Genomic DNA, 141,587 nt, shown 5'->3' with positions numbered 1-141,587 from the left:
GGACCGAAAGGCCCGGTGTGATGGTTGAAGGTGCCCACGGCATCGTGTCCCACAGCGTATCCTTTGCCGTGGTCATGGTGGTGAGGTTCGTGCACTGGGACATAGCCATGGTGGTGGGGATCATGGACATCGGCCACATGATGAACGGGCTTGTGTTCGTAGCCATGTTCGTGCTTGTAACCGTGTTCGTGCTTGTAGCCGTGCTCGTGCTCATAGCCGTGCTCATGTTCGTAACCGTGCTCATGTTTATAGCCATGCTCATGTTTGTAGCCATGTTCATGATGGGGTTGGTAGGCGTGTTCATAACCATGCTTGTAGGCGTGACCATGTCCGTGATTACCATGGTGCTCGTATCCGTAATGCTTCTCGTGTTTGTAGCCCAGGGCGTGGCCATGGGCCGGAGCATGCTTATGATCGTGATCATAGTCGTAATGGCGGGCGTAACCGTAGTGAACTTGACTAGCCTCCGGCACGAGGTCAGGCACAATGGCGACGGTATCGTCGGCGGCCACGGGCAAAGCACTGCCTGCGGCGGAAGCGGCCATGAGGACCGAGCCGAAGATCACCAACTGATAAGCACGCATGATTAACAAGTGAAGCAAGGATGTTTTTGAATCCAATTGAAAACGAGAACTGTTGCCTTCTCCGGATGTGTTGCTCGTATTTATACTTGAGCACATCTGATACTGACCGAGAATGCTTGACGCAAGAAAAGCGTCATCCGTCACTCGCGATCTCGATCATGCAGTACGAACGGACGTATGTACGTACGTCCATACCGAGGTACCTTCGTTCCACGTATATTCCGAGCACAGACAGTACCCTGGATTGCATGTCCAGGGTGGACGAGCCTCACACTCCGTCACTAGTTGTCTTTGGGACGGACTCGGCACAGCTCGGAGGTGGAAATTCAAGATCTAATATCTGTGTTTGCCACTTGAGATGTCCAAAGTTGATTAAACAAGCTGACGATGCAAGCCATCAGTCAGGGCATTGTTTCTGAGCGCAATTACCCGCTCAAGAGACTGAGCTCCGATGTCGTCAACTAGGGACTTCTTAGGTGGGGATGAATGAAATAGGCCTTTAATTGCCCAGGCCCATTTTCCCCGTCATTTGATCGCTCGCACCCATAATCCGAAGTGAACTATCACGATTCTCGAATTGCTCGAACATGATGATCCTTTTGACCACACTTTGATGACAACTTCCTTAGTTGCCGACCACAACCATCCAAACGCTGGATGGATGGAGTAGACATGTTCAACATGTCTCCAGACCATGTTAATACGGATATACATACGCACATATCCACTTTTTGTGCGTGTGAAGCCATAGCAAGCAGTTCATCACAAGGTCTAGAAATTCAAAGTCAAGATGAAAGATGACGCCATTTGGTGGGGCCTCAAAATCGCTGCTGGCAAGGATTGGTCTCACAAATCCAATGACATTAAAGCCCCTCCAGGACCAATCGAGCGATATGTAGATGGACAGGTTGAAACCACTAAATGTCCACTTGAAACAATTTGCCTGGTTTATGTCCATGTATGAATGTATTTATGCCAATCGGTTGGCTAGGTGTTTGGTAATTTGCGTCCTCATCTCCGAGTGTTTTAACATTATTTCATCCTCAGCGGAATCGAACTAATGAGCCTTGTGGTCATGGCTACTAGAGTAGATGTGTGGCTCGCCTTTCAAATCCTTTATTTGCGTTTTGAATGTCCACCAGAGTCTTATTCAACGCCACCTTTGTCACTTCAAACATATTAGATTCTCCCTCACTGTGATTGATTTATTACTGTTACAAGAATGTTCTTGTCCATGATTTAGTTGCTCTCGGTTCGTCTGACCCCACTTTTTATCAGCGAAATAAACTAAGAGTCCCCCTGTTAATCAAGGATCCCAGTCGTAGATTACAGAGCCTAGTTACTCACCCCATTATGACATTGGCGTAGGTGTCACTGAAACACCACAAACATATATCTATCTGGTGCATGGCTTTGAATTCATACAAACGACAAAGAGAGCTCTCTTTGATCAACTTTTTTACTGAGCGCATGACTTGTGCATCTTTACATAGATCAGAGAGACCCCTTGCTAGTAAAAGCTAAACTAGTAAACCTGTTAGAGGTGTCCTTGCAAAGATATATGTGTCTCAGATAAATCCACAACAATTAACCGGTGATTCGTGGTTCTCGTCCAAACATGTGATGATCTTTTAACGTTCGCTCGCTCAGGAGGTTTCGCATTCGTCTGTTGAATGAAGTCATAAAGATGGCGGTGAATTCGGTTCCTAGAGCTCTCGAATGTGAGTGTGAAGAATCACTTACTCTCCTAAAAAAGCATCAGAGCCAGCCCCCAATATGAGCAAATGATTTGTTCTTCCTTCTTAGTGCGACCCCAACAAGCTTCCAGATTTGATCGCAGATCTCTTTAAGACGCTGAGTTGGTTTTTCGGAGGCATCAGTTGGGCACTTGAGAATGTCCAAAAAACACAATGTGGTCTCATTATTGCCTTTGACGTTGTTATCATTCGAGCTATCAAAAAGTGCAAAATGGTGTGATTGCACCCTTTGGTCAAACAAATTTGCTCTTGCCATTTTCGAATCCAACAGATTATTAGTTTCTGAATATATTCCCTGGCAGTAATATTTCAGACCAGATTTGTATTTTTTTTTGTTTTTGATAAGCCCATGATAAAACCGCTTATTATCAGATTCAAAACAACAAATGTAGATGCAAGTTCCGTTGATTCATTTAGCAAAAGCTGTTTGAACACCTACAGTTCCTGTTCATTTGTCTCCCAAGGAAATGAAATGTTTCTCCATCATTATATTTGAAAAAATGTAGCTTTTTTCCTTAATAACAGGCCGTGGCCTCACTCTTAAAATTGTGATGACGTCTTCGTGGCATCCAACTTGGCATCATGAAGTAGCGGTCGGTATAATTGCCCTTCTAGTCCTCATTTTGAGGAAACTAACGAAATTGTAACACTGTTTTGTCTTTTTTCTAAGCTTGTGACAATTTCGGGGCAACATGAATTTAAATCTTCACTTGTGACTTTGAAAACGATGTGATTTGACAAACACTTTTCAATAACAATATTACGAGCTTAATTTTTCTAATTTTCTGCTTTTTGGAAAAATTCTTGATAAAAGAATGCAATTACGATATTAATACTTGGGGTTTTGCTTTGTTGATTTATCATTTTAGATTTACCCCATTTCCTTATTCTATTGCATTTTAACGTGCACTTTTGACTTTCATGTTTGCACTTTTTTTACACCTCTAGTTATCATTTTTGGTCCAATCAAGGAGGGCTTGGTTATCTCCCCGGGTGTTGCGATGTTGCTTTACATAGCCGAAGATTAATGATCTGTGTTAAAAAGTGCATTAAATTCAATGTCTCTCGCTCTATCTTCGGAACTAATTTAGGGTGTTCAAGGAGCCCTGATAAATAAAATAAAGTGGGTTTCTCAACACCCGGCCAATCAGGATCTGCAAGAAACTCTTTTTCCTGATCGCGATTAAGTAGACTACCTTTATATCTACGTAAACTATAATCCAAAAGGATAGTTATCAAACATCATCATCATCATCAGTGTTACAAACTGATGGCCAAGCAGATCCGTTGATTCGATAGCCATACTCAAAATGGCGTGAGAACATCGAGTTTGATACGGTTTTATCGCCAATGTTGAAACTAATCATCATCGTTGCTGTTGTCGTCAATTAATATTCTACTCTCATTCTCCATTCCTTCGCCAAAGATCGATCTTCCTTCTCAGGGAGATTGCTCGACTAGTCCTCGAGTAATTGACGTCAAGTTGATTCCGAGGATTGTCTTCGAAGGCTCCTTGTATGAGAAAATTACTCGACTGACGACAAATGCGGATGATGATGCGATGACAACGAGTTGGACAAGACAACGACTCCGATCTCAATCTTGATCTTGGTCTCCAAGTCGAACTATGTACGTAGAACTGCGAGAATTTTCTACGAGAATGCAAGGTGAATACCGAGTCTGGACACGGCTTATGCTACGAAGCGTAGATCTAGTAGTGAAGTAGAACTTCAGAATCGTTGCTGTTGTTGTTGCTGTTGATGGTGGTGACGACCGCGTCAGATGGAATGTTGAAGACAGCACAGATAGGTTCATGTAGTCAGGTTTGGCTTCGATTAGATTCCACACTTCCAAAAGTGGTTGAAAAAATCTTCAGTTATGGAGGACTTCAGAACCGCTGAAGGCAGGTCTCAGCTTGCATCCTAGTAATCTGTATGTTTCGTGGGATGTTTCATTAGATACTTCGTAAAAAAACCATCCTTTCTCTACAAAGTTAACATTAAGTACGCCAAAAAAAGGTCACCCAAACCCAGGTTTCAGCTATTAACCCTTTTTTCCTTGTTCAAGTCATGAATAAGAAAAATTAACATCATGCGTGGAACTTCTATTCACGCTCGAAAATGGATTGAGTGTCCTCCGGTGCATTGGAACCTGGTTTTATATTCCAAGCGATTCCAAGCTAAATGGTTGGACTTTAATTATAGGAACAACGTATGATGTTTTGTTAATGTCAAAGTAATATTCTGACTTAGATATGCCTGCTTGGCGGAAACTATATACGTTTAACCACGTTGAGAGCACGTCTTTTTCCTACTGAGGTTGATTGGGACCACAATCCGTCGTGGCAACTCAAAAAGTTATCTTTTAATAAAGCAATCTTCCGTGGCCAGATAAAGGAAAAACATAATCCAAAGTGTCCCTCGTTTGAACGTGCTTGAAACCAGACTTTGAAATGGAAATACTTGGTATTCAGGGGGAAAAAATTGGGATTAAATTATATTGTTGAGTTTCAATGGTTCGTTTCAACCTAAGAGTGACTTGACGAGGATAGGAATAAGTCAAATTAAGAAGATTTGTTTACCTTCTGTTGTTGCATCCGTTTACTTTTCAAAATTTGACCATCCCACGGAAAGTTAAAGCCTGCCAGATTGTTATCCAAGCCCGATTTTCTCGTTAATACGAATTTCAAGGCTAGTTTTGCTTACCTTGAGCCAATCCTTCAAAAAATCGATTACAAACAAAAGAGTTCAAGATGTGGAGCTTTTCTGTTAGTATGGAAATAGAGATATAGAAAATTGCCCTGGAGCTCAATTGGCGTAATCAAATTCCCTACCACATATCCCGTAAAATTGACAGGTAGGTTTTTCTAAATCGCTGTTTGCTGTTTCGTGCAGACATTCGAAAAATCTGATGATTCGAAGATCTGAGTCATCCTCAATGACAATCAAACCCATATTCTTCCAAATCATGATAAGGTTCATGATTTCAATTTGCCACCGCTATCGGTTGTAAAATCCGTTAAAATCGGAATTAACAAGATTTTGGGGGTTGAATCGGTTATCGGACATTTGAGTCCTGAGATAGCATCACGATCTTTACTCATCATCATCAGTGCAAGTCGATTGTTTATCCACATCTTGAATATTCTTCGCCCATTTGGGCTCCAATGAGTTCAGCAGGTTTGCAAAAGGTCGAACAAGTCCAAAGATGTTTTACTAGGAACATCACAGTAATGAGAGAGATCTCGTTTTGGGAGAGACTAAATAAGTTGGGACTGTGCAGTGTTCAGAGAAGGTACGAAATATATCTTATATTGTACGTCTTCAAAAGCATCCATGAGCTTTGTCCCAACCCAGGATTTAGGGACTTTTCTAGTGACCGTCGAGGCTTAACGTGCATTTTAAGAGCACCTTCAAGTCCTCGAGAATCCAGGCCAATTCGAACAAGCAAGTCCACATCTCTTCTTTCTCGGGCTCCTTCATTGTTTAATTTGCTTCCCTTTAATATTCGTAGGGAGTACGTAGGCCTTGTTGATCCGGTGGCATCTTTCAAGTCAGACTTGGACAAATTTTGAGATAGCATTCCAGATCAACCCTACATTCCAGGACTAGCTCACTCTGCTAACTCAAATTCGTTGGTGGACCAAATATCGTATAAAAATTGAAAGGTGATAAACAGACGAATTATAACCTTTCATTTTAATAGTAGTGGGGATTCCATTCTTTGTAGCGGTTAGAACTGTTCGTGAAAAGCTAAACCATAACAAAAATAGATCAATAAATAAAGAGGCGTTGTTTTAACTTATCGATCATGTCATAGAAAGTTAACCCAGACCAACAAATGGTCACGGAAACATGATTGAGCTAGTCAATAATTGTTGTTTTCCTTGACTGACCCGGGCCAGAATGCAATGCGTGTGGTGATCCTAAAAAGCATTTTCTTTACAACCCGTAAAGGGATTGGAAATTGTCACTCTGAAATAAACCCACGTACATATGATAACGAACTATGAAGCACAAAATATGTCACACTTGCCTTTTAATGAATGAATATAATTCAACTCTTGGGAACCAAATTATGAGTTCCACTTCCTTCAAGATAGAAATAGAAATTCAATGAATAGATTGAAGATTTTGACAGATCCGGACAACAAACCTTTAGCCTGAGTTGATTACGACCAATTTCTCCGAATTCAAGTCAAATTCTCTTGGACTCGCCCCATCGTTGTTTCAATTCATTAAAAGAAAACTGAGATACTTTGGAAGGACTTTTTCAGAATATACCGAGAGCTTCCATGAACAAAACTACTCGACTTCTGAGTGGCGTTGCAATCCGGGTCTCCCGTCAATCATTTCTCACCTTGTCTGGACTGCTGCATAAATCTATCAGTCAATCTTTTTTGGTTTCATTTGTTTTGTTGTTTTCCACTCAAAAAAAAACGAAGAAAAAGTGGAATTCGATTAATCAATGGTCCAATATCTTTGTTTCGACACTTGTTTATATCATTGTGTAGTTATGTTGTATAAAAATAGTGGTGCAAACATTATACAGATATGGCTGAATATGAAAAAACAAAAAGACGAAAAACAGAAGACGTTTTAGTTTGGCGTTGCCTCTTAATCAAGTGCTTGAACATGAAAATGGAATTCATTGAGCATTCACTCAACGAGAATTCATCTGATCAGGAGGTAACGCCTAGCTATACAAAACCTCCCATGAAGACGTTCGAACGTCGTTCGAGCTTTCCTCTTCACTTCTGACGATCTCAATGGCAGAGGTAAATGATGAAATCCTTGGTTCCTCATTTCTTTATTGCTTCACTTTGAAACATATACCCTCAAATTCTAGCTTCAAAATGTTGCCGTCAACAGACTGTCGGCTTTAAAGTTTGGCGAAGGGTTTTCTGGCCTCCGACTGATTCTCTTCGATCAGCTACCTAGGGCAACATCGGAGACGAGTCTCTTACCCGACATTCCTTCGTATTTTTGGCACAGTTTCTCAAAAACCCTCTTGACCCGGTCAGACGACAAAACATCTTCAAGGAGGCTTTGGACTCAAATCACTACGTTATATGCTCCCAAAAGGAATTCCAATCCCGTCCGTCCATAAGCTGCTATTGTCTTATATGAGGTGAATGCCTCCACACTTAGCAGTTCTTATACTTTTGTAACCATACTGATGACTTTGGAACATCGCAAGAAATCAATTTAATATTTCAGTAGCGTGGGTGAGTCAGATTGAACAGGTCCGTGTCAGCTTCCGTCGTTGATGGAAATTGGCTGTGAGCAAGACCAAGGTGCGTTACCGCCAATACTCCGAAGGGATGTCAGGTCAAGGACAAAAACGTGTTAGCAAGTCCTTGATCGGAAAGGACAACATGTGTCCGGACATCACCTCCGGAAAGGTCAGCTTCCCAACACTGTTGGACACTTACCTGGCCAACGTGATGGTGAGGGGGATCGGTTTCGCATACAAAAAGTGGCTATTCATTATTGGCATATTGGAGCACGCACATATTTGGTTTGAGAAACTTGCTGAAGGTGCCACAAAAAATATATAAAGAGATATTTATGACTATTCCGCCCTTAATTTGACATTTCCGTAACAATCGGTCACATTCAATTGGATTCATTCAGATATTGATCCCTGCTTTGAGGTCACGAAATGCAACTAAGATGTCATCTTCGATGAGACTTTCCTGACTGCTTATACGGCCAAGTTGGAACATGTTTTATGACATTTGTAGTTCGAGAGGTACATGTGATTGATGTGATTGAACTGCATTTCCGAATGAACAAACTAGTCGCTCAAATTTCCAGTTTTTTCATCCTAGGAGGCGAATTGGACTCTCAAAGTACAACATGGTGTCCAAGAGTTGAGACTAGAAACTTCCCTTACCGAAGCTGCCTCTTATGGAGTTAAATTTGGCGTTTCTTAAGAACACAATATATCAAGCAATTGTCTCATTAGGGTTCTAGCCCAAAATTGGGCATTCTCCATTTTGTCCAGGGAGCTAACCTAGTCTCTTGTGTTCAACTTGACCCTCTCAAGAACGTACTGGACTCGGTTAGCAACATTGATATCACTTTCTTGTCTTCAATTGATCAATTCCTCTAGCTCCACAATGGCGTCCAATGCCTCCAAAATGAAAGAAACATTCGTTCCAACCAGGCTGGCCAAAGGGGTGTTTTCATCGACGAACGATCGTCCCCGAAAGAAATACCAAATTGGGAACATAGCTTAAGTTTAATATCAAGATCTCTAATGCATATCGCTGTCGTGAAGCAGAAAATAAAACAAAGACCAGGATCAACCATTTGGCAACGTTTTCTTCAAGTTCCCACCAAAGGGATTGTAGAAAAAGCCCTAAGGAGATACGAAAAAATGTCATGTTTTGAGCCACAGCTGTAACTCATCCTCCATATTTTTTGGGTGTCTCTCAAAAGTAAGTAACTCGTCATGGTACATTTGGACTACCCCATTTTCAGCACATTTAAATGACAAAGTTGTGACTCACATCTCACATGCTGGCCCATGTTCCGCTTACATTACAAAGGCAACTTCGATCGAACTCTTGGAAACGTCCCCTACCAAGTGTTGGGTGCTTCCAAATGCTCAGGCAAGAAACAATGCATAATTGTGCAAGGCTACATAATGCATTGACCAAACCAAAACAACATCATTGACAAACCAATCTAAGAAAATTGAATCGCACTTTTTTCAATCCGCCATGTTCTTGGTGTTAATTCGTTGACGAATGAGTAAAACACAAGCATACATAAGACCAAGCAAACAACATTCGATGATTGTCTTGGAAACTCGAAATAACGCGTCTCATGAGAACTCCCGTCATGTCGAATACGGTCTCTCTGGACGAAAAGTGCCTCCATTTCAGACGGGAATGATAGCCGTGCGCTTTCTTCACCTAACTGTAAAATTTGAAAATCCGTTTTTAGCAAGGAAATCACGGCGATTTGTGGAACACTTTTAGCGCTACAAATTATGGCACTAGCTTAAGGAATCGCAAAGTGACATTTTTCCTTCAGTTGAACTGGTCAATCAGTCAATTAATTCATAAAGCATAAATACAACAATAAGTTTGATCAGTTTTCGCTTGTTTCCAGATCATGACTAAACATGCCCATTGAAGGCACTCTTTAAAAAAGGTCATCATTGCCTTTCTATCTAAAGCAATCTAAAATCGCCTAATAAACTGACCAAAGGGCATTTGTTCAATTATTCGTGTTTATGAGTAGCGGAAAAGAACGAGCGTCTGGACAATTATTGTATAGGAAAGACACACTTTGGCATTAGAAGTGCTCCGGGCACACAATTGAGCCCTAAACGTGGTTCAGAAGCCCATCAAATAAGTCCAGAAAGGCTTTGTATGTTTTATCGATTCAGTCTAATCTAATTTGCCATGCCGTTGGGTGCCTCAACTGAAAATCGGCAATTATGGCACGACAATAGAATTGTACAGGAGGAAAAGCATAACTCTAAAGCTTTCGAAATACTTGCACGCGAATTCAAAACGCAAGTCAGCCACCCTATTGGACCGTTTCGTGTGAATGACCTTGAGGTGACCCGCCCAGATGAATTTCTCAGTCTCTTAGGAGAGCCATTCGCCTGCGTGCTCTCATCCCCAACCCAACGTATTTTTTTTCTAGCATCCCCAAGATTGAAGGTGTCTCTCAATCAAGCACTCCAGACTATGATGTTGTGACAGTGCAGTTGCACTTCGCAAGTAATGACTCCACTTCTCTTTTGCGTTCGTAATGAACCGATTATTATCTCAAGGAAACGTGCCAAATGCTTTCAAAATCATGGTACGTTCACTTTCTGATTCATGTCAATTCAACGTCTGGTAATAGCAGCCATAATTAGGCAATTTTCAATTTGCCTAAACATGTTGACGTCATTCGGGCTTAGAACAGCCTGATTTTGGATTCCAAGAAATTTAGATGTTGAAAATTGCGCGAATCTATAAGGACAAGGTTGACGGTTAGGGAAATGATTTAATAAAGGCCAACAGTTATGGAAATCTAATTTGGCAAAAGGTGCTCAAAAAAGTCAGCTCCATACTTCAATCTTACCCGCCTAAATTATTAAAGAAACGATCAAAAACATCTGAAGCGAATGCATTTTGAAAGCACCTCGTGCCTAGGCACTTTAAAACCGCGTAGACTACCCAAAGTTGTGAAGGAGAGGACCGAAGTCAGTCAGGAAATTGCCGTCTAATCTGTAGATTTCTCCATCCCATGGGAAGAGAACACACCAACGTAAGCAGATAATCATCAAAATCCAAGAGAAGTGGTCGTATCTGTAAAATATTTGGAAGTACTTGTTGATAACAAGCTGAAGGGAAAAAAATATATTTCGGCCTAAAAGACAACTTTGTTTTTCGAAGTATATTGATAACAATGAAACATAACAAGGAGCATATCCAAATTAAACCGATCAAGACTTTTCAAACATGTGGACGGAAGCATCCAATTTTGAAATCGAGAGAGACTGTTTACCATGAGATTATTTTCCAAATCAATATTTCAGCCTCACTTAAGGTACGCATCCCCCGTTTGATCTCCGATGACCTCAATGGAACAAAATGAGATGGGAAAGGTGTAACGGAGTAGGAATTGCAGGTATGAGCCATTGAACTGGCCCGACATCCCTTGGGAGAGTATTTGTGGACACCCACCTTTGTCCGGCTCCCAGCCAAAAACCATCAACGACGGGAGCTGACAAAAGGATCTGTTCAATCTGGCCGATCCACTGCTCCGCAATAACCAAGATTTTCATCATTTATATCGACCCACCTGTCTCTGTACTGTCTGTGACTCCCCTCTTCTTTTTTTCAATTGTTCTGTTCATTTATATGTGTGCATAATATTTATATACTTTTATTCATTTTACGAGTTGAAATGACCAAGAGTCGCAATAAAAATTATTATTATTATTAGGATCGACTCCCATTAATAGTTTTGGATCAATAAATTTAAGATTACAAAGAACTTTTTTTATTGAGATGTTCAAATGCTTCCATGACCTTTGACCAAATCCAGGCATGGACCACATCCTGAGTGGCAGAAGAGGCAACAATTAAACTGTAAGACATGTGAAGCTGGCTGACTGGCTAACAAGCACCCACCTAAAGAGCCTTATGATTTATATCGTTTTGATATTCCCTGTAAAGCATTTTACCCGTACGTCTTCGACGATTCTACGTATTACATGAATCCCTGTTACATTTTGAATGCGCTTTTTTGGTCCATGATACTTGACCAACCCAAGATTTGAGCATGCCTAAAAGCTGTGATATTTGCAAGACCCAAAACTCTGTCCAACATGGCGTAATTTGTTAGGACATCATTCCCAAGCTCAGGTTAGAAAACCGTAAACTGGATATTAATAGAAATATGTATACACATGGGGACAATTTTGGCAATAAATCCACTTCAGGAAAACAGGAAGCGGGGACAAGACAACTACCTAGACTGGGTGATTAACTAAAGTTTGAAAGTTTATTATTATAAGCATGAAACCAAAAAGCCATTAACGGAAAGGTGATTTGTTGTTTTGCATTGAAAGCCTCATCGGCCTTTAATGGCCTCCTCCATCGGTCACAGATGGTCACATATCCGCACGATCGCTCGCACTCACGGAAGTTCCCGCGGGGCCAAACTTTTGGGCAATGGACGATTTGGGCACCCACGTGGGCGACAATTGACCGATGTCGTGTCGCTGGTAAGGCATCACCAAGCAGAGATATACGCAAATCCCCACAGTGCCCACGAACACTATGGTGGGTACGGTGATCATGGCGATGGCCCACAGGTATTCACCCACCTGTAAATAGGTCGGAGGAGTGACCATGGGCGTGACTGTAGTATTCATCACTGCACGAATCTTGATTGAGGTCAAGAGGTGACGGGGCCTCACATTATGGTAAAGCAGTACAACGAAAGACGCACCGATGCCTCACATGTATCTAAAAGATAGTTAACTTGTAAGGGGCTATCTGGAGACAGAAGATTTTCAAGAGGCAGAAGAACACAAAAGGAACTGGATCACTCCTCCATATCAACAGGAAGTCTCTATTTCTTTCTCTTTTCTCTTTCTAGAGGCGGATCCGTGTCCCTCGTGGTTTTGATCGGTGGAAGAGATGATTCAAGGACCAATCAAGTGATAATCATCGAATGATGGAACTGCGTAGTGAGAGAGCGAAAGAGAGGGTGAGAGAGAGAGAAAAAGGCGATGAAAAGACGAGGATGGTGCCCCCATTTGTATCTTCTTCTCTTTGATCGCTTGGGCTATATCGAGCCTCTAGAGGTTCTACGTACATTCAGTGAACGTGGATATCTTTAGACTCGAGAGCCTTTCCTTCGCGCGATCCTGTCAAAACACACCGAGCTGACGAAAAAACGTCAGCACTTGTTGTTAGTTCTAATGATTGAAGGCAACTTAGCACAGTATGTACAGGGCGTACATATAGTATAGGTGTAAAGTGACAGGATGGGTTAGGGACCGGAAAGTCGGTTGTTGCAAAGTTATTTTAAGCTGCCCTGAGTCAATCTTCTTTCCTACAAAAATCAAGTACGCATAAAGAAGCGCTGAAATCAATATCGAAGATATTGCCTTTTTGAACATGGTCTATTGCGTATGTCAAGAATGGCCTGAATTTGGTACATCTGGACCAGAGGCTTCAAATCTAGCGCTTTTGCTCTCACCATTATCTTGCGTTTGTATAAAGAAATGAGCTGCTGTTTGTTCTTTCGAAAGCCTGACAATTTTGCAAAGAAGCAGAAAAATAGGATAGAGGCATTCATTTTTCAATTTGTAACGCAATTGCAAAATCTACTAGACACGGTAGGGATGTACAGAAACACCAAGCGTTATTCATTTGTATACTGTATATTTGCTAGTGTTAAAATACACATTTCAGTTGTTAATACCAGGCTAGTATTTTTCTGTTTTGTACCTGTTGCTACTGATAACCTTTGCCCAATCTGTCGTAGTAAAACGTTCAAGCCATCAACTTCACGTAAGGGTTTGAATATCGTCATATTAATTTTGATTTTTGAGTTGCGGATAAATTTTTCCGTACTTTTTGCAATTCACCTTTTTGTCCATACATTTTGGTCAATGTAACTTTTGTCCACCCTTATAAGCCCCTCCCCCTCTAAAACGGGCAGATGCCTTTTTTATGGCTTTAAAAAGACGTTCTTTTCGAAAATCTGTCGGCACCTAACAAGCGAAAAACTTAAAAACTGTTGTTGCACATTTCGGACTTCCCGCCTTTGTAACGGGCTCAAGGACTCCCTAGGGTGCATAATGGGAAAATGTCCTTATTAAGGCGAAGATTTAGAATTAGAAAATGGGTTAAGACGAAGAATAACCGACATGTGAACATTAATTTATGTATGGTTTTGGTATCCAAGCCATTCATTCCCTTTATATGCCAAATAAAATTCATGTTTCCTAAAAGTATATTTCAGTGCCCAAGGATAGTATGCTCAGAAAGAACCCAGAATATTTACGCTTTCAAGCTAGGGATTTATGATGGTTGGATGGTTTTGTTAAGACGAAACTTCGAGGAGTGAAATAAGTCCCGATCTCACTCCCCAAGGAAAAGCTTGAACGCGGAAAGCCGTTGGTTATTCATTATATACAGGAAAAAAATAATGTTCATGTTTTGTCCGAATCATCAAAATAAAGATCAATTAACTAAAACTCAACGGATACAGTCCACTCACTAAACTAGAGGGGTTAAAGTCCCCGATAGGTTTAATGTACCCAATTGAGGGCGACATAGTTTCCCAAAGGGCATGGGTTCAAATCCCGCCTTTGGATGTCACCCTTACAATGGAAGAGACGTGGTGCAATGGTTTACTTGGATATGAGAGTTCCCCGGTTTGATTCTCTTCCCAAATTAGGCAAGCTCTGGCAGGTTCGTTTGTTTGCTGGTACCAGTGTCAGTGGTGCAAGTTCGGAGCTTCAAACATGTCTTCGAGAAGCTAACCCTTTATTCACATTGCTTTAAGAGGAAAGGTCAGCTTTGTTAAAACCAGTTTGAAACACCAATTTTGCATCACTGGCATTGGCAGGCAAGTTCGTTTGCTGGTACCAGCGCTTGCCTAAATGTCCGAATAGCTAAGTCATAACTTTTTTTACTAAGATTGTAAAAACTAGTGTGATCCAATGAGAAAAATAATCTCGCAATAAAGACTTATAACTGCAACGGCCTTTTTACTATGCCTTATCGCCAGCACGTAACATTATTTGAGTAAATGCCGTTTCAGCACCCTATCAATTGTCTGGGCATTTGAAGTGAGATTGGGCATTATGGAGCTAAAATTGGAACTGATTTCCATATGGCTAGACAAAAATAAGATGATACGTTCAAGTGCCCAGTACCTATTTTTTCTTTCTGCGGACTTCCTTATCGCTACTGGGATTGGAATCCCAGCAGTTCGAGACGAGAAATCTATTCATTTTCATTGAAAATGAATTAAAAAATCAAAATATTCATTCAGGGTAAGACGGCTATGTCTCTGCAAAAATTCTAACCGCTCTGCCCCGAGTGACATTGGCCGACTTTTGGTGGCTTGATAGCGTGTTTTCATCATATAAGAGGCAGGGGGGGAGGGCCTGGGAGCTCCACCAAACAAAATATTTTGGATGATGTGTGGTTAAAACTGATGTAATAGTTTTGAAAACCCTGGCTTCATCTGCAACTGAACACCTCTAGACAGAAAAATCGCAAATTTGAAGGCTCTTTGGTCATTGTTGAAGGGGCGTGGTGTCCGTTAGAAAATGCAATATTCACCCGTTCCATTTCTTCCTGTCCATACAAGAATCCCGCATTTGAGTAAACGACCTCGATGAAAAATCAATATATTTGATTTGCCTGCATTCCCTTCTAATCCTTTATGTAATAAGGAGGAGGTGGAAAGGGAACTGACGAATAGATTAAATATCTAAAAAGGAAGAGCACGGATCTCCTTGAAGTAGTCCGTTGTTTTGACGTGAAAGGTAGATATTTCCCCTCACCCGACTCTATGTAGAATTGAGTGCCTTCTAGAATCTAGGTTAGGTTAGCATCAGAACCCCAATGGTAAGGAGGTGGTAATTGAGTATTGCTCGCACGATAAAACTGAAGATCTTGCTGATATCAACGATGGCACCGTAAGTACTTTTTTGACTTATCAACCGAGTGAAAGTAATCTCCCGTGCGGGCGATTGCGTAGAAGACTGGTCGCCCCAAATTGTTCCCTTTCCCTTTGCGAAGAAGTCCGCAAGAATTACTCGCCTGCCATTCCGAGACCCCTTCCACTGAGCTCTCTGTTACTGGCTCCATCAATTGGTGGTTCTCATTGAGTTGAAGTGGCTGACATGGGTATTACAGGGGTCGGGATCTTTCGATAAATCCACAGATCGTATAACGACTAGATCTCGCCTTGGCCCAACCTTAGTGCAGAGAAAAATTGATTTTGCATCAGCAGATCTGTACACCAAAAAGAGAAGGGTGATTGCCTGATCAGTAGCAACGACCCACAATCGCCGGGTCTTCAACGAAGGCATTCAGTGACAAACTCAGTCAGAATACCGGCACGCTGGCAAATGAAAAAGCATAAGTCATGAGACACCTAAATTTATGTCCCAACTGGTGAAGGAAAGTGTTCGAATTTTCCCCCGTGCTATGCGAGGTCTAGTCATTGTATGGTCTGTGGATAAATCCCTGGAGGATGACAAAAGACCTCGGCCATACCTGTTGCTTACGGTGCGTCTACACGAGAAACATTCTGTCACAAAGTTTGCCTACCAATTTCGGAAATGTTTGGTATTTGACAAACAGTTCATCTCTGAGCCGTCTACACGTGAAACTACCCAATCAAAACGGTTTGACAAATATTTTGATTTAGATTTCTAATCAGATAAACTTGCAAGTGATCGTATCATTTCCCAACGGGTCTTTCATGCAATATTTATGTTATGCACGTTAAACAAGATGGTTAGTATAATGAACATAGGGAAACTGAGGATGGGCACTATCATGATGAGAATGTGTCGCTTTCCAAAAACGGTCCTTTATTTTGCCAATTTCAATCTATGCGGTCATTTGTTGGCTGAAACAGATTATTACTTGAAGGCATGTTTTGCCCCGTTCTATGAACTATACCAGAAGCCACCTGATGATTCATTTTTAATATAAAAAAAAATTGCAAAGGTTTTCGACATTCATTTTGACTAGAAATCATTAACCAATGTTCGGGAACGAAAACCCGACCAATTTTCCACCTCATTATAATGGTTAATAAATAGGCAACAGTTCTCTAAGAGTATCATAAACTATTTAATAGCCGAGTACAGGTCGAAATATGACAACGATATTTAGTTCAAAGGTCATGTCAGAAACGTAAACATAAATATAGTAAGACCATTAAACATGATAAAGACAATTTGGATATTTATATGCAGTTAGCATTACAGATGGCATTGACTAAAAAGAGTTCAGTTTTAAAGAACAAATAAGGACCCGCCCACAACAACAGTCGGCATTTCACAGGGAAGGTGATGGTCATGGGCAGCTTGAAAGTATTGAGTCAGTGAGTGGGTAGGACTCGGTCCGTTGAGATCCGACTGATCTGGCTTTCATGGCTAAAATGGGCGGGCGGGAAATGGACGAAAGAGCAGCCAAAAGTGGCTGGCTGGTCTGGAGGCTGGGGTCTCAAGGGGGTATGTACGTAGAGGACCGATTATGGGCGTGTGTGTCGGCCTAGGGCTGACTATTAACCGGCCAAGAACCTCTCTGATGATCTGATCCAACTTGAATCGGATCAGTCTTCTTTGGACGAGGTCAAGGAATCCATCCATCCATCCATCCATCCATCTAGCTTTGGGTTGGCTCGCTCAAGTCTTGCTCACAGACGGATGGAAAAGAAGGGGCCGGGACCATGGACGGGTCCGGGTCCATGACCGAGCTGAGCCCGAGGACAGGCCCAGGGTGGGTGGGTTGCCTGGGGTCGACACTTCCCTTGTCTGGACGGGAGGAGATGAATCCGGATTCCGGAGATAGACATTATGTTGGTTGGTTGATTGATGGATCGATCATCATTCAATCCTACATTTTTATTTGTTATAAACCATCATGGATCGAATAAGTTAAGTTCTGTAGTGGCTGAAAATGGACACCTTGGTTCGAAGGGCTGAGTAGGATGCTGTCATGTTCAAATCGAGAAATGTTTGTGAAATGCTTGTGAAATCCCAAACAATGTTTGTGAAATGGCTAATTATTTGCCGAATTATTTGTCGCGTAGACGCACCATAAGCGCAACAGGGAATGTAATCCTCAGTACTATTAACCTGAAAAGTTATAATTGGTCTATTTATTACCTTTAAATCTTTGTATGATATTTGGTCCACCAACGAATTTGAGTTGGCAGACCGAGCTAATCCTTGAATGTAGGGTTGATTTGGAATTGCTATCTCAAAATTTGTCCAAGTCAGACTTGAAAGATGCAACCTGATTAACAAGGCCTACGTACTCCCTACGAATGTTAGAGGGAAGCAAATTAAACAATGAAGGGGCCCGAGAAAGAAGAGATGTGGACTTGCTTGTTCGAATTGGCCTGGATTCTCGAGGACTTGAAGGTGCTCTTAAAATGCACGTTAAGCCTCGACGGTCACTAGAAATGTCCCTAAATCCTGGGTTGGGACAAAGCTCATGGATGCTTTTGAAGACGTACAATATAAGATATATTTCGTACCTTCTCTGAACACTGTACAGTGCCAACTTATTTAGTCTCTCCCAAAACGAGATCTCTCTCATTACTGTGATGTTCCTAGTAAAACATCTTTGGACTTGTTTGACCCTTTGCAAACCGGCTGAACTCATTGGAGCCCAAATGGGCGAAGAATATTCAAGATGTGGCTGAACTATCGACTTGTACAAAGTTAGCATCGTGATGCTATCTCTGAACTTAAACGTGCGATATATCCAACCACACACAATTGACAGGCTTTATCCACCTTCCACTGGATATGCTCATCGAACTTTCCATTATTTTGGAGGACTACACCTAAATCTTTCATATTTTTAATTATGTTATGCGTAGTTGATTTATCGTTGTGTTTTTTGTTTGAACATTCGGATTGGGATTGGCTATCAATACATGGAGATGCCTCGGTGATCATCAACACCGTCAATAGTTTGATCCCTATGAGTGTTGATCGAAGCAGTCCCAGGGGAGTTCAGTTAAGAAGTTGAGGGCGAGGCTGAGGATGGGACCGAGTTGGATCGCCGGCGTTTTGGCAAATACTTTTCAGTATTTTGGATTCTGAGTCCATGTGCCAGATCAAAAACTTATTGTCGATACTTCAAAGCGTGTTTTTTAAATACTATGTTTTTGAAGCATTCGAAGGTGCTACCGGAATAATCGTTATCTAAGTAAGATGATTTGAAAGGGTATGATTCGGATGAAAGGAGGTCTTTTGGCAAGATGGTCCATGAATTACAACAATACAGACGTGGATGCTTGGTTGAGATTTGGCATTTCGGAATCGACCTGGGATTCCTAGGATTGAACCAATGAACCCGAGCATAGATAGCTCGGTCGCTCGTTCACGAATTGCGCGACTTCCAACTCAGTTCAAATAATTGTGAATAAAAAGTAAAATTGGCCCTTTAGACGTCAGAAGTTTTGGAGACTTGCGTCTAAAAATCTAAAAATTGTAAAAGACTTCGGCAACAAGAAACAAGTCTCCACAATGTACATACACACGCCTTTTTTGGCCAAAGGGTTGCCAGACGTGTAACTTTGCCTAAGTCGCCATTTTCTTGAGTCCTCAAACGAATGTCTTCTGCCCTTTTTTGAGTCTTCAAAATCCATTGATCCAGAGATTCCTGACATAAAATAAGTTTTTCCCTGACAACTTTTAATGCATTATGGGAAGCTCCTTCCCACAAAATGGCCAATCAGGCTAGTCATCCCATGAGCTTATAAAGGTCGATGATTGTGAATCACTTTCATGTTTGTTGCAAAATACATACCATATTCAATGAATGTACCAAAGCCTCTGGATGGAACATTTTCCTGGACCGTGTGTTGTCGTAATTGTTCCAAAGAACAATGCTCTGTAACAGGCTTTTCCTACGTATCATTATCGACCATCGAGTCAGGGGCTATTTCAGGGCTGATTAAGTCCGCTTATCGGATTTTTTTTGGTGTTGATAGCCAAATTCGAAAGACCAACCCAAAGGTGGATAGATATGGAACTGTAGGACCCAAGCACTGCAGAGATTGAGGTTTGTCTTCAAGTAAATCATATGAACGTTGACAATTTGGCAGGCGATAACGATTGACTGAATTTAGGGGAGAAAATTCCTGAGGCTTTTCCAAGATCGGTAGATATTTGTTTCGTGAGATGAAAAATTATCGTGTTCTCCTTATTTTCATTATTTAAGGGCTCGCGTATGTATTTCCGTTACAATGAAATTTAACTTAGAATGAACATTATGACTTCCATTGTGCAAGGAGTTGTCCCCGTCAATGAATCACAAAGCTAACATTTCTATATCTCGCCCCTCTCAAGGGATCCCCGGTCCACGGAGTAATCGAAGTAAGGGCATTATTTTCAAAATACAGTAATTTTTGCCTGCCGGCTCCAAACGTTCAAGATTCTAAATTCGCCGCTCAATGTTGTTCGTGAACATTCCGTCCATTAAAGCCGCTTTATGTAAATGGACTGTTAGTGGGAAATTGGCGGTCCGGGTCCAACACTCCAACTTCTCTTCCATCGCCTCAAAAGAGCCTCTTTGTGTTTGAGGAGCAAGAACAGGCAGGGACTGTAGAGAACATCCGTCACAACAAGCTAAAGAGTCAGTCCCAAGAACGTTCATGTAGAGAGGCTTCTGCAATGACGGATCGTGGTGGGACGACCGAACCGAAACCTTTGTGTGTATAAAAATGTCTCAAGGGAGAAGGACACCACTTATTGTGTCTCAAGATCTCTGACAGCATGAACTTATATTTGACTATCGTGAACATGGCCTTGGTTTTGGCTCTTCCCCAAGGAAGTTGGGCCGCCAGCGAAGCTGAGATCTTGAGGGAGATCTTCGCTCGAAATGATTTTGCCCGGACCAAACCACCCGGAGTGGGTCCCAATGGCACCACAGATGTTCAGTTTGGAATCGCTCCCATGTGGTTGGAAATGACCGCCCAAGGCGTGATCAGAGGCAAGATGTGGTACCGATTCCTTTGGGCGGACCAACGGTTGACGTGGAAAACGGAGGAAGACTTACTGGTGTCCTCATTGAAGGTGCACCCAACTCAAATTTGGATGCCAGACCTCTTTCCTTACAACAGGTATTTCCAGGTATTCAATGATAGTACATAGGGGATGGTGAGAGGACTACTCAACGAGAAAAAGGGTGACTCATTTCTGAAATGGATTAGCCTTCATTACGTCTGTTGGATCCTAAAGTCATTGTTTAAAACATTGAGTCGATCCCTGTTCTATGTGAAGCATTGATATGACTAAACAGTAGAGATACGAAGTAAATACTACCAATTAAAGGCAAGATTTTGACCTATCGGGGGGCTTCGGCATTTTTGAATTGTTCGCCTTAGGTAATTGTGTCTAAAACTCTCCCTTCCTATTTCTCAGATTAAGCTTTAATTAGGTAGTTTATGTATAACTTTTGTAATTGTTTAAGTGGTAAATGAGTAATGATGTCAGTCAAACTAGTCGGTGGTTGTATTCACACATCCTTGATGGAACTGGAAATCATGAGGTATTTTGTCCCATAGACTTTATTCAGAAGGCACAGCCCTCTATTCGATCTAAATAGACTGAAGTACTGACTTAGGGTCTCTAAAATTCCCATTGTTGGTAGCAAAAGGCATCAATAAAAATGGTTATCAGTAAAATGCCGAACAATCTACATTTTCTAACGAAAAATATGCAGCTCTCAGACATTTCTTCTAGCAATACAATTTGTGGTCCACAATTCTTATCAAAAGTAAAAGTAATGATACATTTAGAAAGCTGTGGATGAGCATGCCTCTTACGACAACCCTAATCTCAAGACGTAACAAGCTCATGAACAAAAATATCGACAGTTTGACTCGAAATACATACTCTTAGGAATTTGAACGTTATTCAACGTGGTGACTATCATGCCCATCTGCCTTTTTTAACCAGATTCGACTCGCACAATCCCATGTTTGCCTTCCAATCGGCTGAATCAGCTTCTAATGCGGTTGTCATGCCCACGGGCAGCGTGCTTTTCGTTCCGGAGATGGGTCAGAAATTTATTTGCTCCGATGTGGACTTGGACAACTTTTGGGGGGAGCAGGAATGTTTTTTCAAGTTCGGTTCGTGGACCTACAATGGCCACATGTTGAATGTGGTCCCTTACGAGGGCAAGACCGAGCTTGATCTGGAAGAATACGAGAAATCCAGTCCGCTTTGGGTAAACTTACTACGTAGGATATGCTCGATTAGAGAGTGAGGGAGAATTTGGTGTTCTCGGTCTTTGTTCCAGATTAAGAGAAGTTCCATCAAACGCGTGGTCAAATATTATCCTTGTTGTGTGGAGCCGTTTCCGCATTTATTGATTTCTGTCACCGTCCAAAGAAAGTTCATCGTCCAGGAGAATGGAGCGGGGGTTATTTTCAACCCTCTAATACCCCGAGAACATAAAGATTGTGTGTAAAAAATGATGAGTAAAGAAAAGTCCTCTGTACAAATATTTTTACTTCATTAGTCTACATGATTATTGGTGAGCTATTTGGGTTTTATCGAAGTAGAGCTGTGGCCTGTTTTTTTAAACCTCGGATTTTGGTGCTTGGACGTTAACTGGTACGAAAATACACTGGACAACGAAGCGGGAATATCCCTCAATTGGGACACCCAAAATCAGATGGTAGGCCAATGAGCAAGAGGGCTGCCATCTGACTTCGTAACAAAAGACAAAACAAAAAAAAAACAAAGGCACTGGCCACCAAAGTGGAAAGCAGATGCTCATTCTCGGTAACTTCCAAGCCTTAACTCAAAGGTACGGGCGTTTAAAAAGCTAGCCTTTGGTCCGGAATGACTTTCACGATTTGGGAAGGGGTAAACATGTTTCAATGTTGCTATTGTTGTCAATTAAAGTCGAAAACCGAAGGCCACAAAATTTTGGAGATAAGAGTGAGGAATGGAATCTAAAATACGCTTGGATCTGAACTTGAATTTTGATTCCAAAAATAACAATTTCATTTCACATAAAAAGGGGGAAAAACGAAACCAAAAAAAGTAATTGTGATATTCTCCTGTCATGTATGCTGTCGGTCAGCTCTTTTGCCTTTTACTCATTAAACGTTACTCGATCTATAGCCATGTTGAAGGGAACATCAATCCGGACACAACAATAATGCATAGCAAAACTTGGCTGAACCTAATTCAGCTAAAGATATATACTACCGCCTAATATTGCTGAACTTATTAGGGACGGGTTTTGAGCAATTGGGGCCAAAAATTTGACGTCTATATCTAACAACTTGTATGCTCAAATTAACCCTTTCTTGAGCTCAAAACAGTGGTATATTTGATTTACAACCCTCATCTTTCTAAACAGAATTGCTTATTTCCGATACGTAATTTGCATCCTTCGTTATAACTAGAGCGGGTAAAAACATTTAATTTGAATAAAAAAATATATATTTTTTTGAAATATTTTGGTCATTTCTCAAAAAGTAAATATTTAGACGTTTTCGATTCCTTCAGTAATATTTTGCACAATTTTATCATATTTTGGCGATTCAAGGAACCAAACACGTGAATCAGTGGATTTTTTTCCAACTCTAAAGTGGTATGGTATCTAATCCAAAACATTATTGCAACCAGTAGAAATATGGCGGGTTCATTGAGAGGGATGACCATTCAACAGAATAGGAAGAAGGGTAAACATGAGTTTTGTTGTGCTTTTTTATTGCAGCTGGGCCATCCATGTACAATACTAGCTAGAGTAACTATGATTCTGTGGCATTTTCTGCTCTGGCAGGTTGATGGCTGCACTATTAAGTGGGTGTTTTATAATGAAACCCACTGCAGGTTAGGCAACAACATAGAATTTAGTCTTTCGAGTTTCACAGAGTTTTCAGACATTTCAGAATGTGCCTGAGGAATTAGGACCAAAAGAGAAATATTTATATTTGTTTAAGAACGTAGGGGAATTCCTGGAAACAACTCCAAGTGAACCTGAAACAAGAGGAAAAGTTGAACATTGATTGATTGGTGCGAGATCTATTTACCAAGCTTGATTCACTAGCTTCTTCTTAGGTCAAATTAGAGGTCAAATCAATCCCACCCTGAGGAAGCTAACAATCTAGTCACACTGGAGTGATATTTTGCTCTCCATCTCGAGAACTTGAGTACGCAAATGAAGCAAAAAATACTATCAAACCAAACTCAAAGGCAAATGTGCATCTCCAAAAACAGAAATTCGAAGTCCTATTTGCATGTTTATGCATTTCAATTATAAATATTTTTTAAATATTTGCAGCTTTTTCGATCAAATATAATTTAAATATTTGGTCGTTTACAGTGCAATGTTTTTACCCGCCCTAGTCAAAACAGACCATGAACCAACTCTTTCTTAGCAAACAGGTACGTACCACTTGAGAGTGGACTGACTGATTTTTTGGTCTTGTGTGATAAAATCCGTGACAGTTGCACTGAATTCCCATTGAGCGTTGACATTACTTCGTACTTGGCGATATTCAAATGACTGTTTATTGGCGTAGGAAAATACAACTGTGTAATTTGCAATGCAATGAATTTAAATACTAGTGATCTCTTGATGCGGTAACTAACCACGCCTTAAGGTGACAATGAATTAACTATATGAAACATAAGACACAATGGAACGACTGGATAGAAACATGGATTCAAGTCTTTGGCAAATGGAGCGGTTCATCTCCGTGAAGCAAGTGGTAATTGATCGGTAATCATTCATCACAAGAGTAAGATTCCGTCTCTTTCTGTCGTCTTAAGTCTTATCAATGGTTTGAAAGAACCATTCGGTAAACTTTTTTAATTGTTGGGAAGCCGTCTGCGATTCTTCTTGCAGTCGGATATTCTCTTCCCTGAGAGCGGCCACTTCCTCGGCCAATTGGGTCTTCTCTATGGCCTCCGAGTTCAATCGGCTCTCCATTTTGTTCAGTTTATCCAATAACAGATTCAGTTTTTCGTTCTGTTTTGAGTCACTGTTTTGGAACGGAGGACTGCCTGAGCCGGATCGACCATTTTGATGGCTCGGTCTGCAAGAAAAGTCGAGGAAGATTTGCTTTAGCAGTGCGTCAGAAATATGGACGGTCAACCGGGTTTCCCGCTAAATCAGGCTCCTTCAGGTCATTGTCACGTTTCGCTTTTCATCATGAGTTCTTCAAATTTAAAAAAAAAATGCAAGATCGTCATCATTAAAGGCAAGTTACTTTGTAAACATTTAAGTGAAAAGTTCTTCGTTCCCAAAGTTATATCGATCGTTTAAAGCTTAAGTAGCTGACCGAGAGGAGAATTAAGGAAAAGGCTTTTCCTGGTCATTAAGGCATAACTTTGGCCATCTCTCCTAAGATTCAAAGGCAGGTTTTGGGCAAAGTGAATTGATTTGGCGAGATCATTTGATCTTATTATGAGTATTTTAGGCAATACTAATCTTTCTACTCCATTGTAAGTGTACATCTAGAGAGGTATCACGTAAAACATGCAGATTGTGACAGGTCAGACTTACCCGTTCAGTTCTTGGGAGGAATGATAATGGTTTTGTTTGATTCGGTGATGATCATCGGCCTTATTCAAAACAACCGTGGATCTACTGCGCATTTCGGTCTTGTTGGGCACGCTTCCACTGGCTTGAGGATGCTGATGTTGATGCTGGTGTTGAGAATTGTGCACGTTAGAGTCGTCGGCCGAGAAATGAATGGCCCGAGTGGCAGTGTCTACTAAAGCGGTCCAATCCATCCTCTCATCCGCCAACGGCATGGGATGCGCCCGACCTGTCTTATCAGGATTATCCGGTTCTACTCGTGGAGTATTGGGTAACAGTTTCTTTCCAGGCGTCGAAGGAACGCCCATAGACCTGTATAAGAGATTGAGAGAGGGTGGTTAAACGTGGCCTTGAACAAATTCATCTCATGAAAACACAAATGGCTCAAATCACTAACCTGTCGGACTTTCCGCTTAAGTTTACACTCGTTGAAGACACGGACATGTTGGACGAGTCAGTGGATTTGTTAGATATCACAGTTGCAGGGCGAGCCATGTGGAAACTACCTTCCGACAAGGAGTCATCTGCCATGCTCGAGCCGGATAATTTCATCTGGTTATTGGTGGTGGGAGATCCGGAGGTGGTGGAACCGCCCACGCCGGCAATGTTCTCGCGGGAACGGGTTTTCATGAGGCTCAGTTCGGTTATGGACTTGGCCCTAGGAGGGGTGCGGCTCATGGACGCAGATTTGCCACTGATCGCTTGAGGTTGAGGGGCTGCTCCCAATGGTGGGGGCGTGTTGGTGGAAATCGACACTGAGGACGTGAGATTGACTGGCGATGACTGAAAAGCACAAGTGTCAGATAAAAATGGCCAAGCAAAGTGTTGCTGCAAATTCAAAGGCGTGGGACAAAACATTTTGATGTTAGCTTTACAAGGGCAATGATGAGTTGTGGGGTTGCAACCACCACACATGTTAAGGATCTGGCAAATTAAAAAAAAGAGCAGTCTGCAATCTTTTCCAAATCTGAGCTGTCATTTGTGCTTTTGTAGGCACATCTTATCAAACCATATTAGAATTCATACAATGTAAAACTACCGTATCTGCTTTGTTCCAAAAACAAAACTCAGCCTTACATTTCGAAGGAAAGCTTGGACAAGAAGTTGCCGCGACTGAAATCCAATGGGCCAAATTGAAAAATAAAACAGAGTTCCAATATAGATATCATCAAGCCACATTTTCTTGCCTTATAAATTGTTCCGCATACCTTCGATTTCTGACTGTTGGCGTCCATATCCTGATTGTACTCGGGACTAATAAGTTTCATGAGGTCTTCTTGAAAGGTACTGGATGATCCAAGATTGGCTGAATTCCGGTGATTCGGATTGCGGGAGACCGACCGCTTTTTCACGCCAATCCCAGAGCTCACAGGCTCATCGGCAGCCGAAGTGGCAGATCTGGCGATAGTTCGTGGGCTCTGATTCCTCGAGCCATTGCTAGAAGGGGGATTCACTCCGCCACTTCCACCGCTCCTGGAATGAGCTGAGGAGCCCAGGGCAGATGTGGCAGTATTATGGGGATTGGTTCGGCGTCGTCGTTGCTGTTGAGGAGACACGCTATTGCTGCTGCCAGAGAGCTCGTCCTCACTCCGGTGGGCGTGGAATCGTTCTGAATTCGAACTCGAATCAGTGGTGTGACCTCCATCCACAACATAAGTGCTTAGACCTCCACCACCACCACCTACTCCGGCAGTTAGTTTGGTAGGGGTGTTATTGCTTCCGTGTCTATTGGCCACCATTTCTGGCGGCAAACTGGACGATTTCAAAGCGGCCAGTCGTTCATGTTGAAGGTACTCGTAGTTGGATTGCAGACCGTTCAGTTGGGCGTCCTCCACTGGATGGGTTGGAATAGGCCTTTGGATCTGTCCAACATTATTATTATTATTATTACTGTTATTGGCCGAATTGCTAATGCCGCTGCCGCCATTGGGTCCATTGGGGAGGGTAGCATTGTTGATGCTTGAAGTAGCGCTGGGACCGTAATGACTTTGAGCATTGGGTGCGTTCACCCTATTAGCAGGGGCTGAGTAGTGGCTGGTATAAGGATTCCGCAGCCCTTGGGTAGAGTTTCCCACAATCTTGACCGTGGTACTTGGCTGATGGTTTTGATAGTTGGGCGCCGGGTTGCTAACGAAATTTGTGGGAGCAGCATAGTTTGAGAACACGACCCCGCCATTAGGCACAATTTGAGAGGGTCGTGTGACTCGAGGTGGCGGAGGCCTCTGATAGATGGAGGGAGATGCGTTGGCATTGTTCAGGCTGCTTTTGTTGCTGGTGCTAGTGCTATTGGACAATCCTCCGGATGAGGAGGTCACTTTTTGAAAAGCTGAACCCTTGCTACCTATACGTGTAGGTAATGGCGGGGGCGAAGAGTCTTCAGGGACAAGTCCAGGTGCAGCCTCGTTACCTAACTCATACCAGCGCTCTCCTTCTCCACCTGAGGTTTGCTCCAGGATCTGTGGTTGATGTTGTTGGTGACCCAATAACCTGGGTTGCGGTTGGTGCTGTTCACTTAGAGACTTGCGACTCGAACCAGTGCCATAACCGGAGGAGTTGCTTGACCTCGGTGGACTTAGGGAACGACCACTGACGCCCATTCCATCATACACCGTTTTGCCATTGGAAACGGGCTGTTGGCCTCCCGGTCCAAATTGCGTATGCTGTTGAGTAAGTTGTTGTTGCTGCTGTTGTTGTTGCTCTTGAACGACATTCTCGTAATCGCCGTCGAAGTCTCCGCTCGAAGATGGCGCTCCAAAGGCGAAACTACAATTCTTCAAATGACACCCTCGACGTGGCGAAGCATCTGGATGAGGCGGTATCACGGTCACTGTCACCGTCATTGACGTTTTCAGAAGCTCGACCATCTGTTCATGGGAAAGAGCGCTCACGGGGTTCTTATTGATCTGCAAGAATAACAACTAGGTAATTGGCTGCTTTACATGCGTGAGAAATGGGAGGCACACGATCATAAATGGTGACAGGCTCGTACCTCCACCAATCTGCTTCCTTGGCGAAGGCCAGTTTGCCACGCATAACCAAAGTTTTCGACTTCAGTGATCAGTCCGTCATGTTGAACATGGAATCCAAGTTGGCCCATCTGGTTTCGACGAAGAGTAAACTCCTGAGTGACGGCACCATTCGTGACGGCCTTTAGACGGTGTGCAATCTCACTCATATCTTCCGTTTCGCGGTCTTTGGAGTGCAGAATTAAGGCCTCACCCTGGAAGTGATCAATATTCCATGAGGCTTTGGTTGAACCCCGTGATTACCTGTTCATTTACATACCTGGTGAAAGTAGATGCGGATCGAGTTGGGCGTAACGGTCCATCCTAACACTGATTTAGCGGCGGTGATGAAGAGCACCTCATGCTGGTGGCTTTCTTGGATCACGAGAATGGAATCCGGAGAGATGGCCACCAAGGCCTCAATCTCCACAGGTAAAGCAACGGTTCCCTTCGAGCTACTGTAATTTTGATTGGACGTGACCATGTTGCTCCGACTTTTAGTTTTGGTGCTAGAACCATAATCTTCCACCACCACTCGCCAAGAGAGAGCACCGCGTAGACCGGCTGCTTCTGGCAGGAATCTGGCCCTCGACTTGTCCTTTTTCTTGCCAAACAAGCCTGAAAAGGCAATAGTAAAAAATGAAGCCCCTTATCTGCATTATTCACAAGTCTGGTTCCAACCTGGGAACCCGTATGGACTCTTTGGGAATGATATCAGAAGTTTAACTCACTGAATTTGGAACCCGAATCTAGGGTGGTAGATGAAATAAAGTTGGTGGCTAGGTCCTTGAGCAATTCTTGTCGAGTTCGGACGGCCATGGATACGAACTTATCCGATCGATGCGCCGCATTTTCGGCATTAATGATCTTGGTCAGGAGAAAGTCAGCAAAGCCTTTGGTTTTGGCAAATCGAGCTCCCTTGGGAATGGGCGGTCCAAAAATGGGCACGGATTTGGATCGGCTAACCGCGACACTATATGAGGCAGCAAGAAGGAAACAAATCAGTTGATGTTGCAGGCTTTGAGTGCCTAACCAAAAAATACTTTGCTCTTTAAAGGTAAAACTGAGTGGCACAAGATAGGTACCACGGAGTTGCAATTTATTCAAGCTATGACTCTAACACTTGCAATGATTTGGCCATGAATACGTAAGAGATCCGGTTGCTGTCCTCAATTACATTGATCCTATTTTACGAATTTATCTTCGGTGGCTACGAATAAAAGGTTATACTCAAACAATTGTATGCCCACAGAAAGGTGGGCTGATTGACAATTGCACACGACGTGCTTGATTGAAGTAAGCTTGACTGATACGAATCAATTTGCCGCCTTTCTTGTTGCATACAAAATAGGCATTCCAGGCTTGTTCTCTATGGTGCGCCAATAAAATGAAAGTGAGGGGAGATAAGAAACTCGGACTGGTCATGAAATGAAATAGCCAGCACTAAATTGTTTGTAAAACAAGTCAATTGTACCAGCTGTGTATTCAACAACATGTCTGGCTGATTATGACCACATATAAAAATACGTAAAAAATGTGGCAACCATTTGAGCAATTTTCTCGTTTCATGCTTCCCATGAAATACCAACGCCTTCACTAATGACAAGAGAATATTTGTTCTTCTCCGAGAGATTTATCAGCTCTTGGTCTGTAATTTTACCGGCATCCCAATCCCAATGAAAATGAACACATCGACTTCATACCTGTATTGAGTGTGCTCTGAGCAGGGATTGTGGGCTCGCACCACAATGAATACGTGTTGGAATTGAGATTTGAGATTTGGAATGAATGGCAGGGCTCCTGGTTCTTGAAACACCACTGTCACGATTTCGTTGCCAATGTAGCGTTTCCGAGGGAGCTGCTGTCGGTTGTTGGGCGTGAAAGGGAGAAAAGTGGACACGTGGAACATGAGCTCATTCCCGGCATGTTCCGTGTACACCGAATAGAGACCCGTGGAATCGTCTGTGGCGAAAAGAGATGGGATACTGATATGATATATATGCTCGAGAAGAAGGTGTTCTTCAGGGTTGAGTGATATCGTCTTACTTTTGTTGCATAGTCCGGCTTTGTATTGGTTGAATCCTTTGAGTCGGACTTTCTGACCAATAAGCTCAAGGAACTCGTTGAAAGCCGCTCCACCTTCCTCATTGTTGTACATGTCCTCTTCGGTTTGTTGACCTTCGCGACAGTACATAAGACCCACCTAAAACGAGACGGGGAGACCAAACGTTGAAACCGTGAGGTTCTTTCATTGACTATTCATATATTCAAAATCCTGACGTTCTCGGCCGTTGTTCAAATCAGTTGGAACAATGATAGTCAGTTCAACAAAAGAAGAAGAAAAAAGGTCCGATAAAGGAAAATTTGCAATTGAATTGGGTATTGAGACACGTTCACCGGAGTTGGTCGAACTAGCACTCGGCACGAGTCTTCTTTACCGATCTCACTCCTGGGAGATAATCTTTCGCACTATTTCCTTAAGAGCAAACTGTCACACATAGGGCGTGTGTTCAAACGAGCTTTCAAAATGAATTACTATTAGCATTCATTAGAGAGGGGGCAATTATCTTCTTAGATTGGAGAATCGAGCAGTATGTTAATGCAGTTTCTTAGCTAGAATTTTAAATTGATTTTGTGAGGGGAACATTTGAACGTTGTGCATGGCTTTAAGAAATAATTATCATCTGAATTTTCCTTATAATCTTGATGAACTTAATAGAATCTTTTTGCCCACATAAGCATAATATTCGATGAAAATTGACCAATTACGGGGAAACTTATTCGGAACTTTTTTCCACCAACCTTATATTTGTTTTGCACGTAAGCCTCGTCAAGTCGGATGAGTTCTTCTTCGCAAGGACCCGATTGAATTCCCAAGTGGAGACTGAAAACAAAATGGAGACCTTCATTATACATTTCGTCATGGCTCCCGCATTTGTCCCAATCTTCGGGCCTAGTTGCAAACGGTTCTTCCTGATCTAATTAGACCACCCCTACTTCAGGTTGGTTTCGACACATAATTGATATCGACATGATTTCAAAATAACCGTCCTCGTCCAGATATCGGTTGAACACACTAAAATAGGCAAGGAACACGCCCAAGATAGATATCCTGCTCTGTAACTAGCCTTAATAGTTGGGGCCAACTTCCCATGATCATCTTGGTCTTGCAAGGTTGAAATGGGCGTGAATATAATTAAGTTTCTTTGCAAATAGGAATCTAGTGACGACATTTCACTTTTGGCACCAAGAGCAGAACGTGCTTGTGGAGAGATGTCCGAGGATCCCTAATAGGGCGTCCTAAAAATGGGCGTATACGTTACGATCGCACAATGCATTATGCATCAATGTCAAATGGTTCGTGAACACTTTTGATCGAGGCCGAACCCGCATTGAAATTGGTTTCAAGTCTCTTGATTTGGGAGATGGCGGTGATCCCCAGAAGGCGCACGACACACGCACGCACGCACGCACGCACGCACTTGGCCGTCAACATCACGATGATACTGATTATGCTAGCATGGCATTTACGAACAAGGAAGCTCTGTCAACAAGTGGAATATGACCACTAGCAAGTTTTGCAAGTACCAGAAGTACCCGAAGTACCAGAGCTCACACCCTGAACTTATGAATCGAATCGTGTCGGCCTATGGATAAGCTGGCATGAGGAGCAAGGATCCCTTTTTAAATTGGCACTGACCGGACGTTCAACCCTCAAAGAATGTTAAGCACACCAAATGTCAAACCTTCATGCAACTCCAGCTCAGCCACTCCTCCGCGAGTGTCGAATTTGTCGGCATGGCATACCATTGTGGCATCGTGGCATTGTGGTCTTTGGGGGACATGATTATGGGTAAAGCCATGCAAAGAAGGGAGACAAGCCTGGCAGTTAGCAGTGAGTTGCTCAATGACAATTGCGTGAAACCGAGATGGCTGAAGATAGCCACGAGAAGAAAATTGATGCCCTGGCACCTACGCACGAGGGGGGCCCAATCTGGCTTGCCACCAAGGTAGGATACTGGAAAGGGAACTAGATGGAAGCGGGAGGGGAGGAGGGAGGGGGGGGGGCATCATCCCTCTGATTGTCATCGCCATCATTATTACCATCAACTTCAACGTCATCGCCCAACGTAAAGGATTTAGGGCACCTCACTTCTGAACGTGTACGTGTGTGTTGTGCGTGAGTGAGTGTAGAGAGAACCAAAGTGGTTGTGGGTAAAGGTTGCTTGCTCCTCTNTGTACGTGTGTGTTGTGCGTGAGTGAGTGTAGAGAGAACCAAAGTGGTTGTGGGTAAAGGTTGCTTGCTCCTCTGACGATTTTTCCCCATATTTGTTCGAGATTAACTTTCTGATCCCCGTGGATTCACGTAATACACTGAATCTCCAAAGGCGACAGGACACCACTTTCTATTCGAACTCGGCGACCTGGATCTCTAGATTAATCACAAGACAACGCTTCCGTTCTGAAGCTACTTTAGAACTGCTTTAATCTGATATGCTCTGCTTTCCTTAACTTGGATAATTGTCAAAGAAATACAGAAAGTACAGTTGGTTGGTTGGTGGTTATCCAAGCAGCCATTCATTTGATCAATAATTAACTAACCATTTCCGTTCAGCGGCATCCCAAGTCTCTCGAACTTGCGAAGAAGAAATCGGAGCGATTGAAGACGAAGAAGCGGGATTTTAATCCCCATGGGGTCTTGTCAAGTTTCCTCATGGCGCTCGTAGTATGTAGCCTTTCCACGTGAGTGAAAGAGACCTGCCCGACAAGGCAAAGCAAACGCATTGTCTGATTTTCTTCCAAACGAATCCGTTTCAGCCATTGATTCACTTTGAATAAATTTGAACCACTTTCGAAGTAAAACATTCAACACTTCGGCTAAAGTGAAAGAGCGGAAAGCTCGACAAGTAGATCCCTGGATAATCATACGTAGGAGGCCACAAACACGCACTCAAAATGTTCCAGCTCAAGATGGAATCGTTGTCGCAAACTACCGAAAACAATGCCAGATTTTTTGCGCTTCATCGCTTTCCGCTCTGCCATTTCTTTCCCTGTGTAGTGATAACAGATAAAAGGAAAAGAAAATATTGTCTTCAAAGATGCCCACAAACGCCCAAACTTAATTGTCGCATGGCCCAAGCAAAAAGGCCAATCTCGTCTTAAGTCACGACAGCTCCATTTGCATTCCATGTTGGAACGACGCCACGGAGTCGATCAAAAATCGTCACAATTGGCGCATTCTTCCGTTGTCAAACTTCCACCTTTTTTGGCCCTGAGATTCGCGTCGCAACCTTGACTTCCAGCATTATTTGATTGGCCAATTTTCTGCCAAATTTCCCGAAACCCGCCTCTCTCTTACACTCTCAATGGAGACCGAGATGAAGATGAAGAAGGAAAAGGAGAAGATGCTGATGGGATCAGAGTTCAACATCGAGCAATTGCTTCAACAAATTTTTGCCCTCGTGGAAATTCCTCCAGAACCGAGACGAATGTGGCTAACGACGATCAGATCAATGCCACAAACCGAGATTTGCTAAATCTTTCTATAATTCACTAACTGTACATACTCGTCCGAGAGTGAAGCCCTCAAGTTGGATCCTTGTGAAATCGTCATCTGTTTCCTTCACAAGCAAAGTCCAGACTCATCAAAGTGGCTTTGGCGCCACTAAAAACTTGTTGACAAACGTTGTTCTTGTTGATTAAGGCATGAGGCGTGGCTCATTTCGTAAGCCTGAACTCATTAGGCTTTGCGGTCAGTTGTTGTTGCTGTTGTGGCTTGTGTTATTAGCTATTCAAATTGTGCCACCCCCTCGATCTGAAATCCGGTTTTGGTGGTCTACCGAACCAATTAGTAGCCCTCGATTATTAATTGTGGCGACGAAGGATGAGGATCTTCGCATTATTTTTGGCATTATCACGCATTCCTCCTTCCTCCATTCACCAATAGAAAAATGGCAGAGGAGCGAACACATGTTCAGTCATAAACCAATTTGGAACTCCCAGCATGTTTCTGCGCTGCACTTCTTCACTTGACGCTCACTCACTACCGTAGACTGCATACTAGTCATACTAGTGTATACTTTGAACGGGAAATGATTTTGATTCATTGCAAATTGGATGACTGGGAATTGGATTGTAAGAAATAACTCGACGGTGGAAGCAGATCTCCTTTGGCAAGGCATTACTCATGGATGACATTGGTGAGGAGGATAAAAGCACCTTTATCATCATCCCGTTTCTGAATAGATATACTGTATATGCGGATTTTGATAACCAGTGCAGTCAGTGCCAACCAACCAGGGATATCCAAGGAAAACGTCAGGGTTGAAGCTCAACTCCTGGAGAAAAATACATGGTTGGCCCTCTAGCGGCCAAGTTTTTAAGTTCAGAAAGAGTCCAAGTACGTGTGTGTTCATATTGCTAATCCAAGCTAAGCTGCAAATATCTTCCGGAAAGTTCCGATTCTTTTTTCCGTTCAATATACTGTGGCAGGTGGGCAGCTTGGCAGCTTGGCAGCTTGGCAGGTCGATTTGTTCTTGTCATTAATAGCGTGTGAACCGAACTAACCTCACCAATGGTCGAGAGCCTTGCTCAAGGCACTGATAGAGCCTGGTGTGTGTGAGTTTAGTACAATATTCTGCCTTTCATTCAAGACACAAACTCCTTTCATGGCCATGAAATTCAGAAAGAACTTGCCTCGAATCTCTCCCACGGCCATCCATCCATCTTGCGCCCAGGCATTACAGACAAATCCGGTCAATAATGAAGTGGATTGACACACTCGTGTGCTACAAAGAGTTTTCTGCCAACCTGCACTAAACACTAATGGATGGAAATCATGTGACAGGACATTGGACAAAGTCAAGCAAGCCTGAGGCGTTGACAGAACCTCACTCACTTGTCACTTGCTGTTCCCAGGATTTCTCTCCGTGTACTCTTTCTTGGTCTGAATATCCTCCATTTACGCACAGTTTTGGTTGGTTCATTTCCTGTTAAAAAATGCCCTGTGTCCTTTCTTACCTAGACAGTTGTATTTCTGGGCAGACGAATTCCAAGACCTCCCTGGTGGGCAAGGTCTTGATCTTTTCGGATTTGAGAGCCGGAATGCTGTCCTCCAGCACACTGCCTCTCAGTGGCAGGAGTTCGCTGGTCCGGATCATGATCCGGTACATGTGTTGCTCGGCGATCAAGTTGTCCATGGACGAGAATGAGGGCGTGCTGGCCAGGAAGGCGTGTCCATTGTTGGCCAAGCCTGACAGGTTCACTTTTTCCCGGCGAATGGAAATGGCAACCGGGCCTAATTGCTCGTCCACTCCGAACCAGTTTTGATGCTCTGGAAAGAAGAAAATCCAGATGTTATAGGTAGATGTAGTAGAGCATGTTTACTGTTGTAGGTTTGATTGAATGTTGATGAAGGATGGTCATTGATCAAGGTTGGCGAGCGAGTGTTTTGAAGCCTGTGGTAAGCGAACCTGGCCTATTGGAACATCCATGAGGATGCAATCAACAGTCACTTCTTCCAAGTATTTTAGGAGATGTGGAGGAGGAGGAGAAGGAGGACATCGTGGTAATAATCAACACGACAATCATCTGTGGCTCAAAATCCTGTGGCAAAGTGTTGATGGATGACGTTGGGAACGTTTTTAGGCTTCCACAAAAGTTTTTTGGGAACGGCCTTGGAGACTGATCAAAGTATCAAAGATTGTTGATGCGGTCTCCGTCGTGTTTCCTCCCATAAGTGTCAATATCGGCTCAAGATTAGGGGTTATTCACTACAAATGCGTTTGTTTGTTTGCTATTTCCCTCATTTATTGAAGAAGAACAAATTGGGATTGCCTTACTTGGGGGCAATGCCCATTCAAAAGATCAAAATCTATCATGGAAATTGATCGAAGATCTCATTGGCAATGAGTCCAAGGCCAGATGACATGGCAAGAGTCATTAATCTTGGTGGGGAATGAAAATAATGCCCTAAAACCACCGATTGAGCATTACTGGAGTAATTAAGAAGGCATTATGGTGGTGACTGTGGCGAAAAGTTGTGTGTGTGTGTGTGTGTGTGTCTCTGGTTTCGTTTGTTTTTGTTCGATTCTGAAGAAAGAAACCCGTCGGCCTTGATGGCTCACGAAAGAATGAACGGGAGGCATCGTTCCTCTTCAGGTCTTTCCCCCGATCTGCACTTACATGAACTACTTTACGAGAAACCACGGGGAGGTGCTAGATGCTAGTTTTTGGTGTCGCTTTTTTCTGGCGGGTGTGCTTGAAAGTGCCATACTCGTCACAAGAGCCATTGTTTTAGAGCCCCTTTTGAGACGCGATAAAGATCAAAGAGTTTGGGTCCTTATCTTCGCCATAAGCTGCATGACGGTGGCCACTGCACAACTACCACCACTACCACCGCCGCCGCCGCCGCCACTGCCAACAATAATAACAATTAGGCGAAGCCAAAATCTGATTATCGCCCCTAATCAATAGCAACATGCTTCATTTCCACAGACTCGTGGGTGTCGAATAATGAATGGATCGATGGAGGAATGAATGGTGCGAGGAGGATGGCCTTGAAGGAGTCCTTACAATCGATTGCAAGGTAGGTAAGCCCCGCCCTCCTGGGCCACTTCACACGGTGCTCAACCCTGCTCAAAATGCCGATCAATGAGCATCGAGATTTTTAATGTCGTCTTCGAAAATCAAGAACGCATTGAAACCGTCGGTTTTGGGTGTCAATGACAAGATGGAATAAGGCATTATGATGACATTGCACCTTGAAGGAAGAGCGACGCAAGAATGTCAGGTAAGGGGCTACGACTACGAGTACTTCGTCGAGTTCTCATTTTGGTTCAATTTCTTTCTTTCGTTTCAGAACTTCGTGCTCAAGGATGGTCCACCGATGAAATCTGATAATCCCTCATGTTGAGATTATGGTGGGAAACATTAAGAAGGCAAATTCCACTTTGACGAACTGCAAGAGGCCATTAAGGGCAAAGAGACAAAGGGATTCATAGAAAGGAATTGGTAGCAATGAGTCAACTCCATGTAAATGCGAAGAACTACAAATTGGAATGGCAAATCAATTTGGAGAATTTCAATGAAGCGTGTCCAATGTGGATTGTGGTGGTGCCCTCACAGCCAATAAAGAAACAAGCCAGCCAATGATTATGGCCCATAAGTGGATCCCACAATTATGGAAATCATTTTCAATCTCGCACACCTTGAAAGATTTTGAACATAGCACTTTGCGCGCCACGTGTCTGGCGAAATTCATTACAGTAATTGCAACACACTTGAGAATAGTAGATCTGGGTGTAAAGTGTCATTACCAGCTGGTCTGAAATATCTTTGAGCTTCATTCGATTCCTCACTTAAAGAGGATTTTTATGCTTTCATTCGTTTGTGGGGGTTTAACCGGTGCTTAGGAATGAGTTCCCAGCCAGTCATGTCAAGCTTGATGAAATATTTGGTCCGATAAAGAGTTCGAATATAAGGCATCCCTGAACGTCAATCTGGCCAGGTATCGATTGCAATCAGATTAGATGCAATAGAAGATACCTGTTTGGCATTTCCGTCATGTTTGAAATTAAAAAAATGGACCAGATTATTGAAAGAGGTCTCTCTCACCTTTGGGGATCACAAGGCCCATTCAGACGCACTCCGTTATCAACAACAACTTTGGGTTTCTGCATTCTACACCCACTGCACCTTGACATTCACCCCAAATGGTGTTCTTGAAGGATTCTCTCTCGCGCCCACGTTAGGCCAACTTCAGCCAGCTATCGGTCAGCTACCATCTACACAACACCCTGCGCAATTGGTCCTTGATGGGAGTTGTAAACAAATTGTTTGGAATCTTGGATACATCTGTCACCCGACCATTTGTGAATCCAACAACATAATGACACTTCGTGACGTAGAAAAGGCGGCCCTTCACTCACAAACTTGAACGTATGTCCACCGTGATCGTGCAAGCGGATCGAAGGCTGCCTGTAGGCCTCCCTTTATTCGATGAGGGCCGGATCGGCAGAAAGTGATCGGCATATTTTGGAGAAAAGAAGACGGGGAAATGACGACAGAGACCCGCTTCAAAACCATTCTCAGGATGCCATGGTCGTCGGCCGGGGAGAATGAAAAAACAAAACAATGGAGCCTGTATTTCTTGTAGTTGATCTCGATAAGTCGTGAATCATGGATATCCTCCCCTATTTCAAGGCTCAAAGTCAGAGTTGAAATGCAGAGGCACCGATGCCACCGATGCCATTGAGATACATACCGTACTGCATATGGCTGGGGATATCAATGCATGTATGAGACCATTGTTCATGCCGATGTATTTTTTACTCAGGCCACGGAAACCACCTTGAAAAAGGACTTTTTCCACATACCGTCAACAAATTCTTGCTTGACAGAATCATACAGTGTTCTCAAAAGTATGCTACTACATTGTGGTTGGTCTAGTTGTAAGCATTAGTACAAGTGAAGATGTAATAAACGTGAAATATTTTCCGTGAATTTCCTTCAATCCGTGTAATCGAGTTACGATTTCCCCTCTCAATGAAATGCTCTGGCTTGGCTCATTACTTAGTAACTTCTTGCAGGGTTTCCCCTCTGATGCCAATTTATTGAGGCATTGTTTCCTCGTTCCAACATTCACCTCCTGTTTTATTGGGCAATGGATGCTCGGGGCAGGTTTTTTTGCGTAATTGCGTCAGCCGCCTCGGAAACCAGGCGCGATCTTGGACGACAACGTGAAGGAAACCTGCGCCTGGTCAATAGAAATAATGCTTTTTGGCCCAATGCCAAAAATTCTTGGGTTTCTTGGCTGGCTAATGAACATCTTTGATTTGTCATTGAGAGGCGTGCAGGCATGATGACCACGGTTGGAATTGCGTGCCAAAGCTACGCTCCCAATGTTATGGTTCGCTTGGTTTTGAAGCATGAAAAACATTGTCATTTCACGCTGACTTACGTCAAATCAGGCCAACTTGGCCAACTTGGGTGGGGGAGTGATCTTTTTTCCTCTTTTAATGGAAGAATGCCGTACTAACTGCTAGGTTTTTTTTTCTTCTTTCAAACCACTTTTTCGGCCTGATCTCCTGCGAGCTGCAGAGGCAAAAATGGGAGAACGTCCGCTTCAAAAAATGCACCTTGATACTTTTTCATCCCCATATCTATACGCTTTAATCAACCCCCATACTCGCAAACGACTGCAATGATTGCCTATTGGGGTTATTGATATCTTTAATGTCTCGAGCTAGAATACAGCCAAGAACACCGTGATCTTTCGCCTCGTTGATTCCAAGAGCTAATACCGGACTGATGGCACTTGACTTGGGATTGAAACAAGAAAGAAAAAAAATCGGCTACAATGATCTGATCCGACCCACAAAGAGTCGTACCGTAAAAAAAGAACACTTGCTTCTGTCGTCCACCCAAGGCCGTCCATCGCATCTGGTCGGGGCAAAATCTCGCTCAGAGGGGCTGCAAGAAGCCAAAGGCGAGATGCAACCGATCTCCATTCAACAGAAATCCACACATCCACATCCTATTGGAGTGCCCGTTGTGCAATGACGAGGCCATTGGACATGATTGAGGTGTCTGCTGGACTCTATCTGGTCTTACCTTTTCCGTAGAAGAAGGTTTTAAAGAACGTGGCTCCATGGTCGATGCGTTCAATCACATTGGTCGATGTCCTGCGGTAGGGACAGAATCCGTTTTTCCAATACGTTTCCGGAGAGTCGAGCAAGGAGAAGCCCCGGGCCAAAGGCGGCGTGTGAGCATCCAATGTGAGCGCGTCTGACGAGGAGGGGACCGCGGCCGAGAGCAAGGGGCTGGAGGAGGCCGATGAAGACCCGGAGATTGGCGAGCCGTTGAGAGTGGTACTCACTATGGTGGCGGTGGTGGGACTTTGGGTGTCACACGTGTGACCCGACGAGTTCTGGCGGGTGAGCGCGATTTTCCGCTCCACTTCGCCGCCGATCTCGTTCCGAAAATAGGGACAGCTGGAAGGACACAAATGAAAACAGATATTAGAGAGGCTCCTCATTCATGCCTTTTTCCCCCTCTTCATCATAAATGGTTTTGATCCTCCCAATAATCATCAGCGAGTGTCACGTTTCGTCAGCCATCTCTCGTGGCTTGCTTTAACCCTGAACAAAGAAGCTGCGGCGTGATGAATTTCAATCGAAATCCAGAGAGAGAGATAAAGAGAGAGAGAGAGAGAAGAGAGAGGAGAGAGAGAGAGAGAGAGAGAGTAATCCCTCTCGCCAACTGATCAAGGCCAGGGATGATCATCCATTTTTAATTACGTGTTAGTATACGCGTACTCTTGCTTGCATAATAACGGTTTGTATTCCATTCGGGGCGTCATCTTGATCAGGCTGATCGGTAATATTGCTAATAGTAATAACGATAATCAGCAGCAAATATTCTACCTCCACATTTTGGGTCCACTCAATCAAGGGGAGTAAGGCAAAAGCACTGAATGAACCCTGCTTCTGTCTACCTCAACTTGGCTTCATTTTCGGGCTTAACTCCACGCAATGTATTTCTTCTCTGTATGCACATATCATGAATGGGTTGTGCTAGAGGTTCACTCTCTGGGATTCTTTTCATTCATTTTCAAACATAGGGTAACAAAAGCGCCCCAAAGCCTTTAGGCATCAGTAGAGGAACCTCGAGTAATAGGGCTTCAAAGCGTTTTTTCCTCTCTCTCTCGTTCTTCTTTCTTTTCTGTTGGCTCGGAAATCACACCCGCTCCTTGTCATTTTGTATTACGAACAACGGTTGATGAAGAATGCGCAATTCTTGAACGGACGACCTCTTTGTCCGTTGATGTTGGACAAGTTTGGGAGTCAGGAACCAACCAAGGAGGTGGCACTGAATCGCCGGGTGAATTCGCTCACTTTTGACAAGCATTTATTTTCGGTTGGGCTAGGGTTGGGTGGGTTGGTTGCATTTTTTGGATGAATGCAAAAAAGACGCAAGTCCACTTTAAAGAGGGGTGGAGTACCCTATGCCGCTGTTAATTTCCAGCACTATTAAAGTGGAAAAATGCAGGCTTTATTTTACGGTCCACGAGGTGATGACAAACATGGCAAGCTTTCCGATCGTAATCTTAACCTCTGAGAAAAAGGGCCCTACCAAGGAATGTTTCTCATCATACGAACATTATTTCTCCCACCCAAATAGAATATCAAGGAACCGACCGAGTCGAGGTTTCTTTTTATGGCCATTTCTTTCAAACTGGATTCCTCATGTCCTTGTCTGGTGACCTTTGATCTGTCACTGAGGTTCAACCCAAAAAATCATAAAACAAGATGATCTCAGCCACCCAATTTTTGGGGCTTGGACGTTTGTTTACCGCCATCCGAATGCCAAACCAGGTAAATCTTAGTACAATGATCGTTGACGTGACATGCCATCAATGGTAGATTATTGATGTCCAATTCGACGATCACAACAAAAGACATGAGACCACGTCTTTTCACATCCTCTCCTATATTGGTATGATATCGAACATTGCGTTATGGTAAATGCACAAGGTCGATCAACTTTCGAGTTATGCATTGCATCAAGACATTTCTCTTGAGGTCAACTATGCCCACAACTTTGAGGTTCGCAAGTACTTTCGCACATGGGAAGGAGTCTTCAGAGTGGATGGTTTCAGTTTGCTTTTTTTCAAGGTGGAGCCGAATGCACTTTTGGTCCAATTCAATGGGCGACAAGATGATGGTATTGGTTCAAGTGCAAATTGGGTTCGGGGCCTGCTTGGGCCTGCTTGGGCCTACTCGGGCCTGCTTGGGCCTACTCGGGTTAGATCATATCATAGTGAGTGTGCGAATAATCGAATGTCTACGTCGTGCTTTCTGCAAGCCGGCAAAACGGGTCCATGGCGCCGAGTCGAGTTTGATGAACATTAATTACTGCTTCATGACAGGGTGAATTGAGGCCTGGTCGTGGACAAAAAAGATAAGCAACAACAATGGATTCGTTTTCAGATTATTACGTACCGTCCTGAGTAGGGACTAGGGTGTCCATCGATCCCTTTTGATAGCTAGTGCTCAGGATACCTCCTGTCCTTGGCTTGGCATTCTGACATTCATTGGAAGGACAAGTAATTGTATAAATACTAGTATATGCAAGTCGAGGGGTTTCAAATGGATCTACTATTGCTCCAAAAATGGCCGTGAATCTGATGGATCAAGGTCGGGTCGGACATTGAAGCACCATGCATTTCGTGCATGACTCAATCGGAATGGGGAGGCTCCATAACTCTCAGCCAAAACACATGCCATTTGTGTTATTGACCTAGATTGACTATTCAAATGGCCATCATGAATATTCAACAGGCGCTTTTTGATGCCTAATGGTAGAGGCCATCTCAGCCAGGCATCATCATCAATATCATCATCGTCATCATCAACATCAACTTTAGGTTCCAAGGGCCCCAACCGTAGTATTTCCTTCTTGCATCTGATTAAAACGGGAAATACATAGTCGGATTGGAGAGGCTCGCCCTCCCTTGATCTAAAATCTCCCCGGGGTCATTACGCAAATTCAAGATTCCCATTGACAAGTCAGAACACACCTATGCCTGTCACTCAAAAAATTGAGCCCTGACTATATGAGCAGTACAATTGGTGGTGGTCCAAGGACGAATGAGAATAGCACGCATTTAATGATGGCGGACACTTCGTCTTGAGGTCTGCAATCGAGGGTACGGGTGAAAACAATGATGTGCTAAGGTTTGAAAACTCCAAACTACCAACTACTAACTACCCCTCTCTCCCCCTTCCCCTCATATTTCTTGACTGTAATGAGGATGACGCTACGCAGATCCGGGGCATTTTGTTCTGCTGTACGGCCAAGGCGGATCCACGGTACAGCAGCCCCTCATATTTCTTGACTGTAATGAGGATGACGCTACGCAGATCCGGGGCATTTTGTTCTTATCGTAGACGAGTCATGAACCCGGGGTTCTGATTTGGCCCGAGAATGGAGTGAAAAACAGTCACGTTCACTGATCTCGCTTGGATCACACCGCTCAAGCCTTCCAGGTGATCAGAATTGCCGATAACCGTGCCTGCTCAGCTCCATTCAGACCTATTCACTCCATGAATCCAACGCATCCCATCCCATTGATGGCACTCAATAATACCAAACATGAGACTGATATTGCTCAATCCGAAGCGCCGCCATGCTCCTTGGCTTAATCCTTGGCTTAATAGACAACAACCAAAGGGGTTCCTCAGTTTGGCACTCGTGCCAGAAATTCAAGACACTCTTTCGGTCACATTCAGGGTGCATATAGACTAACGATGGAAGTCTGGGATTGGATCTCCGGAATTAAATCCCAGGATGGCATCTTGTGATTGAATCTGAAAGAATCGTGTCTTATCCATCTATTTGCACTGACATGACGGTTGGACGCAATGGACTTGAGGCTATAATTGGGACTGGTTGCAAGTTTCTTTTAACCCAGCCACTCCACAGCCTCCCTCTACCGTACAATGGTATGAACACTGCATCATACATATCCTTTTTTTTTTAATAAAACCAACTCTCTCGGAGCAAACCAAACCTTTCAAATCAGGATTGATCCTCGAAACACCCGTCAGATTATTCCAAGCTTGAACGGATTGAAACTGATTTCGAGATGGAAATGAAATATTGCCCAGGCGATGATCTCATACTTTTTGAGGAGAGAAGTGAGTGAACTTCAAGCACCCCATCAAAGGGAGCTAATTGAAAAGTTGTTACAAATTGGCTTGCCACTTATCTTGAAAAAACACCGAAGCCATCAATGAACGAGTTTTTAAGATGCAAGTGTGCCAAAGATTCAGTCCTAAGGATGAAAATAGTCCTAGTTCTATCTCCAAACCGGACTGAATCCTGGGACTTCAATCTTAGTGTAAAGTCACCCTTAACCTGGTCGATCAATTCTGCTAAACCCAAGCGAAGCATGGCAAAAGAACCCGGGATAGTCCTCCNAATGGTATGAACACTGCATCATACATATCCTTTTTTTCAAATGAGACCAACTCTCTCAGAGCAAACCAAACCTTTCAAATCCGGATTGATCCTCGAAACACCCGTCAGATTATTCCAAGCTTGAACGGATTGAAACTGATTTCAAGATGGAAATGAAATATTGCCCAGGCGATGATCTCATACTTTTTTAGGAGAGAAGTGAGTGAACTTCAAGCACCCCCATCAAAGGGAGCTAATTGAAAAGTTGTTACAAATCGGCTTGCCACTTATCTTGAAAAAACACCGAAGCCATCATTGAACGAGTTTTTAAGATGCAAGTGTGCCAAAGATTCAGTCCTAAGGATAAAAATAGTCCTAGTTCCATCCCCAAACCGGACTGAATCCTAGGACTTCAATCTTAGTGTAAAGTCACCCTTAACCTGGTCGATCAATTCTGCTAAACCCAAGCGAAGCATGGCAAAAGAACCCGGGATAGTCCTCCCCTTCCTCCCTTCTGTTCTAAACAAGAACACTTATCATACTACAATTGTGTGTATCTACGTAGATGGAGTATGAGGTCGTTCCACAGAATATAAATTATCAATGGTCATCCAAATGATGGAAGGGTATTCATGAAAGTAGAGGAGATAGTCTAGGCTGGAGTGAAATCTGGACCAATTTTCTCGGAATCTTGGCCTAACTTGATCAACGATTATGAGTCAGTTCAAGCTGAACTGGTGTATGCACAGGGTCTGGAAGCCTTAGCAAGGCCAATATTTGACCGAAGCCATTCAATCTTCCTGAGCATGACATCTCACTTCTTGGTCGGCAATAATCAGCAATTCATGGTGGAAACGTGCAGAGCAAAGCAGAGCAGTCTGCCCGGCCTAAAGACGACATGGATCACTTTTAATCCGCTCCGTTTCAGTTGTGAACACACACACAAAAAAAGCGTTGGCCAAAGGATAAAAGAAATGGCCATGAAAATTGATCGTACATTCAGGATTGCTTCCATCTGCTCTTTTTTTTTTAAACAGACAAGAGCGTGGATGATGGAAGATAAGAGAGAAAGAAAGAGAGGCTATGTTATTTCCGGGGAAAGGAAAGAAACCATGCGCTAGAGTGAACAATCTTGGAGCTTAGCCGGAGATTCGAGGGAGAAACTGAGAGAGATGAGGACAAATTTTCCCTTGCTCGTTTCACGTTATGAAGACGCGGAGAAATCATCCAGTGAATCTGGTTGTCGATCAAAAAAGTGAGAGTCCGCAATTACCAACCCAACGCTGGATGGATGACGATGATGCGAGCGACGAGCTAATTAAAAGAGGATCACTCGAATCATCATCATTACCATTATGATCCTCTTCACCTTGCTGGATGGTCGCATCATTAGCCGCGTGGTCTTTTTCTTCTTCTTCTTTCTTCTTCTTTTTTCTTCTTTCGCTTTTGCCTTTGTCTTGTGCTTCTTCTCTTCTTCTTCAGAAAACAACATACTACTTCCTCTTTCCCATTGGTATGGTGTTGTGTGTCCTCTCTCTGGCATTGACGGCCTCGCCGTGAAGAAGCTCAAAACGACATGAGAATTGGGTGTTCCATTTTCCCTCGACCACAACACGCATTGCTATTCATCAGCACAACCATCCAACCAACCAACCATCCATCCACGATATGGGGTACATGGATAACACCGACCATCCAAGAGGAGCAGGACGTATGTACGTACAAGGAGAAAAGCGTCGTCATTCCTGGTACGTACGTACGTAGGTACGACATGAGCGAGCTGCGGACTGATTCCAGGGGTTCAACCATGATTTAGCACACCTAAGTCGTATGTACGTACGTACATGAACGCCCTTTTCGCTACTACACAGTACAAATAGAGAGAGAAACAGAGGCCCCTGATCCGTGCCGGACAAACCATCGGGGTTAACCTCAGCCACCCCGAACATTTGGGGCACGGATATTCGAGCGTAATTGTCAATGGGCCTCATGTTTTGCCATTGGCCAACGGTTCGTCGTCACCCATTAGTTCATGACACTCAGCCAGGTGGGCCTGTGTGGTAGTATTGTATTATGGACAAAGTAAAAACCGACATACAAATGTGGGTTGGATTTTTGGGGGCCGATCTAAACATGCCATTGGTGAGGAGCTTCGTGCACTTGGTGAACCCTGAGCACTGAGCACTGAGGCCTGAACCCAGAATGAAGTTGAGCTGATCCATTTCCTTTGACTACAAGCTGTACTTCAATACAAGTAGTGCGTCTCGTGATCGCTTCGTAGCCAGCCCTCGGGGTCACTCACTCACTCACTCACTCAACTCCACGCGATTCGATCGTCGAAGCAGCTGAAGTTGTGTCAGTAGTAGCCTGAGAAGTAGTCAGTAATCGCTTCTCCTTCTTCGTCTTTTTCTTCTCCTTCTTCTTCTCCTTCTTCTCATTGCTGAATGCTGTGTTCCCTCCGCCATCTCCGACTGAGTCGCTTGATCTTTCAAGAAACAAAGGAAAACACGATCGGATGAACTTCTGACAAGGCATTCCTTCATTCAGGGAAGAACAAGAAGAACAAGAAGATAATGAAGAAGATGATGATGATGGCTTATGTAAACAGTCCAAAATGTACTCATCTTCGCAGTGCAGGGTTCCCATCGATACAGCAGACGACGAATGGCTGAAAGATCGGAAAGATCAAACCAGCGGGACAATCTAGTGCGATTCATAGGGCGATCTATCTGGCAGGTGGCTGCCTGGATCATGAATTCGTTAGTTTCTAAGTTAGTTGGCCACTTAGTCGCTCAATCACAATGAGGTCCGCCCAGCGTTGATTGAGAAGCTCCTCGTCTGTCTCGTGACTTTCGGGCGTTTGGAGTATCAGCCATGGTCAATAAATAAATGGTTTCTCATACCGCGCCTCCCAAAGTTGACTCGACAATTAACACGATGACTGAAACATCAGCCATATCATACGCGCATTTCATAACAACCCACATATGAGAGGAGGACAAGAGGGGGATTCTACATACTGGAAGCCATTGGTTGTCTTTAACCCGAACATTCCAGAATGGGAGTAAAACAGTTGCCGCTCCTAGAAAACTACACCGAGATAGTGTGTACGTGTCTACGTAGAGCGGACCACGGTGGTTCAACTTGGGAGCAAAGACATAGCAATGTACTGAGCATTTGACAGCCTTATGTGATATCTAATGACCACCACCACGTGTTTCAAGCATAACACAGAAAATGGCAAAAGGCGTCGTTGTCGTCGTCGTCGTCGTCGTCTAAGGAAGGCTGTACGTATGGATAGATTAATCGGACACATCCACACCAAACAGGCAGGCACAATTCTTGACGTCTTCTCCTGATAAGAGCGATCTGGCCATGACTAAACACAAAGGATACGGAGCAATATGTCAATACCTACGATGAATGGCGAACACTGGAAATCTGGCTGAGGGCGCATCTTCCATCCGAAGTGTGGAAGCGGGTATTTGCTCTTGTACTTTACGTTAGCCACAAAAGCTTTTGTCACTGTTTCTTTCCAGCATCCCTCCTCCATCCTCGCGTTGCCATTCATGAATGGCAACGTCGTCTTATATGCCGTCTTATCGGATACGTGGAGTGGACCCTAAACATTCTGCGAAGACGAACGAACAACGCCAGTGAAGTGAGTAGCTTTTGATAAGGCCCGGCGGAATCCGGCCAACATGCCGTCACAATCCGCATTTCAAGACACCTCCTCCCTCAGCCAGCAAGACAGACACAAGGCGTGAACCAGGATCATGAAGGCTGGCTGCCTGCCTGGCTTATGCCAAGTCCCTCGTTATAAAACGTGATGATTACTTCTGCCTTGACGTCCAAGTACTTGGACACGTGGGACAAATGGTGCACAAATGCTCAGGAATCGAGGTCAGAACATCCTTTGGCACCTGACAGAGTACAGGGTGGAAAGAAAATAAAGGCTACCTTTGGCGCCTGCGAAAGATGTCCCCAATGATATTGATCCAATTCTTTTTATTCCAAGGGACGATCGACAAACCTACTGCCTTATCATAGATGGTCCATTTTCCAGCCAAAAAAAAAGAAATTGCAACCTCTTCGATAAATGCCACATGAGCGCACTTTTGAGGACAGAGTTGAAGCTGTGGGCATACTGAAGGCCGCCCAAAGACCGTTGGTGTAGATCCTCGACCTAGCCAAAAGTGGAGAATTAACTGCATATTCATTAAGTACAGGCCTGGCCGATGACGATAATCTGATGTGCTTGAATAGAGTAGTCCGTAAACATGGGTGGATTCCCAATTTCCTTAGGGTTACTGGCATTAATTTATCGATAATTCCTCCCCAATGAAAACTGTCAGTTTAATAAGATCAAGTAAATTTTTGAGTGAGAATGAAAAAAACATGTGCAGAAGGCAACAGATGTGGTCCTTAATTTCTTTCTGCCCTGTACTGTAAACCCCGAATGAAATCTGATCCGAAGCCCAAGTGGAAAGATATGGACAGTAATTCACAGAAATGAGGAAGCAGATCAGGGCTGGGTCATTAGTAGGACAGACAGACGACTCCGAAAGCAATGATAGGGGGGGAATTCCAACGTTCGTTCGTTCATTCATTCTTTCATTTGCGCCTTCTTTCGTTCGTGCAGAGGCGAGGACAGTTCAGGAGACTATCTGATTTCCATGATTTCATGTCCGTCCCAATCGGAAATGGGCACGAAGGCTGCCCGGTTTCCATCGAAGACGGTGGGTCTAATTTACATGTAAGTCAGCGAGAGTGAAACGATAGATATTCCAGGTGGAACCGTCCGACCCGCCCTTTGTGGCTGGCTAGCTGGGTGGTGAATGAACCCCAAATGGGCCAAGTCGGAGGAAGTGAGTGAACGGTCTCTCCCAAGAGAGAGTCTACCTCGGAACTCTGTCCTGTTTCTTCTCCTATAGTTTACTTAGTTTACTTGGCCGCCAACAACTAACGAAACGCACACGGACGGTGCTCGTTCGTAGGTTCCGTTCCGGGAGGATTTCCACGGATGAGGACATGAATGACGAGACAAAATGAATGATCGGGGCTATCATGACTATTTCTCGGAGGTCTCAGGGACTCTTTTGAAAGCCCCCCATCTCAGCCCTGATGGGCCTTAGGCCTGATGCCTGATGCCTGTGTCTCATGATGCTCTGGATCTGAAGATGGTTGATGTGGTCGTTAGCTATTGTTGCAGTAACTCAATGGGAATCTTCAAGGCCAGGTGAGTGTTGGCAACGCTCATTTCGAATTGGAAATGGCTCTTCATGAAGATCATACGAACAATAGGATCCGAACAAATCAGGCTTAATTGTGGCATTCGCGGATTTTCGACAGGAATGGCAACTACTTCCGGACTTACCCGCCCGGAGACGTACGCGTACCTGTATGCGAATGTCCTGTGCCGAAACAAGAAGTACGTACGTACTCTTCGGGCGAAATGTTCGCATTCCCATTTAGGCGGGTGCGTTTTGAAGTACGCATCTGCCTTGATTTTACCTTGGCTTTGGTGCAGTCAGGAGGAGCAGAAGCAACAACAACAACAACAACAACAACAACAACAGTTTCAAAGTTGCATCAACAACAGTCGAAGTAAAGGTCTGGCTAGAACCTACATACATGCAAGAGTGGAAACGATAGCTGACGGAATCTGGCCAGATTGCCGACGACAAAGCGACCTTCACCCATTCACTAGGCCAGATGACCGATGCCTGCCTCAACCTTCCTTCGTGCAAAAATGCCGCTCATCAGAAATGAGGCTATTCGGACACTGCGTTCCGAGGTGCTCTTTGTCTCGCTGACTATTCAATTTGGCAGCCCAGCTCTGCTTCTGGGCGTGCTTAGTGACCAATCCTGAAAGACGGAGCCCCACTTTATCTCTCATCAATCACATCCCATCACATACGAACAGTGTACTTACAGTACATATGTGGACCAATATCCTGTTGGCCAGGCTATGGATGGAGAACACCCGTTTCAGAGCACCGCCACGGACGGAAACAGCCAGATCACACCCAGCCGACACTTGTTCAAAATCTTGAGAGTAACTCATTGTTGATGTCATTAAGGCCTGCCAGAGCCTGCCAGGGCCTGCCGGAGATTCTCATTTCAAGGAATCGTTTGTTTACAACAAGTCGGGAAGTGAAATGAGTCAGGGGAGGGAGTCGAGAACTTCCTGAAGTCCTGAAACATGCACTCATTTATAAGCGAATCGACACGCCCCCTCCCCCCCCCTCCCCTCGGGTTATTTCCAATCATTTGCTCCAAGGCATGACTCTGCTCAACCGCTAATTGTTGGAAGCTAATCAGGTGAACTTTGAGCCGTTCAAATCCATTAAGTGCACCTATTTCTAGATAATCAACAAGAACAGACTTTTGGGAGAGAGAGATTTGAACCTGGGATGTAATCTGAGCCATTAAAATATTTATAAAAAAACACTTGAGCAAATACTGGGATTTGTCTGACAGTGTCGCTAACACGAGTCTGGGGTGAATCATGTCATCACAAGGCAAATATTCATCACGAATTAGATAATGTTTGATGGGATGTTCTCTTGTCAACTCGTCGGCCATGAGTTGGTTGGTTTTTCAGCAAGGGACGGGTATTCTTGGAATTGGACAATTTTGAACCCCAAATAGTGACGGTCCTACAACGTACAGTGAAATCTTCGCTTGATTGTCACGTTCAGTGATTCTAGAAGTGCATCCATCCTCTTGAAGAAGAGTTAAACCTCACTGACTTTGGAAGCGCATTTTAATGTAACTGGTCTAAGTCCCCCGCCTTATAAATCGCCTGCCTGACAAATTTGAAAGCGATCGAGGCAGCATGGAAATCGCCAAATTCGGTCCGAAGTTGATTCAACCTCCACCACGACCGATCCATTGCCTGTCAGTCTGTCTGACTGACTGACTGACTGACTGACTGACTCACCAAGTGTGGTCAGATTGCCTCATAAGGTGTGCTTATCCAGGATGAACTTCCGAGTCATTTACATGTCTCCATGCTGTGGAGCCGGACACTTGGAAGTATTGGACACGCGACGAGCTTGGATTGTGAAATCAAACGCCAGAGGATAATACATAGTTAGTTGGTTGGTGGTTGTCCACGCATTTCCAAGGCCAAAAGGAAAACACGATGGTGGTTGCTTCTACTCGGAGATGCACCACTCTACCTAACGTTTCGTTTTGAAGCCAAGGAAAGTTTTGAGAGGACAACTGCAGGTCTCACTCTTTGCTGATTTTGCTTCTTTTTCTACTCATCTTGTGTCGATTCAATGTCTCGATTTCAGACAGGCCTTTGGCGCTTGGGCAGTAACTTGACAACCAATCAAACCCTAATGGATGGAAATCACTCTGTATAATCGAGGATTAGCCAAACTGGAACACTTTAGAGTCGTCATGTGAGTTCCGAATCGGATTCAACTCGTTGATGGTGCTCAAATTGGAGCTTGATAGTAGCCCTGGGACACATGAAGGGTGTGGGAAAAGTGGCATTTTCTCCGTCAGCAATGCGTCATAGAGCAAATAAAAAACCAATGACAATCGTGAGAATAAACGTACCATCGACCACCAAGGATTAGCATGAAATATTCACGGCCCCTCCTGATCCATTTGACATTCGATCCATTTTTGCTTTTTTTTGCTACAAAACTCGGTTCTCAAACGCCAGAAAGTAAACCAAGCCAGAAGCGATTCCGGCATTTGCTCCGTAAAAACCGCTCAGGGTTTCAAGGTAATGGGATAGCTCCGAGATTCTGTCCCATATGTACTAGGGATGCATTTACGTAAGCTGTCATAAAGAGAGGGACACAAATCCTCGTTTACATTTTCTTCTCCTATTAAGTCATGTCATAATCATCCTAACCGCTATCGTCTTCTTCTTTCTTCGTTTGCCGTCGAGAAATGGGAGAAAAACGAGCCAAAATTGATTCTACCTTGACCATTCTCTCGGATGCCACTCTGGCCAGGGATGCGATCAAGTAGGCACCATAAGTTAATGGCGGTTTCCCAAGGTGACCACAGACCAGGCAAACTTTTATTTCCACCACCTCACGAAACGAATGTCAATGAAACAAGTGTCGAAAATTTGAGCCCACCTTCTCGGGGAAAAAAGTATTTGACGAATGACCCTTTGACTAATCTTCCTGGCATCAAATAACATCTATTGTTTATTTGGCGTGGGCATTCATTTCGAGCTCAAGCCATCAGAATGGGTAGATTTGAATCTGTTTTTTTTGCACGAACAATTCTTAGTTCTTTAAAGGCCCGTCAATTGTTCGTTGGAGTTGGCAGCTTGGTTTCTTGAAACTACTTTGAAAAATGGATTGGTAGAGGTTTCTTTTGCTGGTGAACGATGAGATTAAGGTCATTGAAGCGTGATTAGAACTGTGAATGGAACTCATTTGGTCACCTCTGAAATCAAATTTTTCACCTTGACCAAGGACGTTGGCGCGGCTAGTACATATTTCTACTGACAAGAGCCAAGATTGCACTACAAGTATGTGGCGCAATCCATTCAAGTGTGCGAATGGAGGCAGCTCAACTTACTATAGTCTCATTTTTTGTGCCAAAACTACGGTAGTCTGTCTATCTGTCTGTCTGTCTTGGATGTAAGTAACCTAGCTGGTGATGAATTACAATCTGTTGTTGTTCATACCTGAGAACCAGATCATTGCTGACATTGTCACCAATGTCCTTTTCGATGGCCTCTGTGGTGACGTGGTCCGTTCTTCTTAATGCGGCACTGGCAGCACTCGCACCCGTGGTTGTATTTCGCCGTTCCAGCGTTTTCAAATGGGTTGTCACACTTAACGAGGCACTTACACTTCCTATGTCATTATGGAGAAAGAATCGGCGCCGATGGCGATCCTCCAGGTGCTTGTCACTGTTTGGGTCGACCTCCCCATTCACGAGACCTTTCAGACTGTCACCCGAATGGGTCTCTTTTGTACTTCCGCGGAACTTTTTGAAAATGGACTTTTGCCCGCCGCCGCCGCCGCCGCCCTTGACCTCTTTGGTCGACGTGGACGACGAGGAAAAGAATCCGGCCTTCTTCTTCTGTTTTGGGGATTCCTCCAAACTGCCAGAACTCATCACCGACCCGCTGGCACTCTCCTCGGACTTTCTGGTGAGCGTGCTCATGGCCGCTGGTCCACCTCCCAAAGTAACCCCATCAATAGAGGAGGAGTCGAACGACCGGATGTCGCCAAAGAGTTGGTGGTGGCTCTGCGGATGCTGCATCTCTTGTCGGGAAATGACATCAATCGAGCCGTGACTCCCGAATTCTCGCCGATACATACCCGAGCTCATCAGTGAGGAACTGTTATTGATGGCCTCTTGGACCATATCCACCTCGTGATCGAGGTCTAGACTAGAGTTGCTTTTGTAGAGACCACTATCACGCTGACTATTGCTCACGGGTAACCCGCTATGGTTCACTGACCCCTTTGAACTGCCCGAAGACCTGGCCGAGGACCCTCCACCACTGATCTTCTCACTGTAGGAGGACCTGAGCTCTGGATTGCCAAAGCGATGGGTCATATTAGGCACGGGTTGGGCGCCCATGTACCGGGGGTTCTGGGACGGGACATTTCTGGACAAAGGCACGTGCTTGTAAACGGGTGGCTCCGAGGGTGGAGGCATGTTCATGGACGTGATGCTCCGAGCGGCTTTCAAGGCGTTGGATCCATTGGGCAGGTGACCGTTCAGCGGTAACGACACGTTCTTGCTCAGATGGGACTTTCCGGTTGTCGAAGACGAGGCTACCGAGTTGTTCGAGATCATGGACGACGTCATACTGGCCTCGGTGCCAAACACATCGTTTAAGCTCTTGTAATTGTCTCGAGCCGGCATTGATGTGGACGGTTGTGTGTATGAGGGGTTGTTGTTGAGAGTATGGCCGCTGCCACTTACGGCATGGGTATTGTAATAGTCGGCCGGCTGCATGACGGCCCGTGATCGCGACTTGTCCGAGGGTGGTGCATTGGTGATCCCGAGTTTCTGGGGTTGCGAAGGAGGCGGTGCTGGCTGATAATGATGGTTGTGATCACTGGACGCCGAGATGGATTTGAAGCTGTGATTTCGCACAATGCGTTTCACTTTGTTGGCATGACTACCGGTGAGTTTGTTGTTATTGTTGATATTGTTGTTGTTGTTGTTGTTGTTGTTGTTGCTGCTGATGAGGGGTTCTACCACCACACCGTTGATGGTGGTGGTGCTGCTATTATTCCGTTCCATGACGGCGATGATGATGACGATGATGATGAACAAGATGAATCATCCGCCAGAGCGTGTCTCATTATTCGACCGATGAGACAGTTTGAAAATTCGCAGAAACCCGCTCCACTTCTGGAAAGCGACGAATGCGAGTTGTGAAACAGACCGTCCAATTCGACTGTACTACTTCAGGAATGATGTTCACCACCCAAAAGAGATGCGATTGGGCATTATCGGCGGTTTGACCTTGCTGTGACACAGGCACAGATTGAAAGAGTGAGCTTGGTTGGAGGCTGCTGAAACGACTGCAACTAGTTTACAATGCAATTGCCATTCAATTGCATTCAATGCCAACAACACTTGAGATCTGATGGCACACACGAGTGTCCTCACTGAACACGACGACGGACAGATGCCGGAATTATCACCACCTCTCCTTCAATTGTGGCACTTTCCGAGTGTTGTAAAACAACTCGGTCGTATTGACGTTGGTAATGTGCATTCCTCAAGAGATATCCATCTGGCTTCTTCGTCTTCTTTTTCTTCTTTGGTCTTTTTCCCAAGAACACCAACAAGACCCACGCCACTCAGACCACAACAACAGCTCCCTCCAAACTGAACGTCTTCAAAATCAGTCCGTCCGTCCGTTCTCTTGCTCACTCACTCACTCACTCACTCGGTCGGTCGGTCGGTCGTTCGTCCGTTCCACTGAGTAAATCAAGCGATTCGAGCGAACCCAAGTTCGGGCACTGCACTCTCGGTGCGGCGTGTCGATGTGGGTGCGTACAATCCCGGCCAAGCGGTGCTGAATCAAGCCGCTCACCGCGCTCACCCCTTGGAAACCGAAAGAGCGAGAGAGAGGGACACTCTCACGGCTTGCACGAGGACCGATGAGGATGAGACGGGAGGTTGGAGCCGCACTTGAGTACACGGCCAAGAGAACAGCCAGTTCGCCGCTGCCGCTTTTCCCAAGTGCTGTGTGTCCCACTGTGTATCTCACGCCTGGGCGCAATGATTTGACGTCCTACATGGAGGGCCGTTCGGTTGTTCGGTCGTTCGTTCGTTAGTGGCCCAGTCCAATGGACCCCGAGAAGTTCCAAGTTGTTGACGTCAAAGAACTAGTAGTAGTAGTTGTTGTTGTTGTAGTAGTTTCACTTGTGGACGGGTTCACAGTCCATGAACGCTGCGCACTCACACCACCTCCATTCATGGATAAATACTACTAGATCAGTGTGATGTTCAACTTGCACGATTGCGACTACTACAAAGTTCTGCTTCTTCCACTACTACTCTCACAACTAACACCACCGAGAGACGGCGTAAGTGGGCTCATTCAAGTAGAGCTACTTGTGAGTACGTACATCACACTCCTCGAGTCTTGTCTCTTGCTTGCATGCACGTACTACGCACGGACTGTTGTAGTTGCTCTTCACGTTGTTGTTGCGGGCTTGAACTTTTATACTAGCGGTTGAAACCGTCTGAAACTTGGGAACATCCGGTGCCAGACCCAAAACGGATGAAGGGAGGAGCACAAACTAGATAGGAGACCGACTTCGTAGTAGCACAACAATACCTAGAAGAAAAAAAAAGAGGACTGGAATACGTCAAGAGGGATGAGGGGAGGAAATGCAGACTCAACAGACCACTGATGCCAAAAATATGCGGCTGAATGTCAGCTCTCTTTGGCATTGATCCGATCAGGAATTTCATCCCACTTGCGAACAAAGCCAATCTAATGTGCCTCAGAGACTCAGAGAGTCGATTCCTGCGTCGTCAGTCCTGGGAGATTTTTTTCCCACACTTTCTCACCCTTTTCGGTAGTTTCTGGGCCGGCGAAATGGAGCCACGTTAATCTTGGTGTTCTTCCGGAGTACAAGTGGGGCAATTAGTTGATGACCCGAGAGTCGGGGAACTAATCACGGGTTCGCCTTCCGGCCCAGATCATCATTAGTTAGTGATGGTATTGCTCCCACCAAAAGATGAAATCCATAAATGGCGAGCCAACACTTTGCAATCAGAACGAACCAACCAGTGCGTATTTGGGCTGGTCCTGGGCGGGTGGGTCAAGGGTCTGGAATGAAAGTATTGTTTATTGTTTGAAGCCACACAAAAACAATGTGAGCCCTTGGTTAGGCATTCATTGGTTAGCTCATCCGTACGCATGTAGGTGAGCAACAAGTTTTTACATGATTATGAGGAAATCCTGACAAGTATCACGACAATGGGACATGCAAACATGCTCAGTGCTGACTGCTATTGCTGCTGTAGTTGCTGTTGTAGTTGCTGTTGTAGTTGCAGTTGTTGCCGTTACTCATCATAAGTCCCTCGTTCTCGACAGGTACCTCCTACCTACCTACCTACCTCCCTTCTATCTAAGTACAGCAATGCCTCATAGTCCTTCGAACGACAACGGCAACAGAGGGTTATCGCAAGGAGAGAGAGAGAGAACAATGAATGAGAAATAGCATGAATGGATCAAAAATAATCACGATCGATTCAAGATCGATCATGCGAGCCCATTATGAATGCCCGGGATAGGCCAAAATCCGGTTCACTCGCCAGACGTGCCATCAATAATTAATAGTGTATTTCTCATCTCATTATAGCTCAACACGTCAAGAAAGCCCGTTGCTGCATTTAGAGGCTTTTTTCCCCATTTCCACACTATACTTGTCGTCGTCGTCGTCGTCTGACTAGCCTTTTGGCCCTCCTTTGGCCCTCGTTTGTCATTGTTTAGTCTAGAGATTTATAGGCCAGGCTCAATCCGCTGTTTAACCCCGTTTGTGAAGGTTGCGGCAGTTCTTGTGCAAAGTGGTGCCAAAATCGCACCTCAGACACAAGTTTGTCTTGTCTTCGTGGGCCAAGAGACACTTGAGCTCAAATGTAATGTCAAGGCCTACACTGGGCATGATCCAAGGGACTTCAGTTTGCGTAGTGCCATCTGCGGGGGCCATGCTTGAATTAAGTGACAAAGTATCAGCACTCTACGTGCTCTAGGGCCCCCAACAATGGAAGAGAGGTACCGGTTGATGGTCTGAATGGTCTGAATGGTTGTTCCAAGGAGGGGGGGAAATCAGGAAGTGAAACGAGAGGAGGGCTGGCTCAGCAATCAGCAGATGACTCAAAAAGAGTACATTTTGACATGGGCAGAGACCCTTGCGAAGACCCAGAGAAAATGAGCCCATCCCGCCCAAGCAGGCACACCCCGTCTGCAAAATGGAGTGGTTTCATTTCCACAGAAAGTGTCACAAGTCATTTCAGCCGGTGGATGCTCGGGCAAAACCGAACCGAGCTTCTCGAGGCTCCCATTCTTCGCCAGTTTGGCGAGTATACACTTCGAAATGACTGTGATCCACTCGATCCTCCTTTCCAGTACTCTCTATAATGAATAGTGGCATTAGTGCTCTGAATAGAGAGGCAGAGGGGAGATCTTTATGGGTCGGTTGGTTGCGCTTCGAAGAGCCTCTGACACTTGATCCCCGAGGATGAAATTAAAGCGTTGATGATTATGAATCCGGTTTTCATCTCGCCGGCTGAAACGCCTTCTCCCTCATCTTTCTCGAGGTTCCGACATGCCGGACGTGACTTGGGCTCCACCGAATGTGAGAGTGATAAGCAAGTCGGTGGGCTGAACTGCTATACGTACGTACATACTACAAAATAGTAGCATGAAACCGTCTCCAGCAGTTGGTTTCTTGATTTGGATTCGATCCCGCGAGCTGATATCTACCTATAGTATAGTATACCATACGTAGAGTGTACGTATTATGTCCACTGACTTGTGCAGAATAACCTGCGCGAAAAAAAACAACCTCACAGACAAAAGAAATCGGGAGAGAAAGTGGACTATTTCTAATTTAGGAAACGTGCTTGAATGGATTCCAAATTCTTGAGTGTTTTCTCGTCACACATACCAAGCCCATTTACAGCATAGCTACTAATATACTGCTACCTTTGAAGCCGTCCTCATTTTGGACCCTGACCGATCCGAACGATAAGGATCATTATCATCATCATCATTGTGGGAAATACCTCTCGTCGTTAACGCAATTGATTCCACATGAATCATCATCCTTCTCTTTATGTTGTATTGTATTGTGTACAGTATGAAGGGTATGAGGGTATTATGTATCGTTCCCTGGCGTTGGTAATCTTCTTGGGCTTTTTGACTGCTCTTTTCTACCTCCAGATCGATGGCGAAAAAATGGCAGGTCACGCCAGCAAACCAGTTTTCTCCTTGAGCTGAAGATTGATTCCATTTCTTTTCTCACAGATGTGTACAGCACGTCCAGTAAGTACGTGCGTACGTTTTGTAAATACGTTTTGTCCTTATGTAGGAACTGAGAACGCGAGCATCATCACTTCATGTGAGATTGTGCGCAATCCTTCGCATAAGGAGACAAACCGACAGACTGACCAACGGAAGTAAAGAGGGCAAAAGCGAGAGAGAAAGAAAGACTCATTTTGGCCTTGTTGAAATACTAGGCCTATCTTGTCACTCTTGTCGTTGAGACGAGGAGTTGAGTTACCAAGGTTAAGGACATCATTTTGTCGTGTCCTCCCCTCATCCACGATTGGGTGGTTTCATCCGTGTTATCCAGAATGATTGGGATGAACCAGGGCTCCTTGACAAATAGTGTACTCCCAACCTTTTACGTACTGGACTGTACGGTACATAGGAGCCTCTGGTTCTCCTCCTCAGCTGACTCTGCCAAGTCAAATGGTGCCCCAGGATGTCTGACGGGAGCACGAGGGTCAACGATTATTATTGTTGTCGTTATCATTATTGTCATTTCACTTTTGAGGTATGTATCGGAATCGAGGGGATCGGGTTTTGAAGTCGATTGGCAGGGCCCAGTGGCATCCACAATCATTTACAAGATGGATTCATCGCTGCCAAAGGGTCGTGTACCAAGCTACGTATCTTTCAAACAGGGAGTGAGTTAGTGAATGAGTGAGCGAGATGCCGGGTGAAGAGTGCCATGAATTGGAATGGGGTATACGGACACACTACATACGAACTAGTCTGGACAGTAGAAGCTATGTAGTGCTGCGTACCAAGCACTCTGCGTACCCATGTACCCTCGGATACATCCCGTAAACGACCTTAAATGGGCAAAATGACAGAGTATTGAGGGGAGGAATGAAGGAATGAAAAATACCCTCCTCCTCCTCCGTCCTTTTTTCAAAGTGAATGGGTGCAGTATAAATTGGCCCCAGGAGAAAGTGAATAGCCCTCATTTGGATTCAATTTGCTCAACAAGGTTTTACGGGTGGGTGAATTCGACACGCACACATACACACATACACACTTCCACCAATCGAAAATAATTGCCACTCATGGTACAATATCTGGAGCATATTCATAGAGTAGTCAGTTTGCTTGACGAAAACTCTCCCTACAACAATTGGGCTCCAGATGGCACGATTCAAGGTCGTTTTGGCCGCATTTAGAGTTGGTGACTCATGAGGGGAAAAAACACGAACAATCGACGTGTTCAAGTCGTGGAGAGGGAATTAATTGTTTTAGATTTCTTAAACAGCGACGGGCAATAATAAAGGGAAAGTGTATCCGTCCCCATGACCAAATACCACTGAGGATGTCATGCTACGAAACTATTTTCAGTAAGTTGGAAAAATGTGGCTTGGTTTTTCCTGCAACAGGGAATTTATCCACATATTTTCTCAAAATTGATTTCAGAATGATGGTTTCACTGATATGAAGTGTATTTCATCGCAATTTAGTACTTGAAGAGTTGTTGGCTCTTTTCTCCATACACTTGTCTTTTATTTTGTATCCGATTCAAAGAATGACGAATTCTTGCCCAGGACCCAATTTCATGCAGAACAACATCCTAGATAAATTTAAATAAAGCAATTCATATCTCAATTCAACTCAACTAGCCACTTGCTATGGGACACTCTTGAATTGGACAACTTTGGGAACTGACAAAAGATGCATAAATAACTTAAGCCTGTTGTTTCGTATGGGTTTTACGAAGGATAATGACTTGAAAACTTTAAATAGTGCTGCATTCATTTATGGTGGCCAAATTGGAAGACGGATTCGTGTCTACTTGAGGCCTGACTTCCAAAACGAAAAATATGTTTTCTTCAACTGAGAGCGCTTCGATCTACGTATTCATCAGTGAAGCGCAACAGCTATTTCCTCGCTATTTAGTTCCTGCAAGCTCGTTTTTAAGTAGGCAACTCTTTTGAGATTACGTACACGGGCAGTATTTAAGGAGACCTTTTGGTTCATAGTTCAAATTGCAAATAAGTGATTTTTCGTGGCCAACGTAAGAAGTGCTCCATTAACAATGGGACCCCACCCAAAGTTCCCTTCGATTATGGAGATGATCCATGATCAATTTGGACTTTAAAAATGATACGAACGAGAGATTGCTTGTTTTCCAACAAATGTCTGATCAAAACTATTCCTTCTACTATCTTGCGGATATTGAAATGTAAAAGGATTATGATAATACTTCAGGAACCTCATTCTCGTTGACGATTACTTATTAGTATTGTTATTTTGATCTTGAGATTGCATGTTTGCTTTGCATTTTTGGCGAAACAGGGAAATTCGGATATAGGAACCTCCAAAAATCGTGAAAAAGGTATTTAGATCCGGATTGTTCCTACAACCGAACTGTGCTTTTTTCTGACTGATTATGATACAGTAATTATGACTGATGACTAAAGACTCCTACAAACTAAGGACAAATTATGGCGAAAGATTTAGATAATATTGAATCGAAAAAGTTTTCTTTGATTGAATTTAAAAGCATATTTGAAAGAGTCGAAACATCTAAGAAAAATATTAAATATTTTATAGCGCACCAATTTTATTTTTGGTTTTTCAAATGCTTTCAAAAAAAGCTTAGTAACAACAGGCAAAAAGAATATTTCTATTGACCAGTAAAATTTTATGCTTATTTTTTTGGTTGAGTCAAAATGATGTCAAATTGTAACCTAATTTACAATATCTGAACATATCTTGTAAGTACTTTGAAAGAAATGTTTAGAATATTTGTCAATAGTCTTCTATTTCAAAGTTGCGGTAGGAATCTCATCGAAGTATCAAAATGGAACAAATTTAACACCAAGTTACAATTTCGTTGATCAATACTGAAACATGTTGAGAGAAAAAACGGAACTTGCGATTATTAGAATGATAAGATATTTGTTATAGAAACGTCTGATATATTTCAAAATGCCCTAAAAGAGCAAAAGAGATTCTTCAAAAGATTTAATTACTTAATTTTTTTTTTTTTTCGGAGTCCCCACTGATGACCGTTTTGAGGGTGATAAGCAATTTTGATGCTTCATCATACTACATTTTACTAAAAAGTGAGAAAATGTGTGTATTTTTTAGTTTAGCTCAATTGTCTTGAAATAGTGAAAAAAGTCGAATTTCAAAAAAGCTTTCTTTATTTAGCCTCAGGATGAAGTTCAAAAACACTCAATTTTCTATTGCGTGTTTGAAGAGAAAATGACAGATTTGAAGAAAAGAATCAGTAGAATTTCCCTCTAAGACTTCCTCCCAAAAAGGTTACTATATCCGGATTCTACATCTTAGGTTGATTCTCATCATAACCATCTGAATTAAAAAAGCAAATAATCGATTTCATTAAAAATGGAGCTTATGATAGGATTTTCGCTTAAAATTAGGTTAGTTCATATCAATTACCTACATTAATGCGTATGATATTTCTCATTAAACGAGTACTTTCCAACTCAAAGCTTAGTTTTTTTCGCTAATATATAAAATTTTCTGCATCTTCAGTACGTACACAACAAATCCATTGCCAAATTCTGAAAGATTTAGCCAAAAATGTCAAATGTAACATGAAATCTAGTGCTGTTTCGAAAACATATGACGTTTTAAAGACATTTTTCACAACAACTCTGTGAACTGTGAAAATTTGCAGCCCCCTCAGATCTTTTGAGACAGATCTATCGCTAATTGCACTATATCCTTTATTTTGGAGGAAGGTGGAGAGAGAAATTCTTTTTTGGAATCACCGGGATGTTGAACCTACGAACCCAACTATGTAATTTTAATCCTCGCCCTGACAAGTGCTAAAAAAAATAAAAAAAATACTATTTGTTAAGAAACATGCCTTTCCCTCAAAATTCAAATCCCAAATACGGGTGATTACTCTTACACTTACATTGGAACAATCATGTGAATGATTTTTCGGCTAAGGCACCTTTCACTTAGTTATTTGTACAAACAGAAAATGCCTTGATGGATCCGTTATGAATGATCAAGCTGAACCATGTCCGGGGAAAAACAATTATTAAACTGCTTGGGTAACAATTCATCAATTTAGCGAGAAAGTAAACACGTCTTTGGTCGATGAATAAAGGCATGATTTTTCCGAAAAGCATAGGATCAGGCTAGATTTTAAGCGTAAATCCCCTAAAATCAAACTTGGAACAATCTTTAGCAGTTCAAATCTACTACCTTAGTAGATGGTACAAGCTATGCAATGGAAACCAATGCCCCTAGGAACTCTGTTTCCTATGGAGCATACGAATGAAATATTTCCAAGATCCGCCAAGGAGGACAAAGTAATACCAACAGGATGTTAATATTCGATTTTGTTTTAACAGTGTGGTAGGCGGAGGGCTTGGCCTTCCATTTGTGCAAACGGCACAAGTGTGCAAGCCCGGCTGTTTTTAACAACTTAGGTAAAAAGGTGGACACAAGTGGTACCTTCAAATGGAATGACATTGAGCATCGGGATATAAAGGAGAAGAAGGGGTTGCCGAAGTAAAAAAGCACATAAATCGAATCCTGACAGCGCGTTGTTATTGATTCTCGATTGGGCCATGAGGCCATATTTCTTGTCTGATGTCCAAGGCCTAGCCGAACTGAAGGAAACAATCCATGCTCACCATGATCTGTTGATTCCTTATTCCGACATTGGCACTTCCGGGCAAATAAACACTGCACTTAGATTGAACACAATCACGTTTTTAGCTTTCAGTTGTTTTTGAGGTGACTGGGTGGACACTTCTCTCTCTCTCTCCCCCTACGTTTCTTCCCTTGATGCTGCTCATCCTCCTGGCTGGCTTGTTCTTCTACCGTGTGACTTGCTCTCCTACTTTGCTCCGTTTGGCACCATTGCGTTCGGCACTCACTCACCCACTCCTCCATCCATCCGTCCATCCATCCCTCCATCCATGGCATGGCAAATCTACCTGTTTCTATCTGATTCATTCCTCGTCCCACAGGCTGAGCGAAGAAAGGCAGGTTGGGCTGGAGAAGGCGGAAACAGTTCAGGCCGAGTTCGGCCTATTAGAGCCAAAAGGAAAGAATTTTTCCCAATCTAGTCGAGGAGATTCCAGGTTTGGAATACTCAACCCTGGGAACGCAATATTTTAGGAACTACTTGTTTGAGTTGCAAATTTATTAAGGGAATTGATTTGATATTATTCTTGCTTAGAGACAAGGTGCTTGCCGCCTTTCAGGTTGTATTTCTTGGACACTACGTATCAAGTCTTGCATAGCCCTCGGTATGAGACACTAAATTTTTCTAATCAGATACAGAGTAGATTGTTTTGGTAAGAGAGACAATCAAGTACTTTCATTCGAGCTCAGACTGCCTCACCATCTATATACATCTTTTCAATTGGATGGATAAAAAGAAAATTTAAGCTATGAATAAAAAACCATTGTCCGTAACGTGGCTCTCGGTAACATAGTCTTCTCCGGTCTGACTCTGATCGGAGGGTCTCTTACGGTTTTCCAAAGCAAGTCAGAGCATGCTTCTTAGACTATACAAGAGAATTTGTAGTCTCTCAAATGGACTCTTTAGCTACTCTCTCTCTAGCTTTGAGTTTGCTTGGGTCAGGAGGAGGTCGGGAAACTTGCTAATCTTCCAAGCTACTTGGCCAATTTGTGCGTGATATTCGAAAAGATTCTCGACTATGCCGCTAACGGGATCGCAGTACACACAATGCTCAAACCACCATGTCCAAAAAAAGGCTTATCTATGTATATTCAAACATAACCTAGAGCTTGACATTTATAGTTCATGAGAGAATCATTTCTTTGTTTCAATCTTGCCAAAGCAAAAGGTCCGCGTCTACTTCGTAAAACCATCCTCATTTTGGCACAGCTCACTTGTTTTTGACGGTTTCTTTGCTATCCCTTAGTTTTTGGAACAGGCTAGGGCCAACCAAGCGAATAAATCTGGAAAGAAAACGACCCATGGTATCAACTTTAATTCGTCATCCGTATAAAGAAATTTTCATGTGCTCTGCTTACTTTCTGGTCAGCCATGGCAGATATTGATAGGCATACATCATGGGCAAGATTGGGAAAAAGGTGATCCACGCCTCTTCCAATTTGTGAGCAATGGCCACCATCATCAGGAAGGCACAACGCTCTGCCGTCATCCTTTTGTCATTGGCACCCATGCTTCCGCCAAAATTCTAATTTTCAGAGACACGAAAATAACATAAGGTCGACCATCGTGAATCAAACCGATATCAATAGGGTTTCTCACCTCGCCTTCCTTCTCCGTAGCGGCTCCCTCCAGTAAGTTTGAAAATACAGGGCCGGGGCACAAGACTACGACATCGATATTGGAGGTCAATTTCTCGGTCCGAAGGCTGTTGAAATAGCCCTATAATCAAATTGGGATCAATTTCAATTCGCTTGAAAGCTTTGATACCAATCAGAAATGGGAATTACATGAACTGCGTGTTTTGTGCCACAATAAGTCCCAGAGAAGGGGATCCCGGAAATACCAGCCATAGAAGAGGTGACGGCTAAAGTCCCACCTCCCTGTTTCTCAAATTGTGGAATGACTAATCGGGTCAAATTCACCAAAGAAAACACATTCAGTTCAAACATATCCCGGTCCACTGGCATCTCGATGTGCTCCCATCGAGCCCGTTGAGACTTGCCCGCATTGTTAACCAGCACATCCAACTAGGGGAAACAAGGTTGCGAGAGTCATTTCTTCACGTCTAGCGAGATTACTGCACCCAACGCCTACCCTGCTGAATCGCTTCAAGATTGCTTCTAGACAAGGCTTGTGGGTCGAAAATTTACACATGTCCATTTCCAAGACGAGGATGTCGGCTTCTTTGAGTCCTTGCGGCTTCCCGGCTTCTGTAAGAAATATCCGGATCTCCGGATGTGATATCTGATCTCGTTGAGAAGTCTCGCTTCGTGGTCAAAATTTACCCAAACATTTCTTCTTGACTTGATCCAGCTTTTCCTTGGATCTCGCAGAAATGACAATCTTGGATCCAACCTTCGCAAACTCCACGGCAAGAGCGGCTCCAATTCCTGTGCTGGCCCCGGTGATCCATACCACTTGGCCCTTCATCTTTTCTGTACATGTGCGATTGAATGAGCTCGATATTGGTCAATCGACAACAATTTTGGCCTTGCTTTCTGCATGATTCATATCGAATAAGTCAACCATGAGGCCTTGTGTAATATCATGCACTATTGGCTAGGGTGGGATGAGTCTCTCGTTTGTTACGAGACCGTAAAATTATCCGTTCTCTTACCGAGCTCCTTGCCATTCTTGCTGTAGTACATCAGCAAGAAGTCGCCATCAGAGAAGCAGAGGTACACAAAAGCCACAACGACTAGAACCAAAAGGGTGTAAATGATGAACCAGGTGAGGTCCATCTTGAGCAGAACAATCTCTTCTTGGCACAGAATCAGCAGCCGACCGAGTTACTTTTGGCCAAGCAAGCAACCTTATCGCTCGGTCAAACAATACAGCTTTGGAGAAAACTAGTACATTTTCAGCAGGGTTGGCGAATCATTAGATTCGTCACTTCCTCAGCCGCGTGGCAAGAACTTCAGAGCAACAAAAAAATTCAGGTAACGAGAGATGTGATTGATAGATTTATGCAGAAATATAAAATTGATATGAAAATGAACTTGCATAAAATCAGACTTGTTATGCACCAAATGCTTGAACAAGACGCTTGGCACCTGCTTGTCTTTTTGGAAAAGATGTGTAATTTTGTAACCTCGTTGCGTGATCTCGTAAAACCATCTCTCAATGATGTCATTAGTAATTCTTGGTGTTACTCTCAACTTGGTGCTATTGTAATTCTACGTAGCGATTGTTAAATTTTAAATGTGACTTAGATCGTTTGTTTTTTGTTAACGATCCCAGACCAGCCTTACGTTCAAGGGTGTCCTAGAGCGGCTAATTCTAACAGTTTGCAAGACCAAATAATTTATAAATTATGACGCACCATGACTTAAAGGGAATTTCATTCCCTTGCATTGGCTAGAAACCCGAGAATCTTTGAGGAAGAAAAAAAATATGTTTCTTTGTTGGACTAGATCTTGTTTCAGAGTAGATATTTTTAACGATTGCAAATATTTCATTTGATATTAGTGGCAGTAATATTCCCAGTCACATTTAATAACTCCGCAAATCTGACCATTGTGATAACAGCCCATGCATAATCTAATATATCTATAATTTTATTTCTGACGAACGATATCAATCTTTGAGCCAGAAGTTTTTGTTCCTTAAACTATCAAAAAGTAAAAGGATGACCATATTCTAACTCTAATTTTCAAGCTGAACAAGCTAGAACTAAGGTACAAATGTATGTCTCAACTTCAAAACGGTTTGTCCCCGTCTCCCCCCNCCCCCCCAAGTTCATCAATTCTCATTGTTTTCGCGGCCAAGAAATCCAAGAATCCATGTAAGGTCTTTTATTGCACCGATGGAAGCCGACACTGCTTTCAGAGCACAATCACAGATGTGTACTTGGGAGAACGTCATTCAGGGGCAAACTTCACTTCACGGTGTGTAGTGGAGTCAGTATAATCGTTTTTCCGTGTTGATGGCAAGAATCAAAGCGTGAATCGATCGATGACTGTCTACAGTGAAATTCAAACGTAATTGATGTAAAATGTTTTTATCTATAAAGAAGAACATGTAGTATGTATTATATCTAATATATGAATATATCTTTAATATTGATAAACTCAATAATAAACAATGATAAGAGTGATAAAGTCGGCCATAGAATACATTATATCCAAAATATGAATACTTCAATGATATTAATGAACTCAATAATATATAATGATAATAATGATAAAGTTGGCCCCTGAAAAAAAATAGTGATTTGAGCGTTGAACAGAAATGGGAGAGAGCAGCAACAACCGGTTTGCGTTTCCACGCTGTCCGGATCCTGTCCTGCTACAAAAGTCCGCAACTGCCAAACTTGTTTGATTTCTGCTCGACGTCCAAATGATCATTTCATTCGAGGTTGGGATGAATGAATGCATCATATCTGCAAACATGAACAACTCTAAAGCTGTCCACTTTACACTGTGATCTTAACAATATGGCACCCAGATCACACTGTAGGCACGAAAGAACGACTGGTGCGATGTTGTGTTGCTACTTGATAAGCTAGGTTTTGTGTTGTGTTTTAATTAAGTCCCCTAAAAACAAGTTATGAAGGAAGCAGATATAGACCTTATAACAAAACGGCTAAAATTGTTCAAGAAGGTGAAAACTGGTAAGCCAAAAGTCGAAAATGAGTCGAAAAAGTGAAGATGGCTAAAAAGAGGAAACTATTGGAAATTGGCAGTAAACCTTTGTGTTGCAAAAAGGGCAAAACAATTTTTTTCAGGTATTAACTTTTTTTTATCCAATCTGAGTCTCTTTCTGCGAGAATTGACAGGATGTTTAGGCATAGATGTGTCAGTAACAACTAGATAGAACTACGAAAATGTGGTTGACCAAAATACGCCTATGGAGATGCCAATTTTGATTTAATATCTGGAATACTACATTCAAGGCTGAATGCCGGAGTTCCATGATTGGACGAGAACTTTTTGGTCAGTGTTAGATACATTGTATATTATCAGCAGAGCTATCCAAAAGATGCAAATGCGTTATTTCTTCACTCTTTCCACTCTTTTTGCATTTGAGTATTCCGTAATTTTTTTTTTAAATTTTCACCACTTTAACTCTAAAAAAGTTTTTCTAATCTATTTTTTGTGACTTTCTTGAAAATATGGAAAAAATTAAAATAAAAGCTAACTTCTTCTAATTTATGAAATATGCTTTTTTGTGTCAAATGGTTTTGGTTATTTTGAGAGATAGGCCAGGAGTTTCGACCAATCTTGTTCACTCTTATCAACACTGAAGGACGGGAAACCATGCTTAACAAGGAGGGAGTCCTGTGTTAAACAAGTTGATGAGCAGGGTGGAACAAGCTTCCCCGTTAAGCTGGATGTCGAGAAAGGCCAAAGGTCTCTTACTAATAAAAGGTGTAGAAAGAGGAATAGAGGACAATCCACTAATAATCAAATTAAAGGAAAAGCACAACATCCGTAATCGGCTCTCATGGCAACGAGAGGATCAGATTTCAGATTAAATTTGATTTGGGATCAAAGGCTATTTGAAAGTAAACATTTCGAGATTTGTCAAGGTACCTTCCAGGTCTTGGCCTGCTCAGTGTAGGTTCCAACTTTGGTCCAGTTTCTGTTGAGAACAAGTCTATGCTTATCCAGAATCTGAGGATTAACTGTTTCAGAGAATGCTTAAAACATTATTTTGACGAAGAATAGTAAAACTCAGTAAAGTTAGTTTGTGAAGGCAAACAAATATTTCTGAAACAAATCGTTCTATTTATCGTTGTGGTCAAAAACTATGTCTGTCAAATCTATGAATATTTTTCAAATAATCTGTGTTGAAATCACTTGAGAAGATACCAAATTTTGACCGAAGCAGCTTGTAAGTTCATTTCTAAGATGGAAAGGCATAAAAAGTCAAAAGGTCCCTTTTGAAGAAGATGATTTAAAACTCCTTTAGACATTAACGTGACCCTTTTAGAGACTCATGCGGCCTGCCACAAAAATTGGAAGACGTAAACCTTGTTGAGAACCCTATTCCATTAGATAGAAATACCGTACATCTAACTTAAATTTTCTCAAGGCATTGTTTCAACTCCGTTGATCTGACGAGTCAGAGTCTGATTTCAAGGTTTGAGGCTCAAATCTGAAACAATGGCCCACTCTCATTATTCATCATGATAATCGATTTCTTTTATAGGTAACTTGCGAGAATGCCATTTTCATACTTTTTTGATGAAGTCTTTTACAGAACACACAAACTGAAAATCTGTCAGTCACACAAACAAAAGCCCTTTTCGAAAAATAACTTGCGTTGATTTTTATGGCGAAGCATATTGAGATCAACCGACAACCATTTTCCTGGATATTGTACTGTACTCTATGCTTTGACGCCTTCAAGGTCAAATTCAACCAAAGCAGTTTGTCTGTCACTCTCGGTTTCTCACGAGACAGAACGCACATACTCGTATGCCATGAAGATTTCGCCAACCAAGCGCATCATTGCATAAGGATTAGAGTGCAGATTTGAAAGTGATTACGAAAAATGTGCCGTGAATCTCGTGACATCACATTGGTAACAAAAGCAAAAAAAAAAAATGTCCGGAAACCAGCCAAAGAACACTTTCTCGTCGGGTATTTTATTCTTTGCCATTCATATTTTGAAACCTCATTGACCTGATTGAGGAAAAGTGCCGTCGCATGTTTCCTGCATGAATATGATTTTTGGCTTCTCTAACTTTCTGATTAATTTAGGTTTTCCGAGGCGCATTTCACTTTCGAACAACTCAATCTGCAACCAAACTGCACAGATTTTGTTTTTCCCGGTCCGACGCAAAAAGTCTAAAGAAAAGCTTTATTTTGTTACTCCTTTGGATCTGGAAAAGTATGTCCGATCAGTTAAACACAGAGATGAACAATCAAATTTTCAGGAAAGGTGGCAAAATCTACATTTCGACATTACTCTTGCCACTTTCTATATCCCATCTGCGTGTAAAAATTAAAGAATAAGACATACTATATAGACCGAATACAGCCATACATATATAGATACAAGAAAGGTGAGAACATAGTCGCATTTAATTAATTTGGTCCCTTTCTTTTTAAATGAACTTGATTGAATTTATTCGCATTATCAAGTTAATCGAGGTTATCCAAAACTACCGTGAAAACAAGCATTTGGTGACACTATCCAGATCAAAGGCATGAACCAGGTTTTTGAATACACCTGAACTGCGCTGAAAAGATTCGTGTTTCATATCCAAATGCCAACCTGTTTGCGTATTTTTCATCCTGAGTTTGAGTCAGGGAAAGCAACGCGATGTCAAACGAACAAAGTACGAGATTTTTGGTTCGATTTTATCCCATTACTTACCACAGTATCAAAAATATGAAAAGTGCCCATGTGAGGCTGAGATGCTTGCTTACGCTCCTCATATCGTTTTACCTTAATTTTTTATGCACAATGGCCAAAAAATATCAAACCTAGTTCTTTTTTGACCAGATATATGTTTTTAGCATCTTCGCATCAGACTCTTGATAAAACTTTGAGCTTTTTTCAGAATGCCAAGCAACTTTTAAAAAATTGAAGAGGGTGGGATTAAAAGACACCCACGTAAGTACAGTCACAATGATAGGGGTAATTGGCATTTCTATATCGACTTTTGCAATAAAGTTGCGGTAAATATCGAAAAGAACTTGCAAAAACCTTTTCTTTAAATACATGTTTTTTCCGACTTGATTTGTATCGAAAGAATTTTAATATATCATTAGATCTATCAAATGTATTGGAATAAACAAACGTACGTATGTTTGGAAATATTCTTGTTTGTTTCCCTCTTTAGCATTATTGCCGATACACACAAACTTACATTTCCTTGCGTCCTCTAATGAAGATCAGCATGCGTCTATTCGCATTGAGAGGGTGCGGACCATGACTCCATCATAAGGATTTACGGCCAAAATTCTCCCTGGCATTGGGCAGTCATAAAATCACATCCAACATGTGTGGTTTGCATGATACCATGATAAAGAAAAGACAATGTTGACTTTGACCGGGACAGAGGTCATTCTTGTGGCCCCGGTGGGAGCCTTGGCCGTGATTATTGCCCTTCTCTTACCACACCTGGTCAAAGATTGGGATGACTCAACCGGCATCTCTCAGTTCAACTTTTGGACTCCGGTTGAGCGCGAATACGATTACATCGTAGTTGGTGCAGGATCGTCCGGTGCAGTGATTGCAGCTCGTTTGTCAGAAAATCCACATCTCTCAGTATTGTTGGTCGAAGCGGGTAGTGATGGGACGTTCATCACGGATGTCCCAGCTTTAGTGGGGACCGTCTATGGTTCCAGTCTCGATTGGAATTACAAAACCAGAGCGGACGGACAAGCTTGCCTGGGCATGGTACACGGCCAATGCTCGTGGCATCGGGGTAAAGTGATTGGAGGAACTTCCACCATTAATGGCATGCTCTATACCAGGGGTAATAAGGCTGACTTTGACTATTGGGCACAATTGGGAAATTACGGTTGGAGTTATGAAGACGTCCTACCATTTTTCAAGAAGTCTGAAGATCAACAGAATCCTGCCTTAGCCAAGGACGGCCAATTTCACAGCACTGGCGGACCATTGCCAGTAAGTGATTTCAGATACGAAACGCCACTGACACAAGCGTTTTTACAAGGTGCTCAATACATGGGGTTTGAAACGGGTGATGTGAACGGAGAAAGCCCGTTCCGCTTTACCAAAGTTCAAGGAACAACCAAGAGGGGAGCTCGTTTTAGCACAGCAAAGGCATTCCTCAGTCCGGCCAAAGATCGAGCCAATCTTCGAATTTTGGTGGGCACAAGAGCGAGCAAAGTCATCATCAGAAAGCGCAAAGCCCGAGGTGTAATCCTTCACCGTAACGGAAAGAAAGGATTTGTCAGGGCCAGACGGGAAGTGATTGTGAGTGCCGGGGCAGTGGAATCTCCCAAGTTATTGATGCTGTCTGGTATTGGCCCCAAGCACCAATTAAGGAGACATGGCATTCCAGTGGTACAAAATCTCCCAGTGGGTAGAAACTTGCAATGTCATTCTGGTCTCGGTGAAGTTGTGTTCACCACCGAACGACCCGTATCTTTCAACGTCATGCGACTATTTTTGAATCCTGTTACGGCATTTCAATACATATTTCAGAGAAAAGGGCCGTTAACATCGCTCTCTGGAGCAGAAGCTTTGGGATTCGTCAAAAGTGGTCTCAGTAATGCCACATGGCCAGATTTGGAGCTGCTCTTGCTATCGTTTCACCCCGCAATAGAAGGTGGTTTAACTTATCGGAGCACCCTCAATCTGAACTCGAAGCAGTTCAGCCAGTTCTCGGATATCTCGTTCCAAGATGGATTCACAATCCTGCCCTATCTTCTGCATCCCAAAAGTCGTGGACAAATCCGTTTGAGGAATCGAAATTACACGTCCGATCCGATCATTCAACCCAATTACTACCAGGACCCTAGCGATGTTCAAACCCTCATCCGAGGTATAAAATTGGCCTTTCGATTAGGTCATACCAAGCCATTCCAGAAATTCGGCACCAAGTTCCACTACGTTTCCAACCCATCTTGTCGACATTTACTCTATATGTCCGACAGTTACTGGGAATGCGCTATCCGACACTTTGTCTACAACGTGTATCACGATGGTGGCACTTGTCGGATGGGGCCACAGGGCGATCCCAAAGCCGTGGTAGACCCCAAGCTGCGAGTTCATGGAATCCACGGGCTCCGTGTGGCGGATGCCTCAATTATGCCCGAACTCACCTCTGGACACACCAATGCGCCTTGTATAATGATTGGCGAGAAGGCAGCTCAAATGGTTCTGTATGAGTCTTAGAATTTGTATGCCATTGCCAAGCCCAAATGATCGTCAAACGTGATAACTCGTTCTCAATATTTGAGACTGAACCATGGACTGGTCTAATTCCTCGCCGGCTGCTACTCCTACACTGACCGCCGGCTACCTGACGAAATACGGACTGAATAAATGCAAATTAGGTCAGGGTCGCCTCATGAAGACAATCCCTAGGAAAAATGTAACAGGAGTGCGGAAATTGTGAAGGCATCACCTCAAAAACCATAAACACTGCCGAAAAGACTGAAATCTTATCCGATACTAATGAACTATATTGTGAGCTTCGATTTGTTCTTCGTTCAGTTGAACACGTAATAAACGCACTAGCTACTACGGACCATTACTTATGACTCGCGTCTTTTGGCAGTCCCCAGCTTCTGGTTGAAATCATATGATCTAGAAAGATTTGAGCTTGGGATTTGTCGGAGTGATTGGATCAGTCTTGTGTCTTAGGAACGTGTGTCACTACCAATTTGTTCGCCATGCCCTTAGAAATTCTAAGCGAGTATCGGAGATCGGGTTTCGAGGTTCTCAGCTTCATCAGGATTTTCCATTGGTTGTGCATAACCTTTCTGTCCATTTTCACTTTGTTTGCCCTTCATGGCTTGGAGACTCAGGGCGCTCCCAAGGACGACCTTTGGGCCATGGGGATTTTCTACTCGTCGGCAGCCTTCCTCGCCATGACATTGGTGGGTGCATTTTGTGCGCCATTGGTGTGGCTTTGGAGACGTAACAAGTAAGATCGACTCGCTCATTACGTATGTGGAGGGTCAAAATCGGGGGGGGGGCATTGATTTAGCGCTCTGTCTTTATGTACTAGGTACTTGGCAGCTCAGACACTTCCCCCGGGACCGATTGGCTATCCCATTGTCGGCTCCCTGTTTCACGTGGACCCTCAAAAGCCGTTCGACTTCTTCCAAGCCTTGGCCCAAGAGCATGGCAGAATCTGTAAAGTGTACATGGGTTCCAAGTTGTTCATCATTGTGACGGATCCGGGGATATTGCGCAAACTCTTTGCCAAAACCGACTTCTGTGGCCGAGCCCCTTTGGATATTCCGTTCAAAATGATGGAAGGCTGCGGGCTGATTGCGGCGGAGGGGGAACATTGGAGCATTCAACGGCAGTTCACAGCCAAGTTCATGAAAGAAGTTGGAATGCGAGGTGGGAACACCCATGATCGGAAGCAAATGGAAGAGCGTCTCCTGAACACGGTCCGATCTTTTGTCGACGGTAAAACATAGCGCCTGTAACCTTAATACGAGTGATTCGGTATTCTTTTCCATTGGTTGATGGCCGAATATTGTAAGAGGGTGGTGAATTGTTGAATATGGATTCTGATGGTAAAGCAATCTGTCGCAAATGCAATCACTCTTGTGTCAAGCGGCTTTATTTTTGCTTAATTAATCATGTGCAAGATGAAAGAGGAAATGGCACAATTGACAATACTAGAAACACTTAAGATGGGTTAAACACGTTCCCAAGGATGAAGGAGCCCCCTAATTTCCTAATTTATGTTGTAGATCTCTGTGAGGGTGAAAGCATTAGCTTAGACACCCCACTCCAGCAAACCATTGGAAACATGTTGAACGACATCATCTTTGGACAGCAGTACCCTCCCGATGATCCCAAATGGCAAAGGATTCAGTTCTTGCGCGAAAATGGAGTCAAGCAACTGAAGATGGCCCAAGCCTCGAATCTGATTCCATTCTTGTCCTTGATTTTCCGCGGAAAACTGAACGAATTTGCTCAAGGCATCAAGGAGACCCATTCGGAGTACCAAAGAGTCATCGACGTGCGCAAGAAGGACTTTGATTCGGCGGGAGACTACCATGGACCTAAATGCCTCGTGGGCGAGTTTCTGAAGGCTAAACGAAATGCGCAAATGAAAGATCCACAAAGCGCCGAATCTCACTCCTTTAGGTGAGTCCGCCCACGATATTGAGCCCTATCTTTCTTCGTATAGAATTGTCCATTTTTACTGCACACTGCCCGTAGTGACAAACAGCTTTGCTACTTGGCTGGGGACATTTTCGGAGCGGGAATCGACACCACTGTGAATACTATCCAATGGTGCATCTTGTACCTCTGTAAGCGACAATTGATTCAGCAGGAACTCTACAATGATATCAAAACCCGTTGCGGATCCATCATCACTCTCCATGACAAACATCAACTCGTCCATCTACAGGTTTCAATCAGTTATTCGGAATCTCGAAACGAATTCTTTTAATGATCCTCCATCCTTGCAGGCCTTTATATTTGAAGTGATGAGAATGAAACCGGCCGTGCCCATGGGTGTGCCGCATGGCACCACCCGAACGGTTGATTTGGAAGGTTATACCATCCCCAAAGGAGCCACCATCATCCCCCTTCAATGGGCCATCAATGGCGACGAAGAGTTTTGGGACGTTCCCACCGTGTTCGACCCCAAGCGGTTTTTAGTCTCGCCAGAAGAGTCTGAGAAAGAGTTGCGACCCAACCCCCACTTCATTCCATTTCAAGTGGGAAAACGACGTTGCGTGGGCGAGGAGTTCGGCTTGGACATGATCTTCTTGTTCTTGGCCAACTTTCTACAGCGATTCCGTGTCCAACTCCCACGGGACGATGACAACTACGACCTGAATTGCTATCCTGATTTCGCATTCACCCTCCATCCAGTGCCCTATCGAGTGGAGCTAACCGCTCGACGCGACTGAATGAATTAATAAATGACGAAGCTGAGCAAGGCTTAGGGTAGTAAGATTGGAGATTGGTCCGTATTGCGGATAACCTCGCTCAGCCCTGGTGGTGGCGGTGGCTTTGGCTTAGATCGTGGTTACGTGGTTACATAACCGTTCGAAGATCCGTATCAGACTCTGACGACAGACCACTGAGCTAACTATTCCGTTTTCGAGATGACCTATTCATATATGTATAGTGTATCGACCAACCACAATACTATTTGCAGTTGGTTCAGTGGATCCTTGTTCACTTGCTTCGCCAATATTTTGATATCCATATCCACCTCTTGATCTTTGTACGTGCCTGACAACCTGGTCGTGTGATTGTGTATGGGCATGCCTTCAGCCGTGGGCGGTGTGAAGGGCATTCATTGGCCAGGGAATGAGTGCGAGCTAGACAGAGTCTGAGCTGTACACTTTTTTGCTTCCTCTCATGTTTTGTTCCATCTATTCACATGCCCACTAGTGTTTGCACCCGTCCCCGCGCCGCCGAACCACCGCCCACAGCCAAGACCCACGGCCAAGTCATGGGAATAAGAGAGTGTGGCTTTCAGGGTTGTCGGAAACTGAAGTCCCAAGGACTAAACTCAGTTTGCCAATGTTCCTAAATGCGCGTAAAATGTTCAATCTCGAACCATTCAATGTGTGGACTGATACATTTCGATCACAAAACGGACCGTCATCAATCCGTCCAATTGATTGACCTTAGAGCTTTTCTTGTTGATATGGTGGAACGGGTTGGTCTAGCGCATGACCAAGCCAGCCAGGTGATTGTTGTTGGCGTTGAAAGTTGGGTGCGCAAAAAGGCCTTGGCCAAGCTTGCTGGCTGCTTGTCTATCAGTCCGTCTGTCAGAGAGGACGCGAGTGAAGGAACTAGGAACGAGAGATAGATTTGCCTGACGTACGTAGAGCTAAGAGCGAAGACGCGACGCAATTCCATGCCAAAAGTCAGGCTTGGAAGACGGAAAGAGTCCCTTTGTGTGTGGAGGATTACGTAGTGGAGGCCAGCCAGACTGGTTCGTTGGACATGAAACCAGGTCTGGGTGGATCATTGATCACTCAACGTATACATTGATCCTTTGAGGATCAATACGAAATATTGATCCCACAAGTTAAACCCAAGATCACCAGGTAAACTATATGTACAACATATTGTTCGACCGACCCTAAATGCTTCCAGAACCATTGTTGGTCGTGCATGCAGGCAGCAGGATCAAACTCTTGTCGATGGTCGTTGTTGTGTATGGTCTCGGTCATTTGAAAAACCATCGCGTACATAACGGCCATTTTAGTCGAGTGAGACAATCTCGTTTTTACATTTGTGTCATAGTTGCCCTTTTGGCAGGAAGTCATGACTTGAGCTGAACGAAATCGAACCTGGATCTTTGTTTCAAGCCTATGGCGAGGATTCCTTGAACAGCATGAAACATAAGAAAAAACGCTTTGACAAACTACAATTCATTGTTGAGCATCTCCAGGCGAAATTTTGGATTGACTGCCCATTTTCACTCCTCAAACAGAATTCATGAACTCTTCCTGCTCTTCTCCGTTGCAGGTCCTTTGTCTCTTGATCTCTTGAACTTCAGTCATCATGGCGGAATCTCAGCCCGGTCCCTCTTCGTCTGGGAATGCGGCCGTGCCACCGACGGCTTCTACGGCTTTGGTGAAAAGGCCCAAGCGTCGGCGCACCCGCAGTCACAACAGTTCGCCCTCGCCGGGTCGAGGCTTCTTCGTTCCTGGCTTTGGCGAGGACCAGGCCCAATCCATGTCCTTGTCGGACGTGATGGACGCAGCCAAGGGCATCACCAACATGTATCTGGCCCACGAGATTGCCGTGGACAAGGATTTCATGATTCAAGATCTCAAAGGGGTCGAAAGTCCCCTCGAGAAGCAAGTCAAGGAGGTCATTCACAAGGCCTTTTGGGATGTGTTGCAAGCGCAAATCAACCAAGATCCCCCGGTGTATGAGCAGGCCTTGGCTTTGCTCAAGGAAGTCAAGGCCGGGATTCTGGGCCTTCTCGTGCCCCAGCAACGGCGAATAATCGAGAACATCAACGGCAAGCTCGACATGGATCTGGTGACTCAGCAGGCTGAGAATGGAGTGTTGGACTTCCAAGATTACGCCAACTACGTCATCAATCTCATGGCTCAATTGTGCGCCCCCGTCCGAGATGAGGAGATTGCCCAATTAAGAGAGACCCGAGAAGTGGTGCCCTTATTCCAGGGCATTCTCAAAACCCTGGACGTTATGAAAGTGGATATGGCCAATTTCCACATCCAGCAAGCTCGGCCGTTCATTATGTCTCAATCCGTTGAGTACGAGAAGGGCAAGTTCAAGGAGTTCGTAGCCAAACAGGACGATGGCCTCAAGATCACCCGTGAATGGCTCCAAAGACACGCCCCGTCCGACGCCGAGGCTCAAGATCCCAAGTATCAGAAGCTTCTCATGACCCGGATCATGACGGAAGCTTACCTGGATTTGCTCCAATGGGACGAGTACTACGTCCTGCCCGAGACCCTAGCCATGGATCAGAAGCGGATCTTCGCCCTGCGGGATCAAACCGAGAGAACGGCCGTGAGCACGGCCACCATCCTCCTGACCTTCAGCAATGTTAATGCCTTCATCATCCCAGCGGATGCGCAAAAGGTCAAGGAGAGCATCAAAAAGCACGTGGACATCCTCTTGGAGGACTTCTACGATGATACGGACCTCTTGAGAATTCTACCCAATGTGGGTCTGCAAGTGGTCAAAGATGTGAATGACTATCTGTCCGACAAAGACAAACAGGCGTTGCCCGAATCCACTGCGAAGACTCTCAGCGAGCAGATCTGCGAGATGGAGGATCCCAATCATCGCATTCGAGATCTCGTCCAACGGAGGATCATCGATTTCAACAAGCAGGCTCTCTCAGCCTCCAGATCTGCGCCCCTGCAAGTGCCCCCGGGTTTGACCTTGTGTCAACGCGAATTGGCGTCCATTGCAGGCAACTTTGTCAGATTGGTCAACTACAACCGAGCCGTGTTTGGCGAGTTCTACGCCGAGATCATCGAGAACCATGTCCTCTTCACCGTGTCTGCGTCGCCGCCCGAGGGATCGTCAGAGACCTAGGGACCTGAAGGGCTTCGAAAAGGACCGCCGGTCCTTCCTGAACCATACCCGTATGTTGTACAGTACGATATAACCAATGAGAGTAGACTCACACTGTCCAGCACCACCCATTTCTGACCTTCCCTGCAAGACTAACGTTGATTAAGACACACTCTTCTTTCAGCCTGATCATTCATCCTGTAGCTTTTCTAGTTGTTATGTGAAGAATAAAATTCCTTCTGAATCAGATAGATATCTTTTTTTTTTCTTCTCATTCATTGCCCCACTTTTTTTTCGCACGGTAACTTGCTCTCTGGGCTTCTTGGTTGGCGGGGGGGGTCCTTCTGCATTGACAAAACCAATATTGCCGAAAGGAAATACATGACATAGTGATCTGGTGTTGGTGTCCCTGTGGTGTTTGCGAGGAGAGACAAGGAGGGACCAAGAGGGACTTCCCACTGTGTCAGATTTATGGATTTTTTCCCCCGCAATTTCTTCCATGCGGAATAGTAAGTTCAGTGGTCGGTCCCTGTGCTTGCTGAGTCGAGCAAAGATAGACCAGTTTGTCAGGATGGACCCCGAGAGGATCATTAACTTGCTTTTGAGGCGAGCCAACGACGTGGAGGTGAATCCCGGACCTGGATTCCAGGACAAGATCCACACCTTGGAACGCCTTGTGAATGAGCTTCAAAGAGAGCATCGGACCTTCCACAAAACCATAGAGCATCAAGCTTTACAAATTGTGACACTCTCCCGACATCAGAATCGAGCTAGTCAATCCGATGATGTGCTGGCAAGAGTGACTCAAGACATGCTCATGATGCGTGAAACCCTCGAATCTCAAGCCACGCTCTTGAAACGGCAAATGGCGCAAATGGCAGCCATGACTTGTGAGATGAACTCGTTGAAGAAACTGAACGTCAACCAAAAGAACGAATTGAAACAGCTCAACATGATGGCCTCCTTGGAATCCAAGGCCCAACCACAAGACAGCGACAATAAGGCCTGTCAAACGGTTGGCCACCAAGAAAAATCAGCGGCCGCGGTCGCCGAAGAGTGCCAGATCAAAATGGAGACTCTCACAAACGCTCAAGCCGAAGTCACGTCACAACTGGAAGATTTAGTGGAGAAAGTTCAGGAAATTGAGAAGAATGCCCGAGGAAGTGTGGCCCACTTGGAACGAGTGGGCAAAAATAACGCCACATCTATCAAAGGCTTGAACTGCACCATCAACATGCTGAGGGAGGAATCTGGGGCCCATAAAACGGCCTTGGCTAATATCCAAAAAGAGCAACTCAAAATGGGGACTCAAAACGTTGCTATGGAAAACCAAGTCGGGAGGCTCAATGACGATCTGATAAGTGTCAAGGGCGATAGTCAAGAGCTGCTTGAAGGAGGCAAGAATAAGATTGCCAATCTCGAGATGAACTTGTACAACACCATCGAGAATGTATCGGATTTGAGCGACAAATTGGATGCATCAAACACCTCACTTGACGGGCTGATGGAAGATGTCAAAGATCAAATCAAAGGCCACTCAAAGTTCTTTCAGGATGTCATCAGCGAGGCTGACAAGGATCGTTTGAAATTTCGACAGGAGCTAAACGCGGAATTGAGAGACATGCGGGAGGAGCAATCCATTCTTCACGACCAAATGGTACAATTCATCAAAAGAAATGCGGACGAAAACAACGGGTATGGTATCTGAGTTTGCGAAAAAGTGTCTCACATCTCCCCCTTATACAGGCCTTTGCTTCCCTTTCATGCAATAGAGGAACCAGAAAGGTTTGGAGGAACTTGGAAGAGAGGATGGATACTCTGGACTGGATGTATGAAGACATTCAAGATCGGGTTTTCGAGATCGACAAGAACAGAAAAAACAATCTTGTGTTCTATGGCATCAATGGAGACGAGTTGGACCAAGACGATTGCGAATCCCGGATCAGAGATCTGCTCAACACGTATCTTCAAGTCACGCGCGAGATCCCACTGACCAAAGTCCAACGGATGTGGAATGGACCCTCGTTCCGGGGTTTCAAGCCCGTCTTGGTGTGCTTCCAATTGTTCAGGGACAAGGAGGATATCCTAAGAAAGGCGTATCTCCTCAAAGGCACCAATACATTCATCACCGAAGATTTCTCCCGCAAGGTTCGGAAAGCCCGCGAGGAGCTGGTCAGATTCGCTCGCGAGTCTCGTGCCCTCAATCCAGCTGTCAAATGTGCCTTACAATATGACCGTTTGTTGGTGGACAATGAGGCGTATTTATACAACAGCGCCGAGGGAAAGGTCCAACGCGTCTTGATGAAACCAACATCTTTAGTTGAGAAACCCCCTGCAATCAGACCTGTGTCGCGGATCCCCATTGCCAAGAGTCAGGGTTGTCAAACACCAGTTCTAAACTCCAATTTAAGAGTGAGCTCCTGCCGAGAAGACCCTCATGCTAATCGAGGCTTTGGCGACGGCGTGTCCTCGAGCGATGAGGAAATGGATCTGGTGTACTCGGAATCTTTGACGGGACGTCCTCGACACCTTGTCCGATTGCGACACAAGAACAAGTTGCCAAAGAGTACCAATCAATTGGAAATTCTTATCGAGGAAATGGCAGAGAACATGTCGCCTAGCCCCGAGTCAGGCAAACCCTTGGACCTTCCGAAACTTCAATAACTTTGTGTGTACGTGGAGTTGTGTTTGAATGCTTGCCAGAATAATTCTATTTACAAGAAAGTTCAAGTGAACAGGGCAGAGAAAAAGTGGTCATTGGGGATATATGGGGATGGGAAACGATTTCAAATTTTTCATGATTGGTGGTCATCTCCGAGTTGAAAATCAGGGTCGCTCTTGATTGTTCCCTCTGGTGTCTTGGCGGGTGAAAATTGTTTTGACGTGTTTTTTTTTGACGACTGAGAACGATAAAGTGCGCGTTGCCCAGGGATTGTCAGCTTGGGTATAAGGCCCAATCATGTGAATAAGGAACATGTGTTTGGAATATAAGAGGCTAGAATTTCATCACTCACACATTACGGTTTCCTGAAGCTTGGGCAACTCTAGTTGAAGACAGAGGGAGCGCGAGATTGGCGGAATTTGGTCACGCCATCCTCGGCCATTCGAGTGCGCTCATCTGCCTCTTCGAGCTCTTGTTGGGATTTGCGGAATTTGGCCAAGTTGATGGCTGCAATCTCTTCCGCGTCTTCAATTTGTTTCTTGTAGGATTTGATCTTCTGTTGGAGCTTGTCAACCAATTCCGTGATGCGCTCTTGGTTCTTCGTGTTCTCCTCGGATTGGAACTGGAGCTCCTTGACCTTGCGCTCCCCTTTGGTAGCTTGTTTGTGAGATTCCGCCGAGAGCTGAGTGGTCTTGGCCAGTTCAAACTCCAATTCTCGGACCCTGGCTTCAAGTTTGGCGGGCATTTGTTGAGCGGCAAATGCGGCTTGACGGGCGGCCTCATCTGCCATGGCGGCCAAATCTCCGAGGTTCTTTTCCGTGATTCTAACTGCCCTCTCTTGAGCATTGGAGTGCTCCTGCTCAGCCCGGAGCTCATCTGCCAATCGTCCAGCATCCACCATGGCCTTTTTGGACTTCTCTTCCGAGTTCTTGGCATTGGTCAAGAGATTGTCCAGGTCGGCATGCATTTGATGGATGTCGCTTTCCAACTTTCGCTTGGTGTTGGTGAGAGAGTTGTTGAGGTTGGTCATCTCATTATTTTGCTCACGTGTGTCCTGGAGCTCTAGTTCCACTTGCTTTTGGCTTCGAATGGCGCCGTCCAAGAGGGCTGAAGCCTCTTCCATCTCTCCAGCCAGAGCATTGGCCTTGCGCTCGGTCAATCCAAGACGTTCTTTGACCTCGGTAGTCACCTTTCGCTCATTTTGGATAGCCTGGCTTACCTCGCAGAGTTGGTTGTGCGTTCGTTTGATGGCCTTCTTGGCCTCAGCATGAGCCTTATTGGCGTGATCCAAAGCGATCTCCATCTCGTTGATGTCAGATTCGAGTTTCTTCTTTATTCTCAACGCCTCTTCCTTGGCTCTTGTCTCGGCCTCTAGGGAGGCTTGCATCGAGTCCATGGCCCTCAAGTGGTTCTTCTTTGATTGATCAAACTCCTCCTCTTTCTCTTGTATGCGACGGTCAATCTCCTGACGAACTTGGGACATCTCCAATTGGGATCTCAAGACCTTATTCTCCTCTTGCTCCAGAGCAGCTTCAGCTTCCTCCAATGCCGCTTGGAGTTCCTCCTTTTCAACCTGTAAACGCCGTCTGGACTTGTCCAACTCGTGAATGGATCGACCACCTTCTCCCAGCTGATCCAATAGGTCCTTGATCTCTTCAGCCAAATTCTTGTTCTCGCGCTTGACTGTGTCCAATTGCTCCACGAGCTCCTCATTTGCAGACTTGATTCGGAAGAATTCGGAACTGAAGTTCCTGCACTCGGACTGGCTTGCCTCAATCTCGCCTTGCAGATCGTCTCCTTTGCACTTCCATTCGGTGATCACCTTGTCAAAGTTACGGCCTCGCTTCTCCAAGATGGCAGCATTGGTGTTGAACCGTTCATAGTCGGTAGAAATGTCCTCCAACTCGCCCGTGAGTCTCACTTTACTCTTTTCCAATACCCCGATCTTCTCCTGGAGGGCTGAGATGGTTTCCTCAGCCTCAGCCAAACGAGCAGCGACCTTGCCCTTGTCTCTCTCGATCTCCTCGGTCCGTGCCAAGCCGTCGGTTTCGTATCTGGTCTTCCACAAGTTGATGTCAGCTAAGGCCTTGGAAAGTTGGCGCTCGATTTCTTGCTTGGCTTCGTACTCTTCCTCAAGTTGATCTCGCATGATCTCCAAGTCATGCTCCAGGTTCTTCATCTTTCCCAATAGGTTGATCCGCTCCTGAAATTAGGATGATTCGTTTGGCATTCGTTGTGTCTCTCTGTGTATATGTCTCTCTGTGTCGATTTGTCGATCTGTCGATCAAACGTCTTGGTGTAACTCACCCTTGTTTCGGCTTCAGCCAGACGCTTGGAGTCTTCCAGTTGCGTGGTCAAACTCGTCTTGTCCTTGCTCAATTGGGCGGCAAACCGTTCAGCCTCTTCCATGTGATGCGGCTTCAGCCAGACGCTTGGAGTCGTCCAGTTGCGTGGTCAAACTCGTCTTGTCCTTGCTCAATTGGGCGGCAAACCGTTCAGCCTCTTCCATGTGATGCTGTAGGTCGCAGTTCTCCACCACGAGCTTTCTCTTGCTGCTGTCGGCTTCGTGCAAGGCCCTTTGAATCTCATCAAGGCGACCCGACATATCACTGATGTTATTAGCAATCATCTTGCCATTCTTTTCGGAAACGCCCTTCTCCTGGCGGTCTTGTTGAAGCATCGAGATGTTCTCCTCCAATTCCTGGGCGGTGGCATTCCGCTCCTTTTCGGCCCTACGATATAAAGAACGCAACATGCATGAGTCGGTTGGATGATTCTGATAATGGTTCAACTCTGCGAGCAGCTATTACATACTTGGCCTTTTGTTTGTTCAAGTTGTCGATCTGCTCTCCCATGTCGGCAATGGCACTGTTGTGCTTTTGACGCAACATGGCCAAGGTGGATTCGTGGTTGATGTTGCATTCCTCGAGTTCCTTTTTCAATTTCATCAGTTCCTCCTCACGACGAGAGTTAAGAGCAATTTGGGCTGTGGTGTTACTGCCAGTCTCTTCTAGCTTCTCATTCAAGTCATCCAATTCGTGACGCAGGTTGCCTCGAGCTTTGTCGGCGCGAACCCGAGCTTGTCGCTCTTGCTCCAATTCATCATCTAGCTCCTCGATTCTGGTTTGAAGCTCCTTGATTTGTTGATTGAGTTTGCTTCCAAGGGTTTGCTCGTCCTCAATCTTCCCTGCCAAAGATCCCAACTCTTTCTCCTTCCGCTGGAGAGCCTGGCTAATTTCCATTCGATTGCGCTCCAAATCGCCCACTGCTTCTTGAGTCAGTTTGAGGTTGCCCTCGACTTGACGCTTCAGTTTTTCGATGTCTTGTTTGTACTTCTTTTCTCTTTCCCAGCTATCCTCAATCTCGTCCAATTGCTTCTCCAGTCGCAACTTGAGCTTGCCAAGATGATTGCATTTGTCCTCGTAGGCTTGAATTTGTTCCTCATCCTTGAGTTTGGAGTCATTGATGCCTCGTTTCTCGCGGTTGAGCTTGGCAATCATGTCCTCTTGGTGGGCAATCTCTTCCTTCAACTGCTTCACCTGATCGTCTCGATCCTTCTTTTCCTCCTCGATGATAGCAAGTTTGTTCTCATATTCCTCAATTTCCTTGCCCAAATTGCCTTGGGAGGACTCGAGTTTGCTCATGATTTGCGCCAATCCATCAATGCTCTCTTGCTCAACGTTGAATCGATTGTTGACAGTCAGCAACTCCTTGTTCAGAGCAGCCTTGGTTTCTTCGATCTTGGCAATTTTGTCGATCAGATCTTGCTTCGCATTGGCTCCCCCAGATAACGACTGTCGCATTTCATCGACCTCCTTGGCCAACTCGGTGTTCTTCTTCTCGGCGATCTCTCGCTGCCGAATGACGTCACCCAGATGCTCGGAGGCATATTTGGTCTTTTGAGCTAGTTCTTGTTTGAACTCTTCGAATCGACCAGCCTTCAATTGAGGCTTCAAAGCCAACCAAAGTTGCCACCAGAGCCATTTCTTGCCCATCATGTAGCTTCGAATGGTTCTCTGGGAGACGTACAGCCCTCGCTTGTGATCCCAAAGCTTTTTGTACGCCTTTCGAGCTTGATAACCTCGGATCCAAGACTGAAGGTAGGCCACCAGCTCGTTGACCTTGTCATCGCGAATCTCCTCCATGAGACCAAGCACGCCCGCTCTGAAGAAGATTTTGGTGTGCCCATAACCAAACTTCTCTGTGGACATTTGAATTTTTTCCATGACAGCGTGAGTGGCCGCCACATTCTTCTTCTCATCGGTTACGGGTCGTTTGACCATCTTCATGGCCTTATGAGCTTCTTTGGGCGCCAGAATGGCATAGCGTTGCCTGAAATCCCCATAGACCACCCGATTGGGGAAACCCTTTCGGCAGATACGGATCCCCTCCAATACACCATTACATGTCAGCTGATGCATGACAAGGAATGGATCGACCATGCCCGCCTTCTTATGACTGTTGGGAACGATACAGCGGATGAAACTGGGCTCGGTGGTCATGAGCATGTTGATCAAGTTATTCAATTGATCCTTGAAGTACGAGCAAACTGTCTTGAAATTGGCTTGTTTGGCGGCCGTCTTGGACTTGACTACCACCCGTTTCTTGCCCCGACGATGACCCGCTGGAGGTGCGTCGTCCTCTTCCTTTGTTTGTCCAGGATGATCGGCAAAAATCTCGTTGAGCAAAGTGCAGTTTTTGGCCTTCTTGAACAAATCAATCACGCTGTCATTGACCGGATCTCTGTTCTTGTCCAACCAACCGGTCACATTGTAAGACACGGTTCCGGCGTAATGAACCACGGCAAAGTGAGCATCCTTGTCGGTCTTTGAATTAGGCCGTTGGAAGTTGTTGTGCTTGCCCAAGTGATTGGCTTTGAGCTTCTCTTCGAAGGTCTTGTCACTGGCTTTTGGGTAGATGGTCTCTTCCTCCAGGATGGGCAAGAGCCCCATGGGTTTTTCAAAGAGGTCAATGCAAGCAGCCAAATCCATCCCAAAGTCAACGGAGACCCATTCGATTCCCTCGCGTAGGTACTCCTCTTGCTCCAAAACAAACATGTGATGGTTAAAGAATTGCTGAAGCTTCTCGTTGACAAAGTTGATCATCAATTGTTCCAAGGTATTGAACTCAAAGATTTCAAAACCGGCAATGTCCAATACTCCAATGAAGTTGACTTTCTTCATGGTGGGATCGATCAGAGTGTTGTTACACATGTCGACCAAGTATCGGAAGAGACGACCAAAGATGTTTTTAATGATCGAACCCACGGCTACATTGACGGTGGTCACGTTCTGCGACTTGTTCACCCACTCCGTGCCAATCTAAGGAACAATCATCCCATGAGAGATCCTTGTCTCAGAGGATTGTCTTATGTGGCCAAATACCTTGATCTTGGGGTTGCAGAAACGGTCGTAGAGTTCGTCCGGGGCGTCGCAGTACTTGAAGAGGTCCATGAGAACCGTTCCAGCCTCGACATTTTTGGCCGTGGTCACCTCTCCGTGGCCAACGAACTCCATCTTACTGAGCAGCATGCACATACTGGTGACCTTGTACACGTTGTACTTCTCATCCCGGGTGAAACCCAAGATGTCAAATGCTTCCTAGGTTTTCGCAAATGCAACTTAGTAGCATGTCATTGGCAATTGGACGGCTATAATACGTAATATGAGCTTTCACTTACGTCCATGATCATCATCTCCTCGCCGTCATCAATGGACTCTACTTTGACCTTGCCCATAGACATCAAAGGGTAGTCGTAGATGTCATCCGAGAGACCGCAAGATTCATGCAAGTCGACTTTGTGGGTCATGAGGAAGTAGAAGATGTGATAGGATCGCTCATCTGGAGATTGGTACGTGACACGGGACTTTTCCAACAGATAGGTCTCAATGTCTCCGCCAGCCATCTTGCCTTGGTTGTTGAACCACACACGAATGAATTTTCCCTTGAAAAGAGATGGCATAACACATTGATATAGCGCCTGTGCTATTCCTACTGCACCTATTGGAGATGTTATTGGCATGCTTGCTTGTTGCTCTCATTGTGACTTACGAATCGAGACGAATTGTCATTTCGAACGGTCTTGGCATTACCATAGGCCTCCATGACTGGGTTGGTTTGGACCACCTGATCCTCCAAAGAGGCCTTCTTCTTGCCGCTTTTGTCGGCTTTAGCCGTACCAGTGGAACCCACGAAAGCAAAGTACGTGATGACCTTTTTGGTGTTTTCCGTTTTGCCGGCACCAGACTCGCCAGTGATCAAGATCGACTGGTTTTTGGACTCTGAATGAAACATTCAAACCTTTGATTGGAGATTGCTCCACAAACACTAACTAGGGACCTACTGAGCGACATGGCGTGGTACGATCCTTCCGCAATGGCAAAGATATGAGGAGGAACCTCATTCCGTCGCTTGAGTCGGTACAAACCGACGGTTCGCCCAGTGTAGATGGGGAACCTTTGGTAAGGGTTCACCGCGATACAGAAGAGGCCGGAGTAAGTCTGGAAGGGCACAATCAATAAGTCATTGGCGTCCTTTTAAAGTCTATTATTGCATTTACGTTCAAACATTGCTTGGGATAACTTACGTAAATAAGCTTCTCAACATAGCGGACTTTCAAGTTGTGGAGAACCGAGGCATCATTGAGATAGGTGAGGCCCGACATGTCCTCGCACATGTCGAACTTGGGAGGGTTCACCTGAGTCACTTGATCCTGTTTGTACTCCTTGATCTGCAATGGAAAACATGCGTCTTATTTGAGAGGCACCTTTGATTTCAAAGGGATATTTGGAAATGGGGAAGCCTGACCGATTTGTCCTTGAGAATCTTGACCTTGACTTTGCCTCCACTCGTCTCCTCAATGAGACCCTCGGTAAACTTGGTGTCCGCATCTGGCACCCAGCAAGATCGCTTGGGGTCGTAGGGCTTCTCCGCATTCTTCCGCTTATGTTCCACGGACAGGAACAGGTAAGGGGCTGGATCCGGATCTGGCTCATCACCCTTGAGTACAATTCTCGTGCCTGGCATCTTGGGATCCTAGCAGGGACTGCAATAATAGGATAGTCGAAGACAAGCCAACTTTGAATTTGAATGTAACTTGCTGATGCAGTGAATTCATAAAGATAATCAAAGCCAACCTGTTCACAAAGTAGATGGATCAAGACTGATCTCGCATTGCTTCAGGTACATATCTTTATAAGCATTGGCAACGGATGCCATCAATACCAGCAGACCCAAGGTACGAGAAGAGGGCGAACAGAAGGTATAATTAAATCTTGGCTTTTTGCCCTGGGCATATCAAGCTGAAACACTCCGAATCGGCGTGGCTCTTAGTTTTTCATTAGGTGAGTACTAGGGGACTCGTTTTGCTGAAGTCAGCAAAAAAGCTATTTTTAAGTTCCTTCTCCGCTAGGGATGAATGACTGACTCATTGCTCCAGAAGTGCTGTCGAACGTCTTTTGAGTATTTTGCGGAAGAAAACCTCCGCATGATCTCCAGGATAAGTGAACCCAATGCGAGTCTCAAATCAGGGACTCTGCAGCTCAATCAGTCAACAATTTCTATGCGGAGGATGGACCTTTTCCCTGCCTGACTTCAATGGAATACTTGGAACAAGTCTATGGACGATGTTCGTACGTAGTCGAGAATTAGGTCAAAAGTTTGGAAGCCATTTTGACTCTGACAATCCATTAATGGATCACAATTTGGACCCCAGCCAGCCATTTGTTTTGCCTACAATGGCCATTAGGCCTTTTTCCTTCTGGGAGTATATCATTATTGCCCTGTCCCAAAACCAAATTTCTTGCCAAATGCGGTGCAGTCCAGTTTGGAGGTAGTGGAAAGTAGAACGAACCGAGGTGGAACAACCTTGAGCGAGCTTGAAAGAAGAGCGGTACGCAGGGTGCAGACGAAATACGCCATTGACTTGGTCATTTCGTGCGTTCCCTTGGGATCATGGTAAGCCATTCAGAGAGAGCTGAGATCTAAACATGTTGATTGGTCATATGTACAAGTCATTAAATAAAGTGTGGGTTGTTTTGTGATGACTAAATCAGCGTTTACGAAGGTACATGGAGGCATAAAATTCTTCGTCATGAAAAGGACTCCCTTTAATGAAAAGCCGCATTAATTTTTCATGGAGGACCTCTTACGTTAGGGGTCCGTCTGGTGACTCAAACTTAGGCGGAGGACCATCGCTGGATTGCCAAAACTACCTCTTGTGAGATTACATGAGCGAATTTTTTCACACCAATTATGCCCATATTTTATGATGGACACAGCTCTCACTCATTAGACATCACAGCTTAGGGGGCTAATTCACTAAACCCAACAAGACACTCTCCTTATTCTGTAGCTTTCAGATTCTATTTTCTATTCCCCCAAAGGAAGTGTTCTTACAAAAAGGAGCAGGTTTGATTCATGGGTAGAACACATAGGTAGTTCAATTAAAAAACTTTCCTTTTACGGAAATATTATAAGGAAGATATAATTGCATCCTAATATCAATTTGCAGTGAGGATATAATTTGAGGCAATTTGGCAAAGTATCTGAAGTTAAGAATAATCATTTTGCCTTCATTTGGATCTATCTTTTTAATGACCAGGGCTGTTCAAAAACTGCAATCTAAATTGACAACAGATACATAAGCAGAATTATGTTTTTAATTATTAAAAAATATTTTTAAATATCTAAAAGGGTTTCTTTCATTATAACTAACTCCATATAACTCCATTCGACTAAATTGTTATTTCAGGCAATATCACTTCTCAACTAAAACGTGCCAAGGCAAAAGGGTTGAGTGCACTCAATTACGAAGCACCAAAGTACCCGAATATAAAGTTTCCCGATTTTGAAAAGTTTTCCGGAACCATAGGAAGGCATTTCTCATTAACCATGTACAAGTACACGTTTGATAAGCTGTACCCTACCTTCAACTGGATATGCTCATCGAACTTTTCATTATTTTGGAGGACTACACCTGCTCAATATCTTAACCTTCATCGTCTAATACTGGAATGTCTAATGGCGTCGACCCAAATATCATCGAGAGGAATTTGCAAAGCCCAGTCAGTAGTCAAGTCAGTGGTGTTGATAGAAAAGTACCTCCTGTTGGTTCCGGAAAATTCTTCAAATCGGGAAATTTGGATATGGCATTCATGAACCACTATCAGAGTTCTTCTAACAATAGATTTCTTCAAAGAACATATTCATACACATCATTCGTCGAAAAGCAGTTGTGCCTTGACGTTTTCAAATCTTAATCCCAGAGAAGAATGAACGCCTCAATCCAAAAACTCGAGTCTCGTCTAAGAATCTCCCGACGAACTGAATCGCGGAAGCTATAACTCTTTGGGTGTCGAGTTGGCCCTATGAATGGGAAAATGTGTCTGAAATGAAGAACCAAAGTTTTTCAAGGCTATTTTCTTCATGTATCCACTTGAGTTGGCAGTCATGCTTCGAACCCGAAAAAAATATAACTGGGAAAGGAGGCAAGTTCCTCTTGACTTTTGGGACTTATGAAGAGCAGAAGACAAGCCCACCAACCTCGAACTCTTTGAAGCACTGCGGGGAAAGCTTAAAGGACTTGTTCAACCCAATGTCTTTAGAAAAACACTTTTGACACCAATGGTTGTTGTTCCTATCAAGTAAACCAAACCAAGACCTACTTCCGCATTTTTAACGTGAAATTGGCTATCTGAACAAAAGTGCGGCAATACAAATAGGAATGCACCAGTTCCTTTTAAGTGCTTGTTTGTGAAGGTAAAAAGAACTGGTTTTTTAGCAATTACTTTCTTGGTGAATACAAAATCAATCAATTGCGTATCGATTCCAAAGCCCGACAAAGAAAAAGCTTTCATTTTTTACTACTAGTTTTATGCTTTTGAAATCCAAGCCTAACCTCCAACGCTTTGAGAGGGATGTCTGTTTCAGCAACTAGTTTCCTGCACATCGTTGGTCCTCCTGTTTAGTGTAGTTCACAGAGGACGAGCATTGGAAACTTACTTACCCAAGAGAAGCATGTTTTCTTTTTTGGGAAAAATGACACAAAAGCTTTCCCCATCGATTTAGTCGTTGTACTCAAATGACCAGATGATTTTACATGGAGAAAACACTCAAAAAGTGTTACTGTGCATGTCATCCAATTGGCCACAATATTGACGAAATGAATCTGCATGTTGTTAGGGCCCATTTAGCCAATTGACATTGTTTATGTCAATCCAAGGGTCATTTTGCCCCGCCTATTCCTAGTTGAGTTTTCTGGACAGGCTAGAATTCAAATTCCACGATTTGGATTGACTCACAAGTAGGCTTGCCCACTCATAAGCTCTTTTCCGTCTTCTACATAAGCCACTGCCAGTGGGGATAATGGCAGGGTGCTTTAAGACTAGATACGTACTTTTCAGCTGAACTGGAAGATTTAGATGAAAAGGAATATTCCGTCAATAGGGATCCACATGAAATATCCATTCGGAAATTTCCAAATGATATCAGTAACTCTTTCTTGGAGCAATACACAGTCGAAGGCTTTAATGGAGTTACACATATGAGACACCCTGTTTTTGAATGAAGAGGCTCAAACCTGCCTCAGACAGAAATCATTTTCGGGGATATGTAATTGGATTGAAAGTTGGTATTCGAAATGGGTTCCTCTACCCCAATGAGCATTATTTGAGACTTTGTGGGCGAAACGTTGCCCATGTACTGTATGTTCTAGCATCCAGGAACAAAAGTGAACCTCATACTCTAAAGTTCTTGACCTCTCTAGAAGAAAACCCCGTCATAATGTCGTTTCTGAAACGGTTCACGACATTGGAACTTGACTCGCGAGCCTCATGATATTTTGGACCTCATGGAGGGGGCTAAAAAGTAAAGAAGCCCACTTCCTTTCTACTCCATTCTAATTTAGTCATGACTGTGGTATCCCGGTGTTGAGCATAACTATAGAACAATGACTGAATTAACTAAAACAAGCAGCCATGTTCATACATTGAAGTGATCATTCTGAACGTATTTTTTGCCCCAATATTAGTGTTGAGGCGAGTGCTTTGATATTCCACCTTCTCACCGGATTTGAGTTACTGAACTCGATCCCTCCCAAAAAACTATTTTGATTTTCCACCGCTGGACTAAGCTAAAACAATCACCTTTCAAGGACTCGCATCTTACGTGGTCCTTTTATCACGGACTGAGGTCCGTTTTCTGAAGAAAACCATTGAAAAAATGTGCATTTGACATTTTAAACCACCTCCTATTGGGCTGGTTCAAGGTAAGTTATGGTAAACAAAAAAAGAAAGCTTTCATTGCAGTTCATGGATGAATTGTGAAGTTAAATCCTCCAAGAAAAAAGTGTACACTAAGTGAAACTTTTAAATGACAGCAACCTCATCGCACTTAATGAAGTTCTAGTAGGCACAGTTTATAGTTACCTTATAATTAAGAGCCATGAGATGCTAAGCATGCTCAGAAAAAGGAAAGCAATACTGTTCAAAATTTACTGAACAAATTTTCAGGCTGGCCAATCTATTTAGGATTTCAGCCCACACTTCTGATATAAAGTAGCAAAATCGAAGTTGCGCCTTTCATGAGGTTGTTTAATGATAGTTTAATTAAATATCACAGAACCCACGCAGAGAAAGAGACAATCAGCATTTTGTAAACGCCTGTGTCTCATCATTACCAACCTAAATATCCTCAAATAACTCACTCCAATTGTTTTTTTGAAACTTGATAACGCACTTCAAAGTAAGTCATTTTTTTCAAGCAGATATTTATGGAATGCATCGACGAGAGTTTAATTAAGGAGTTTGATGGCTGAAATGGATTGCTCTACCCGAAAACAAAACCATAAACTGCTCAAAAATAACCAAGAGCCCCAAATCGTTGGCCGATTTCCTTACATATTTCCATGAATGCATTGGTACTTGATTCATGATTGCAAAGTAAGAGCCGAAAACGTCTTTCACCGTCAAGGAAAACGCAGGGAGACTCGGAGTCAAACCGCAACCCTGATGGTGTCTTTTTGGTCCCACAACAATTCGTTCCCTCCAAGCAAGCCGTAACCTTCCTAGGAACATGGCGCACTCAGCTGATCGTTGATCCATTGGGGCTAATGCAGGTAAAACTGTGAAGGCCATGCCTCACTCAGGAAACAAGTCTACTTGCATGTTCCACCTAGCTACACTGTATATAATTGGGTCGCATTCAAACAACCAAGAGACTTTGTGGGAAACCTTTTGGGCCACTGAGCAAACTTATTTGATGCTCATGAGATGAAAAAATGCTGGTGTGTTTGATTTTTGGGTTTTCCTCTGGATCTCCAATTTTACCCAGTGCGACCTTTAGTTTGATTTGTCCTTCTTCCTTCTAGCATTGTGAAACGGCCCAGTTCCCTGGCCCTTGGTAGCACGAGTACAGACTAAGGTACAGAACAGAGCGAGGGGCACGAAAGAAGTAATTGTTGTTGTTCCAGTGGGGAAGGTAGGTTTTTAGTCGGGCCTCCTCCTCCTCCTCCTCCTCCTCCTCCACCTCCTCCTCCTTCACTTTGTTCTCGCCAGATCACTTGCCAATGGAGGGGTGATCATCGAGGCCAAAACCAGAACCCGAGGTCTTGACGTTGGTTACCTACATTTAATTGGTTCCAACGTCTGATCTGAATGTATTGGGGTGACTGAAGCTCTTTGATTAATATCCGCTTGGAATCACCATGACGAAGGTAAGAGATATGCCTCGTTTCTCTCTCATTTATTTGGACTTTCACGTGCACACAGTGACACACTGCAGTTTGAAAGTTATGCCTCAACTGGCCTTATTCAAGAACCATGTGTGGGCAAAAGATTAAGATCTATTGAAATCAGCAGCTTCGAGCACCAATTTAATTGTGGGCCGTCATTCACGTTTCGTTAGAAAGATATGTGTGCTTGAGGTACCCATGTCCATTGCTGCAGGTTGATTTTTGCCCAGAGAACTGGGTTCATTTTTATTCTTGTTCTAGAATACAAGGCCCAACCGTGTACAAGTTCATGTTTTACTATTAGGGCCCCTCCGACGATTTGAATGGTATGCAGGTTTGAACCAAACGTATAGTGTGACCCAAATCATCTTAAACTAGAGCAAAGAATACGACCATTTTGAACGGTTCATGATCATCATAATTAGAGACTAAGTGCAAAGTAATGACCGCAGGCAGTGAGAACAGTTTTGAAAGCTGCGGGGAAGGGCAAATGGCAGGGAAAAAGCACACTGCCCAAATCATTACCTCAAACAAAGCCAAAGTCTTTCTCTTTATCACATGATACCTCTTGTGTGCCTCTGGTAAGTTCCTCACTCCAATTCAATATTAAGCATTGGACAATAGGGTTGACAATCAAAATAACAAACTACCAATTGCCCAACTGTGTCACAAGTCCACTAACTTTATTGACTTTTTCACATTAGCTTATTGGTAGGTGCCAAAGCCGATTATGGGGGTGAATCTTAACGGCAAAAAAATTCGGCGATCACATTTTTTCTAATAGGCAATACCATTATCCGGTATTGAATTGGTCCTTGTTTGTGGGTGGGTTTAGCATTTAAAAGTTGGGTTAAAAAGAAGATCGAAAGGAGCATCAAACCGAATTCTTCTCTTTGACCAGGAACTTCCAACGGCGGGATTTGAACCCACGCCATCTGTGAAAAAGATTCCTGTCTTCATCAAATAATTTTCAGAATTATATTTGATGAAATTTTGGAGCACCCTAGTATTCTGCTAAATACAAAATAGGATGTGATCTCTTTAACCACAACTGAGTTATTTGGGAATGTATGGGCTGAGACTTCATGCGCTTTAACTCGAAAATGCCTCGGTTATATCCAAACCCAAATTTCCAGACAATGAATAAAGACCTTCAATGTCATACTATTTTTTTGCGGACTTCCTTTCCGCTGTTGGGATTGCAATTCCAGCAGTTCAAGACGAGAACTTTATTCATTTTACTTAACTTTTATTTAGACATATTATTTATCGATCAACGAATTAGAGTTGGCTGATCTGGCTAACCCTTGAATATAAGGTTGATCGGGAATTTTAGTCAAAAACTTGTCCAAGTCTGACTTAAATCCTGCTACTGAATCAACGCATACATACACCCTACGAATATTAGAGGGAAGCAAATTAAACAATGAAGGAGCCCGAGAAACAAGAGAAGTGGACTTCATTATTCGAACTAGCCTGGATTCTCTCGGGCTTGAAGGTCCTCTCAAAACGCACATTAAGCCTCTATGGTCACTACAATTGACCCTAAATCCTGGATTGGGACAAAGCTCATGGATGCTTTTGAAGACGTACAGTATAAGATATATTTCGTACCTTCTCTGAACACTGTACAGTCCCAACTTTTTAGTATCTCCCAATACGAGAGCTCTCTCATTCCTGTGATGTTCCTAATGAATCATATTTGGACTTATTCGAGCTTTTGCATACCTGCTGAACTAATTGGAGCCCAAATGGGCGAGGCTAGAAATCCAAAGAATAATCAAATAAGAGTTAGCCAGTATGGTCCTATGGGCTAAAAAAATGTCAACATGTGCTNAATATAAGGTTGATCGGGAATTTTAGTCAAAAACTTGTCCAAGTCTGACTTAAATCCTGCTACTGAATCAACGCATACATACACCCTACGAATATTGGAGGGAAGCAAATTAAGCAATGAAGGAGCCCGAGAAAGAAGAGAAGTGGACTTACGTATTGTTCGAACTAGCCTGGATTCTCGAGGGCTTGAAGGTGCTCTCAAAACGCACATGAAGCCTCTACGGTCCCCACAATTGACCCTAAATCCTGGGTTGGGACAAAGCTCATGGATGCTTTTGAAGACGTACAGTATAAGATATATTTCGTACCTTCTCTGAACACTGTACAGTCCCAACTTTTTTAGTATCTCCCAATACGAGAGCTCTCTCATTCCTGTGATGTTCCTAATGAATCATCTTTGGACTTATTCGAGCTTTTGCATACCTGCTGAACTAATTGGAGCCCAAATGAGCGAGGCTAGAAATCCAAAGAATAATCAAATAAGAGTCAGCCAGTATGGTCCTATGGGCTAAAAAAATGTCAACATGTGCTTGGATATTTCTTAGAAATAATATTTAAAAACTGCGTGTGCCTACGTTTTAGACACTCAGTTGCAACCTTTCCTTTTTCCGCAAGAATATGGTGAATATTTTCTGTTGCCTCCGCCCAAAGCCCAAAAGTGCATAAAATTATGAGAAAACATGGAAAATGGGGTTTTTCTTTCTTTTTACGGTTTTTAAATCATATAAAATTTTATCTTAGGACATAAAATGAATAACACATACTTTTGCCATCTCTAATCATGAACGATCATCATCATCAACAAAAATAACAGAAAGATCTTTACCATCAATAGCTTGAACAATAATCATTAAAAACATTAAAAAAAAAGATCATGTTCTTTTGAGATCTTTGCAGATGATTTAACACTTAAATTCATTTAACTGGGTTTACAAGTGTAATGTCATGAACATGCAAGTTTCTTTGATGAAAACTTGGCTCTCACCGAAGCAGGGAAAGCAAACGCTTCTTTTAGAAACTTTATTTCATGCTGTTTGTTCACAAGTGCTGGCAAATGAGTTACCATTCACTAGCTTACAGAAAACAGATTTAAGGGAATCAAATATTGGCTTCTTACGGTTTTGAGTCTTGATTGTACCCACCGGCACAAAAAGAAATTGCCCATTGAATGGCCAACACTCTCTTTGTGTGAAGTATATCAAGTTTGGATTTAAAAAAGATGATATGGTTGTAATATTCAATGATGGACCAATCTTTTCCCAATAAGCCTTTGTTTAGGAGAGCATTGAAGAATTCTGATCGAGTGTTGGACTACTGGCCTGAGCAGCCATCTATTGATGTGAAGAAGACAAGTGACGGGGAGGCCGGCTTTGTCCAAGTCCTCTGAAGTTGGCGAGCTCAAATCCCGAGTGCTAGCAAGGGTTAACATTAATCCAAGGCAAGAGTCCACTAATTTTCTTCAACACTTGGGTGAGCAAATTAAATTTGTTCAATGACTGGCCCATCACAAAGGTTTTTTTTTACCTTAACAGGAAATATAACTTATTACAGGTTTGTTAGGTTTGTTGTGTTTTCATCACCTCTAACATCATCTATTGGTCGTAATGGTTTGCATCATTTTTTTGTTTGTGCAGATGTCAATTGCCATTTACTGCCATTCTTGCTAGTTGGTATCAATCCTTCTCTTTGCTGGTATAAGATGTACTTTCTTCTTGCTTGCTTTGCCATTCCAAGCATTGTGAAGACAAACACTACTCCAGTGTGGTTTCTTTTCAGTTAAGGTAGATATCTGAAACTCATTTGCTCTACCATGCCCGCTCACTTGAAGAGAATCTCAGGCAAGCCCTCGCTCTTCTCTTCAAACTCATTAGCATGAGAGGACGAACACTTCAAAGATGTCTTGAGCATATTCACTTTCTAGAAGTCTCATTCCTAAAAACTTCATGCAAAGAAAGCCAAAGCCATTGAATAAATAGCTATTCCACTGGAAAGTGTAGAAAACAGTACTATTTGCTGTTGTCTTGGAGACTTTGCAAAACAGTGACACAGCCAAAATTGACAACATATCTCTTTTACGTCTTGGACATTTTTGCCCGGAGTTCCCTTGATAAACTTTCAAGTTTCGGATGAAGGACCCTAAATTGATTTGTAAGATCATTTGGATCAAGATTCAGCGGGTTTTAGTTTTCTCGAGTGGAAAATGAAGAAGAAAAAAGTTGTTTGTCAAACGGAGCTCCTACGCAAGTACTATTATTTTTGGTTCGGTGACTGTCCTTTTCCCGAAATACTCTCGCCATTTTCCAATAGGATAATGCCATCCTCTATTTGTTTTTCTCGTTTTACTCCAATGGTGAGCATCCTCTCACTGAAATGTATGTGGTCCCTCAAATTTAGCTCTCTTCTTTTTCCCTCTTCCTGCTCTGGTCTCTCCTTGTGGGCTAAAGGCCAATGGCAATGGACCGTTTAATGGTCATGATCGGGGAAAATTGTCGCCATTGCCCCAAACCAATGGGGTGGGTTCACTCTCGGTGGTGCCCCTTATGGGCGTGAAGCCCCCGTACGAAGCCCTGGAGGACCGTCAAAATGTGTTCGAATTGAAACTGATCTCCCTGGCTCAGGAGCTGACTCGTTACCGAGAGCACTCCTCTCAAGAGATGGCCACCAAAAACAAAGAGATTTCGGCCTTGAGGCAAAAACTTCGCGAGGTGGAACACAATGCGAGCAAGAAAAACACCATTGTCACGACTGGCAGCACCACAAGTCAGGCCAACGGCCCTGACAAGACTCAGCCGTTGGTGCCAAATGGTGTCGCTGATCGACCAGTCCCCCCCGGTCTCAATGATGATCAGGGGAGCCACAAGAATTGCCGCGAGGACATGCATCAATTGCTGATCGAGTTCCAGAAAGTGAAAAGTGATTTGGGTGAGCTTATGGTGGTCTACGACGACCTTCAGGTGGGTACAACAGGATGATCATAAATAGGATGAATTTGTACTTTAGTACAATTGTGTCAGCTGCAAATTAACTCTGCTTCATGCAGCGGCCACGCAATAATATCTCGGTGCACTTGGAACATTCCACGATTTATGAATGTGACGACGACGACGAGGATGGTGGCCGAGGCGAAGGGACTGTCAGCTTTGCCCCTTGAGATATGCACTTTGGTCCGAGGTTATTGGATCCTGGAGGAAGACCTCGAGGTTGTTATGGACTGAAGAAGTTAGGAATGTGCCACATTCTGTTATTGCTCGAATGGACACGTTATGCTTAGCCCAATGACCCCATGTTAGCATTTCTTTGAGGAAAAGTCAGCAATCATTTTGGACAATTAGCGAATGTCTCCTTCAGCTTAGCCCCTGCTTCTTGGAGTTCTTGAGATACAACTTTGCGTGCAAGGCCCAACCGAATGGGCCCGTGAATAGTAACCTAGTTGGGGGACAGGATACCTCCAAGTTCCCTTCCCACTACTTCCTCTCCTTCTTCGTCCTGTTCTTGTGACCACTTGGAAAAGGTCTCCTCGTTGAAACTGCAACAGTTCGCCTCAAATTCTGAACTCCAGCTGCAATGTCTTTACAATTTACACATCGAGAAAGACAGTTTGACTCAAGATTCATTGTTTGGCCTTTGCATTCCCGCTCAAAGAGCGTTGCAGATGTCGTAAGTCAGTAAAATGTAATTGAAGTTAGGCTTTTTAGTCTTACTCCAAGTCCCCTCGTTCGCTCCTCCCTCTCACCACTGTATGTATGTATGTATGAATGTAAGTAATGTAGGCTACGTCGCAGAGCCCGGAGGCAATAATGTATGCATATATTCCCAATTACTGAGGATTTATTTCATGTCTCCATGTGTTTTATGACTTGGTGGTGCATGCACGATACCAAAGAGCTGGTCCATGGGGCATCAAGCTATGCCCATTTTGCGTGGTTTCGCCAATGGCTAAGGCACATCAAGCAATGATTGCGTTCCAATTTCAGGACCGTTTCCATGAGATTGATCGCAGCTGGCGTTGCAACTTGGTCTTTGTGGGCATCAAAGTGGACCCGCATGGCATGTTTGAGAATTCTGAGTGCCTTGAGTCCAAGATCAGAAACATCATCCGGAACAAGTTGAACATCAGTCGGGAGATCATCATTCAACGTTGCCAACGCGTGTTCAATGGCAGCGATCAGAAGAACAATCGACCCATCGTCGTCAATTTCCAGGTGCGATTCACAAGTTTCTACGGGTACATAGCTTTAGCGCAGTGAATACCATGTACGAATGATGTCGCCATGGAATCTACATCCACTCACATTGATTGAAGGACATCTGCTGTTCGTTCCATACATACATTAAGCGTGCAGGATTTTCTCTCGTCTTTTTGTCCTGTCCGTGGAAGCAGTTCTGTGTAACACCTGGAGGCATTTCCTTCTCGTGCCACCCGAATCAACCAGTTTTCAGATTCGTCGACGGCATGAATGGCTTTTATGAGGTTTCTTTCTCTGAAAACTTTTGATGGAATAAGTCTTTCTAAAGTCTTTTCGCAAGACAGCGCTTGGGCCCTTTCTTTTGTCTGCTGTCAACCAATCCGCCTGTGTGTCTGGTTATGTACGTATGTCGTACGTACATACATAGAGTTCAGTACTTACTATTTACTACACCGTACTAGCACATACTATACTAGTATATAGCTGCTGCTTTGTGGGTGGAACATGGAAGGGCCCTGAAGGTCTGAAGGTCTGAAGGTCTCAAGGTCTGCGTGGTGGTTTCCTGTTTCGTCAGGAGTTGTGCATTTCTCCATTCAAGTGGATTAAAAATGCTTGTTATTCCAAATGCGTCGGGACCACAACGCAGGGGACAACATGTTCCAATTCCAATTACGTGGGATGAGGGTGACGACAGTGGGTGGCTCCTGGCCTTGGTTGCTGCCACAGAAATACCAATGGCACAAGCATCAAAAATTTATTGCACACAGGATTTCCGCATTTTCATTTCGACCCTTCATTTTCCCCACCCAGAAGACAAACTTGGCTCGGTGATATACCGTACGTAGCTCGGTAATAAGACTTACGATTAGTTCTCTCTTTCTTAAAACTTCAAGGACGAGCCTTTTCCACCTTGGCGGATACTCTCTATCAATTAGTTGAGATGTTAGCTCGTACTTCGAATACTATGTACAAAGTGGTTTGGTGACAAATGGTCTATAGCAAATGGGATCCTTTCCACTGGCCAACAATTGCTGATCCCGTTTTCAACGTTTGTTCCCTTCAATGGCTCGATCCTCTCGTTAGGCCAATCTGTTGGTTTCATCCAAGCAAGGTTTCATTCAAGTACTGAGTAGAGAGTCATTTTCCGTGAGCCTACGACTAGTTCAGACAGTCGAGATAAACTGCACTGAAGCAAATGAGAGCTTTGGTAACTATAGGCGCAATTTGAAACTGGAAGTTCAGCTAGTCCACTGACTACGTTCTTCAAGCCTCTGAGGCTTTTTCGCTTCAAGATGAACCTTGCGATGTACGAAGTCATTAATTACACTGCAAAAACTTACCAGGCTACTAAATTGTATCTGTTTTGTCTGTTGCACACGTCTTCGCTATCACCAAGCACTGTGTGAACCGATTATAGTGATGTCAACTCTGATAAAGAATAAAATGGTTAGAGTTAAACTAGAGCAGAATATCAATCTTTTTCAACAGTTTTCCATTCATCTTTAGATGCTGTACGCAAAAACATGACCGAGAGTCGCGATAAAGATTATCATCACCATTCCATGTTCTGTTCAATTTACAGAAATGGTCAGACAAGGAAGAGATCTTGCGCAAATCAAAGATCTTGAAGAATGCCGGGATTGTAGTCGAAGAAGATTTCTCTCGCGCTGCCAAAAATCGTCGGAAGGAGTTGGAGAAGTTGATCAAGGAGGTGAAAGCCGTTGATCCCAATAAGAAATGCGTTCTCAGGCAAGTCAAGGACGTTCACAATGAAACAAACAGTTCCATTGGAACAATTCCTTCATTCGCCCACCCGCCTCACGGTTTCTCAATTCCCCGATCCGATTAAATTGTTTTTCACCATGGGCAGAAAAGTTGGGAAATTCAATAATTGGGCTTGCTCCCCACCACCGCCACCACCTCCATGAACTCAAACAACTGGCAACAACTGCATTAGACTTGGACGATTCAATTGGAGACAGGTTTATCTTTTGAAGTCAACGTACTGCCAGGAGGTCTGTTCAGGAACCAGGATTAGAGAGTAACATACACTCTGTATTGCTCTACTGGTACTACCACCAGAGTAAATGTAGTAGTATGTACGGTTCTACTGTACGAGCACTTCCGTGGTAGAAGAGGGAGAGAAGAAAGGGGCTGCTGGTTTGGGGACTAAAATTGAGGTCAACCCATTCCTGGGCCTTCTTCCTATCCCCAACTTTTCGGAGGGAGCTCGCAGGCGGGTTCCTGGGAAGTCTAGAAGTGTGACCAATTAAATTGAATTCCTTCCAGTAGTTGTTGCACTTGAGTTGACTCTTTCTTCCCGACGTCGCCTTGAACTTCAGGTCCACAAAGGGACACATCTTGGGGAGATGAATAGCGGATCGGGCAATTTCAAATCAATTCCAAATTTACTTAAGGAGGGGCCTTAATTCGGTTTTCCATTGCTACAGATATGACAAACTAATCATCGATGATCACATCTACATCTACAATGAGAATGAGAAACGGGTCCAACGGCTGCCATTCACCTACAGTGGGAATCCCTCGATCTTGGACGACGATCCCAACGAGCTGATTCTGTCCGGCATTGGCGGTCGGCATCGACCCAAAACCTGTCCTGTGATATCGCCCTCCAAGACCCGGAGAGCGGTATCTGTGGAGTCCATTTTAGACCGGATCCCGGGGGTGACCATGTCAATTGGCGGAGGTTCATTGGAAGACACCAACCAATTTCGACGGTCCACGTTGACAAGTGCGAAAAGCTCGCCCTCTGTCCACCAATTGGGCTTAGGGGAACACGAAGGCAAAATGGTGCCGAATTTTGCCTTGGCCACGGGAGTAATCCAGGATAACCAGTTCTGTATCCAGGAGGAGTCGGAGGACAACGGACCGGGGAGAAAGTCCGTTGATGATGACGGGGATCAGTCCAGCGATTTCAATCAGGCCGACCTCGAGCTCTCCAAGCAAGTCCGATCGATCAGGGACAAGGAGGGCATTGTGAACGACGAGGACCAACACGACGGGAATTCAAGCTCCAGTGATCCAGAGGAAGTATTTGCCAAGCCAGGTCAGTGTTTACTACGTAGCCTGGAACGTTAAAATGGGTGAAATATGTCACATCACACTTTTTTCGAGCAGACAAAGCAACATTATACTTTGTTCTAATCTGCAATTGCGTTAAAGCAAAACCTTCAACATTACAATGCAGGGGAATGAAATGATTGAAGAGCTTTTTTCTATTCAAACATAAGTCAAAAAGTGTTCGTACATGCCACCAGGCTCTTTGATTTCAGGAGCATCTTTACCTTAAAGCGTACCTAGAGTCTTGGCGAGGGGTATCATGTTTTCAAATTAGCATCTCTGAATTTGTGCGACTAGCAAAGTAATGAAGCCCCCAAATGCCAAGGTGGCGAAGAACATCAACTGCTTCGTCAACAAGAAAANCAAATTAGCATCTCTGAATTTGTGCGACTAGCAAAGTAATGAAGCCCCCAAATGCCAAGGTGGCGAAGAACATCAACTGCTTCGTCAACAAGAAAACGGATCTCACTTACTACGAACGTTCTGCATCTCGATTGCTCTTGAGAAGTTCCTTCGAACTCTTCTCGATTCGAATTGGCTCAGCAAAAGCTCTAAGCTCTACTTTTGCTCTCCTCGAGCAATGTGAGGGAATGCAAGAAAGTAGAATGTGTTTACGGAAAGACAGAGAGAGAAAGAGAGAAAGGTTGGTTTCAAACGATCGATGGAAAGGTGCTCGCTCCTTCACGTCTGCTGAAAAGTCTCCCAATAATAGTCTACCCAGTCTTGGGATTTTGCTTCGACATAGACCGAACCTTATTACTTATTCATGAGGCAGGTGCATTCGGTAAACTTTTTTTGCCAATTTTAAACTCACCAGTACATCTGATCTGACGTCGAAAGATCAATTCCCAATTGAATCAAAATCATCCAGTCCGAGGCCAAAATCTTTACAAAGAACGAACAATACAATAACAACATGATTATGAAATTTGAAAAATGAGTAACAACCTCTGCGGGGAAAACGCCGCAAATTATCGAAGAAGTAGCTAAGAAATCCCACCTTAAGGTAGGCCTGGTGAAAGTTCGTCTCTGGTCAAGGAACGGTCCTTAAACAAAAGGCAATTATGATTGGGTCATTTGAGAGAAAATTCACGTACGGTTACAAAATGGCCAAAACATTACCTTTGACAGACATAGTTTTTTTCTTATTTGATAGAATTAGGTTTTAATCAAGGCGAGCGATGTACTCCTGCTCCTTTGACGAAAGTTTAGTGGGTCAGTAAGCTCCACTGCCGGAATATGCATACGTACATTCTATAAAAATGTTTGGAAACACCACTTAAATTGTTTATTGATTTCCTAATCAAATCACATGAAGTGAATGAGGGAGTCTAAGTCGTATATGCATCCCATAAAACATTGCTTATTGTCAGTAAAGTATGCGACATAGTATTGTCATTTCAAGGGTAGGGCCAAGCCAATGAAGTTTAGAATTGCATCACACTTACTTTAGAGCTAATTTTCACTTTTGAAATTCTCTTGAATCATGTGTATTTAGAGAGACACATGACAGACTTGAGCAAAACACTGCAAGTCACGATTTATGCTTTTCTTCTTTGCGCTAACTTTGGGTCTTTGAGCTTATTGCCCGGATCGGATCAAAAATGAAAAACCAAGACAGCAGCTTTAAATCGGTACACATGGAGCTAACACAATGCAAAAGTACAATATGTGTAATCTTTGAAATTACACATGATCATGTTGAATACAACTACATTTTGACACTGGCTTCCCTAAAAGTGAAAAGTGCTCAAATGAAGTGCAAGCGAATTATATTGGTTTTGTTACATTACCCTCTTGTGGCCACTGTGAGCTATTGAGAGCCAGCTTAGAGAAGCAGAACGATGTCTAGACAACATAATTGATTCAATTACCTTTAAGATTGACATTTCCCAATGTAGAAGCAAACAATACCGAACTGGCTCAATTACATTCACATTGTTGGTCTGCATTGATCCCCTGTAAGCCTGAAGGCCTAAAGTGAGCTGAAAGCAAAGTCTTCAGACTTGTTTTGATCAATTACTCGAACATCACATTTTGCATCTCTTGGGTGAAAGCGTTCCCGGCCAAAAGTGAACGTAGAGTGGTACAAGTTTGTGGAAAAAAACACCTGGTGTTGGATTTGAGAAGTTATACTGTGCTTTTGATAGTGGTTCATGAGCTCCGTGTGTTGCAATTCAACGATTCAATGAAGCAGAGAGATCCTGCCGCTCAAGATTATTATTAAAGTGAAAAGAAAGTTTATGAACGTTTAGCTACTAGGTACGTAGATCTAAATTGTCCCCCAAATGTCACAAGTGGCTTGTTGTTGTTGTGTTGCTGTTGCTGTTGTTATTATTGTTGTTGTGGTGTAATTCAATCTCGCTCCTTAGTGCAAAAAACACGGAGCCATGGCAACCAGCATCTGTGCACTTTCTTAATTAGTCGCTCTTTGGGAGAAACATTAGCCCAACTTGTACACAGTGGTGGGTGTGGAAATGGTCGTATCCATTTTCCCTCTACAGTACTACAGGCTACGCAGCCCTCAACGACTAAAATACTTCACTTTTCGTGTGCCATGGCACAGACTTCTAGAGACGTGGATGGACCTCGGAGGGAAGTGATAAATGATTTTCTCCTGAACTATTGATTTCTTTCAAAATTAAGATCAGATCTGATCGAAAGATTTTGGCAAATAAACTTTGACAATTTTGGACCCAAAGCCTGGACCGGAAAGTTCAAGAGAAGTGATGAAATTCATCTAATAATGACTACATGTAATTTGATCTGTCAAACTACTCTTGGTCTACTACTACCGGCACCTAACTTTAAATACCATAACTTGAAAACACACACTATAGCTTACGTATAAGTAGCAATGACTGAATTGCTTGGCATTTTTCAAGACTTTTGATCTTGGAAATGCTTTCCGAAAGGGACCCAGACTCGCACTCCATGGTTCTGGAACTCCTTGGCCATGGCCATGATTGTGCAACTCCTCCCCGCTTATCGTTTTATCCCTGGGAAATGTTGATGTGCCTCGCCAGGATCAGACAGAGGGCCAACTTTTCTCGTTCCATTCGCTCGTGCATGCATGCACCTCGCGAGAGAAGTCACTTGTGAAAGCTTTGGGTGCCTGTTTTCTTCTTCCTCTACTTTTTTGCTCTATGGGAACTCTTTGCAGGCTCACTGGCGAATCCCTTGACGAACCCATCATCGCTGGCCCAGAAGGGATCCAACACCTTGATTGGTCAAGCCAAAGACGCTGCCGAAAGCGACTCGGACGACGAAGACGAATCCGGGACACTGCCGCTCAATCATGTTATCAACTTTGACGAATGGAACAACACGGGCACCTATATCCCACCCACGCTGAGAAACCGCACCATGTCGAGCAAGAAGAGCAAAAATGGTTGCACTAATCACAATACTTCTAGTTACAATAATCCCGCGAGCGAAAACAGCTCTAAGCCCACGCCCAGACTCAAAGCAAAATTCCGCAAGGGCAACAGTGACTCCAACAAGATATCGCGTTCCAGAGGGAAAAGAAAAGGACCCTAAGAGGAGGAGAAGGAGGAGGAAAATCCAATCCACCGCCGCACTCAGGGCCAAACACATGAGGTTGAATTATGTGGCAAAAGGTCAGGTGCCAAGCAAACCCGATTGTTCGGTTCGTAAATACATGAAAACACCACCACAACCTCCTTCATGCGATACAGAAATATATCGGCCAATCCCAAAACTGTCATCATTAATTGTGCCAAGATCATCGCCAGGATATCTAGACTTATTGAGTTGAAGTCGGACGTTAGAACCATGAATAGGATTAGCCTGGGAATGGATCACGAACCAGAATGTTGTACTGTTTGACCAACCGAGTAGTTGGTCGGTCGGTCGACATCCAGTGTCTGTCTAGATATATATGGCTTCACCATAAACTGTGAGAGAACCTAGTATTGGATTCAGTTTTGACCTGGATTGTTTCTCGATGTTCTGATGTTTTGAAAGGAGACAATCCTTGGGCGGATGAAAACTGGTAGGTTGAAAGCGCACTTGGTATAGACAATAATCTCCGGATTACAGAGTAACTTTGAACAAAGCAAAAAAGAAAGTTAAAAAAGCTGGCAACATCTTGTCTAGCAGATATCCCTCAAGAGGTAAAAGATCTTGGATTCGAGAAACTTCTCGTCCCAGGAAACTTTTTTTTGAGAACTGACTTCTTCTTGTCTGACTGATCAATAGCACCTTGACATCTGCAGCCTTGTCTCCTGGGATGGACGTAAAGAAAACCCCCTCTCAATCTCAATGAGCCATGTAGTGTAGTGTACATACAACAAAAATAAAAGCCCTGCAACAACTCTATAAACATTTGCCCATTTAGCATATACATTCTTACGGACTTTTCAAATAAGAGCGATTTCTGGCGAATCATTGCTTGTCGTGTAATCATTACACAGAAGCCACGTGACACTAATCAAGCCAACAAGAGCGATCCTTATCCGTTGTTTGTAAGATTTGCTTCAAATTAAACACCAAGGGCAAAGAGCGCGCATTGAAACCTGTTTTCAGTAGAGCCGTAAACAGTAGTCGATTAAATTTGGCAAAATAGCGGCTAAAAAAGGTGGGAAAAGCGGCGAAATAGTTGTGAAAATAGTTGATGAAATATGCGGAAAACAAGCATTGAGTGGTGTATTTCTAGAGTTTAGGCATAAGAAGCTATATTACCAATTTAAAACCTCCGGACATGAAGCAAAACACAACGGGCCCAAAAAGGTAGCTAATTTGGAAATTGCTTTCCTAAAACCTCCAAAATCGAACGGTCTTCCCCTCAATCTGGTCAACCTGAGGAAATTGTTAGTAAATTAATTGCTAGTTATCAATGCTTATGTGAAGCTTTCCATCAATATCAGGTTCAAGTGGTCTTGGAGAGAAGGCTTCAATACATCAGAAAAGGAGAGCAAGACATGGTTAAGTATCTTTACGCGTTAAAGCGTTTTCTTCGACCCGTAACTGCAGTTCCACGCCGTATAGCTTTGAGCTTTGTTCGCAACAACTCCCTAGCCATGGAGTATAGCCTAGCTTATCCTGGCTTGAAACATTACAACGTGATCTCGACGACTGCCATTTTTTTCTCGCAAAACGTGTTAGTAAAGCTATTCGCCTTTTTAAAAATACTACAGTTTTCAGTCGCAAAGGGTGGGAAAAATAGCTTGATTTTCGACCATAAAAAAGCAGTTTGCAGGTTATTAAGATTGGCCAGAATAAGTAATAAAAAGGTGAAAAGATGGGCATTTCTTTGATGGTTTGACGAAGCAAGATTTACTTAATTTATTGCCTTTTACAAACTGTTTCTTCCATGGATTAAGTAATGTCATCACACCTTTCGATCAAAGGAAAATCAAATTTGAAAGCATACTCAAACCTACAACTCATAAGTTCAAGTTCCGAATTTTGAAGCATCTCGAAATCTTTGTTAAGAAAAGCATAAATGCAGGGTTTGCTACTTATAAAAACCCAAGAACACATGCATTCTTGGAAACAAATAAGATAACGCCTTTTAGGGAAGAAGAAAAGGATTGTTGGGAACTTGCTGTTGCTTTATGATTGCTTAGCATTAACATTTGCTTTTTTTAAGTTTATGGATAGATAGACTCTGAAGTTTTATAGCGTCTCAAAATGTGGTGAGCTCATTTTGGCATCCAAATTTGCATCCTGAGATAATGATTGATATAATTAAATAGAGCAAACACACAAAAGTAAGGCTCAACTTTTGAATAGATGACTTGTCCCTTTATTCAAATGGGTTAAATACGTAGAAATTGGCACACCAAACGAATAAATTGGCACATGCACAATGAAACACCAAAAGTTACATTATGAAGAAACCAGAAATGAAAAGGAGCTCACCAAATTTTGAAAGTGTCACACGAAAGTGAGAGCACAAAAAGTGTTTACAGTACATCAAAAGTATAAATTGGCACAATGAATCGGCCGTATCAAGTTCCCCAACACCCTCTCCATCATTTATCTATAAAGCCGAAATTATTAGTACAAGATTCCGTCCATTTCTTCACGCAATGCCACATTTCTATTGTACTTCAAATAGGTCAACGTCAGTTTCTTGCCAGCCGGCCCTGAAGACTGCCAGAACTCTACCGTGTTTGGGCAGGTCAAACAAACATCGTTCCACGTGTAACGTATTTCAGTTAAGTGTTTCCACCACATGGATGAAAACTTTAACTTGAGACCCATTTAAACCCCTTCAAAATTACGTTCTTAAAGTCGGACAACTTACTCAAACCCGTTTTATGAAGCGTAATAGACGAGAGTAATTGCTTGACAATGAGTCGTATTAGTGATTTCTACTCTGAATTTGGACGAGCCGTCAACGATTCAAATTTGCACCATAGTTTTTCTAAGTAGCTTGACCACGAATGAAACATTTTGCCCACCAGCGACAGCTGAGACGAAAACAAGCGATCGCAGAGCCTTTGATCGATCTATATATGAAGTTATCTATGAATATGGCACTGAACGGAATGAAATGAAATACATTTGATGAAATAAAAAACAAAAAACATGTAATGAAATAAAATACATTTGATCAAATAAAAAAACAATTTTGTCGGTCCTGAATTCTTTTGTAAGATTTGCTCATTTCATGCTCTTTAATTCATGGATGATAATGTAGTAATAACAACAGGAAGGTGGGGCAATTAATGCGCTTGTTTTGGATTTTAAATTTGCACTTTTTGCCTACATTGGTGCATTTTTAAGAGCCCATTTGCCCTCATGACTGCACGTTTTGCACTTGTAAATGTCACCTCCATTGACTGTTTGATAGTTTAAGCAATATCCTATATCAATGCCAGAGTGCTGAGAAAGCTTTACAAAAAGGATGATGAATGAGGGTCGGAAAAAATAGTAGTCCAAAGTTTCCATCCAAATAGTAACTTACGAACACGTAGAAGCAATACAGTACAATACAAGCGTGAAATAGGTTCTATTTGGATTGATTATTCAAGTGATCTGTGAACTTGCAACCTGCATAATGTGTAAATTTTGCAAACAATTTGCACTTCCGAGATTTTACTGCAAATTTATTGCAATGTAATTTAGAGTAGAAGAGTAATAGAGCAATTCGGGTATTAATTTGAGGGTCCAAGTTAGATAACAACTTTGAGGGCTTCTGATTTCTAAGATTTTGAAACAATGAAATGCATTAAAACCTGTGGTAGTTGCTTCAAACTTTTGCTATATTAGTTTCATGTTGTCTTCTTATACGTCTTTTTTTGCTTTTAAACAGACATTTTTGTGTTTGAGATTTTTTTTCCCTGTGTAAAAGGTGAAGTGCTTTCAAAAAAGTTGACGTGATTATTTGGCCCTCAAAGAGAATTTCATTACCAAGCCCAACTAATCAGCGCAGGAGGCACCATAGACAAGGCAAAAACGTGCTACCTAAGGAGAGCACCTTCTTCAAATCCAGGTGCTGGAATATACAATATGCGTCATCAATATTGACACTTTTCAACAAGAGCAATTTCTATGTAGCAAAAGTAGCAAATTTAAAAACACTTTTCCACTTTATTTTATCCGTTTCAATGCCTTTTTACATTTCAGTCAGAAATGAGCCACCATTTGCTTTTAGGTTCTCCAAATACCTTTGGAAATGTGAGCACCATCTCTTGACATTGGTCTCGGACATTTGATTCCAATACTTCTTGATGGATGCCTTTAAATGTTTGAATGTTTCTGTGGTTACTAGAATTGACCTTTTACTGAAGGTACGCCCACACTGCCTTGTCTAAAGGATTAATTTGGGGGGAGTTTGGTGACCAAAGCTTGAGACCCCAGAATCCAGGCAAATGTTCCTCCAACCATGGTACTGTGACTTTGGCTGTATGAGGTCTAGCACCATCTTGGGTGAATAGGTATTGCCCTTTGCCTTATCGGGAATCCGCCCAAGACTTGACCTTGTCCAACAACTTGATGTATCCTAAGGCATTCAGGGTTTCTCCTTGTGGAACGAAAATAGAAGGACATTTTCCTCCAGCATCTCTGACGACCCCAAGAACCATAACGTTTTGGGGATTTTTTGTTTTAAAGCTGTAACGGAGATTTTTCACCATCTCTGCTTTGGATCCACATGGTTTCTTGAACAATCCTTGAAGAACAATTCGATCCTGACGGCTGTTAGAGAGACGATCAACCACAAACCATTTTTTGTCTGAGAAGACGAGGGGAAGAGCTGAGCGACCCTTTTTCAGCTGGTTGATAGCGGCCTTGACCTTAATTTTGCGTCGTTCCACAATGGCAGATGTCTCCAATGGTATTTTATGTCTTGACACTGATTTAAAACCGGCATCTTTGGCAACCCTTCGTAATGTAGCCGTAGATATCTGGTATCTCCGAGCAGTCTCCCGAAAACTTTTTCTTGGGTGAGTCTTGAATGCCTGAGTCAGTTTCTTCTTTAAATTGAAGGTCAAAACAGTGCAGCGTCGGTGATAAGGTTTCCTAGAAATGTCTGGGGAAGTTTTTGTAACGAAAGGCAGTTGCACGACTGATCCCAACCTCATTTTTGGCCTTGTCTAAGGTCTGGCCGCTCGGCATGAGCTGGAGGAACTTTATCTTTCTATCTCCTATGATGAAATGTAGTACACAATTTATCTTGCCTGAGAAATTTGAAAATTTCAATTGATCTCTTGAGGTGCAAAAATGGCGCGAAATTTATATTTCAGGGTGCCCATAACTTGATAACGGGCTAAAAGATAGTCTCAAAATTCATATGCATAGTGTATTATGATATAATTTTTCTTTTTGTCTACATTTTGTCTGATATGGAAGGCAAAAAGAGCCCTTACAGTCCCCTAGAACGAGTTGATGCCTATGTTTTGGAAAGTTTATTTGCCAATTTTTTTGAAAATTCATTGTGATTTTTATGCAAATTTGGTGTCAATAAATACCAGATTTATCTGCAAGTTTTGGCCTAGCCCTAAATATAAGGGACAAAATGACTGAGTGTTTTGCTCCTTCATTGGGTAAATTCAAAGTAATTCTGCTTTGCCACTTGGCTAACAAAATACCAAGGTTCACCGCAGACTCATACCTAAAGCTCTTAAGCCTCGGTTGAAATTTGACGCGTTTTGAATTTCTAGAAAAGGACAAATTAAATAAATGGCTTGCCAATTCAGCATTGTAACTGAAATTAGTAAACGTAGGTGACTCATGATAATGATCAGAAAAAAGGAATTCTTCGAATTTCTATGGGTGCATCTCGCTGAAATAGAGAAAACACAAGATTTTGCGTACCAATTTCCTTTGAATCCTTTATTCATTACTTTCCTTTTTCCATGACATGAAAATGCTATTCTATAATAACATCTCATGTCAAATTTGTACTATAATAACGATCATGATCCAGTTTCACGTCTTTTTCATGTTGCATATCACGGAAAAATAATTTGCCCAAAAATGGCCGAAATAGGTTTACAGCCAAATTTAATACCACTGTATCTTCGTTCCGATCCTTAATGAATATTGGAACAAGGCAATAAGAATACGCAGTGACGCTTATGATTATATTCTTGACGTTTAGAACGTGTACTTTTTAAACCAGGCCATAATTAAGACAGCCTGGAAAATTACATCGTATAGTGTGTATTCTGGTGATAAATCTGCTTGAGTTAATCGCAGCTCAGCAAGTTTGGTAATTTATTGCGGAACGCAATTGTACAAAATGTATCTTATTAGTGGGCTCATTAACAAGATACGTTGTGGAGGAAAATGTAAGATTTTTCGTGGCACTAAGGATAATGCCCATACAAAGAGGCTTCAAAGTAAAAGGAAAGATAAGTCAAAGAATTTGTACTGACATCTTTTGGTTGATTGGCAGTATCTCTGATTCTAGTCAAGTCTGGGAACTTCTCTTGAGACCCACTACTCTTACGATATTTAGGACCCAACAGGCTAATTTCTCCATTGGGTTGTTATGTTTTGACTTGAGGTATTTCACTACAAAGGCAATGATGGGCTCCCATCAGTTGGATTTTGAATGTGAGTACTTTTTGACGGAGTGAAGATTTCGGTTTTAGTTTGCTTTGCATATTTGGGGACGGATAATCGTGAAGTAATGGTTTTCTGTTTCTACTGGCCAAAAGAACATCATGAACTGAAGCGTTCCAAATTGATCTACCGAAAAAATTAGCCCCACAACTTCGGGAGGAAAAGGGCTAGATTCATAAATAGAGATTATATTTTGGATATGTAGCAATTTGATCTTGAACTAAATGGAAATAGGGTGCAGGAGATGGAATAATGGCAATCATTTTGTCTGGACTCTTTTGTCTGACAAACTGCTGACATGAAGAATACATCGATTGTATTGAACCCAAATGGGCATTACAGTAAATTCATTGCTCCATAACATTTGTCACTTTAATGAGGACTTTGTTGCATTTGAGCATGCTCCTTTTGCTCACAATACATATGATAATCTTGATTGCGTCTCTTGATCATGTCATTGCGTAAAAATAAGTATAGAATATGGCATATAGGCAATATGCAAACTTGCCTAAATACAAAAAACGAAAAATGTCAAAATGGTAAAGGCAATAAAGTAGTTGAGTATAAAGTGATATCATTTTCTAATCAACTTTAGACTTTTACAAATATGATTCACTTCAAACCACTGAAGCCAGGTGGGCCAAAAAAAAAACATTTTCATTTCAGGATCAGAAGCTTAGNTGATCTACCGAAAAAATTAGCCCCACAACTTCGGGAGGAAAAGGGCTAGATTCATAAATAGAGATTATATTTTGGATATGTAGCAATTTGATCTTGAACTAAATGGAAATAGGGTGCAGGAGATGCAATAATGGCAATCATTTTGTCTGGACTCTTTTGTCTGACAAACTGCTGACATGAAGAATACATCGATTGTATTGAACCCAAATGGGCATTGCAGTAGATTCATTGCTCCATAACATTTGCCGCTTTAATGAGGACTTTGTTGCATTTGAGCATGCTCCTTTTGCTCACAATACATATGTGAGGGCTTAGCAGTGCATGTTTATTTGACCAGAATCAAGAGAGTACTCCTACATCAGAAATAATGTGAAAATAATGAAGACTTGGAGGGAGCAGAACATAGAGGTGTGAAATGGACAGAGAGCGATAATCAATATTGGGCATGACCATACAACATATGATAATCTTGATTGCGTCTCTTGATCATGTCATTGCGTAAAAATAAGTATAGAATATGGCATATAGGCAATATACAAACTTGCCAAAATCAAAAAAGGAAAAATGTCAAAATGGTAAAGGCAATAAAGTAGTTGAGTATAAAGTGATATCATTTTCTAATCAACTAGAGACTTTTACAAATATGATTCACTTCAAACCACTGAAGCCAGGTGGGCCAAAAAAGAAACATTTTCATTTCAGGATCAGAAGCTTAGTTTGTAAGGTGATGTATACTATTGCGTGTATCAGATGAAAATAGACAATAGAAAAGTAAATTACCGTCAGCCGGAACTGGTTTTTTCTCGAATTTCCAATTGAAAAGTATTTGTATGGATGACATGGTGAGTTGATTGTCATTTTCATTGTCATCATTGGCAGTATGCAGTATTTTGTCCGGAATGAGAACTATTGCAAATTTAGCTCCACCCATCTTATCACAAATGCTCTCATATATGGCTTACTATACACATTGTCTCACCTTCAAACCTATCCTCTTTTTCCACCTTCACAGCTAGCTGTCATAAGAGGTCAAACCAATAAACAACAAAAATAATATTCAGAACAGACTTGTGTAAAATTAATTATACACTCTTGTGTATGATCAATCTTATGGCTAAAACTGGACTAGCTTTTAAAATCGGCCAGTTTTGGCTTTCTTAGTAGCGTGAAATTAAATCATAACCCCAAGAGTACGTTTTTCGTAAGCATCAAAGCGAGCATAAACAGGAGAAAAGGTAATTCTTTTGCTAATATAAAAACAGCCTTGGTTAGACTATGGACTAATGAAATGTCGAGGTTTTGCCTAGTGACAGCGGCAATGTTGGAAAAGACCGAAACATATTTTGCCAACCGCAAACGATGGCCTAGATAGAAATAGGCGTCAAAATATTAAAGATCAAATTTGGAAAGGCTCAACTTGAGCAAAGCACTAAATAACCCGGGATTCCTCATTGTACAATTTGCTTCCTTCTAATATTCGCAGGGAAAATTAAGGCGTTGGTTCTGTGGCAGATTTTAAGGCGGACTTGGATAAGCGCTTGACCAACGTTCCTGATCAACCCCACATCATTCAAGGGCTAACCAAATCCGTCAACTCCGATTCGTTGATGGAAGAAGTTATCATATGAATGTGAAGGTAAGTAAGATATATCAATTCTTTTTTTTAAGAGCTGGAATTGCATTCCCAGTAACGGTAGGGAAGTCTAAATACAAAAAAAAACTGATTCATTTGCTAGGGTATGGATGTCGCAATTTTACTGGAGGTATATTCATTAGTCGTCATACGAATATATACCACGTTAGATACTGATGGGGACCAAAACAATAATCACCAAAGGTGGCAACTAGGGCTGCTAATTTACATTCTCAATGCTGTATGTCATGACTGGTGTAATGTCTCAAACCCGTTAATTGGCCTCAAAAAGTAACCCTGATTTTCCTTTCATCCAACAAGGGTTGCTGTTTACTCAGACCTAAAATTTTACGTGGCGATGTAATCTGTTGGTGCTTCACTTTCCATGTTTTGCGGCAACCTTGATTTTGAGCCATTGGAATTCAAGTATCGTGAAATGGTTGGCTCTTTTTCGCTCCGTTAAAACGCCGTTGATTCACTTTCATGGAGTGCTTGGCTGTTTCTGGGAACCACTGATATCAAATTTATTTTGAAACTTTACACGAATTCATCTCATTCACAATTATTGTTTGCGCAATACAAATTTCTTTCTTCGCCGAGTGTTGTATCACAAACCTCGTTAAACGGTATGGAACTAGACGCGCCAAAGTGGTGAGCGGATGTTCATTCTGGCTAACGTCCGGTAACGTCCAAGCCTTAACTCAGAGGTACGAGGGGTAAGAGCCTTTATAAAACTCGTCTCAGGGTACCGTCCGTCCATGGATGGGGGAGGGTTTGAAAGGTTTTTGATATTTTTATATGTGAGCCCTGAGGATTTTACTTCAGTTTGTGAATTATTTTCTCTTATTTGATACTTATTTGTTTCCTTTTTTCTATCACATTCACTGATCACCATACAGAAGTCCTAAATCCAAATAACATAAAAGCAATTCCGAACAGGATTTTATTAAAATTGGGTAATTTTGTAGAGAAATAGTTTTAAGTAGCAGCTGGCTGATGACTCATCACCTTTTTTGGGAGGTCACTGGGCTACTTTTCAATAAGCAGAAGGTGATAGCAACCCAAAATGCAAGACATGATATCAGACAAAAAAATTTTCCATGGTTTTGAAAAAGCATTTGTAAAAATAGGAAACCTAAGAGGATCAAAAATGAGCCCAAAAAAAAAGAACTTTTTAAGCCTTAAGATATCTCTTTATGAATGATAATGAATAAAATTGTGGCATTTATAAAAAAACTTTGTTAGATCAACACCATTTTAAGAATGAATGACTTGTAAGTGTATAATCCCTTAACAAAGAGCTATTAAGCCCCAAAAGTTTAAGTGACCTCTCCAACAATGGTCATGATGCGGTCAACTTCTTCTCCCGCTTTTTACTATGTTGGGAGAATTATTTTTTTTTGCTCCTTTTTGACTCGCTAAATTAACAATTTCTGGTGGCACTGATGTTGGCCCATACATCAACAAACGCTTTAATTACTTTATTAACTTTGGAACAAGTTCCGGCCTCAAAGATGAATCAAGCAGAAAAACCCACAGTACTTGATGTGCGGCTCGAAGAAGGCCTTGCCATTGTTTGGGCCGCTATTCAAACATATAAAGGCACGTTAGAAAGACTGATCATAGTACAAAACACCATCATCTCTGGATCACTGGCTCAAAGAGCAACCCTCACCAAGCCCAGACCCAAAGGGAGAGACTTTTCTACCTGATTTCTCGGTGGGGCTGGACTTGCTCCAACGCTCACAAAAGTATTCCGGAATTAAATTCAGCCCTTAGTGAGGGACGGATCAGTATTCCAGAGGAGGCGATGCGGTCCTATTGCAACTATTTTCTCCAACGTTTGTGCCGTGTCATCATATAGTCCGAATAGTTGTCCGTTGATGAAAACTATTCCCATTCTCTATTCGCATAATTATTGGCCAATGTGTGGAAGGAAGGGGGTATAAAACATCTTAAAAAAAATTATTTATTTTTTTTCTATTTTTTAATTTTTATTTGTTTTTTATTTCTTTGTAAATTATTTAGTAGATCGTATCAACACCCAGACATTTGATGTGACATTCTATTTGGGAACGAAATCAGACAAAGCCTACTTTTAGATGCTTTTTTTCACCCGAAATTGGTCCCCATATTTTACACAAAGGTCTTTGATCCGGTTCCACATTGTTATGTTTTATTTTATGTGCAATTGCTAATCAAATTTATTTGAACTATACCCAGAACTAATCCTGACCATATTTGTTAGCAAGTATTGCGCCCTTAAGAAACAGGCAGTCGTTGAGCCCCTGATTTACGTAGTTCATTCTTGGAACAATAATCTGCCAGGGGCAGAACTGCCAATGCTCATACGGACTAGATTTTCAAAATCTATTTGCATAGGAGACTTAACTCAACTCGCACCCCATGGATGTTGGCAGTGAGGCCATTTTGGATTCCACTGAAGCAGAACTAATGAACATCTAAAACATCAATTAATACGCTCAAAAGTACGAGAGGGGGCTTTTTTTGTTCGTATTGTGAAATTGTGGAATTTCTTGCCGCTGAATCTAAGACTGTCCTCTAGTCTAGCCTTATTTCAGCGTGGACTTCTAGACGTCATTTTACTGCCGCTCTGCAAATGTGCTATCCGTCCTCAATGAAAAACATTTTTACACAAACTCCATGTATGATCGAATCTTTTGGCGAATGACTCCAATCATCTCCTACTTCTCTACCTTTAATCTTATTTAGTTTGTAACCTTTGGCTTCAACATTTCATTTTTAAAACCATTACTCTTCTATCATCATCTCTTGGTGCCTTGAGTGGTTTCACAATAAACAATAAGCATTACCAATTGCCATTTGATTCCCCCATTTTGCTCCGTATGTTGAATTGTCCAAGGACGACGTGGAGGCTTCTTTGAATTACATAGTGCACAGTCCATTTCAATTGAAATCAAAAGGTGTATAGTTAAGTAGGGCATAAAAGCTTCGGAAGGTGTTTTAAATTGCATTATTTTTACAAATGAGAATGCTACAGTGAAAATTAGCAAAACCACCATGAGTAAATGGTCCAGCTTATTTGCGTCTCTTTGTAAACTAACATTTTAAGGAAAAGGACGTGGTATACATCAAAGTTATGCGTATAATTACATTCTTAATAAATCATTTCTAAAAGCATCCACATTTCCATTTGGAACTGTGTGACAGTATTTCAGTCGTGTTTTTATCTTTTTGTTTTGTTTTGAGGGCGAGGTTAAAAATACAACGTTATTTGCAGGAAACGAATGCTAAAGTTGTTCATTGTCTTTTTAGTCTTTAAGGAGTGAACATGAGTGCAAATTTTTCTTATAAGGGTCCTAAAGGATGTGCTCTCTATGATGGATTGTAAACACTTTGTACCTGACATTTTCTTAGTTATGATTAAAGGTTTTAGATTGGATTGGGTAAATAATGTTGACTATTAGGGTTCGGGCCTGTTCAGAAAATTGAAGTCTGCTTTTCTGCCAATTTCAGTTATTTAGGAAACTTTTAGCAAACTCACCCACGTTTAACAAAGTGTGTCAATTTTTGTAACGAAATTTCTTTTGACAAACCAATCAGTTGGATCTGATTAGTATCCAAGTGTTAGAGGAATAAAAACCACACGCTCTCCTAGCTGTTATAATCACCTAGTAGCGCTTCAAGGGTAGTGAGGCCCGTCCTCTGACAAGATTAGCCTTTTCCAGGTCAACGACCTCTGCCAGCTTTTTACCCTTGAGTAGACATCGCCTTTGACCGTGCCACTATTGACCGTCTTGGGCCTTTGTCACCTTACCCGAAGCCAAATTTCGTTGGACTGGCCTAAGAAATGCCTTTTCAAGCCCAGCCAACAGAGTCTCAGGGTCTCGGAGTATCCGGATTTCCTTTTCAACGGAAAAGGATTCCCGGAATGTTTCATGAAATTTCTCAATTTGCGATAGCGCAGTGGCAGGAAAGTACGCACTCACTCCTCATTGTATGTATTCCGTGGTCGTCGATCCTGCAGTCTTTGCTGGCTCTGTTTCGTGACTAAGTGAGTTGAGCAAAGTAGTTTACTCCCTCTCCTTTTCATGGCCTTCGACCTTCCTTCCTCCCTCTGGCCGCCTCAAGACCTCGCAAGTGCATGCATGGTTGGTGCTGACTCGATTTTAGAACAAGAAAAACCTTGACATACTACGCCAATTTCTCCCGTTCGTTAAGGTCCTGTCCTTCACAGTTCCATCCAACCTTATGAACCCAACATGGCCGTTAGCAGTGGGGGCTGATGCATCAGTTTAGAATGCTTAGGAAATTTTACAAAGGGGGTCATTTTCCCACGCACAATCTCGATTTATTCGCCCTATCTAATGGTAATGTATGAACATGCACATCAAGGCAATTTCCTAAAAACGTTGAATAGCACATAAGTGAAGTGACTAGTTGGGTTTAAATGTTTTGATGAAGATGATGAAATTGTTCATTTCCGAGCAGACTGCGCTGTGATGCCCAGCAATTGCTGTTCTTTGTAGTACTTTCAGATGCGTTTAATGATTGAGAAATGCGCTTTGGGTGTTGGTCCTCTATTTTGGGAATAGTTGACATAAGAATTTAGAAGCACTCTCTTTGCTTTGGGATTGGCGAAACTGAAAACAGCATGTTTGTTTTTGAGCACATGGCCTTTAATGCATTAATGAGCTGCAACCATTTTCTTGCAATAGAGTGTCAAAGCGCTAAAAGCATTTGATGGAAACGAGAAAAACATGAATCGGTTTTTTTTAGAATGGCCCTCATATTGCAACCTAAACGAAATCGAGGTGTATAGTCCCTTGAGATTTAATGACCAAATTGAACTCACCAGAAACGATTCATAAAACTGCGGCATGTGCAAAGAAAAGTGGTAGAATGACTAGATTGCTTTTGGTAGCCTTTATAAGTAAACGTTTTCGACGTAGCGGTCTATTAGATTTATTGGAATAGTTCCCCTCCCAATTCATAAACATATGGGTTTCCTGGCGATGTTGCCTAAGATACCCAAAGGCAAAAGAAAAGTCCCTGAATAGGTTCATTGACACGATTCCCTAGGTTAATCGACCCTTATCACAATTCCTCGGATCATTTCTTGCTTCAAAGACCCGTTTCAAAAATCACTTCGGCGTGTTCTCCCTTTGAAGTGGGGAAGAAATCTCGTTTCCCCAAACTTAATTAATTATCAAACACATCTCTTCTCTAGGGCAAGCAAGTTTTATGTCAAGTTTTCCCCAAGTTGAGGCTCACTTTGGGCCAACTTAAAGGGCACAGCGGAAGAAAAATCGGGAATAACTTCCATCCCCACGTGAGTGGCATAGTTTCCGGGACAAAGATGGTGGAATTGGTACTGTCAGGTCTATCTGTTTTTCTGTCTGTCTGTCGGACTCTCTATAAGGCCTCCAGGTTATATACTCTGTACGATTCTAGTAACGCTTTTGTTTGAATGAAAGGCTCGAAATTGAGGTGGATTCCCCCCAAAAAGCCATGGCCGGGTTTTCTGGACCTTTTAGATTACTGATGCAAGCAGTCTGTCTGCGCCGGCAGATTGCAATCCAGTGCTGCTGAGATTGGTCCTCATTTTTTATTTGGGTCAATTTGAATTGCTTACTCTTCGAACGACACTGTTGGAGTGAAGATTGATTGATTTTGTTTTTGGGTGGAAAGCAGGTTTAATGGTTTGGACTTCAAACAAGCTAGTTGTCGATTTATCCTGACCATTTGGAACCAAATTATATTCTATTACCAGTTTGAAGTTGAATGTAATCTGCATAGTGCTATCGGGAGCTCAAAGGTTGCTCATATAAAATGAGCATTCTCAATTTTTTAAATGAGAGAAAGAAGAAGAGACGTTTTGATCGTGGTCTTAGTCGAATGATGACACATGAAGGAAGAAAGGAAGCCTTGACATCTGCTTTTTTTTTACTATAAATTTTGTATTCGTTATTTACCAAGGACAGATAATTCAATGGCCAAGGCCTTTCTGATAATGAACTCGAACAAGACACACTGACTTAAAGAGAGTTTGATATAATGGATGTATACTGTAGTTATTACGTACGTTGATCAACGGATTATGCACAAGTCGGAATAAAAGATAGGTATGTATGTAGGTGGTTACGGACGTACGTACATTAGAGGTCAATCATAATTCATAACTCGAAGTTCTGGCCCCGCTCGAGGACTGTCGACCGTCCCATCGGAATAGTTGCTGATGGTTCATTTGAAATCCGAGAACGAGTTGAACCGCTTGAGTTCATTCCTGGTCCGTGCTTGTTGGGGCCAGAACACGGCCAGACAGGCCGAATGAAAATGCTCAAGGAGCCGACACAGACCCCGTCGGAATCTGTCCCCACAGCAATAGTAGATCAGGACGTTGACGGATGAGTTGACGATGATGAGCAAGTGGCTGACACTCGCCAAGATGGGCATGGCCAGGGGCGTGTGCAGTTTGCCCAGCTTCTCGCAATACTTGTAGTGGCGGTGCACCCCGTTCCCTTGAGCGAACACCTCGTAAAGTTGAATACTGAAATGACAACAACAACAAAAAAATAACCCTAAGAAGGCCGTTGTAAATAGACTATTCCTCTTGAAGCGTCAGAGAAGAAAGACGGTCAAGGGAGGGAGTACAGTTGGGTAGTGGCGATGAGTCTCAAAATAAATCCATTAATTTAAGCCACAGCCTTTGTTATGGGATTTAGACAACACAACTGCGCAACATGTTTCATTTCCTACTTGAGTGGAGAAAAGGGAAGCGGAAGAGATCTCACGCAGAAACCTCACGATGGTTCAACTTCCACTCCCAAAGGTCCTTTTGGTCGTTGAACATTTCCAAACCATCGGATGGATCAGCAACATACCTGACCTTTTATGTCCATTTGACTGTTAACCTGGCGAGAGACTTTGGAGCAAACTGCTTAAATGTTTCAATCGCCCATTTTCCCCAAGACTTACCTTGGCTCTCCAATGCACAGTACAACCTATTGTCCTCTTCATCAAGACAAACCTACTAACGAGACGATCCGTTGCTAATTTTCAAATCTGATTTACAGTAGTTTTTTTAAAGCATTATTCCTGACCAGTCCTATGTTCAAGGACTACGTAGAGCACCGAATTCAAACTCGCCAGTAAACCAATGTTTTAATCAATTTTCACTTTCTACTCCTATGAAGTGGAATATGCCTCTTAACACATACGGAATTGCAGGCCTTTAATCGGTGGAGAAGCCGTGGATTTTTTTTAATGCTTGGACGACGGACCTTCTCAATGAAAAGAGAGAACACGGATCGATTTGCCAACGGAATGTGATTAGCCCGCTTTTGGACTAAAGTGAAAGAAATAAAGCCACTGAAAGGAGCCAACCTTAGTTGGGATTGTATGCCAAAAAGTACGGCCTATTCGAAAAACAAAGATTTATTTATTGGGCAGATTCAACGTCACTGCTTCAACCTCGTTCTCCCGTGAGAGTCAGTCCAGAACGAACCACTTTACTTCTTTGTTTTCCAAACTTGCATTAAAACATCCAAAGTTGGCCAAGGGCCGAGAGAGAGTAGCAAATGCCAGAGTCTCACAATACGTAAACCACTAAAACGCCAGCCAAGCCTGAGCTCTTATCACTGTTTGCAATGCTTGACTCCTCTCTTAACTTGAACCAATTCATCTCGAACAAGCTGAAAACTTGAAATCGTGCAATTTGAAGTTGGAGAGAAAAATATCAAGTTCGTGTCCGCAAAAGTTGGAGAAAAAGCAAGTTTCAAATATCAAATGTTAGAACTCGAGATAAGCCATGGGTTTCATTAGGAACATGATCGACCTCTCAGTGGGTGTGTTCTGCTCTTGAAAAGTAAGATATTTGAAACCACCTGGTTCATAATCAACCAATTGGTTTGGACCAAATTTCCTAAGGGGAAAGAGAAAATCTATCTTTTTCGGTTGAAGTCCCGTTGCCCGGGAAAAAAGAACCCTTGCTAGAGAGGTATAAGGTCAACCGGGCACATCAAGTTTGTCTTTTGGCCATTTTCAAATATGGTTGCATATCTGAATATTTCTCTTGGATCTTTCCTTTCCTTGAAGACTGAAAGTTTTGGTACTCGTCTGTTTGATGTTTGACACTCAATTGAACACTCGATTGAAGCACATAAGAGCCTTATTATACATGCTCCACTCTATCCCTTGCCACTTTTCCACTTCCCTTGACTTGTTGCTCACTTTGACCTTTCAAATTAAATGATGCATCTTCATTACAAGCTATCAAGTGGTTTAATTTCATTTTGAAGTTATGTCTTTTCAACCATATTGACGTTGTTGTAACAAAAGCTTTTCCTTTTTTTTCTTCTCAAAGCTGAACTGGAAAGACCATTATCCCTCTGGAAATGTAGTAAAAACATTTTGATGACCCAAGGTTGTGTGAATTGAGGGTTCGAGAAATGGCAAAGAATGAGCTCGCAGTGACGTTTGGATGCTCATGAGCATGTAGTTACTAAATCATCGCACAATCCTTAAGTTTTACACTGTCATTCACGAGTACGAGCCAATTGGCGGAATCTCAGCTGTCAATTGATCTACCCCAAAGTCAAGGGAAACGACACATGCGAGGCCTGGCCAGGCCTGACTAGGCCTGGTCGTTTGATTGTCAGTGGTAAAAGCCTCGTTTTCCTCGTCAGACGGTTTTCCAAACAAGGCCATGAAGGACCAAATGAGGAGTGTGTTTTTCACTCCATTTACCCAGTCGTTGAAACGAGGAGGCTGTTGAGCCGCCATTTGGGCCAGATTTTTGCCACGAGGCATCGCACGCGTTGACTTGGGCTTGGTTGTGTGTGAGAAACGAGTAAAAGAGGGCTCTATTTTATTCAGGAAAAAGGAATGGACCACTTTTTGAGGAGTTTGGCCTCTTCTTTTAGGTCAGGTTATGGAAGGGGATACATGGGGATGCGAGGGTCTTTGTCAAATATGTCATTTAAAAAAGCGATGCAGATGATCTCTCAAAGCGCAGACCATAACAACGCGATAAATGAATAAACGTGCCGCTCTTCATGTATTCAATTATCAGAATTACGCAATGAGCTTTCATGGGGCATGGATTTTGACTCACTCATTCGATTGAGTTGAAAATTGGAATACGTAATAGCAGTAGGGACTTGGGGTGAGACCTATTTGAAAAAAAAACCAACTGCTTGTATTCGATTTTAGTCTCCCTGACATATTCCAGGGGTCATGGTTTTATCAACCAACATAAAGAAATGGCTTTAAATGAGCCAGGGCTGGTGCAAACTTGGATTTGTGTGCGTTAATCGTAATCGGCTGCCTGATCTAATATAATTTATATCTTTCATCAGATGAAGTGACAAAATGCTGGGAACGCATTGAACTCAAATCGATTTCATCCCTTTGGCTAAGGCGCATTTACGTCAAATTTGACCTTCTCCTGCAAGGTGCCTGTGTCTCCTGCGAGAATTTGCCAAGAATGAAACAAATTGTCCTTGACATATTTGTGTTCGACAAAGGTCTTTCCGACTCGACATGTTTAAGCGTTACGTAAGTGCTCGTACATCCCCAGTCTTCAAATGTTTGATAACGTCTAATGTGGAGAAGCGGGATATTAAGTGAAATGTCTCGTCATCCATGAGGCCATGAATATGATATCAGAATTTGCGAGGATTGCGATGGATGCCAGAATTTGTGTCATATGTCCTCATCAACGGGTACAATACAACAGTTGAGCTCTTTGTTGTGAAGGAAGCGCCACTCCCAACAAGAGTTTGTCTGGCAAGCAAAAAGCATCAAGGCAAAAGTGTTTAGAACGAATGGTTTCCAACCAAAACGCTGTTTTAGGGGGCGTGGTTTCCAATTGTAGATGGTTTGGCCATTAATGTGTGTGTGTGTGTGTTTCATATCTTATCATCGCAGTCATCTACCAATTGCTCTTTGGAAACCCACAACAAACCAGAAATCACTCGTCTTTCCGTTTTGCTCCATATTTAAAACATTCAATTCGTGTCTTGCTCCGCTTCAACAAGAGGAATGTAACAAATCATTAGGTCAGTGGTTTCCTGAATTTGCAAGCTTATTGCAATTTATGACAAAAAGTCCCTAATGATTACATCTTAGGTCAAACCCCATGGCAATCACGGCGAAGGCTATATGAAAGCGAAATTATGTCCGAGTGCTATTTTTCCCCAAGACTCTGGCCCCAGCAATTCTGAGAAGCATTGTATCGAGACATTCTCAATCCTAATTCCGTTGACGTGGTCGCCAACAATAATTTCTCCAAAACTTTTTGTACAAAAATGATTTTCGCTGATAGTTTATCGAACGATAAATGAGTTATTTGAAGCCTCTCATACTTCATATGGTGCCACAATAGCGCCAGGGTTGAATGAAAAGTCGCATTAGTAGATAAAACAGGACTGGGCGAATGAAGTAGTTACCTATATTATTGCAAACTGGTCCTAAAAATAGGTTACTCAGGAAATAGAAGTGGGGAAACTCTACAAGTTGTAAGACCACCTGAGCCGTAATGAAATTATGAAGCTGGCCTGGTCTTTTCTAACTTGGGAAGAGCACAAAATCGTACCGTCCAACCTCGGGCGATCCCATCACTGGCGGTTAATGACCAACGGGGCCCCGGTCCAAGTCATTTATCAAGTGAGTGCCTGGTCAAGTAGTCCCTGGGGTCATGGATATAACACGTGGGGGCTGTTCCTCTCGCCTAGCCGTGTGGCACTTGAGGGCATGTTGCTGCTTTTTGGTCATCCCAAGTTCAAAGCGTGTGTGACGGGTAGAATTCAATGACGTATTCAAATACATCGGTCAGCCGACTACCACGGGCCTGATTTACTCTGACGCATCATATCATTGCAAATATAGGCCACCAGTAAAACTGTACGTCCTCCTCTCCCTCTCTTTCTCTCTCTGCTTCTCCCGTGATGTTTGGCCACCACGTTTACACTGTACATCTAAATAAATACTTGCCGTTTCTCGATGGTCTGGTTTGTGCATTTATGTAGTTTTCTACCTGGTCAGATTAATCGGAGCAATGGCAAAGGATCTCTCACCTAAATCTAAGGACGTGACACGATATGAATACGAGGATGATGCCAAGCAGGATGGCAGTGGACTTCTCAGTCTTCCTTCGGTAGGGTTGGGCAGTCTTGCGAATTGGGCCACGAAACGACGATCGTTTCTTCTGATTCATGGCATGAACAAGTGGAGGAAGAGGAGGAGGAGGAGAAGGAGGAGGAAGAGCATGGGGATGACATGGAGAGGGTGATGGAGGGGATGACGATAGCGGATGGCCCAAAGCAGATGTTCCACTAGCAGCAGTAGAAGCAGCCTTCATCGAGTGGGGCGGATGAGTCAGATGATTTCCCTCGAGAGATCGTCGAGGTCCCAGTGATGTTCTAGTTCGGGATCCAGATGTTCCATGGCGGAGGGATTCCCGCGTTGAGTTCGACGACCCACTCGACGACCTTTTGAGCAGCTTTCGGCTGCCCCCGTTGGACACCGAGAACTGCCGAGGAGGATAGGACGAGGACACCGAGGAGAACAAGTCCTTAGGGCCAGTTCGATGACCTCCTCCTTGTCGGCCTCCTTCTCGTCCTCGGCCTCGACTCATCATCGAGGGAGCCGCGTGCTCCAGGTAAAAAGGGCAATTGGGATGACATTGATGAGAGGGATCCTGATTGTGGGAGGGCGGGGAGAATGGCCGGATCAAGGAGCCCAGGAAGGCCCGAGACTTGGGGTCTCGGACCGACGAGCAACTCGTGGGCGAGGATGAAGTTCGCAAAAATTGAATCCCTCTTGCATTGCCACGTTTCTCCATGGGATGCTGGAGAAATGGAGCACACTCTGAAATGGTACACCACAATTGAATCTACGACTCACCCTTCGGTTGAGAATGTGAAATGCCCCTGGGAGCATTGTACGCGTCTCCACTATTAGTAAGTACATACGAACACTACAACAGTCCAACATTCCCGCTTCGTAGAGTGGGAGTTTATGTCTTGGACACACAAATGGGTAAAAAGCGCCACGCGCCACAAAATAGGGGGAGAATATTTTGGAATTTTCTGGCAAACTTGGGCCTAAATTGTCCTTTTTGAATATCAATATCACCTTTCATTTTCAAAGAGAATATTCCGTTGCCAAAAGTCTGTTTCATGCCTCTGCCTCCAAAACACACTGCTCTAACCAGAGGCCCGGAGTACACATACATGTATGTAGTATAAAGTAGCTCATACTACATATACATACGCGTATGTAGGAGTACGTGTAAAGGCCACGATAGGAGGAGGAGCGTTTGCCCACAGCTGAACTGGATCCGTTAGGCCCTACCACGAGTGTGACTACTAGCCTGTCTGTGTGTCTGACATATTTCATAGTTAGTGAAGGTTTCCCCACGTCTGGACTTGCTCCAAGAACAAAAGAGCTAAAAAGATCTTCTGTTTCTTGCCAAATAGCCATACTGTAATTGAGTCCCTCCCCCCCTCAGGATATAGCGATAACAGCTCAAAGGAGAAGGAAGGGACTTTGTCCCAACCTCATTCCAATAAAATGGGTCTCGGTCGTGCTTTTTCAGCAAAATTGGAGGGCCATTAAAATGTATTAGATATGAGCTTGAGCTGGTTTGGCAATTTATTACCGCTTATATTAATGACTCCTTCCTCCATCCAGGAGTTGGTAAGTTGGTGGCTTGGTGGCTTGGTGGCTTGGTGGGTGGGTTGGACGGACATCTTAATAGAACCTAGAGCTCACTTAGTGAAACGAGTGGCCTTTTATGGCCCGTACGTTGAAAGTAATTCGGGAAACCTTTTTTCTCAGATTTAATCCTTAACCTTTTGTACAAAAAGGGACAAGCCCACGTACGTACGGGTGTTGAAGATGAGGCTACAAAGTAATCAAGCACTAAAATGCCGTACAATCCAAAAATAAACTTACCCGCCTCCCTTAGGTTTCGATAGGAGCTGATTTGGGGTGGAATAATGCGTTTGTTGTGTCCGGTAGATCCGATCTCCCGACCCAGTGCGTCCATTTCGATCCCGCCTCCCAGATCCGAGTTGGTCTGATTGGATTGGGATCGCATCCTGGAGCCGACGAATCGCCCCTTGATGAAATTTGACTTCCTGATTTGCATGTAGATCATAAAATTGTAGAAGCATAGCGCGAAGAGCGGGATCAGTCCCGTGGTGAAGAGCTCAAAATTGCTATTAAACACCACGAAATTGGGATTCTCGTTGAGAATGGTGGTCACCAAGTAGGTGCTGTTGTCCTCCTGGATGCTCTCAAACTCGTAAAACCGAGCCAAATTCGTCGATACGGCGATGAGCACCACGATCAAGAAGCTGACAAATGCCTTGGGCCTGAAATAATGAGGAAAAAAATCATACACCCGGGCTGGCATCAATTTCCCTTTCATGGCCATAACCGAAAATGGATCGGCTCCCAAATTTCATCGATCGAGTACGTACGACGTCGACAAGCTCGTGCTTCGATTTCATGGCCCATCGTAAATGAGCCAAAGATCCCGGATCAAGATCGATGGGGGTGACATTGAATTGTTTCTGGAGGCGGCCCCGTCTCTACTGGACGAAGCATAAAACAGTTTTATGATCTCGCACACTTGACGCTTAGGCCAAATGTGAAACGTCTCTTGGAAGTCGAGTAAGAGCCCGCCCAACCTCTTGCCATGAGGGACCACTCAATCCCATAAAATATCATCTTTTAAATTTCCTCTGCCAATCAAATTGGTGGGAATCAAACTAGCAGCAGTCGATTTTGAGCAAGTGTCATTTATTGATTTACATTAATTTATATGAAAAGAGCAGGTGCTTTTGATAAAATGGTTAATTAGCTCGGGCTTGAACGTGACAAATGGTACACGATAACCAGGGATCAGGCAGATAGTGCATTTAGATTTCCTGAAGTTTTTACCTGCTTGTTATTACCTTTTTTGACATGAAGCACTACTTTTCATGCTGGAATCAAGAATTCCATTTAAACTCGACAAACGACTGTCTTTGTTGCTTATTATGTGGTGAACATCCTCATTTTCACCACGCCTTTTATTTCGGTGACCGTGCAGAAAAACAGAAAAAAAAAATGTGGCAATAAAGAAATTCCACAAATAGATTTTCGTCATTTTAGGAGCAAACTTCTGCAAAACATGCACCTGTTGTTAGCTTCACAGCTTTTGAAAGAAATTATTGACAGTCAAGATCTCTAAATGCTTTTACTTACAATCCTGAACCAAACTGTACTCTATGTCCGCCTTGATCTTCTTATTTTATCGTTGATCTCGAGGGCATCGGAAAGAGATATCTCATTGGACCATATTAAGTAACAATTGTAAAAACAGAATATTTCATGGCATTTTTCCACCTCAAAGCGACAAAATAACTCTTTCGGTTATTATAAATTCGCTCCAATATAATCGGACACCCTTTCCAAGTCCCATGTACTTTGAAGAGGCTTCCCTTGCTTTTTTGTTTTTGTTTTTAGCCCCAGAACATGGGTAATATTTTCCACTCCGCAATCCAATGAGTCAGCGAGCTTGCCAAGACTTGTTTCAACCCAAAAATTGGGACGCAAGTGAAAAAAGCCATTGCAGAAAAGCTTGGTCTCTCTTTGCATTTTCAAAAAAGAGATGCGACATTCGATACCCGGGACAAAAAAGGTGTCTTCCAGCTAGCTGTATATATATGTCATGGTTTTTGCGTACGAACTTCAGAACTTGCTTTGCGGTCGTATATAATCCATAAAATTGGGCCAAGGATCCCAAGTGTGGTCGTTCCATTTCAAAGTTTTTTTCCCAAGTCTATACCCAACTTGCAGATTCTTCGCCAAACAGACCAAGAAGAACAATGTTGATGTGGGGCTCTTAATATTTGGTCCCTGTTCAACGAGAAAATTGCACCATGTACGTACCTACCTTTCGATACTTCAGACAATCCCTTTGAAAAGTTGGCCATTCGTTCTTAAACCGACTTCATGTTGTAAAACCACCTAAAGGGGTTACTTGGTCAGGTTGACGCGGCGTAACATTTGACAATAAAAAAATACATGCTAAAGCTTTAGAAAGACAATCCTGTTCGCTTTGATGCCGAGACCACAAAATTCAGATTTCCATGAAATCATCCGGCTTGCAGGGAGAAAATCATAAGGAACAGCTTTGGGCCTTTACTACACATTGACCCAATTTTCGTCATCTTGAAAGCAAAACCATGTTCACTTGGGGGCAGGAAATTCCAAATGCCGCAATACTCCAATTATTCAAATACAGAGTAACCCTCTAAAAGACGATTTCATGTATGTACTGTACTACTGGCAATGAAAAGATTACCGCAAACATTGTTCTACATTTCTGCGGAAATGGATTGGTTGTCAAAGTAAATCTGCTGACAAAGGAATGGACTAGAAAACAGGAAATTTGTACGAAATTATATCAAGGACTTGAATTCCTCTTTTTCCACTTGCCAATCACGCTTGGCTCTTTGGTGATTGTAAGGTCTCCCAAGTACTCGTTTTGATTGTTGGCCTTTTTTTCAAAACCCAACTGAACGAGAATGAAATGTGAACTTCAGATTTTCAATTCACTCAAATATTTGCTTGAGTTGTGAGCCAACCTCCACCTTCGAACTAAACCAAGGTGACTTGGATGTCTTCATCGCTTTGCGGTTGCCTGACATCTCATCAGGAAAAACAGAAGCCATCTTTTCCTTGGTATTGGACCTGATAGCATGACATCTTTTCCTCATTGTCGGATGCGGCGGCCATAAAAGAGTTACACAAGGAAAATCATCCTTTTTCCCAACCCAGTTGATGGCCGCCAAAAGCCCGATCTTGGACGTTTTACGCCATGCTTACTCAATAAAAACTTGTATGAAACACTATTTCTCCGTGCTCATGACTCACCTGTACAGCATTGGATTACAAATGGCTTGGTATCGGTTGAATGCAATGGCCAGGATCATGTAAATGCACGCACTCATGGCGATANCCTGACATCTCATCAGGAAAAACAGAAGCCATCTTTTCCTTGGTATTGGACCTGATAGCATGACATCTTTTCCTCATTGTCGGATGCGGCGGCCATGACTCACCTGTACAGCATTGGATTACAAATGGCTTGGTATCGGTTGAATGCAATGGCCAGGATCATGTAAATGCACGCACTCATGGCGATATGCTTGACGGGATGCAGGAATTTCGGGAACAGACTCACGTACCACGAGGGGTACGGCAATTTGGGCTGGAGAATCCCGTCGATGTAGCACGTGTCCACCAAATAGAACATGATGAGAACGCTGTCCGTGATGGCCAGAACCACCAACAACACATTGAACGAGTTCCGCTTGTCGATGGTGGTCAACACCACGAGTGAGATCAAGTTGCCTGTGGGTATGTGATGGATGGTGGAGGTAAATGGGTGGGTGGGTGTTTTTTTTCAATCAAATTCGCAGTTGAATGTGTGCTCGCACTCACTTCATGACATACTATACGCGTGCATTTCCTGTGGATTCCTGGATGGTACCGAAAACGATTTCTTATACTTCCTATCCCATTATGAGGGAAACTATCAATCTTGAGGAAACCTGAGGCTCCTCGAAATACAATGCTTGCATCAAGCATCATGAATATAAATTGAAAACCAAGTCTGCCAAGAAAGCTGAGGTGTCTACATAATAGTGTGTACTCGTAATGTACATACATTAGACATCTTATGCGTATAAAGCAAGTTTGTGGCCTTTGTTTTGTCTGGTAGAGTTTTTAAATTTCATGGGTCTGGTGATCCAGGATTTGAGAGGATGAAAAACCAGGTCCAAATTCTTGTTGTTGTTGTTGTTGTTGTTGTCTCATTTTGCACCACAAAGCCATTCGAGGCGGGTCTTTTGTTGAGAGCCTTAGCTAGTACGACTTGGACTTGTGGACTTAGGCCAATGGGAGGGAGTAATTTAATTTTACAAGCAACGGTCTCGCTTCTCATGATCATAGACTTGAAAACTCTCCGGTTGGATATTCCTGTCGACCGTGGGAGAAAAGTGCGAGTTGGTAGCACGCATTCAATCCAAGAAAAGAGCTTGGGAACCCGATTCTAAACGGGGGACGAAAGGAAACTGGACCTGCATGATTTCCCCCGCAAAAGGCCGATTTTGGCGAGGCAGACTTCTCGCTCGTTGTTGAATGCACTTACAGACATACGGACATACGTATGTGTAGGTGGGTGGTACACCGAAAGTAACTGTCTAAGCCTTCGGGGGCTTCCAAGGAAGCCGATTAATCAATTGAGAGGGAGGAAAGAGTATTCAGGGGATAATCGAGGTTAAAATGTTGAAATAACAATGGCTCATTTCGCGGGATTAGTCAATCGGGCATAATTGGAGTAGGATGAAAATGTGGGGCAGTTTTGACTCTTGTAGTTCAGATGTTAAGTAGCATATTAGCTCTTGCGTGATACGTACCACTCTTTTGTATTTGGAGTCGGCTTTCAAGGTTTTAGGGAATTCTCCTTGCAAATAAGTTTTACACGATCTCTCATGTAAGTTCTTTAACGTAGTTAACGGTATTTCATGTAGGCCCGACATTAAGTATTCAGAGTATTTGTCATGTTTCAATTTTATGACTAAAATGTTTCTTCTTCGCCGGGATTTCAAAGTTTCACCTTTAATCATAAAGTAGCAAGAAGATGAATCAAGAGTTTATCAAAAAAGTAAAAAGAAGAGAACGACTGACCCAATCTCAACCATTTTGAAAAGAAGCGAATGAAATAGCTTCGACAAAATTTACCCGTCACGAATTCCCTCTCTGTTTGCTAAAAAAACCAAAATATTCATTATTTCCATAATTCCAAATCCTCTTCGTATGTAGTTATGGCAAACTATGACATTCTTACTCAAGTTCTTAGCGAAAAAACAGCTAAAACGTTTGGAGTTATTGACAAAATGTTTGATTTATCCAGAATTTCTATTCACATAGGCGCTTTTAAAAAGCCCCTCAACATCTAGAACCTTGTAAAATACTAAAATAATATCGATGGAAGTTTAAAATTCAGCAACTTGATTAAATTCCTGGGTCAACAACCCCGAGGGGCATTTTTGTCATTGGAACAGAGAGTCCGATGAGGTTTGTCAATCTATTTTTCGAAGCTCAAAATTGACAAACTCGAAAACTTGTGCTTTTTGGAATGGTTTGGCCTCGATCGGAAAATGGGCCACAAATTTTGTGGATGTGATCAATGTGGGGGTTCAGTAAATAAAAGAAAGGAAAGAGCCCCTTACCAAGAAGAATGTGAAGGATTAAAAAAGTTGCCAAGTGGGATTTGGGACAAATTATGGAGGAGTCAGTGAATAGATTACTATCAAATATTTGTTACAGAGCGTAGTAAAAAAAACATTCGAGCCTTGATCTTGGCCAAGGCGAAGAGGAAAGTTTTGACCCGGAAAAATCCACCTACCCAAAATGATGCCTCAAAAGATGAAGAAAAATGTGGGGAATGAGCCCCTTCAGACTGAAGACCTTCAAGCGTTTTCCGGCTCAGACAAGGATCTCTCCAAAAGGCCAACAAGGCCAACCAAGCCACCATTCAAGCAGCCTTGGCAACAAACAGTTTGGCAGCCCCTTCCTAGTGTACGTATGTAGAAGGAATGGGACCAGGGAAAACATAATTGCGGAAGTCACTTTATGGGATACATTCCCAAAATTCTCAATTCTCGTCGCCAATGAAAAGCGAAACCCTCAAAATGGAGCGAACAAACCAATTCCAATGAAGGGAGAAGGATCGCATTCGAGAACCGTTCCAAAAGAAGCTGAAATTCAGAGAAAAAAAACTGATGCTTGTTTCGATTTCTGCTCAGCTTGATACATAATTGATTGAATGGTTACGCTCTTGATCTATGTACATACTTGTCCATGATTGATTGCTCGTTCTCAATAAGTATTAGTGAACAAAATACTAACTTTACCAGAGGTACTCAGAGCTCAAAGCCCTCTTCTTGCTCCTCTGATTTGAACAGTTGTCGTGGTTACCAATGAACTAACTTGATTTCTCTCTTTTTCTTTTCATTTCGCTTCATAGAATAGACAAGCTTGGAACGAGGAAAAAAGGAAAGTTTGGAACTTTTACTTGACAGTGCAAACCAAGGAGATCTCCCACAACTATCTGAGGATCTCATTGAACAAACCAAGGGGATTTAAGAAAAGCAACATCTGTGATGGTTATTAACCTGATGTAACGATATTGTTGCCTTCGAAAGTAAAGAACTTTTGGCGTGGGATTCAACGGTGAAGTTCATTCCAAACCAAAGCCGCACGCACACAAGACATTCCGCCACAACATTATAAGGTACAAAGAAAGGGCTGACTTGTTAGACACTGAAGGACCGACGAAGGAAGGAGGAATATGTCTGGGCTTAAAACGACATATTCGCCTTTATGACTGGCCCTTGATGCCTCCCTTCATGGGGGTAAGATCCCTGGGCCACATTTGCATAATAGGTGCAAACACCAATGGGAACAAAGTCAACGAGTTGCAGTTCCGTGCTTATTATGCTAAACCACCGTGACATCTATGCAATATGGGCTGGAAACGAGCTAACTGACTGCCCTACTAACTGACTGATTGTGTGAGAAATTGCCTTTGGGCGGAAGCCGGACGAAGGAACGAGGGAACGGAGGACCAAAGGAACGCTCTCACACCCATGGTCTTGGCAGTTGAGTCAGTCAAGGCGAATGATGAAATGCGCAAGGGCATTTTTCTTCCGAGCATGTCTGTGCGGGTTTTTAAATGAATCTTTTGTACCCTAGAATACCAATTTGCTTGAGGTTTGTGACGAACAGACAAGTATCGGTACCATACCATGCGAGTACAGTTCTGTTGCCGGCACAGTGGATTGGCGATCGTTTTTCAATGCCATTAATGAACGCACTTGAAGTGGAATCAAATGCATGTCCTAGAAAGAATAAAATCGCACGGCGGGCGCTAATGCACATCACGCTGCTGGTTGAATATGTTAAGTATTTTTATGCGCTGAGGGTCAGATTGCCTTTGCTATTTTCACTAAGTGACACAATCTACTCTGATCAAGATATTTTGAATCAGTACTGGAGGAAAATAAATGTACTGGCTTTGAAGTACGAAAGTGCTCAAACCGGTCCTAAAAGTTGAACATTCTTTTGTTCGCTAAAAAATAACATCCCTCGGTAGTGGGGCTATCAATTCCTGGCCTCTGAAGCCAAAGCTGAACTATGTGTGTTTTCATTTTAACTTTGAATTGGACGCTGGAAATGGTCCTTATTCATTAACTTTCTCTCTTGCTTGCGTTTTTCCCAGTTCCTTGGGCCAAGGCTGAATATGGCCCGGGCAGGCTAACCAACAACTATTCAATAATGACTCGAGTTGGAGGAGAGCCTTGGCACCCAAAACTTTCTCCACCTCCCCCCTCGCTCTCAGAACTAAATGTTGATATTGGCTTCGCGTAAATGACCAATAAATCCAAGGTCAGACACCCGGAAAGTTCAGCTATTCGGTCTGGAGTGAGGCTGCGAGCACACTTCCCAATCAATCCAACAACGCCAATGATGCCCAAACTGACGCCCTCAATCCAATAGCGATAGTTGCTGAGTTTCCGGTCGGCACTGGCAATGTCGTCGTAACACACGAATGAGGCATTGGGGTCGCCAAAGGCCTCGGCAGTTGTCTCGAGTTCCTCACTTTGGTTTTGGCTGTCGTAAGTCTCAAAGAGAGACAACACTTCCCAAGTCTCGGGGGTGCGACATAACGGATCCGAGACCGAGCTTTCTTCGGTTTGAGCCATCCACAAATCTGATGAGGTGGACCCATTGATATGAAGTGGGAGTGGGGATAGGGACGAGGACAAGTACGAGATTGAGGTAGGAGGGAGCACAACAAGAGAGCCGTTGGCGGGTCGGCGGGACCCATTATTTTGCTCAAAACTTTCCCATCGACCGGTCGGGGTTGAGCACACCGGTAGTGGCGGGTGTTTGAAGCAATAGAAAATGTACACATTGGCAGGGACACTCAGACATGTCAGATAAAGGAAACACTTGAGTCGAAACGAATGCTTGGAGCGATCCCAGCTCGTGGTGGTGTCATTGCGGTGGTCGCGGCTCCGGCGTTGGAACCGCAGCGGAATGGCCGAGGCCGTTCGAGCCAAACGAGACGAAATTGATGGCGACTGATTGAGCGACGGAGCCAAGAGATCGCCCCCGAAGGTTGTGGCAGTAGTATCACAGTCACTGGCAGTGCTGGTGAAGATCGCGTTGGCTTTGTCATGGTGTTGCTTCATGTCTCGGACGACGAAACCTCGAGTCAGGGGACTTGGGGAATCGGGGGACAGCAAGCCATTGGGGTGGGATGACGTGGCGAGGTCAGGCACCGGTGAGGGCTTCTCATGGCATTTGTCAAACAAAGACAATCGACCCACTCCTCCTGGCTTTGGCTTGGATTGTGACCCCCCATCCAGTGGATTAAGCGGTGGTCCAATCTCGGGATCTGGGCATGGCGGGGTCTGAAGACTACTGGGCAAATCCTGCGATGGATGGGTCGGGGTGATCTCTCTGTCATGCGAAGGAGATGGTGGCCTAGATGAAGGCCCAGATGCTTGGTTAGCAGAGGTCAAGTCGATTTGTTTCTTCAGTCTTGTTTCTTCAGACTCATCGTTCATGGTGGTGGCTTCATGCCTTGAGGACTTGTGGTTCGTTTCAATTGCCTTTCTTCATTGATATGCCAGTAGTATGTATCTGAAAAAGGGCACAACGTTGAGTCGAAACGTCGAAATAATTGCATTGCTTAAGGGTAGATATTTTTTTTTAATAAAACAGTTTTCCGTATTGCTAATGTGGACCAATTCAAATTGTGGTGTTACCAACCCGGCAAAAAGGTAAATAATTGTAGAGGTTTTACTGGGATCAACAACGTGTCGTCCATTTGTCTCTAAATCTATTAATTCAAGCTCTCTAAAGCACACTGCTAACACTAAGTTGCTTGTCAAATGGTTTGCCTCTTCTTCCGTCAAATGCATTTGTTGAGTACAAAAAACATAGCAATTGTTCGATGCCAAGTTGAAATGTTCCAGTCTCTGTGCATTTTTTGTCTNTGATCTACCCAGAGCGACTGGAAACATTAGGCCTAGAACCACTAAGAGTGAGAAGAGATCGATCTGATGTCATCTTGGTGCATAAAATCATCCATGGAATCACCGATCTCTGCCTTCCCAAGGGGGAGGAGCCGTTCATTTTCGTAAGAACTCAAGATAGACAATGGAACCATTAAGGACATGATCCAAAAACTGTATGACCAAGACGTGCCGGACCCTGTTGGAACTACTGCCCTTGGTTCATCTGTGGAAGATCGCCAATGGTTAAATATGTTGAAGGCGGTGCTCGCCTCGTTGACAAGCACTATCTCATTTATCTCCCTTTTAGAAGTCCCAAACCAAAATTCCCTTACAACAGAGATCAATCACTTCAACGTGTTCTTGGCCTAAAAAGGAAATTGTTAAGGGACCCATCTTACTTCACCGACTACAAGCCCGTAATGGAAGACCTATTGGCTGAAGGTGTCATGGAAGCGGCAATGAATCCCAGAGAGGATCCAAGTAAAGAGGTGTTTTACATCCCCCACCATGGAGTCTATAATCTTCAAAAACCGGGGAAACTTCACGTTGTGTTTGATTGCTCTGCCCCCTACAACAGAGTGTCGTTAAGTTCAGCGCTACTCCAAGGACCTGATCTTACCAACGGCCCCTTGGGAGTGCTCTTTCGTTTCAGACAAGAGAAGGTAGCTCTGGTGGGTGACATAGAAGCAATGTTCCATCAAGTCAAGGTACCCAAAGGCGATAGAGATTTTCTCAGGTTATTGTGGTGGCCGGATGGAGATCTAGGTAATCCAGTGCAAGAGTTCCGGCTGGCCGTACATCTTTTTGGAGCAGTCAGCTCCCCAAGTTGCGCCAACTTCGCTCTCCAGAAGATGGCAAGAGATCATGCGGCCCGATATGGAGAGGAAACAATTAGGACAGATCTGAAAAATTTCTACGTCGACGACCTCTAGAAGTCGGTCAAATCGGAAAAAAAGGCCCAGACCTTAGAGAAGGAGCTCGTCCAACTTTGTGCTTAAGGAGGTTTCAAACTTACTAAGTTCATCTCCAATCGCGTGGAAGTTATCAACTCGATCCCTTCAGATCTTAGGGCCCCCTTCTTTGGGCGCTAGAGTAGAGCTCGAAATTGATGGTGTGGAAGAACGAGCTCTTGGGATCCTATGGATTGTTGACAGAGATTGCTGCGAATTTTCTGTGCTGCCGGAGCAGGATTTGTCTACGAAAAGAAAACTTCTATCTACCATTAGTTCAATCTACTATCCTTTGGGAATGGTCGCTCCAGCGGTTCTCCCTGCACGCCAACACTTCCGAGACTTGACTTTGCTTGCAAATTATGTATGGGACACGCCAATCCCACCATACCATCTTACCAAATTACAAAAATGGACGACAGAGATGTCCGATCTTGCAGGCTTGTCTGTTCCGAGGTGCTTCAAGTCAGCTTTGTAGGGAAACGTCAGATCTTTTCAACTGCACCATTTTTGCGATGCCAGTGAAAAAGGCTATGCATCCGTGGCCTAGCTATTATTATAGGATTGCGAAGGCAACATCAGTGCGTCCTTCGTTTCGGGAAAAGCCAGGGTTTCCCCAAAGAAAATCGTTTCAATNCTCTTCTTCCGTCAAATGCATTTGTTGAGTACAAAAAACATAGCAATTGTTCGATGCCAAGTTGAAATGTTCCAGTCTCTGTGCATTTTTTGTCTTATTGTTGATGCACTTCCACGAGAGAGTTGTGTCGATCCCAATTAGAAGATTCTCCCTTAATCTGACTCTAAAAATGAATTAAAGCTGGCATCTACGTTTGCAGCAAGTATGGACCCTTCTCGAGGCATTTCTTTGCCCTCAATGACAATTAAAACTATAACCATAGCTCTCATCCCTACCCAGCTGTTGCCGTCACACGGTGCTTAAAAAGCCATACCTAAAAGCATTCAAAATTCCGTAATTTTCAAACACTTTAAAAGACTGTAACATTCAAGATTCTTAAGACTGCAAAGGTATAAAGTTATTTTGCATTTTCTTGCTTTATCTAAAAGATGGCTCAAGACGTTTTAAACTGTTCTCTTAAATTTATGAAGATTACACTCAGTTAAACATTGAATGAAAATTTCAAGAAATGTGGTTTTAAGGAAACACTTTTTCTCAGTTTCAACAAGGTCTTCAGAAAAAGCCCATAACGCTAAAACGACACGGGTAATTTTTTTCAGAATTCCAGTGTGGGCATTTATAATAGTTCCTGTAATATCTGAATAGGGAGATAGTTGTAAAAGGTGCACCTGGAACCGAGAGAGGGACTAGACCGAAATATATGTTTTGACAATGGTAAAAATAACCTGAGGCTGTTTTCATTTTTAGTATGTTTCAAGTGATGTCAAATAACATTGTGAGCTAATTCTATGTTAAGAAGAAAATTAGAAATAATCCCTTACATTTGTGAAATTGCATACATATATTTTAGTTAGTCGGGGAATTTAAGTTTCGATATCAGTGGGCCATTTTGGAAGAAAAAGGCATGAAAATAGGACCATAACTTTCCATGTAACATGGGTTAAATGGATCACATGTTGATTTAATTTCAGGGGCTAAGTGTGCTTCAGCTTTCCATCAAAACTTAAAAAGGCGTTTTAACCACCGTGGCCAAACATTGACGACGGTGCATTGTTTTGGTTTTGATTCAATTTCTAAATGATGAAGAACTGAACTGGGATTGCAGTCACTTTGCCTCTTTCCCTTCACCCTAAATTGTACTTATATGTTGGGTTTAGCTTGTGAACTTTTCCTAAGCTGGCATAAATGTAGAGCATACATGCAAGGTCGTACGTATCATGTATGAACACGATAATGAAATGTTTATTTGACATTTGCAATGATCTAATAAGTAAATGGACCCACATTCCAGTTTAGTGGGAAGAGTGAGCTATTTGGAGGCCAGATCGGAATGTTTTGCGAGACTCTGGTACACTCTCATTGGTATCAGTGGCGAACCATTTCATTCGCGAGTGCCGAAAACCAATTGGATACAAATACCTTCTGTGTGGCCAAGCCTAACCCAATTAGTCGAAGATCTCTCGCACTCGGTCTCAGACTTGTCTAAACACAAACAAAATTGTGTCTGCCTGGAACCAGTCGCCAGACATCACCCTGATAGTCTGATAATGGATTACTAAATGTCGGAGAGGCAGAGAGGCGGTGGGAAACTTAGTCCTTGAAGAGAGTTCGTAGTGCATGATGTACGTATAAGACACGGCTGAAGATTCCTGGCCTTGTTAGATGTGGGCCAGAGGCAACGCCCCGACCACATCAAAGTAAGCCTTGGAACGTGGAATTAATCAAGATTTAGCTCATTCATACATGTTCACATGAAGACGGTAGGTCAGGGAATAAGGTTGTCCCTTCGCCCCTTCATCTGGAGGAGTTTTCCAACCAATCCCACCAAGGTCCGTCCAAGTTCATCTTAGGTCATACCTGAATGAAAATGTCTGAGCCCAACCAAGACACAATGTGCAGGATTGGCTTTCACCTCATTAAGAGAAAGGCTCGAGCATTGGCGGATGGATGCATAATATCTGCACTTTCCAGCGCAATTCGCCTGCACCCTAATTGGGAGGAAACGGACTGCCTGTCCTTCAGAATGGCGAGCAAGCAATAATGATAATAATCGATTCGACAAAATACTTCCCAAATGAATGTGGGATTGATG

General features: G+C 43.3%; 12 protein-coding genes across 14 annotated transcripts in view; 6 read left to right on the top strand and 6 right to left on the bottom strand.

The window, feature by feature from the left end:
- LOC131891108 (histidine-rich glycoprotein-like) overlaps window positions 1-1,821 on the bottom strand; it is a 2,076-nt gene extending 255 nt beyond the window's left edge. Inside the window, exon 1 of the mRNA XM_059240615.1 lies at window positions 1-1,821. This exon is cut by the window's left edge and continues 255 nt beyond it. Within this exon, the coding sequence (XP_059096598.1) occupies window positions 1-680 (680 nt within the window). The 5' untranslated portion in view covers window positions 681-1,821.
- Window positions 1,822-20,267: 18,446 nt separating this feature from the next.
- LOC131891107 (acetylcholine receptor subunit alpha-type acr-16-like) lies at window positions 20,268-22,105 on the top strand. The gene is made up of 3 exons (XM_059240613.1): window positions 20,268-20,706; window positions 21,545-21,815; window positions 21,888-22,105. Exons 1-3 carry the CDS (start codon window positions 20,360-20,362, stop codon window positions 22,056-22,058), a joined length of 789 nt encoding a protein of 262 aa, XP_059096596.1. The 5' UTR covers window positions 20,268-20,359; the 3' UTR covers window positions 22,059-22,105.
- A 1,990-nt stretch (window positions 22,106-24,095) lies between these two features.
- On the bottom strand, window positions 24,096-63,396 carry LOC131891100 (signal-induced proliferation-associated 1-like protein 2). 3 transcript variants are annotated; one of them, XM_059240604.1, is made up of 16 exons: window positions 63,257-63,396; window positions 55,993-56,420; window positions 52,791-55,922; window positions 39,770-40,149; window positions 35,177-35,489; window positions 30,959-31,040; window positions 30,203-30,359; window positions 29,860-30,118; window positions 28,888-29,129; window positions 28,437-28,774; window positions 28,141-28,371; window positions 26,360-28,054; window positions 26,229-26,264; window positions 25,549-25,934; window positions 25,116-25,463; window positions 24,096-24,645 (listed from the first exon to the last, which is right to left on the bottom strand). In XM_059240604.1, exons 3-16 carry the CDS (start codon window positions 54,368-54,370, stop codon window positions 24,375-24,377), a joined length of 6,318 nt encoding a protein of 2,105 aa, XP_059096587.1. In that variant the 5' UTR covers window positions 54,371-55,922; window positions 55,993-56,420; window positions 63,257-63,396; the 3' UTR covers window positions 24,096-24,374. The 3 variants fall into 3 exon arrangements, with proteins under 3 accessions (XP_059096587.1, XP_059096588.1, XP_059096589.1); XM_059240605.1 differs by having other exon boundaries at window positions 56,159-56,420; XM_059240606.1 differs by lacking the exon at window positions 26,229-26,264 and having other exon boundaries at window positions 63,257-63,395.
- Window positions 63,397-64,337: 941 nt separating this feature from the next.
- Window positions 64,338-66,101, bottom strand: LOC131890012 (dehydrogenase/reductase SDR family member 7-like). The gene is made up of 7 exons (XM_059239267.1): window positions 65,891-66,101; window positions 65,559-65,708; window positions 65,368-65,483; window positions 65,061-65,300; window positions 64,873-64,992; window positions 64,632-64,798; window positions 64,338-64,556 (listed from the first exon to the last, which is right to left on the bottom strand). The coding sequence occupies exons 1-7, from the start codon at window positions 66,012-66,014 to the stop codon at window positions 64,484-64,486; spliced, it is 990 nt and encodes a 329-aa protein (XP_059095250.1). The 5' UTR covers window positions 66,015-66,101; the 3' UTR covers window positions 64,338-64,483.
- A 5,164-nt stretch (window positions 66,102-71,265) lies between these two features.
- On the top strand, window positions 71,266-73,450 carry LOC131891120 (glucose dehydrogenase [FAD, quinone]-like). Its single transcript, XM_059240632.1, has 2 exons — window positions 71,266-72,276; window positions 72,403-73,450. Exons 1-2 carry the CDS (start codon window positions 71,266-71,268, stop codon window positions 73,093-73,095), a joined length of 1,704 nt encoding a protein of 567 aa, XP_059096615.1. The 3' UTR covers window positions 73,096-73,450.
- A 42-nt stretch (window positions 73,451-73,492) lies between these two features.
- Window positions 73,493-75,834, top strand: LOC131891121 (cytochrome P450 18a1-like). Its single transcript, XM_059240633.1, has 5 exons — window positions 73,493-73,849; window positions 73,934-74,343; window positions 74,634-75,033; window positions 75,109-75,301; window positions 75,363-75,834. The coding sequence occupies exons 1-5, from the start codon at window positions 73,596-73,598 to the stop codon at window positions 75,807-75,809; spliced, it is 1,704 nt and encodes a 567-aa protein (XP_059096616.1). The 5' UTR covers window positions 73,493-73,595; the 3' UTR covers window positions 75,810-75,834.
- An 837-nt stretch (window positions 75,835-76,671) lies between these two features.
- LOC131891122 (T-complex protein 11-like protein 1) lies at window positions 76,672-79,170 on the top strand. Its single transcript, XM_059240635.1, has 2 exons — window positions 76,672-76,964; window positions 77,389-79,170. Exon 2 carries the CDS (start codon window positions 77,425-77,427, stop codon window positions 78,940-78,942), a length of 1,518 nt encoding a protein of 505 aa, XP_059096618.1. The 5' UTR covers window positions 76,672-76,964; window positions 77,389-77,424; the 3' UTR covers window positions 78,943-79,170.
- A 50-nt stretch (window positions 79,171-79,220) lies between these two features.
- Window positions 79,221-81,610, top strand: LOC131891119 (myosin-11-like). The gene is made up of 2 exons (XM_059240631.1): window positions 79,221-80,616; window positions 80,694-81,610. The coding sequence occupies exons 1-2, from the start codon at window positions 79,421-79,423 to the stop codon at window positions 81,583-81,585; spliced, it is 2,088 nt and encodes a 695-aa protein (XP_059096614.1). The 5' UTR covers window positions 79,221-79,420; the 3' UTR covers window positions 81,586-81,610.
- Window positions 81,604-88,757, bottom strand: LOC131891118 (myosin heavy chain, muscle-like). The gene is made up of 10 exons (XM_059240630.1): window positions 88,391-88,757; window positions 88,170-88,313; window positions 87,927-88,083; window positions 87,635-87,864; window positions 87,264-87,527; window positions 86,968-87,183; window positions 84,398-86,904; window positions 84,024-84,315; window positions 83,891-83,923; window positions 81,604-83,786 (listed from the first exon to the last, which is right to left on the bottom strand). The coding sequence occupies exons 1-10, from the start codon at window positions 88,607-88,609 to the stop codon at window positions 81,966-81,968; spliced, it is 5,883 nt and encodes a 1,960-aa protein (XP_059096613.1). The 5' UTR covers window positions 88,610-88,757; the 3' UTR covers window positions 81,604-81,965.
- Window positions 88,758-93,918: 5,161 nt separating this feature from the next.
- On the top strand, window positions 93,919-107,177 carry LOC131890892 (uncharacterized). Its single transcript, XM_059240337.1, has 6 exons — window positions 93,919-94,295; window positions 98,594-99,103; window positions 100,124-100,351; window positions 101,919-102,085; window positions 102,787-103,403; window positions 106,581-107,177. The coding sequence occupies exons 1-6, from the start codon at window positions 94,287-94,289 to the stop codon at window positions 106,955-106,957; spliced, it is 1,908 nt and encodes a 635-aa protein (XP_059096320.1). The 5' UTR covers window positions 93,919-94,286; the 3' UTR covers window positions 106,958-107,177.
- A 14,443-nt stretch (window positions 107,178-121,620) lies between these two features.
- On the bottom strand, window positions 121,621-131,769 carry LOC131890911 (uncharacterized). The gene is made up of 4 exons (XM_059240360.1): window positions 131,688-131,769; window positions 128,715-129,136; window positions 126,833-127,625; window positions 121,621-122,304 (listed from the first exon to the last, which is right to left on the bottom strand). Exons 1-4 carry the CDS (start codon window positions 131,762-131,764, stop codon window positions 121,998-122,000), a joined length of 1,599 nt encoding a protein of 532 aa, XP_059096343.1. The 5' UTR covers window positions 131,765-131,769; the 3' UTR covers window positions 121,621-121,997.
- Window positions 131,770-131,880: 111 nt separating this feature from the next.
- Window positions 131,881-141,587, bottom strand: part of LOC131890952 (uncharacterized) — a 37,697-nt gene continuing 27,990 nt past the window's right edge. The window contains exon 2 of the mRNA XM_059240409.1: window positions 131,881-137,531. Coding sequence (XP_059096392.1) covers window positions 136,148-137,455 — 1,308 coding nt within the window. The 5' untranslated portion in view covers window positions 137,456-137,531 and the 3' untranslated portion in view covers window positions 131,881-136,147. The remainder of the gene's footprint in view (window positions 137,532-141,587) is intronic.

Source organism: Tigriopus californicus, chromosome 11 (assembly GCF_007210705.1).
Source record: "Tigriopus californicus strain San Diego chromosome 11, Tcal_SD_v2.1, whole genome shotgun sequence".
Lineage (NCBI taxonomy): Eukaryota > Metazoa > Arthropoda > Copepoda > Harpacticoida > Harpacticidae > Tigriopus > Tigriopus californicus.
This window is presented reverse-complemented; position numbering and strand designations above follow the sequence as displayed.

Coding starts and splice junctions, on each gene's coding strand:
- LOC131891118 (XM_059240630.1), bottom strand. CDS start 88,609: ATGCCAGGCACGAGAATTGTACTCAAGGGTGATGAGCCAGATCCGGAT. Junction 87,528..87,634: donor ATGACAATTCGTCTCGATTC/GTAAGTCACAAT, acceptor TCTCTTTTCAAG/GGAAAATTCATTCGTGTGTG. Junction 84,316..84,397: donor TTGAACAAACAAAAGGCCAA/GTATGTAATAGC, acceptor TTTATATCGTAG/GGCCGAAAAGGAGCGGAATG.
- LOC131890012 (XM_059239267.1), bottom strand. CDS start 66,014: ATGGACCTCACCTGGTTCATCATTTACACCCTTTTGGTTCTAGTCGTT. Junction 65,484..65,558: donor AGTCAAGAAGAAATGTTTGG/GTAAATTTTGAC, acceptor TATTTCTTACAG/AAGCCGGGAAGCCGCAAGGA. Junction 64,993..65,060: donor GCACAAAACACGCAGTTCAT/GTAATTCCCATT, acceptor ATTTGATTATAG/GGCTATTTCAACAGCCTTCG.
- LOC131890911 (XM_059240360.1), bottom strand. CDS start 131,764: ATGAGTGCGTGCATTTACATGATCCTGGCCATTGCATTCAACCGATAC. Junction 127,626..128,714: donor TCGAAACCTAAGGGAGGCGG/GTAAGTTTATTT, acceptor GTACCATTTCAG/AGTGTGCTCCATTTCTCCAG. Junction 122,305..126,832: donor TGTCACGTCCTTAGATTTAG/GTGAGAGATCCT, acceptor TTGTCATTTCAG/TATTCAACTTTACGAGGTGT.
- LOC131890892 (XM_059240337.1), top strand. Junction 99,104..100,123: donor TGGTCTACGACGACCTTCAG/GTGGGTACAACA, acceptor TTCCAATTTCAG/GACCGTTTCCATGAGATTGA. Junction 102,086..102,786: donor AATAAGAAATGCGTTCTCAG/GCAAGTCAAGGA, acceptor CCATTGCTACAG/ATATGACAAACTAATCATCG.
- LOC131891120 (XM_059240632.1), top strand. CDS start 71,266: ATGTTGACTTTGACCGGGACAGAGGTCATTCTTGTGGCCCCGGTGGGA. Junction 72,277..72,402: donor CAGTGGTACAAAATCTCCCA/GTGGGTAGAAAC, acceptor TACATATTTCAG/AGAAAAGGGCCGTTAACATC.
- LOC131891121 (XM_059240633.1), top strand. CDS start 73,596: ATGCCCTTAGAAATTCTAAGCGAGTATCGGAGATCGGGTTTCGAGGTT. Junction 73,850..73,933: donor TGGCTTTGGAGACGTAACAA/GTAAGATCGACT, acceptor TTTATGTACTAG/GTACTTGGCAGCTCAGACAC. Junction 75,302..75,362: donor ATCAACTCGTCCATCTACAG/GTTTCAATCAGT, acceptor CCATCCTTGCAG/GCCTTTATATTTGAAGTGAT.
- LOC131891107 (XM_059240613.1), top strand. CDS start 20,360: ATGAACTTATATTTGACTATCGTGAACATGGCCTTGGTTTTGGCTCTT. Junction 20,707..21,544: donor GACCTCTTTCCTTACAACAG/GTATTTCCAGGT, acceptor TTTTTTAACCAG/ATTCGACTCGCACAATCCCA. Junction 21,816..21,887: donor AGAAATCCAGTCCGCTTTGG/GTAAACTTACTA, acceptor TCTTTGTTCCAG/ATTAAGAGAAGTTCCATCAA.
- LOC131891119 (XM_059240631.1), top strand. CDS start 79,421: ATGCGGAATAGTAAGTTCAGTGGTCGGTCCCTGTGCTTGCTGAGTCGA. Junction 80,617..80,693: donor AATGCGGACGAAAACAACGG/GTATGGTATCTG, acceptor TTCATGCAATAG/AGGAACCAGAAAGGTTTGGA.
- LOC131891100 (XM_059240604.1), bottom strand. CDS start 54,370: ATGGAACGGAATAATAGCAGCACCACCACCATCAACGGTGTGGTGGTA. Junction 28,055..28,140: donor AAGGAAGCAGATTGGTGGAG/GTACGAGCCTGT, acceptor TTATTCTTGCAG/ATCAATAAGAACCCCGTGAG. Junction 26,265..26,359: donor CCAACAGTCAGAAATCGAAG/GTATGCGGAACA, acceptor ATTGGATTTCAG/TCGCGGCAACTTCTTGTCCA.
- LOC131891122 (XM_059240635.1), top strand. CDS start 77,425: ATGGCGGAATCTCAGCCCGGTCCCTCTTCGTCTGGGAATGCGGCCGTG.